The sequence below is a fragment of the Excalfactoria chinensis genome, chromosome 2 (genome assembly GCF_039878825.1).
Source record: "Excalfactoria chinensis isolate bCotChi1 chromosome 2, bCotChi1.hap2, whole genome shotgun sequence".
In the NCBI taxonomy this organism is placed as follows: Eukaryota; Metazoa; Chordata; class Aves; order Galliformes; family Phasianidae; genus Excalfactoria; species Excalfactoria chinensis.
In genome coordinates, this window is record NC_092826.1 from 26,440,415 (window position 1) to 26,584,593 (window position 144,179).

Sequence of the window (144,179 nt, forward strand, 5' to 3'; positions counted from 1 at the left end):
GCAGCTTTGTGCTTGGAAACCATGCCCCTGAAAGTAGTCAGTGAATGTATGTGTAGATACTGGCAGTATCACTGTAATCCCATGCATAGAGCAGGGAATAATGGGCTATGGCAGTGAAATGTCTTGCAGATCTGTGAACTTTACTTTCATTTCGATGCACAGGCTTTCTTTTGGTTTAAAAAAAAAAAAAAAAAAAAAATTGATTCCTTTCTTCTTAGGTTTCTGAGCTCTGGATCCTAAGTAAATGTATGAGAATTGTAATTATAATATAATGAATGTAATAAACGTTGCTGTAATATACTGCTAAGTGACAGAAAATTGCCATGCACTATAGATACATTTTTGGCTCTAATTAGAGAGAAGCAACCATCTCATTTATTCTAGTTAAATCGGAGATGTAATTTTTGAAGTTAGCATCAAAGGCCTCGTGGTTTAACCTTACCAAGCACACTACTAATAATAATTTTAAGAGTACTTACATTAAGCAATAATAGCAGCTTTTCATTTTATTACAGGATAATAATTTGGTCTTAGGGTAGATAAACCAGGCGATGGAAGGCCAAACCAGTGAACTGCAGAGTACTACAATACTGTTATTAGTCCTCTGCTTTTGAAACCATCATTGAAATGGATCTCATTTAGCAGAAAAATCATGTTCCAGAAGATTTATTTATTTATTTATTTATTTGGGGGGGGGGGGGGGGCGGGGTGGGTGGAGATGATCTGGGGTCACAGTGAAATTTTTAATATGCATTATTAAATTATTTTGATTTCCTGAAATAAACTACTGTGTCTGCAATTAGTAGACACTTGAATACATAGAATAATTCCCAAACTTACAGTATGTTCAGAAAGAGTTGAATTAAGCACTACTTACTTTAATTTTCTCCTTTTCACAAGGACTCTCATGGGAGAAAGAGGAGAATACAGACCTCTCTTCTTTTTCCCTTGGTGTTTTGAAAATGGAGGCACTGTGTCTTACTTACTGCATATTCCTTAGAAATAGAGAGAGAGAGATAAAAATGCACATAATATTGTCTGTCACTTGTTAGCTTTGTGATATAGTATGAGATTGTTTATTCTGGTAAACATGGTTTGAAATCACTTCAAGCAATGGAGATTCCATTAAGTAAATTATGTCACAATGTATTACAACTCACTTTTTTCCATAACTAAAATAAGTTTCTGTTTGTTTCATGTGATATTTTTCATTTGTAAGTATCCTTATTCTCACCTCACAATTACCCTGAAAATATTTATTCTAATGACATGTCTTTTAACTAGTGCTTTGCCCCGGACTATAACTGAAGAAGAATAAAATTTCATAACGGATTATAATTATCATCAAGGTCACAGGAAACCTTTATTCTGTGGATGATTAAGAATCTCAGATGTCCAGAGGAGGCCACGAAGATGATCAGAGGACTGGAGCACCTCTCCTGCGAAGACAAGCTGAGAGTGTGGTGTTTGTTCATTCTGCAGAAGAGAAAGCTCTGAGGCAACCTGATAGTGAACTTGCAATACTTAAACGGGGCCTACTGGAAAGATGGGGAGAGGTTTTATCAGGAGTTAAGAAACAGAACAAGAGAGAATGGTGTTAAAATAAAAGAAGGACAAATTAGATTAGATATAATGAAGAAAAAGATTATTCAGAGTAGCTAGGCACTGGCACAGGCTGTTCAGAGACACTGTGGATGCCCCTTCCCTGAAGGTACTCAAGGGCAGGTTGGATGGGGCTCTGGGCAGCCTGAGCTGTTGAGTGGCAACTCAACCAGAGCAGAGGGGCTGGAACTGGATGGTCTGTTAGGTCCCTTCCAGTCAAAAACCTTCTATGATTCTATGGTTCTGTTCACCTGAAGTGAGTCAATCAGAGCCTCCATGTGTGAGCTCCTCCATAACCTGTCTTTCCCAGGTTTTCTGAGTTTAAATCTAATAACATCAAACAGCATGTTTTGGTTTGGTTTGGTTTGGTTTGGTTTGGTTTGGTTTGGTTTGGTTTGGTTTGGTTTGGTTTCTTAGGCTGGGAGTATTGATGAAATAGAAGCCAACTCTGTAGAACTGAAGGTGTCAGTTATTCTTAAGTTATGATATGTCTGGACATATGGAGAGCTTGGTGTCGTGCTGTTTCCCTTCTCTCAGTCATATCACAAAACTATGCTTTTTAGCTTTCTCCGCTTTTCTGCTTGATTTCCTCTCTCCCCAATCTGTCTTTCTGTTTAGCTAAACTTTTTAGCAGATTAAGCCAGTAACAGACACTAGAAAACTCACAAACATTCACAGCAAGGGTTGTGTACCTGGTTGTACACTATTACTGATATCCTGGTGTACATTTTGTACTGCAGCACCAGGAGCACTTAGCCTGTAGCCATGTTCAGAACTACACTGAGTGAGCACTGAACAGGTTTCTGAAAGATTCTGTGACCACAGCTTTCTATAACTGCTGCTGGTCATGAAACAGAAACAAAATCAATGTATGTGTCAAACCAAACACTTCAGAGTGCATTCCTACAAGGTGGTTCTCTACAGACATTTGTCAGTAGTCACATTTTTTGAGACCCTTTTTCCAAAATACACTTTACCTTGTTTTAAACTCAGAAGTCATAGAATCACAGAATCATAGAATTGTTCAGGTTGGAAAGACCTTAAAGATTGAGTCCAACCACAGCTTAACCAAACCACCCAAACTCTAACAACCCTCTACTAAATCATGTCCCTGAGTGAGTCTTGTCACAATGTGCATTTCTTCTGAAATATTACATAAGGGAATCCTTTACTTTGTATGGACTGATGCCCTCTGTCCTCACATTCAGGGTTTTGAAATTTGAGCCTCAGACACAAACAAAATACAGTTTTCATACTATTTATATTACTTTTAAAAGAGAATATATACTGAATTCCACTCCATTAATTTGAAGGCAGCGAGTCTATGAAGTAAGTCTGCACTGGTGAACTGGTAAATTAGAAAATCAGAGCACAACTTTTTCGCCTCATACTCCAACTGCTTTTAGTGGATATGAGAACTGAAAAGTGAAAATAACAAGAATGGCTGAAATAATGAGATCCAGTTCTGCCATTCAAATTCTCAGGTGTTATTTGAGGGATTTTTTTAAATTTTTATATATATATATATATATATATTTGTAATTTTAAACTACAAGCCTCATTAGTTTTCCTTTTCTTTTGAGAGCACAATATAACATACAAGCACATGGAGGAAGAAAGGCAGCTATTCAGAAATGTCTTAAGTGATTTAGTAGCTGAGATTGCATTTAAATCTGTAGGACTGAGACTTAAATCTTCACATAGCTCAGAATTTTTTGAAACTCTCATGCAAAATTCTCATTTGAAGAGGAAAAGAAGGTGAAGTGTCAAGGAAGAAAAGAAGTCTGAAAGTTAAACATAACCCCTGTAAAATCTATCCAAGCTTTTCCTGTGTGCTCTTCTCATTTTGGACTTACAATCCAAAAATATTTTGAATTATTAAAGATAACAATTTAATAATATAATATAAAATAAATAAAGCAGCATAAAAATCACTGTGAAATTTAAATACTGAATAAAACAGGCTACCATATTGGCATTCTTTGTGGACAGTGTGAGAAGGACAGAGGGTTGTTTACACGCTCACATGCTGCTGAGAAAGAATCAAACGACAGTCTGCCAGAAACAAAATAAGTAACAATATTATTCTGGTAGAAATGAAAGAACTATCAGCTAACATTAAGTGAGCAGTGATATCTAAGAGTCTGAGCAGATAAATTTGTTTTATGTTTATGTACCTGCATGCACAAGCAGGTAAAATTCATACATGCCATGAGCTAACCATTTAAGTTTGATTTAGTTTGGTCTCACTCAGCTCGTCTTTTGTCTTTTCTATCTTGTATCACAACAGTATGTCTTTTACCTTCGTCTGAGAACTGCATAGCACTACATCTGACACTTGTTTTTAGTTTTTGTTTTTGGACACGGAAATAGGGACGATAGTGCCAGCTGCTGAAAAAGGTGTCAGCAGTAAGCTGGTTACATAGACCTGGGGTTAAACTCCAGAGAAGGGAACAGTGCAAATGAAAGGAATAGCAAAAGTTTCAGTCCTACATAAGTGACAAGCTATGAAGCAGAAAATCAACAGTAGGAAAAAGAAAAAAGAGAAAAACTTCCAAGTCCAAAGCCTCTGCTTAGTACAAAACTGGAATTGAACTCATATGCTTTGCTTTTTGCACTTATGTCTTAATTGCTATTAGGTATTCTGAGGCAGAGTTTTCATAGTCCCTGCTAATACATTTCCTCCTTGTGCAAAAATACTTTAGCAGTCATTACTCCAGGCTGCATAAATGATTCCAGCCTGGCTGTTAGGCTATTTGCCTCTGTGATGGATTCTAGACTCTGCGCTAGCAAATATCTAACAATTTGTCCAAATTGTGACAGTGTGTAGGAGGGGCTAAAAGCACTTCCCCAGATTACTCACTGCGGACATCATTAGTTTTTACCCTCTCCCCTATTTTGTTTTTCTTGCTAATATCTTCAGTGAGGTATTTTATCTTGCATCAGATGAAGCATTTCTGGAACAAACAAAATATTTTGATTCAATTATTCATTGCAGTACATAAGGAAGCATTTTAAAGTGCTGGCCCCAATATTACAGCTGTTTCATTTTCTGAGTGCGGTTCAAACAAGGAAAGCAGGAACTCGTATAGCTATGCCCAGCACCCTGCTAACCCCAACTCCCATCCCTGAGGACTCATGGTGCAAATAAAAATAAGCAAAGACAGAGCAGAGAGGAGCATTTGCAATATATATATATATATATATATATATATATACTGACAACAGGGAGTTTCTTTCAAATAGAAAATTTGAAAAGTAAATTAGCACATCATGGAGAAAAAAATATTTCTACAATTGCTTTGGTTGAAGTAAGATCTTAGAAATAACTAGCATTTTCCTAAATTAATAAATGTTAGAACAGTTTGGAAGGCCCCAGTTTCTAAAGGCTTTGCACATTATCTGCAGCAGCAGCAACTTTATGCATGCATGAACTTAATGAACCAGCCAACAAAAACAAAGGAGTAAGATTATTAATGAGACATTTTCTCAAGGCAGGCTAAGTGACTTGCTTATGAGAATATCAGAGAGAGTTCTCTAATGATAGGCATAGGAAGTACAGCTGCTGATTTGTTTTTATACAGAAATAGTGGTTAGTAGATTCATTGCTGAGCGATGAAAGAAACAGATTTGGTAGGATCTTATAAAACTTTAAATATATTATTCATCTCCTTTCTTTTTGTTTTTTTCATGCCCTTTTCCCTTCTCCTTTCTTTCATTTCTCCTATGATTTTTCTTGGTTTCTGTTTCATAAAATTCATTTTATTTCCTCTGTCTCTTTTGGAAATGTTGGATCTTGCTTTCTAACAGCAAGTAGACTGGTGTAACCAGAACTGATCTAGATAACATTTTGAAACTTAGCCAACATTTTGAGTCACTGGGGCAATAATTCTTTGTATGAAAGAGTCAGTTCTTCCTTCAGCTTTCCAGTGCAGTTCTTTGTTTTTACTGGGCCAATGGGGAGATTAGTCCTTCAGTTTAAGTGAAATTCCCTTCCTCAGATATAACGAGGAAAAAAAAAAAATTTAACCATTATGTCAAGATATTTCACAAAAACCTTCAGAAAGTCATCTCTTTGAAAGACCTGGGTGGCTGCAGAAGTCTTGCTTTTGAAACCTTAGAAGAGAACTCACAATGAACTTCATACAGATCACTGAGCTTCATCTCTGCCTTGGAAGAAAATAGAACAGACCTTCCTGTAAGTAGGAGTTTCCTTCCAGCCAAAGCCATTCTATGATTCCATGGATTGAAACTAAATTTACTGTGCTGTTTGCAATATTCAAGAATCCCTTGCAAATTTAAGTAAAAGGAGGATCATTGCATATGGTGGAAATATAAGTCCAGTTTCCTTCATCTCCTGATTGTGAGCAAAATATAGAAAAAAATAAAAAAATAAAATATTGCCATGAAGTTAAAATACATAACTGCTGCAAAACTACACATAAAACAATTTTGTTTTCCTTTGATAAAATTAGTTGATCTTGGAAGAAATTACAATGGCTATACTTCTGAGCTGTTATTTCAGGAACATTCTCTCCAAATTTTTGGTCTCTGAGCTGATTAAGTTTGCAGTTTCTCTACAGATGGGCTAAACAGGTGTTTACACTGTTTCAGGTGTTTACAGGAGTTTCTTTAAGGCAGTAAGTGTTCCACCAGTTTTCATCATCCTACTGTGTTTTTCACTCTACTGAGGCTTGGAAACTCAGACGAAGATCTGACTTTCTATTTTATTGTTTTATCAATCCAATTCTATATCTCTCTGTAATACGATCCCACCTGTGATTTACATTACTAGAACTAAAACTTAACAATCCATGAAATTTATTGCATGTTGTTTGATTCATTTGTATTGAGCTCTTCACAACACAAGCTAAATTGTAAATTTATCTCTTATTGTTTTCAGAGTGAATGATTGCTCAGAGTCTGCATGCAAATCTGGAGCTGCAGTGAGAATTTTAAATGCTTCATAAAAATTAATGTCAGAGGTTTTCTGTTGACTGCCCCCATCTTCTTTAATGGCCTTATTTATTTATTTATTTCACTAGATCAAGCATGATGCAAGACATTCTTTCTTAAATATTTTCTGCAACCCTACTACTGCACTTTATTTTAGACATCTTCCTCTTCTTCTTACAAATAATACTGGAAATAACTATAAAATCAAGATATTTCTTTCAATTTAATGACATTATATTTTGTACTTTATTTTTCTTCCCATTTTCCTGTTTGTTTAAAAGACTATAGAGTTCACTGGCATGTTTCTTAATGCGCTTTTTCCCCATTTGTCTCTCTTGAAAGTATTGACTCTGTTAGAGGCCAGATGAATATGAAATAACTCTCTTTCTAAGTGCTGTGGTCTTCTTGGGAATGTGCATGTTTGTTTCCATAGGGGGAGGTCAAAAAAAAGGGGCAAAGAAGAGGGAGAAGCAGAAAAGCTACGGAAGAGAAGACTTCAAGGATTATCTGTGAAAACCTGTCAGGAACAAGTGCACTGCTTGCTAAAGCTCCATGTGTTTGATACCGAGCTGTTAGAGTGTAGAGCTTCTTCTGTTGGTGTGGGTTTAACATAAGTGATTCCATAATTCTCACTCTTTTGAATTAAAATAAACAAACAAACAAACAAATAAATAAAATCTTTAAGATATTTACATCAGTGTAAACATACCTCAGGCAATTACTGCTGCATAAACACCAGAAACATGAAGATGAAAGGACCTAAACAGGTGGAATTAGCCAAGTTGGACTGAACTTTTCTTTACCACAGACTAGTCACAGCCTTGGGACAAGACATATTAACTCTTTTAATGACTAAAAAGAGGATACTGTGTAATGTCGATGTAAGTGTAAGGAGCAGCCTCTTCAGTTACCTAGTAGTAACTAGTACCTAGTAGACCCTTGTACCCTGATGACATTACTCGCATCAAACAGTGGAGGCTCCAAATATCACTAGGCTCAATTTGAAAGGAGTGATATTCGGGAGAGAATTATGCCTGATCTCTACATAAAATCTGTTGTAATTCATACACAGAAAAGAGAGAAGACACTATTCTGCCAAAAGCTCAAGCGGTATCATTTGAGTGTGCTCTCAGAACACTATAGGATCCTGTGCAGCACAAGAACATAGCATGGGCATTTTTATTCCAAAATTGTAAGATTACCATAATCCATCATTTACACAGTTGTTTTTTTTAAAGTATCATCTGAGTGAAACACACTAGACGAGGTATAGAAGTGTCAGAACAGGAATATATTATAACCATTTCTCCTAAAGACTGCCAAATATGCAGCCAAAAAAATTGTTAGATGTGTGTGAAATTCAAAAAGGCTGACTCTGTAACCAGTTGTCAGCATAATTGCTAAGGGACGAGAAAAGTGATGTGCTAGCTGCAGTTCAGATATTTTGGAATATAATGATCACAGAAGATGCTTTTCTACTGTATTAAGTCCAAATTAATAAGACAGCAAATGATTTGTCAGAATGGTGCATGAAGCCTGCTTCAAAACAAACTGAGTACATTAGTGGAAATTTTGCTATATTTATAATTTTTTAAAATGTAACATCAGATTTATTCCTGAATAAAGTCACATCTGTGTTGCCGTGTGCTTCTATGGTTCAACCCTTAAGCTGGTGCTGTCACCTCACCTGGACCATCAACCACGCTGACACCACTTTGATGGATGGCAAAAATGGTGTTTATTGTGGCACAGTTAGCACCTTATATACTTTAATCACTTCGTCTATGCCCCTTGAGAATACATTTGAAATATGCGCCCAATATACATCACAAGGTAGGGGACAGAGCAGGGGAGGTCCTGCCACGTCACATCCTGAATCCTCGCTAACGGCTGCAACACATCTGCTTAAACAAAGAATTCAAAATATGACTCTCCCTTTTTAAAATATTTTTTGCACAGGTATAGAATCATAGAATCACCAAGGTTGGAAAAGACCTAAAAGATAATCCAGTCCAACCACTCACCTATTGCCAATAGCTCCCAATAGGTATAGCACAAGGATAGGCACGAGCACTGAATCTTATTTCTAAATTAAGCAGCAGATGTCACTGAATTACCTGCTACATTCCTTTGTTTATATAGATAAGAAAGTAAGATAAACAAGAGATTGAGACATTTCATCTTCTAAAAATAAAACAGTCTTTTTGAAACTAATAATTTGCTTTTGTATTACCAGGAGACTTTGGGACTAATTTACAGATTCTCAATACTTTTATGAGGAAGTGGGAGGACTGAGTGATACTAAAGCTGTTTCTTCTCTATGAGGTGTAGTAGAATTTTAACCACCCTCACTATTTCTCTCTAATACAATCACTAGAATAAATGTGTGATATATAATCACACTTTTAGATAACTCAGCACTTGAAATAATGTATCTTCCAAGAGTACAATTCACCAAACACATTGAATATGATGCAACTTGATAATCTTTGCCCTGTTTTTTAATACAGCTTTTTGACATTTTGCTTCTTTAAGCTTCCCCTCCTTCTGAGAGGACAGAAGTGTATTGCAACTTACAGGAAACAAGATTTAAAATGTGTATTACGCCTATTTAATTTGTAACAGACAGAGGCTTAGAAAACTTACTGAGCCAGAAAGATACATTTTTACTGAAATAGCAGTTCGGGTCAATGAATGAGAATTATAAAATCAACAACATAGCATAGAATCATACAATCATTAAATTGCTCAGTTTGGAAAAGACCTTAAAGATCATTAAGAACTACCACAACCTAACCATACTACGCTAACAACCTCTGCTAAAACATGTCCCTAAGCAAAGTCATCACAATGTAAGAGTGAAATGCTTTCACTACCAAAGGCTTCAATACGTTGTACAAGCACTTCCACTAATGTTCTAACAAATAAAAAGCTGTCAGCCTAACGAACAGGCCCAAATCTGGCCCTTTTGAACAGCGTAGTTACTTAGCTTTTTTCCAGCATTGTAACAGATTTGTTACTAAACGTTATCAACTTAACTGCTTTATGATACATTTTTCTCAAGCAGAATGGGCTAAGCCATGTTTGCTACTACACAACTGTATGAGAAAAGTTTGTCTAATTTAGTTGCTTTTGGATCAGAACACTATTATGCACTTTTTTAACATCACTTTAGTTTATATGATAATACATATAGGATATTATAATCCTTACTAGGAAAAGTTTTACTCCAAAAGTTTTCCAGATGACATAATAATACCGAAGTGTTCGTTTTAGACTCCTTCCTGCCACTCCGTATCACTGTAGGCACAAGCATACAGGATGTTTCTGTCTCTCTTCAAGATGCTGTGGGACATCTGGAAATCATAGGCAAATGTCTGAAAGCTTTCTCTTTCTTCTTTTCTTCACATGTACTGTGAAGCAAATCTGTGGGCCTCTTCCATAGGGCAAAATATTTGGAGAAATCTAAGTACCTTGGTGAAAGCCATGAGTACTCTCCCCCTTACAGGGAAAATACTCCTCTCTTTTAAAATTTTAGCAAGATTATTCCAGTAGTGGAATAGCATGTCTCCTCAAAATAATACTCTACTCATAATTTCCTCTATAAAATTGCACACTTACTCCAATATATACTTTTGGTTAATTCTTCATAGTATATGATTTATAATTTCATTATAAAAATAATATTAGATAGATCATTTCAGAGCTACAATATTATTTTATTTTACAATTGAGACTCTTTCTGAATAACAAAAAATGGTCATCTAATGACATCTTGTAAAGAAACCCTAGGTATTTGTAATCCCTATGGCTGCTTATAAAAGTCTTTTCAGTACTTTGTTAAATGTCTTTGAATGCAAAGATTTGAATAAAACCATATTCTTAGAATAAAATTTCTACACTGATTTGGCACTAGATTGATCTACAGTGACTTGGCTTTGTTTTGACATTTCATTTGGGAGTAGCAGAGTCTAAAAGTCAGCAGGGTACCAATAACAAAGGCATTTCATTTAAAATTACTTATGCCTAAGAGCGCTTGTGTGTTCATGAAACAAGCAGACTGAGGGGAAAAAGTCCTCAGACACTGTTTTTCCCAGAGTTTTTACACAACATTAATTTATTAATAAAAATCAAATTGGCAACCAATGCTTGCAGTATTGTTGTATTGTTTGTTGCAAATTACCACTATTATTTTATTTGAAGTAATTACAGTAGATTTATATATTCAAGTAAACTTAAAGTAATTTACTTCTGTTACCATGGGGGAAAAAAAAAAAAAAAAAAAAAGAACCTGATAAATCTGATAAACCTGATAATTGCAACAGTGTTCTCAGATAAAACTACTTTTTCCTCACAAGCAGAAGGCAGTCAAGTTACACAGCCTCCCTTCATAATTCCGCTGTTGCACTATTTGAACATTCAAAGAGGGATGAATGCTGTAAATCTAATAAGGTGAAAATAAAATATATATATTTTTTTAAGTATACAATTTAAGATACTGCTGTTTTTCAGATAATGATAGTAACAAGAAATAGTTAAAAATGTTAAGAAAATTTGTATTTTTGTACAAGTATTTCTGAGACATGAAGCACTGCACTGAGATAAAGCAAAGGCGCTAGATAAGTAGACCTGCAGTGATAGGCATTTCAAGGCAAGAAGAAACATCTTAAAATATCTCAAAAGAGGTATAATGGTTCCAGCTGAGCTGAAGGAAACTGTATTTTGCTCTGTGTAGTGGATGTAGAGGAGTAGGTAGCTAACATCATTACAGAAACTCAGAGGACAAAAAAAAAAATAAATCCATCTGATCTGAAAACTTACATCAGGAGAATATAAAAAGGTAACAGCCTGGGGCCACTGTGAAGATGACTGTCTTCAAGAATAGAAGATCCCTTCTTGCTTCTAAGAACGGCACAAGGAAAAATAAATTGCCCTTCTTCTCACTCAGTTTAGAGAAGGACATGACAGGGATAGCGTTTGCTGAAATACAAATAAGGAGATGATGAGATTGAGTTGAGACTGAGATGAGAGAAGACAAGAGGAGATGGACAGGCAAAATAGACAGACATCATCTAGAACTGCCTGTTTTTGCTGTAGACTCTGTATTCTTACCCTTTACACTGAAGCAATACCAATGCTCCTATCTGTATTTATCATTTGCCTATAAAACAACTGACATTAGAAATAAAAATTCAAGTTATTTCTTATAGACTATGTTCACAAAGCCCTACTGCAAAACAAAAGATGAGGTATTTGCAATTAATGATGTCGCTTCTCTGCTTTCACAAAATTCCCAGCATTTACAACCAGAAGAGTATCATTATTTCAGTCATGGAAGCACAGAAGGCCAGAAGAAACTTCTATGAAAAGCATAAATTCTGTTTTCCTTTGTGAACATCCTATCAAGTTCCCAGCCTGTTCTACACAATTGCTTTATTTTGGCCAGAGTGCTTCAGTTTTTTACCTTCTCAAGAGCTGAATCTGCCCGAGATCTGATGTCATTCATTTTTAAGTCCAAACCCATACACACATTTCATAACTTGTTGGAAGTCTGGCACTGTTCTTTGTGTGTCCACTTTTTAAAAACTATTTGAAAACTGATCATGCTGCCTCCAGAAGCAAATTCATATTGGCTGAAGCATCAGATATATACTATGGTATGCATAATTTCTGGTTTCTTTTTTTTAGAAAAACAATTAGCTTATTTGGAAAAATCAGTTCCCAAAAAATACTTTTTTATTCTTCAGATTCTTCTACATTTTAAATACCATTCCCACAGCTATAACCTAATGTGGCCCAAATAGGCAGTTTTATTTTCCAGACTGAATGCCCATTCTGTTTTATGATGCAGTTTTATTATTCAAATGAATTTCTGATAAATTATGAATATAAGTCAGCATTTAGATCTGATTAATTCTGTGAGGTAATCAGATATGACTGAATGACTGCATGGTGTCTTTAAAGCTTATATATATATATATATTCCATAGTATATTCCATAGACATACACAGGTTTTTGCACTACTGTTTTTTTTTTGTTTGTTTGTTTGTTTGTTTGTTTTGTTTTGTTTTTTTTCCCATTCAGAATGGAGCATTTGGAAGCCACTTTAAATACTAATATAGGAAACTGACATACATCATCTCTCATTTATTATATTTCAGTAAGTGAGAACAGATCTATAAGACTTGTTCACATATCTAATTAGATTTGCTTTTGGCAATGTGTGTGGTGTGTGTCTAGAACATTAAATGAACAGCTGACATCAAGCTTCATTAGCAGGACACTTCTGCTATATTTGATGCATTTTCAAGTTCAAATTTCAGTTTTTTGTAGTAGATTGAGTTCCAGTAAAAGCAGATTCAGCTTAATTTTGTTCAGCAGAGTTATAGCCAATACTTCAGTTATGAATGAGGTCTACTGTGCTATTTGAGGTTAGATATTACATTAAAGTTCAAGTCCAATTACATTACAAACTTTGTAATGAATGTTTTGAGATATTAATTCTTGTTTATAATAAATCCTCAACATTCGATCCAAATATAGAGGCAGAATTCCTGATGTATTGTTTGAAGTTCCATGAGAGAAGACATTAGTATCATGGCATTGAGCTGCATGATACAGTAATAAGAGGATCTCTCAGAATAATTTGACAATACACTAATATAAGTGCATAGAACTGGAGAAAAATGTCTTTAAAACTCTGAACTACATGTGAGAATACAAAGAGACTTGATGAAAGCTGGAATAATAGGAAGAGAAAATGAGGAAACTTGAAAAGAAATGAAAAACACATAGATGTGAAATACTGTAAAATCAATTAAAAAGATGTAACCCAAAGAAAAATAAGCTTTTCAGTGATAACATTCAAAGTTTAGCTGAGATGGAAGTGTCCTGAGCTGGATACTGACAGAGTTAGAATATATTCCTTTTATCTTAGCAATTCAATTTAAAAAAAAAAAAAAAAAAAAAAAAAAAAGTATGGAAAATTTCATTTGGCATCAAAGTGATAAAAGATCTCAATAGAATAGCTCATAAACGTAATCTTGTAATTAATGTGAACTGATACCAAGGCATAGAATTACAGATATACCTATTTCTGATTTCCTATGTTCATCCTCTCTCCCATGGAAAGAAAAAGTTATAAATGAGACTCTTCATGTGGCACCTAAAAGTGTCCTCTGAAGAGACTATGTCTGCTTCAGAGATAAGGAAATGGTTTTTCCACTGCTTCTTTAGCTCAGGAACTAGTATTTTAAGACAAATACAATAATGGGGACATATAGAATAGAGATTTCTTTGATTGTTTCCATAGCTAGCTGTTATTTTATACTCAAAAAGGTAAAAAAATTATCCCACTTGTGATTAAAGTTCATTAAATCTTACTATCACTTTGGAAAGAAGTTTATCTTTACAGTGGAATATCAGCATTCCTGTTGTAATTACTGTATAATATGTATTAGTCTGGATGAAATAGGATGGAGACTAGAACAATTCAGAAAACGTATAATGAGATTTTTCTTGAAGTGCTTTACTGAGTGCACTTTCAGACAAATTTATTGTCATCTTATGCTATTTTGAGGCTCATGAGAACTGCGCTATTCAGCTCATTTACATTATTAAAGAATATGGACTGCAAATATGTCTTCCAGGGGTTATAACAGTGGCCTAGACAACAGTATAAACAGGAAGACATAAATCTAATGAGCTACAGAGAAGAAATAATTTTCTCTCTCTCATTTTTTTATTCTCTCTTTTTTTGTGGCAATACATTTTCAGTGGGCTGCTGCTGAAAAAGAGCTACAGGAAGCTTGACTGGAGATCGCCTTAAATGATAACAGAATATTTTTTGTTGAAAATATTTTTAGTGCCCAACCCTGTAAAAGCAATACTATCATTCAAAATAAAATTAAAGTTCCAATAATAATAATTATAATATATTATAAAAGCATTTAAGCATTTCCATGAGGACAAAAAGTGCTTGAAACTATTATCACTAGAGATCTCTCCTAGGAGTCCAGTGGAGGACTACAAAGATTATCAAGGGCCTGGAGTATCTCTTTTATGAGGGAAGGCTGAATAACCCAGGTCTGTTCAGCCCGGTGAAAAGGAGACTGAGAGGGGGATCTGATAAACATTTATAAATACCTAAAGGGAGGTGAGAGGCAAATGGATGAAGCCAGGCTCTTCTCAGTGGTGTGTGGCAAAAGGACAAGGAGTAGTGGCCTAAAACTTGAACGCAGGAATTTCTGTACTAACATGCAAAAGAATTTCCCTATGGTAAGAGCACTGCAACAGGGTGACCAGAGAGGTTGCGGATTCTCTTATATGGAGATATTTGAGACACATCTGGACACCTACCTCTCCAACCTATTGTACGGTACCTGATTTAGCAGTGGGGTTGTAATATGATTTCTTGAGGTCCCTTCCAACTTCTGCAGTTCTGGAATTCTTTGATCATTCATTTCTCTGAGCAAACATGAGCAAAAGCAAAAAGATTACTTGAGAATATAATTTGACATTAAAAGTTATGTACAACTTTTATGTAAATTGCATTTGGAAATCATTAGTGTATGTACTGAGAAACTCATCTACATGGTTAGCTATTCTACATCCAGTGGCTATGCTGATTCATAACCAATTTGAATACCAGAGCTTTTATTTTTTAATTTAGAGTGGGCACTATGTTTTTCTCAAAAGCATTAACTGAAAAATGGAATCCTTTATTGCAGAAAGTAAGCAAGAAACCACAATTATACTTATTTTGAATTCCAGAGTAGGCTGCTAAATGATTGATGTTAAGTAATTTAGCTACAGGACAAGATGCGTTGCTAGGGCTGGCCACAGAACCTTTTTTCATTTCCCACTAAGGAAAGCCTGTTATTTAAGGAAACAAATGGACAAGGAAGAGGGAGTTTATACTCCTCAATTAATAGTGTCTTAGAAGTCTCTTGGTTCTGTCTGTTACATGCTTTTCGTTTGCAGTTCTTTGTAAGAAAGAGAAAACATTTATAATTGCAAAGTATTCTATAAGAAAAGTTGATATTTTAGTAAATATTTCATGTTTCTTTTCTATAGACAGAAATAGTCTACATAGCATATCTGAGACATATATCTGAAACTCCTGTTTAGCCAAAACTGCTACAAAAAATTAAGAACAAAAATATTTATATGAAATATTTATATGAAATGTTGCTGCAACCACAGTATCAATAACAATCATCAGATTATTTTACCATTGATCTTTGCCCCTTGACACTTACTTGGACTCCTTTTTTTCTGCTGAGTTTCATGCAAATTTTTTTGGCATCTTCAGAAATCTTCGGAATCACCATGGAAGACAAATTCAGTTATCCAAGGTCACAGAGGAAGACAGAACTGGGCCTTAGGCTTCTTCTTTCCCAAACACTGTCCTAAGACTCATTCTTTCTTTTAATTACTTTTCTAGTCATGGAAGAGGACAGTGTTAAATGTTCACATATGTACACTCACAAAGGCTTCCCCAGGAGACCCTCAGTACCAGTGTCCAATCAAAAAAAACCCATCCCCATGAGTCATTGAGAGCTCTCTTCACATAACCAAACAACAAAACATTGCTGCCTGGAGGTTGGATACAGGCAAAATGTATCTTGAGATTACACAGGACTTCTACTGGGATACTTAGGAGAGGAGCACACATAAGAAATAGAAGGAAGGGTAAAGGAAGAACAAGGGCTAGATATGTATAAATGCAGGTTGGTTGTTGTATTTGTCTGGTCAAACTCTGTGCTTCCTAGTAATGTCTAGCAATGTCAACAGTTATCCTAAACAGTCCAGCTATGACATCTGAACCAGTAGTGCACACTGCAGTCTTAAAAATAATTTGCTATACCTGCAAGATTTTATCTCATTTAAATGTAGTGTCTCATCATCAGTCCGGTTTGCTTCATTTTTAAATATCTTTAACTTCGCCAGTTTGAAATACACAGGCCTCTCTGAAAGTGAAGTCTCCTATTTATTTCAATGGAAAATACTACAAATTCTCAGCTAAAAACACCATTTTTCAAAATAGTCATCACCACTAGCTATGCATTTCTGCCTGCAGTGAACAAGAGCATGTATGCCATGCACATAAATGTCTGTACCAGAAGAGATGACTCATTGTTTCACAGCTGCTATGATGGTGTCATTACAAGGAAGATGTTTCCCATGCAGTCCATCTTTAATCAGCCTGAACCGATGAAAATCAGAAGGTACCAACAGTCCAGACAAGATTGGCAACATGCTCCACAGTCTTCAAACTGGTATGGAGTCTGTTGTTATCATGTTGCAAGAGCAAGGTTGTCTTCTTCTCAGGCCTGACTCTGGAAATTCAAGCCTTCAGCTCAGTCAGCATCACAGTGTAGCCCTCTGAGCTGATGGTCTGTCCAGGTTCCATGAAATCCAAGAGGACCACTTCTTTTCTATTGCAAAACACAGTGCACATCACTTTAGCTTCTGAGGGCTGCATCTTGAACTTTTTCTTTCATGGGGAATTCACATGTTGCCACTCCATGAGCTGCCGTTTTTAACTGTGGCTCATAGTGGTGACACCATGCATTCTCATTAGTACTGATGCAATCCAGGAGACTGTCATCTTCTACCTTGTACTGGTTCAATAGGTCCAAACAAACTTGAATACTTTGTTATTTCTGTTGCTATGTGAGCATTCATGGGACCTATCTGGCATACACTTAGTGATTATTGCTTGTGCTTCATTTCCAATGCACTGAAAACAATATTTAACTCAAAAACCAGTTCCCTTGTCATCTGCCAGTTCACATGGATGAGCTAATCAAGGCACTCTTCATTTAGTGGTGTGACAGCTGTGCACGGCTGTCTGAAACACAGCTTGTCTTTCACATTGTTGTCACTACTGCTGAAAAGCACCACCCGTCACCTCACTGCGCACATCCACTGTTTGGTCTCCATAAATGTTCAGCAAGTGTCAATGAATGTCAGTGAGTGCCATTTTTTTCTGCATGGAGTAATTCCATGACACACGTTTGCTTCACATGCATGTCTGTCAGCCACCATTGTGTCAGACTTCCTCTCTGCTGCCATCTGTCACATGACAACAACATGAAATGGAATATTGGTGGGAAGGTTCTAGCTGTACTGCCATATCACCAACATCTACCACTGATGTCATGGGCCAACATAATAAAATCGGAGATATTTCTTTCAGAGCAGCCCTCATACATAGCTGTATTTGATTACATCCAAGCATTAAACATTTCATACATAAGCATGTACGTTTATTAGAGACTAACCAAGAAGTAGGAGTAAGTATATCTGCAGCTGGATAGGATGGAGTTTCCCAGAAAACAGAAGTTTATGTAATGTACTAATCATAGACACTGATATGATAAATCTTAGTCTCTTATTAGACTTGGACAAAAACTTTGCATCCTTAAAGTATACATTGACTGATGTCTCAGTTAAAGGAGAATTCATCACGGTTATATTATAGCAGGTGTTTAGACAAGCCGCATCATAACTTGGTTTAGAAATCAGAATTGTCCTAGTATAAAAATAGCAGACCTAAAAGTATATCATGAAGTGTTTTTCCAAATAAGTGCAGATTAGCTTCATTCTTAAAACTGCCATATTGGAATGAGTCATATTCTTAGCAATGCAAAAGCTAATGTCAAAACATCCAGCATCGCCGTACAAATGCTAAGCACTGGAGCAGAGAGTATTCAAATAGTCATATGGCACTTTCATGCAATGTTGCCATTTTTTTCTTCTCTTATGCCAGCACAGCTTCACTGAAATAAGTGCATTTGGACAACTGTAACTTTGATGAAAATTACAGAATGTTTTAATTAAAAACAATAAATAAATAAATAAATAAATAAATAAATAAATAAAGCATTACCCTACTGAAGTTACCATAATGAGATCACCAGAGATATTTGAAAGCAGAACTAGTTAGGATTGTTCATTTAAAAAATGCCCTAAAATATTAAAATAACAAACAGTGTGATAGAAAATACGCTGTGGAATTGACTGTATTTTCAAATTAAGAAGCAAGTCAGCTGTGGCAAAGTGTCATGCAATCTAAAGCACATGTTTATATTACTATAGGTAACACAAACAACAATGCAACTGTCACTTAGAATTTCATCAGCAGAAGAGAGTGAAAAATATTTGTTTCTTAAAAACAATCAAGCTCTCTGGCTACTTCAAGCATCAGCTTTTAAACACAAAAAGCAAGAGCACTAAGCTTTAGTGCTCATGAAGAAAAAGCAATGCAGACATATGAGGAGAATTCTCCAAATACCCTCAAGATTGGATCCTACAATAGTTAGCCCAAATTTAACATTAAATGAATAGAAAACATATTTAAATCCCAGAATTCATCTTGAATTCACATTAATTAACTATTTGGTGCACACTGAAGATGGAAAAAATGTTTGACGTTAAAATGTTTGTTATAATTTACAATGAACAGCTTCAAATTACATGCAGTACTGCATAGGGCTGCAGAGACACTGCAGTAGATCAAGGCAGCTTGTTGTCATAAAAACTCAGAGAAAGATTTATAGTCTTGTTCAGAAATTTCCTTTTCATGAAGTAATTTGCACAAATCATATGAGATAGTTCTTGTTTAATTTAAAATAATAGATATTTGAGATAGGAAAATTAAACACGAACAAGCTAAATTTTGCAGACACGGTGCCCACACAAGATTGCTTTCTGCAACATATCCACCACAACTCCAATACTGACTTCAAAAGTCAGTGTTATTTACTACTTCCTTGTAAAGATCACTGCTCAGAGTAATAGGCTTTGCATGCTGAAAATATTGTTTTGGATGGTTTCTTTCCATTGCAACAGGGTTGATTCTATTTTTAAACACACACACACAGACATACACACAAAGAAATATAAATAAATAAATAAAGAGAGAAAAAACAAAAAGAAAGAAACAAAAACCCTAAGTTGTATTTTGGGTTGTCTGAAGACATGTTCGGTGACTTCAAATGTGTCTGGAATAACTGGAATTGCTTTCCTCAGCTACTTCTTTTATACTTTTTGATTTGAATACTCTATAAAGGTGTTTGTCATCTTTGAGTAGAAACTACACTAAAAATAGTGCTATTAATATTGTTCAGAACGGCAATTTTGATATCCTTTTATCAGCCTAAATAATCTCTTTTTTTCATGGTTACGCTGATCAAGTAGTTGGAGACTGTTACCTTTTCCTGCTTAGTCATCTGGCCAAGTTATAAACATTCAGATCCTTGAACAACCTCTCATAAATCTTTACCTCTGCATATTATTTCCAGCTCCTGACCTTTATTAGGCATCTGAGATCAGAGAGAAGGGATTCAGAGGTTTGCTTTTATACATCATGCTTGAAATCACGTTCCATCTTTATATTCAAGATTTAGTCAACCATGCATTTCAGACAACAACAAATCTGTCTTTAACTGTCAAGCCACATTATAATTCAGGGAAAAAAGATTCACAATAAGTCTGTTGTAATCAATGATTTCACATTTGAACTGTACACTTCAAGAGATATTCAGTCTTGCTGTTGACCTTACCAAGCTATGCAAGTTTACCAACTTGCTCTTGCCTTTAAAGGGAGTTGCTAAGCCAAATACAGAAATCCAGGAAGAAAAAACAGCTTTATGTTTCCTTTTCTTCAGCTACCCAGTGAAACCAAAGCTTAATTCCTCTGCTGCTTCTTTTAAATCAGAAAGAATAGGAATGAGGTAATGTACTAGGTGATTTCTTCAGGTGTATGTCAAGTTACACCAGCAAAGTGTGTGCCCTTAATGCTACTAATGTGGATCCTTGACAGACAAAGGAAGAGCTCTCACACTGTTTCTGAAATGCATACTTCACTGAATAAGCAATATGAGGGCACCGTAAGAGAAAGAAAATGCAATTTAGGTAAGAGAGAAAATGTCAAGGGAGTAAGTGCTCCCCTTTTGGTATTGTACTTTGTGCAAAAGATTGTTCAAATGCCTTGTTGATTAACACTGGAAGAGACTGAAGACGCAACTTTTTCAATTTGGAAAAATTAGTAATGGTGATAAAAGGAGATAGATCCAACATCACCTATTACTTAGAGTAGTGCAAAACCTTGTACATTTCTCTGTGAACAACATTAACTCTTCATTAATCTTTGTGACTCAAATCAAATGGCAAGCAACCTTTGCAGAGGGAAGAGGCTGGAAGTTTGTGTTCTGTGATCAGCAAATCTGAGTTGAAACATTTGCCTAATACAGTCACCTAACAGCATTTGTGATGCCCTGGGGAAACCATCTGGCTGTCTGTTGTCAGTCCAGGAGACACTGGTCTCCCTAAGTTCTATGCATCAACCTTGGTTGGCTGTCTCAGATGCCATGCAGCATTTTAAATGTCACTAAATAACATCTAGGCAGTTGAATCACCAAAGGTAAAGAAAACAGTTCTGCAGAGGGGCTTGACACCTGAAGAACATACACTGTGTTCATTTGGGCAAACAGGATCCTTAGCAAGCCTACTGCAGACAATGGAGATGTTTGCATTGATTAAAGTGGAAGCAAATCTTATCTTTAAACCTGCTGTGAATATTTAATCAAGCAAACTGAACAACAGAAAACACTTTTGTGCCTTTTGATCCACTCTGTTACTGTGTACCTGTGAGAACTTAAAAATTCAGAAATAATAATGAGTAGTGGTAGATTGCTGTCTGTTTCTGGAATCCTAAAGTATAAATTTAGACACCCCTTTTGCAGAAAGTAAGAAGTGATGAACAAAGAGAAGGAAAAATGATTGCTGTTTTAATGACTGCAGTGGAACAAATTAGAAACTGTTGGGAAATACAGAGGTCATTTCAGTGGCTAACACTGATAAATGGGACTCAGAGTCAAAACCAATCAAAGAAAACTGGCAGTGTTTACACTGGGGCTTAGCTGACCTTTATTTTGGTGTGCTATGCTCTGCTGATTTTGTGGAGGAAGGGCATTTTAGACAATTTTTAACAGGTTCATTCATTTGTATTGTTTGCTGGGTTGATATATTGCTGGCTGTTTACATTGTTTAGTGCCACAAGTATGACTGTTAGCTGCAAGAACAGGAAGGTGACCACACATGGACAGGCATATCATTATTTATCTTGAGGCTTAGCAGAATAAAATGCTAGACTATCTATTTCAGCTTTCACTTGAGTCATCCTCATTTTCACTAGTTTCTCCCATTATACTAAAGATACAAAGCCCAGGGAGTATTTACTTTTCATAGGACAATGACATAGCTCCTGTCTCAGACCAGAATGAGTGCATATAGAGTTATGAGCAATCATAGTATCATAGTATCATAGTATCATAGTATCGTGCGAGTTGGAAGGGACCTTAGAGATCATCGAGTCCAACTCCCGGGATTCGAGCCCTCTGTGTAGCAGATCGGCACTTCTACCCCCTGCTCCACAGGGGGGATTCGAACCCGGGCCCCCTGGTGTTGCAAACGGGAGTTCTACCGCTGCGCCACCGGGGCACACAATGACATTATGGAGACAGTCTGATGGAACTGGCAGTACTCACCCCATATTGTTCATGCCTGACTATGTATAATCAGAGAAATATCTTTATATCATTATTCAAATTTGCCTCTCTAATGTCATGTTACTGGAAATTGATTTTAGAAATTTTCCTTAATCTTTCAAGCTTTCAAAATATAGAACAGTAACAGGCACGAGGAACAGCTTAGAGTAAAAAGCAGAGGAACAATTTTGGATCAGTTAACTGAGCAGTTAAAAATGCCAAATTCTAAAGCTGAAACCACTGAAATCTTTCAATTACCATATAATCCTATTTATGCTAAATACAATGAAATAAACCCACAAGTGGTAGAACAACTCATCCTGAAACTTCCAGCATGAAAAAATGCTGTCTCATACACTTAAGCTTCCATATTTTAGAAACAGATTTAGTTATTTCTCTAATATTTTTGAATCCTACTGAATATTTTAGGTCATTTACAGTAAAATTAATATTGCATACTAGATCAAATCCAAAATGCAGTAATTCCTATGGAGGTCTGTTTGTTTGCAACATAATCTTAGATCTCAACATACAGGACATTTTTTTAAGGTGAATTAATGTCCAGATTATTTATAATTTTCTTTTCCCTTTGTTTCTGCTGTGTTTACCAGTTGTTCAAATCGTTTTACAAGAAACTGATTTTTTCTATACATGTGACAGAATTAAAATGACTAAATGTAAGATTGTCAATCAGCTAAATCATACATGAGCACAGGCATTAAAGGAGAGCTTAGATCAATAGCAAAGATAAATTCTGGACAACAGTGACAAGACTAAGATCATGTTATCCTCATTCAACTCCTTTAACTGTCTAACATGAGAATATATTAGAACTCCTGTGGCTAGAAACTTAGAAGTTACATGACAGAAAGAAAATAAAGGCATTCAGAAGTAGATGCAGAGTTAGAGTTAGATGTGTAAAATTAGACACAATTAAATCTTCTTGCACTATTTCTTTCCTAGAAAGAAAATAGTTGGAGCTGAAGAAGGTCTGAAGTGAGATTCTCCCAACTAAGAGGCCTCTCCCCTCAGAGGAATCATAGTAACTTGATATTTTGGGATGAAACCTGGCCTGTGCAGGGGAGCCAAAACTATAGCTGCAGTGATCAGGAAAGATAAGCAAAAAATGGAGCAACCCAAAGAAAAGTACTCCTTGATCATTTGTAAAGTGAGAGTAAAATGATTCTGGAACTATAAGGAGATGTGAAAATATATTGAAGTTATCCTTCTGATATTCAAAACTGCAGCACTGATATTCAGACAGAGAGATGGAAGAATCATGACTGCAGTATTTTTGGGGGCTAAGTTTCTCAAAATTACCTACCAAGATAAAAACTAGAGTGGAGGCAGAGCTTTATCTTTCACTGCATGAATTGTGCAGTGGTTTGAATACCATATATACTAGATGTCCCTGTCTTAACCTCTATAAGTGAATCAAACCCAAGTCTTTTCAGCATTACAGTCCAGCTAATGGTACCCCAGAAGACAAAGTTAAGGGACTCAGAAAATGAAAAGTGATAAAAATCCTTAATCCTCTGTGTGCGGTATCATTCCTAAAATGATTTAACCCAGGGAATGAGTAGCCTTATGGTTTCTAACTCTCCCCCCACCACCACCTTTTTCTGGATTAAAATTTGTCAGGATATTTAAAAGTTCTGATGTGATCCCATTACTGAGGATCCTCTTTCAAAACTAGGAAGCACAAACACTGCAGCAGGAGTTACTGATTTGTCAGTAGCCCATGAAAGATCTATCCCAAAACACACTAATTCCAACTGAAATATTTGTAGTACGATCACAGATATTGACCAATGTAAAACTAATATGCAAAGAGTAAACTACATTTGTGTAGTGTTTATCCACTTTCATTTCATAACTGATGTCGCACTCACACATTTTTAAAGATCTGGTACAACTGTTTTGTCTAAAGAATCGTAGATTGGCTTTGTTTGGAAGGATCATCAAGGATCATCAAGTTTCAGCCCCACTGCCACAGGCAGAACTGCCAGCCACTAGATCAGATTGTCCAGGGCCCCATGCAATCTGGCCTTAAACACCTCCAGGGATGGCATATCTATAACCTCTCTGGGCAAAGGTAACAAAAATTTTTACAAGAAAACTCCCTTCTTAAAATTGCCTATGCTTCTACTATCTTTCCTATTACTTTGTTTCTGTTTTTTCCCTTCAACACATGGGTGCTTATAAAAATAATAACAAAATAAAGCCGTTTCCTTTGTTTCCTTATTGTCCAGGAAGGCATTTTAATTTAATCAACTGTTTATGCCAGCAGCCTGCAGTGTGAGAGCTGAAATCTTACAAAATCAAATTAAATGAGGGCATGTATCATCTCAGCTGCCTAAACTGCAAACAGTATCCCATCCCAACCAATTCACATCCTTCATCATAAATGGAGCAATACAACAGCAGTATTTTTTTCTAAATTGGAATAAGCTACCTACGAAAATATTCTTCTCATATAGAACAGATATCCTCTCAGATTGTCTGCATTTTCTTATCATTTTATTGGTGTGTTTCACTCTTTCTTCTGTAGAAGATAAATTGAATGAAAGGTAATATGTAAAATATCAGAAAATGCTTTGTTTCCCTACTAGAAAGAAATACTAAAGCTTTCTTAAAGGTATAATATGGATATAAAAGAGGAAGACAGTAAAAAATATTTAAAAGTCTGTCATGTGTCTCCAGTATTTTGCATAATATTTTTATCTGCTCCTTAGAGAGCTTCAGATAAGGGACAATTGTACTCAGAGCAAAGACTTTACAGGTCATCTGTTCTGAATTTCTTTTTTTTTTTTTTTTTTCATTTCTTCCCAAAAATCTATTTTTTGAATAAGCACTTGAAAATTAAACCCAGAGTATTTCCTCCTATTCTTCTCTACCTGTAACACAAGATGTTCTTTATATATGCAATATTGAGATGGTTCTACTTAATCTGCAGGTCAATCCTTTCCTCAGGTTTTAAAAGGCATATTTCTGTATTTCCATAATATATGGTACTAAACTATGACTAAGAATAAGCTAAAGATCTCTCTATTTTGTATCCCAAATTTTATTTCACATTGCTTTTTCTGCAATTTTAAAAATATGCTCATTTGCAACAGCATTTTTAGGATAAGTGAAACTTGCAAACTTGCCCAAATAACTACAACTTCACAACTTTTGCTTTTAAAGGAGTATTTTTTTTCATTTTTTCTGTGTCCCTAATGCATTTTTGTACATTCAACTGTTGAAGGAATCAATTTTCTCCAGGGATAGCAATGCTTTTCAATAAGAAATGAAACCTCTGCTTCTTTTTGCTTAGCTCTTATTTCTTGCTAGTTCATTTTGCACAGAGTTTACTGCAACAGCCAACATTTCTTTGGACATCACTGATAGAGGTGCATACAATTCCTAATACAACAGAGACTTACCTCGGAGCATTACTTCCACATGCACACAAATGAAATAAAAATTTCAAAACAAGAATATTGTACACACTTTACCTTAACAGATTTTCATCACTGGAGCTAGGAGATATGAGGCTTTCCTTCTTATCTTGAAACAGTGCAGGATGCAGGACAGTGCATAAGAGCTAATAGCTGGATGATGGCTGAGAGTACCACAGGCAAGAAGACTGTAGTTCTCAATCCACAGTGGAAAGAAGGGGAAAACAATAGTACAGAAGAGATCTAGGATAACAAATTGTGACATCAAAGATGTGTTACAAGTAAGTAGAAATCAGTCTTAGAACACTCTGTTCTTACTTCATAGCAGTGAGCAGGTAATGCAGAAAAGAGTACTGGGATGGTGAAGGCTTCTTCAGCCAAAATTTTGCCAGAGAACTCTTGAGTTCTCATGCCTTCTGTTGCCTGTGAGTACATAAATCTGGTCTCTTCCTGTGCTCTGCAGCTTTGCCACTGTGATCTTTTATCCACCCTTGTCTTGCCAGTGTGGTAACTGTAGCAGGAGGGATAAGCCCCCATGCACCACACTTGCCTGTGTCCTTATGGATGGGGAGTCTCTCTGAGGAGGCCAAGGACATCCTCAGGCTGAGAGCAGGGTGAAGGTACGTCACATAGTATTTCTGCTATGAAAAAAAAAACAGGTAGCAGCATCAACACCATATGCTGGCTGATTCTAAACAGACACTGAGCATGGAGCAGGGCTTCTTCAATTTGGAGTGGCAACTTCTCAATGTGTAGAGTCGGAGTTGGAGGTTGCTCTCCAGAATAAACTGCTTTCCTCTAAGCAGCAGCTGAATTTTTGTCATCATCTGGAGAAGTAGAGTCATTTTTGTGAGGAGCACGGGGCATTCAGACTCCTTGCCTACAGTCCTGGACAGTTGAATAACAGACATATATACCTGAGATCAGTTCTACAGCTCCAAAAGTATTTTACAGGCTCTATTCATACTGATCCCTTGCCCCCATTTATTTGCAACAAATTATAAAGCATAACTTGCAGTATATTTATTTAAAACAGCTCTTAGGAAATGTAAGAAATGGGTATTCAAGGTGCGATACTTGGATAGCATTCGTAAGGAAACAATTACTCTTTAATTTGTACTGGAGGGTCTAGTTGTGATTTATGGTAAAACTCCATTTAAAAAAAACAAAAAACAAAAAACAAAAAAACTGTACCTCTAGTACTGGTGTATATAAATGTTTATGATGTTGCCTGGGAAAAGATTAAGTGTAGGGAATAATAATTTAGAAAACAGTGAATGTACCACATCCTGCATTTCAGTTGTTGGTCTTGAGCTTGCAGAGAGTGGTCACAAGCACAGCCTGGGGGAACTTGGCCAGCCTACATTTCAAATGATGTGATTGGTCTCCTGAACAGAAGCAATATGAATTCAGGTCACCTTTGTGGCCCTTAAACAACTCATGTAGAGCGTGACTCATTATCTGGGCTGAGTAGCTATGAGGATTTGCTAGCTCCATCTGACCATCAGCCATTGCAGAGCTGGCTGAATAAGTTTCTCATTCAACCTTGACTCACCACAGCCCATAACTTGTTGTATTTATATAGTCTGTCAACAGGTTAAGTTTATTGGCAAGCATCTCTAAACTTAAGAGGATGGGGCAGGACCTAGGCTCACAGTTCCATGACAGAGCTAGCTGAGGTGGTTGAAGGGTTTACTTCCCCCCTAGACTGGCACAGCAACCTCTGAAGTCTGCTCAGAAGAGCCTGCAAATCTACAAAACTCCTCCATACCAGGTGATATTTAGTTTGAGGTATTTTAAAGCAGCAAAGGGAGTAAACTAATGAAATATCAGATACTCTTTAAGAGAAAAATTTGCTTTTATTTCAAATTACCACTGACTTACTCCACATCTGGCCAGCACAAGGCCAGATGCACCAGGAGACATTTACATCTTGTTGCTTGGATGTTTAGGGAAAGTAAGCAAAGTTATTTCCCAAGGGCAATTAAGCTTATCTAGTCTTGAAGCAGACACCTGTTGACCATGGTGCTCAAAAAACACACAGCACTGTTGAACAACAGATTGTCCTATGTACAAGACCACACTACTGTGGAACTTCATGGGTCTAGGTGCAAGAAGGCTGTGAACTTTGCTGTGTTTGCTATGCTTTGTTAGCTGCAATAATTGCTTCTGATTAATCAGAGCTAACACTCCAAGATGCTTTATAGAAAACTAATTTCCATCAATTTGGTATCACCACAAATTGCACTCCAGGGCCCACATTTAGCTGAAGTGATTTAAGAGCAGTCTAATTCAAGGAATTCTGTCAAAGCTCTGTATACTTCACGAGATTTATCTTCCAGGACTGGTCTTTACCCTGGTTCATATTACTTATCCTATTCAATCTCTCCTTTTCCAACTTTTTATTAAGTTATTTTCAAGCTATTCCACAGGAGCTTTTGAGTGAAACCAGCCAGAAAATTATTTACTTTAGTGTCCTACTTTCCTCATTTCCAGGAATATATAGGGAAGAAAAATATCTCCCTCTGCTTACAGTGCACTATGAGAAAGCCATGTTGCAAAGTGCATACATATTGCTTGCAATAACATGAAGATTAATTTGCTAGATTATACACAGACCACAAGTTAGTTATTTTGAATGCTAATGACTGCAGAGCATAAAATATTTTTTGAAAACTTGCACCATTCTAACAAACTGAATCTTGACTGAAACATAGTAGAAGCATCTCAAAACTGAGCTATTCTCAGGCTATAATTTTAAATATTAGTGTTCATTTTATTTGTTCATTTAGTGGATTTTACATCATCTGAGAAGGAGCTTATAAGAAGGAGGGGGTTCTTCTTACTACTTACACAGTCTAATAGTGATAGGACAAGAGGGAATTATTTTAAACTAAGTGAGGGGAAATTTAGATTCGATATTAGGAAGAAATTCCTTACTCAGATGGCAGTGAGGCTCAGGAACAGGCTGCCCAGAGAAACTGTTGGTCCTTAACATCAGAGGCAGATATTGGTGGTGCGGCAGTAGAAGCTGAACCTTCCCACTAATACATTACATGTCGTTGCCATGTGGCAGAAGGGAGCAGAGGGGCAGTCTGTCATGATGATAACTGACATAGAAGTGTGTATGAAACTAAGGTGTGTCACTGAATTACTCTATGTGGAAATGGCACCCATTTACATTCATCAGTGCTTCATGAACATTTACGAGGACCGAACAGTGGATGTGAGCACAGTGAGGTTGTAGATGGTCTGATTCAGCAGTGGTGTCAGCAGCAGTGGTCACCTCCGCTCAGGCAGACTTTTACAAGTGTGTCATGAAGGCTCTTTCCCATGACAAGATGGTGGTGGAGACTATGTTCAAAAATAGCTTTTTGTAGCTGAGACTTTGCTCTATCAAATAGTGTTACTGTGCTCCTTTTGTTTGTTGTATTTTCTGTGGAAACAAACAGGAGGCATTGCTTTTGGAGCAACTTACACATCCTGAGTGAATTCCTCTTCATTCACTGTGGCCCACATTAGCCAAAAGGTTGGACACCCATGCACTATATGGTCCTGGAAGAGCCTTGGGCTGTGGAGAGTTTCTCTGGCTTCAACATAGAAGTAACAGTAGCCTTTGTTTGATGCCATGAGATGTGGAGTTTCTGTCCTGACTTCTTACTCCCTCCTTCAATAAAACAGAAACTTTGTCAACATATCAAACAGATTTCTTAGGAAAATGTATTAAATAACAACTCTGCAGGTTTAAAACTTAGTCCAGGAAAGATCAGTTCAAGTGCTTTGATATTATCAAAGTTGTAGCTGAATTCTCAACTGTCCAGAAATTTAAAAATCCATGAGGACTATCTGTCAAATTTACAGTAAAATTTAATTTCTCTTGCCAAAAGTGAGCAATATAACAATACAAAACCAAAGATAAAAGTTTTTATTTCATTTCCTTTTGTTTTTAAAGGGAAGCAAAGGGTTATATGTATTACAGATTTAAAAGGAGATAGCAAAGTGAAATTCATGCAGATTTGCATACAATTATCCTGCTGCACTGAGATAACCAAAAATTTAATCAAGTGGAAATAGCTGAAGAACTGTTTTATGATGCACTAATACCTAGGAAGTTTGGGAATAGGAAAGCAGGAACAATCTCCCTAACCTGCATTCTCTTGTGTTCTGGGGTGTGTGGATGCTTTATGGTTGCTTTCTTTTACATCAGTAATCTGTCCTTGTAGAGTCCATTTTGATTATTATTATTCACTGCATGTGAAAGGATGTGCTTTCTTGTTTTTATTTTTCACATTTATAATCTTGTACTGTATGCCCTCTACATTGTTATCCACACTGAGCTGATTTACCTGCTTAGATTAACACATAGTGCTTGAGATGCCACATGTTTAATTATGTTCCTACTCAAATGCTTCTCTTTATGCAACAGCAGATGCTATGAAACATCTATTTTTCCTGTGTGGATTCTGACAGCAATAAAATTTTGCTTCTGAAATGCTGTGATTACTATTCCAAAGTGTCAGAAATCATCCTGGAGCTGGGTTGTCACTTAAATGACAAACCTATAATGGATCCTCTTCCAGAAACCAGGCATAATCCAAACTACATCTCAGAAAGCAGTGGCTGATATGGTGGCTCTTACGCTCAATTCAGCATTTCTTTTGTACTGTTCCACTTGTTCTTCTTTAAAAAATTGTGCAATCTAAATAGTTTATGCAGCAAAATAAGGTGAGGATGCCTTATTGATCTCATATTTCCCTATACACGTTATGAGACTTCCAGCTTCTGAATCACTGTGAAATTGGAAGAGCCTTGTGATGCTTTCCTACTTGTGTCTCCATTACACATCCAGGTCTCAACCTCATTTCTTCTTGGTGATTCAAGAGAGGCTTTCACCTTCATTCACCTCACATATTAAATTGCTTCAGGGAAGTACAAGTATGATCTGTGGGCTTTACTTCAGTAAAATTGGCCAAGTCAGTAAGAAAACAAAACTTAAGTGCATATCAGTACATAAATGCATTTTATGTGAGACAATAAAGCTTTGACAATCTTTGGCAATATTTCTGAAGTTACAGTTGTTAAAAAAATTATTTATCTAATCAATTTAATGTATCCATACCTGTCATTCTTAAGTAAGGCCTCAAAGTGAAAAATCTTATGAAAAAAAATGCATATTTTTAACACCAGAAAGCAGACAAGTTTCCTCCCTTTTTTATAAATAATTTTGACTCCCATTCTGATTGATAGAGCACAAACACAAATTCAGCAGTATGGCAGGGGGAAATTAAAGAACTTCCACTTAAGTCTGATTTTGGTGACAGTTTTGACAACATATTTTCTGATGCCAAAAAATAGCAGGAATCAATAAGAGTGAGGTGCCCACAGGTAAAAGGTTTCTTCTACTATTTCAGTTTTGTTTGTCAGAAGGGAAATACAGCCATTAAATAACTACTCCTGAACTGAAAGGGAAATTCCACTTTCCTTTCATATACATAGTGGGAAGGTATAGTAACAACAAAATGATGCTGACTCCAAAAGTCCAGAATGGTTGCTATAAATTGTGCATTTTTTTAATTCAACTTAGACAGCCTTCCCACAAGGTTGCAAATATTGCTACTAAGAATTTATGGAATCAATTGTTATTTCCATACTGTAAACTCCACATTGTCTGTGTGCATGCCTGTAGCCTCTTCATACATTACCAGCGATATATCTGTATCATATTTCTCCAAACAGATTAATATGGTTGAAAGTCTGCATAATAATATGCCCCTTACGTCTCTTTTAAATGTCTGCATCTTAGAAATAAACAGCCTTCGAAGAGACTGTATGCCTCTCTGTGTTTTGTGATATTCAGCACCCAGCTAGAACTGTGACATGTGTTGCTAATGAATTCAGTGGCAAAATGTACACTTCTTACATTCTCATAGTCACAAAATCCTTCTGAAGCATATTACTTTAATAGGAAAATGTTTTATTCAACCAACACACACATAGAAGCTAACCTTTGTCACAGAAAAGTATTAAACAGTACCATTTTCACAAAGTTTTCAGATCTTTCTGGTAGCAAAAAACTATCACCTGCTTCCTGTGGTTTGCAAGAAGATTATTCCTCTTCACCTCCTGGGCAGAGCAGCAGGATATGCAGAAAGTCTTTTTTGTCAATTCACTCCTGACATCTGAAATGAAAATGATAGTTTTTTACAACCCATTTAGTAAAAGAGTAATGGTAGGTGAAAAAAAAAAAAAAAAAAAAAAAAAAAAAAAAAAAAAAAAAAAAAGATGTAACGACTCTGGACACTATATGAAAAAAAAGGTAAAAAATCATGCTCAAGAAACACCAATGATAGATTTGTAATTTCATTAGATTTTGATAATATGGATCACTTAGATTATAATTTATTGGGAGGGGAAGGGGGGTGAATAAAAAGAGAGAGAAGAAAAAAAAAAAAAAAGAAGAAGAAAAAAAAAGAAAAAAAAAGCTTCTCCCAAGCCCTTTCAGAACTGTTTCCACATAAAGGCCACCCTTAATATGCTGCTACTCCCCACCTTCCTCCAGGTTTTTCTACAATGTGACTTTCCCACTGCCCTGACAGCCTAAGGAAGTTGGGCTTCACTGTAATAGATTTAGGACTACCAGTCTTATTCCTAACTTCTTCAAAAACTACAACCCCCCTTTTTGCATTCTCAGTAACCATCCTCCCTTGAAAAGACCATGTATCAAGTTCACTCAAAAAGTAATGTCTCCTGTTTGTTTCCATGGAAACCACAACCAATACAAAGAGTTCAATAACACTGTTTCGTAGAGAGCATTCTGAAATACAAAACACTATTTTTCAACATGGTCACCACCATTTTTGACAGGGCTGAACAGGAGCCTGCATTCGATTATATATCTTTGCTTCATACACACTTCTATATCAAATTCCATTTTGTCAGACTGCCCTTCTGCTGCCATCTGTCACACAGCAAAAGCACGAAATAGAATATTGGTGGGAAGGTTCAACCTCTACTATCATACCACCAACTTCTGCCTTTGTCATTGTGGGTAACAGAATAATATATGAGGTGTTACAGTCAGAGCAGTCCTCATGTATTTAGAAGTTGACACCAGAAGGGGATCAACAGTTATCTTAGCTATATTCCCAGCACTACTATTGCCCATATTCACATATAGTCAATATTTCTTAATTCCACTGAAATCTGTTTGACAGCTGAACTCCAACCCCCACATCTTTTATTTTCAGTTTAATTTCTCCTTTAATTTGTTCCTTCATGAATTACAGACCTCTCCCTTTCAATATATATTAAATGTAAAACAAAAGACTAAAGAGGGTAGTCTCTACTTTCAGGTGAGGCCACATAAAATGTTTCACACCATATCAGCTGTGACATGTGCTGTGCTGTCTAAGCTACATCCAGTCAAAGTTCATATTGTCAGTCTACCTATCCCTTATTCTTAGAGACTTGAACAGTTGTCAACTTCTAGCATGAATTGTCTCATAAATTTGGTTCAAAATTATTTCTCTCAGTTCTGATCCTGTTGATGCAGGTGGCTAATATCACTGGGATGGGAAGGGGACCTTCAACGTATGTCCATATCATATCCAATATGTAGTAAGCATGATCTACCTTAGTAAACTGGAGCCACAGAGTTTCCTGATATGTATCAACACGCCTTCAGTTTCAGTTAATTTTCAGAACCAGCTCTGGCACCATGATTATAAAAATGCAAATGAAGAACATACTGTCATTTTCAGTACCTAGAGGGGGAATACAAGAAAGAAGGGGACAGACTTTTTAGCCGGGTCTGTTGTGATAGGATAAGGAAAAATGGTCTCATATTGAAACAGGGGAGACTGTATAGAAGAAAAATGTTTTTTTAAGGTAAAGGGTAATGAAGCACTGGGACATGTTGTCCAGAGAGGTATTGGATGCCGCATCCATGGAAACTTTCAAGGTCGGGCTGTACAGGGCTCTGAGTACTTGATCCAGCTGTAGATATCCCTGTTGGTACTGCATTGGAGTTGGTACCTCCCAACTAAAATAATTTTATGATTCTAAAAGTCCCATTTCCTCTTCTTGTTGAACTTGTTGGAAAGGTAAGTAACTAATGTAATCATTACTAAGACTTGGATTACAGTCAACAACAACAACAACAACAACAAAAAACTACCTAATGTACATAGATAGTGGTTCACTAATGTTGTCTTGTGAACAATTCCAGATTGCAGTATTTAACCTATGTTACTCATGTCAGATTTTTTATCAAAAAACACCACAAAGGAAATGGGAAAATTTATGAGCCTTGTGCAGAACAGTTAGAAGATTCTCATGTTGTTTCTAAACACAATCATACAAAAGTCATCTTTCAGATAATAATGGGAATTCAGGGTTAGATTTCTGCATTTATTTAGTCTTTCATGTTCTTCTTCACAGAAGAAAATCAAAGAGATTCAATCAACAGAATATGTGAGGCATGTACTGTGTCTCAGTGAAAACTGAGGATCCTTCAGAAAATGCAGAAACTATAGCTACTCAGTCCCAAACATCCTGATGAGGGGATCAGATCAGTGCAGATCAGTGTGCATCAGCATAATCTCTTTTTTTTTTTTTTTTTTTTTTGACCATTTCAACTACTGCAGGTGTAATTAGCTGAACTGAGTCTTAGGGCAATTGCATTCTATTGCTATAACTGCAGCCTATGGCTATTGTATTGCACAAGATGACAGGCAGTGGCTGTAAACAGCTTATCTGATATCACTTCAACACCAAGGAGTCTTCTCAGGATAGTGATTTTTAGTGATGTAAACATTCTTTGTAATTGGAGGATGTTGAATTATTACACTTTTTTTTTTTTTTTTTTTTTAATAGGATCAGTTCGGGAAATGGTCAACTCAGTTACTAGCCCGCTAGATATGCCCATTTAATAGGAAATTATATCTCCTTAGTTTAAACCACTTGTTTGCTCAAGGTATTCTGGTGTTGCTGATCCTCATTTCCTTTTAAAACATATTATTTTCAAAAGAATATCTACTTCCATCATGTTAAGAGCCCCTGACTGACAACAGATAGTGAAATTTGGTAAATACAAATTGAAAAGGGAAAAAAATAATTATCAGATTCTCCATTTAGCAAAAATTATTGGCAAGACAAAAAAAAAATTGTCATATGCTAACCATCCCAAGAGTCAGGAAAATGGAGATTATTTCCTGGGTTTTCTACATTTATTCTACATGACCTTGAGAAAATAATGTCATCAAATTTTATGTTAGTAGGTTGCATGCTTCAAGGTAAACCTTAGTACAAGAAAAGACAGAGAATCAAAGACTAGTTTGTGTTGGAAGGGAACTTAAGGACCATCTAGTTCCAACCCCCAGCCATGGAGCTGACATCTTTCAGTAGATCAGGTTGCCAAAAGTCCCATCTAATCTGGCCTTAAACAGTTCCACAGATGGAGTATCCACAGCTTCTGTAGACAGCCTATTCCAGTGCCTCAGCATTCTCATAGTACTCAGGCCCTGATACAGAAATTAAGAATTCTGCCTGGAAAATGTGATGGTCATTTTCCACTGTTTTAGTTTCCCATCTATAAAACAAGACAAAAATACTTTTAACTGCAGTTACCTAAACAGTACCTCAAACACCTTTAGTGAACTAATGGAATACGACTGCATGAAAAAATAATAATAATAATAATAAATAAAAATAAAAAATTGATTCAATGTTATAGTGAAAGAACTACTATAGCAATAAGGATCAAGGCCTGAGATATTTTCTGGGTGATTAACCAAATCTTCCAGCTGCTCAAAAAACAATAAATTCTATATAATTATTGCTCCTTTTCACAGGAAATGTCTGTGGCCAATTTTCAATATAAATAGGAATATAGAAAATGATCTGACAACTTTGTGCATGTGTTGTGTTACTTTGCATCTGTAACTCTCTAGATCTGCAACATAAAGTAAGCATTAAACTACCTTAGTTCACAGGCAAATTCAAGATGACAATGCAGCTAAGGGCAAAAATCTGTTTTCTGTGTTTCCCCTTGAATTATACAGCTGTATATATTCTCCAATATAAATTTTGGAACCATTTAATGGCTATTCAGAATACTCAGAAATATCTTTGATCTTATTAGTTGCACTGCAAGTAAAGATCTAAGTCCTAGGATGTTTTACATCTTAATGTACAGACTGGCAGATAATGGATGAAAAGTTGCTCATTTTGCAGTTATTAGTAATTATGCAAGTAAGGTCCAGTTGTAGTGTAAATAATTCTGTATAAAAGAGCTAAAAATACATTCTGCTTGTTGACTGGCAGACATTTTCTTATCACTGCAGATTAGTTAATAAAGCCATTGATTACTTGAAAGTCTAGCAAAGCACTAAAAATTCCCTGGTGATAAAGCCTAAGAGATTGAAAACACAAAATTAATTAAAAATAAAATATGTTTATGCTTCACTTAGAATACGCTTTGAGGCTTTCTATTCACATTAAAAATACAAAACAAACAAATAAAAAACCTCACAACAGAAACAGCAATAACAACCAAAACCACCAGAAAGTCTGCTCAGAGGATAAATTAAGAGGTAGATTACTAGTTAATCAAAATAGAATTGGGAAAAAAGAAAATGGTAGATTTTATTTTAATGACGTTACTGAGAAATCAGTACAACCAATAGTGACAGAAGAATGAAAAAGATGAACATCTGATTAAAAGTTTCTGACCCTGCAGATACAGAGTCATAGAATCATAGAACCATTAAGGTTGGAAAGAACACTAAGAAAGATAACCAAGACCAGCCATGACCACATCCCCACCATGCTTACTAAGCATGTCTCTCAGTGCCACTTCTACACATCTTTTGAATACCTTCAGGGATAGTAACTGCATCACTTCCCTTTTCCAGTGCCTCACCACTTTCTGAGAAGATATTCTTCCTAATATCCAGACTGAATCTCCCCTGCCATACCTTCAAACCATTACATCTTGTACTATCATTATTACCTGGGAGAAGAGGCCAACCCCCAGCTCATCACAACCTTCTTTCAGGGAGTTGCAGAGAGCAATAAGGTCACCCCTGAGTTCCCTCTTCTCCAGACTGAACAATCCCAGTTCACTCAGCCATTCACTATAAGAACGGTGCTGCAGACCCCACACAGCTTCATTGCCTTTCTTTGGACACTCTATGGAGCCTCAATGTCTTTCCTGCAGTGAAGGGTCCAAAACTGAACACAGTACTCAAGGTGAAGCATCCCCAGTGACAAGAACAAAAGGAAGATCACCTTTCTGTTCCTGCTAGCTATGCTATTTCTGATAGACACAAGCCAGTATGCAGCTGGCCTTCTTGACCACCTGGGCACAATTCTGGGCTCATGTTCATCTAGCTGTCAGCTAACAACCCCAGATCCTTTTCTTCAGTGATGCTTTCCAGACACTATCCCAAGCCTGCAGTGATGCATGAAGTTTTGGTGACCAAAGTGCAGGACCCAGTACTTGTTACAGTTCAGACAATAAATAAACATGGTCTAGATTTAAGTATGACTATAGTCAGCTGGCATAAAGTTCCACAAAATTCTGAGTATTGCCCTAATTAGACCAAAATAAACACACAAATAAAAAGAAAATCAGACAGCTTACAAAATTAAAATGTATTTGGATAACTAATAAAAGGAATGAAAAAGATTGACTTGAAGAAATTGTTTCTAGCATTCAGAGATCAGAACTTGGCTATTAAATCCATCTTTCTTTTTCTCTCATATCCCACTTACCTCTCTCCTCTGTAAGAGTTCTATCCAGCCTCTACCTTCAGGAAGGTGACCTGCCTTCTCATTTGTTTGCAAGTGAATGTGATTCCAGTTCTCTAAATAACAATAGATGAAGGATTACCTAGCAGAGACAAAGATAAACAATTTGATGGCGACTGCCTCAGATTCACAGGGAAATTAAACTTTTTCAAGTAACAACAACCTCAGTACATATCTGTCTATGGGAGGGACTACTATTATTAAAATTAATACAATAAACATTTTTATTTCCCTCTTATTTCTTCTGCCATATTTTCATAAGGATTTAATTCTTTCTTTTTAAAGGAAGGAAAGTCAAGTCTTCTACTGAATAGTTCATACAAACTGAAACACACACAGAAGACGTGTATATAGCTTTAGATTCTACATGATAATCCATTTTCAGAAAATACCAGTCAATTACACATAAACAATGGTATTTGAAAGGACAAAGGTCACATCACAGTTAGCGTCTCCTTTTCCTTGCTTTCCTTTTAAGCTACTGATTTAGCTTCTCAAGTGACTGTTGGGTTTTTATCACTGCTTGTGCTATCACTGGTGATTCTGAATAGAGATGATACAAAACTATTTTTAGCTAATAAGAGATCTAGGCAAAACTAAGTTATTTCATGTCAGAGGGACTCACACAGTCTTTTTGATTTATTTGATCTCAAACGCTCAGAGTTATGCTTTGAATTTTATGTTCAGATAAATTCAAATTCAAGGTAAAATTCATTTGAAAGTACCAATACTGTCCTGCTGCTGCAGACAGGCTGCATGAAAGTAGCTTTAACTGATTCCAGTATTTGAAAACGAAAGTACAGTTCACTGTGCAATTTCACCAAGTATTACCTTCATCTTATACAAAATGTTAGGTTGTGACTCTAGGTTATGTGACTGAAGATACAATGCAAAAATTTTTTCACTTATTTAAAATCTGATGTGCCGTGTAATTTTAGATTTTATATTAAAATTCTATGTAGTTTAAAGTTTAAAATCAGATAATAGGCAACCAGATAACTAACAACCCACTCCACATAGTTTAAAAAAAATGAAAGATGTAAATATTATCCTTGTAGAATCCTGTAGACTTCCTTAATGCTCTTCATGGAAACTTTCCTTTTTCTTCTTCATCCTTCTTTTTCTTTGTTCTGCTTACATCCTCCTGTCTCGCTCCAATTAAGGAGTGAGGCAAGATTCTTTTGATAAATTATGCTCGGCGTGAGATTAAGAAGAGAAGCATTCAAATGTTGATCCGACCAGTTTATTGGGAATAATAGACGGCTGAGGGGGTGGGGAAGGGAGAGCGGCGGATACCAAAATTAGGGTGATGGGGAAGGGAAAGTGGGCGATAGGAAAGGTGGAAAAGGCAAGAATTACGGAAAGCGGGGAAAGTCACCTCCTGAACGCAGCAGCGTCCCGTTGCACGTCGTTTCATTGGTCCAGGAGGAACAAGCGCAGGGGAGAGCCGCAGCAGAGGGTCAGGCCGCAAGCAGCAGATCGGTGCAGCGCAGAGCGGGAGGTAGAAAGGGCAGCAAGGTCTCGGGAGGCAGCGAGGTCTCACGGAGCAGAGTCTCGGGAAGCGAGGTCTCACGGAGCAGAGTCTCGAGCAGCAAGCCCAGGTGAATCCAGTGTCCGCCGTAAGACGACGTTGGAGGAATCTGAAGCCAGATATCAAAGAGTTCTTCATGCATGCATCTTCTTCAGCATGCAGGCGTCCACGTAGTGAGGCATCTGATGTCAGACAACCTCCTTGTTCATGAAGAGAGGCATCTGATGTCAGAAAACCTCCAATCCATGGTTTGTCCATGCTCTTTTTATCCTACTTCTTCCCAGCCTTCGGGACATTTCTGGAAGGCTTGGGTCAGAGTCCTGTGAATACCTCGGAGATGGCCCTCTTCCTTGAGATAGGCCCACACAAAAGACCACTTAAGGGCCATTCATCTGTATCTTATCTCCCTTTCCTAGCTCCAGACTTGTCCATCTGTCATCTGTCTGTCATCTGTCACGTCACCCTTTAAACAAAGGGGGTCTGGAACCGCGGTTCAGACTTGCCTGGACTTGTCCTTCTGTGTGTCTCAGACAAAGGGAGTTCTGGAACCTTGGCCAGGCTTCCCTGAACTTGTCCATTTCAGCAGACTTTGAGACAGTAATGTAAAAAGGCATGGCCTCTTACACCTCCTCTTTTCATCAGATTTCCTGTTAATTCTGCCTCAGGTCCACACATTCTTTTTAGAGTGGATCAGTATTTTGCTTTGTGGAAATGAGAATCACTGTACACTTCAGTATTAGGAGTTCAGTGCCAAAACAGACTTAAGCTTAAGTACCGAAATATGAAAAACAGACACATCTCTAAAAATACATTACGAAGCTAGACCTCCAGTATTGACCATGTTTAATAAAAAACTATCCAAATTTCAAACATTTTCCCCATTTTCTTATGGCTTTTCTAGTTGACCAAGAGGTTGCAAAACCTTTCCATTCCCCACAGCTGGCATGTCTACTTGCTTCTCTTGGTACTGCACTAAATTCAAATTCTGGCCCTCAGCACTGAGCCCTGGGAAATTTCCTGAAGCAACACAATTACTCTGCCCAGTTTCTTCATGCAGTGCTTTTAACTGTGTGCCACATTTGCCTTTCACACAACACAGCTACTCTTTGGTTTTGGCCTCAGGTGAAGTACTAATGAATTACTTTCATTCATGCTTGAAGTGGGGCAGTCCTAACTAGACTAATGCCGTTTCATCTCTACTCCAGTGCTTCTACTCCAGTGCTGCCGCCCTTCTTCATACAATACTCTGCCTCCTCAGACCCATGGTGATTAAGTGTGGACCGCTATGACAGCTGTTTTGAAAGCTGGCGGACCTTTTATCTGCTTGGAGTTAGAACACGCTCCCCATTTTTCTACCCAAGTTCATAAGGTAGAGCAATGTCAGGGGTCCCAGATACTCTTGGAATTCACCATTGGCTCTAGGGAGATGTTTTTCAAAGGCAGACTTGGGCTGAACAAGCCTGAGTAGACAGCTGCAATAGGGCACTCATTTATTATAGGGTATGGTGAATAACAGCAGCAGTTAGGAAGTACAATTTTCAGAGCAACCTCCATTTACCAGGTCAGTGCCCCAACAAATGAATAAAAATAACAGATACAAAGTAAATGTTTTTGTTTGAATGCTCGAGCTAATGCTCAACCCAGCTTTCTTCCTTACAGTAGATACTGTCATTTATGAGGATAATCCAATTTTCCTTTGGAAGGATGCTCAGAACAAAGAATCTTCCAAAGCAGAGCTGCCTGGGAGGCTTTGAGGGTTCAGCTGAGTTTGATTCTGTGCTGTTTCTGAGAAACAGTGTTCTTTAGCTGCTGCACACCACATGTACACTCCCTACAGCACAGTACCTAGTGACTTCTAATGAAAATGTTCTAACGAAAATGTTCTGCTTACTGAAGCCCGTGAAAACTTTTTGCAATTTATAGCAGCAATTCTTCTAGGGTAAGTACCAGCAATATTGCACTTCTTCATAGGAAACACCAAGTTTACAGAAAATTTTCTGCTCCTGAACAGTCTCAAAAACGTGCATATACCTACCTGGTATTTATTAAAAATAAAAAAATAAAAAAATAAAAAATTACAATTATATACACTCCGCAGAAATTCTGCAATCAATTTTGTTTTTCAGGCTGTAAAGATGCACTGGTCATCTGCTTCATTTACCCTACTGTAAACTCTTTCTATTCAACAAATGCTGCCAAATGGAGGCCCATAAAATATGTAGAAAATTCTAGGCAAATACCGAAGCTGTGAACTTCCATTACTTTCAGGAAGATTAGAAATACCAAGCTAGGATTTTTTGGAAATGAAATTAAAGTAAATAATCCTTTGAAAGCACACATGCTTCCAGACAATGTTTTCACTTTAATTTGATGCTTTTTGAAATGGCAGTTTCTATTTTTTGTACAGAGAAAATCTCTGTGATAAGAGAGGACCATTTCTCTTATTCATGACCTATCAGTCTCCTTGTTTATGAATAAATTTCAGGAAAAAAGACCCATAAAAAAAACCAAAATCTCATGTATCGTGTAATAAATAATATCATTATATCTATCAGATACTGTATTTGGAAACCTGATCTTTCTATGTGTGTGTTTTCATTGCCATAGGTCTAATAAATAAATAAATAAATAAAAAGTCTGCTGAAGCCTCTACATTCTGCATCAAACTGAAAGATAACCATGGTTACAATGCCAAGTTCTAAGCATGAAATTGCAGGCTTCAGATGCAACAAAAATGATATATTGGCTCTCACAGGCACATCTGCACCAGTTCTCATATTTGTGTACTAAGAACAGACTGTTTACAAGATAAGGTGACTGACGCTCTTAATTACAGATGCATACCTCTAGATAAAAGAAGATTATTATTTGCATAACCTGATTGCTTACTAGAATATAATACATTGCTTGGGCTAATTAAAAAAAAAAAAAAAAAAAAAGGCTTTAATAATCTTGAAGCCAAGAGATAAAGCTTTTTTGTTGTTGTTGTTGTTTTGGTTTTATGGAAGATGTGGTGTAGTCTCCTGGTCTCTCTACACATACATAACTTTGCATATACTGCACACATATTGACACTTGTACACCCACTCTCTCAGAAAGTGCAAGACATATTCACGTTTAGGGCTTGATGTGAAAAATTCTGAGAATACTAACAAGGGAACAACTGTCATTGTAATATTATTTAATGCAAGTTTGTTACTTTATCACTTATAAATAAACCATTTTTATATATGGAAAGAATATGGATATATGGACAGAATAGGTTTAGATTCTTTTCCCTAATTCATTCCTGCAGCATTTTGCTAATGAGATACACAGTGAAATTACATCACTCATGCATTATTTAACATCATGCCCTCTGGAATTTCTACAGCTTGAGTTTAGATGACTCATAAGCTTGAAATCAGGGCAGCTTTAGGCAATTTAGGTTTCAGAACATGGAGTTACAGAATACATGTTATTCTACATCCATTACTTTTCAATTTTTTTAACTTGATCTAACTGGGGAAATGAACACGTCCTTGGAATGACAATTGCAGAAAAGTGATATGGATGTGATGAATGATTTTCCCTAGCAATAGGTGGTGTTCAGGTAGTCAGATGCAGAAATCATCACATTGGCAAAAATCACTATGATTTAATGAGATAGAAAATTTGTCCAATTAGGCAAGAAAATAACAATGTCAAGTATGTATGTAATTATGTTTGTAGAGTGTCAGAATTTCACTTATGATGTCCTATCATCCAAAATACAGATGTGTGTCAATATAATGATACTAGCAGGTAATGGAGATACACTGAGTTTGTTACCTCTAGCAGGCTTTATGCTGTTATTTTTCTTTCAGGTATGTTCTGCAAGGCAATACTGAATATTTTATCAACTATACTAACTACAAAGGGCACATCTGAAATAAATGGAAGCTGGCAGACTTTGTGTTTGGAATATAACAAAATCAATGGTAAAATGCAGTGCAGAGGTAACATTCAAGGTCTCTGACTCATAATCACATCTCAGATTATTAACTTGATGAAGATTACATGAAGAAAGCATGAGTGCATATTCAGAGCGCATATTCAGAGTGCATAGCAGGGCCACACTTCCACAGAGCAGCCTGCAAAAAGGAAGCTGATCACCATGATGGAATTTCCTTCTTGCAGTTCTGTTTTTTGGCAAATGCTTCACAAGAAACTATCTAAATGCAGGCTGCCAGGAAGAACCGCATGCAGAGGCTCTCACACAAGCAGAGCGAAGCTCTCAGCAGCCTAATTCACCCCGTTAGCTGCTGTTTATGTTCACTGGAAGCTGTAGGAGGCAGCAACAAAATTTTCACAAACAAGTTTTATAGTTAGTTTTGATCGGCTGAGATTTGAGAGCATGTCCTTCATCTGTGTCTGGATGATAGCAACTGTAGTGAGACAAAATATTATAATAGATATATATACACATTTCTAATAGTGGCAAGGACATGCCCATACCCACTCAGAAATGCCATATGTAGCACCAGACACTGAGTAAAGACCTTTGCTTTGAGGCATGCCAGTGTGATGAGGAATCTGTTTGATGAGCAGAGGAAGCCAGTTGTGTAGGTGAAGATCAGATGCTAGCCTCAAGGCACTTCAATCCAGAGACTGCTCCCTTGGCAAGGTAATCTCAATGGCTGCAGAGAAGGAAAGGTGACTTCTCATTCAACTAAAACCTAAGCCAAACAGACCCTTTCTATTTACAGACAACCCTGAAGAGAAAAGGAAGGCAGAGAAGCCATGGAGAAAGAGTAAAACATATATACCTTCTTCTTCAAACCTTCCATGACATGGGCAGCTATGTGCTGCACTCAACACTGGATCTTCATGATCACATCACAGTCACATCATGCAGTGATCAAACCTAGAAGGTCCAAAACCATGCATGCAGAAATGTTGTGGGGATGTTTTTCTTCCTTCAGAGTGAAAAACAAATGTTCTCTCATGTGTCTTTACAATTACCTACTGAAAGATAGGCATCTCATTGCTTATGGCCCTGCTTGATCAGCCAGAGGTTTCAGTGACAAGATCTATAGTGGGGCAGAGCTGAGACTTTGGCTGGAAACAAGACTTTGTGACATGGCCATTTCTTTGCAGTTCAGTGACTTCAGTCATCTTTTAATGAAGCAATGTAAAATTTCAGCCTATTTTTCCATATAAAATTAATTAAAACCATTATCTTCTTAAACTCTAATCACTTACCAATGTCAGCATTGATTTTATCCTTATCATAATAAAACCAATGGGAATCAGTCCTGTCATTTGTATAGGATAGTTAATCCTATTTACCTGTTCTAACAGTTTTTCTGGCAGACTGTTCTTTCAGAGTTTATCCATCCAGCTGTACATTTTTACAGGGTCCAGCTCTAAAAAAAATTGTCATTGCCTTTAGACATTACTGAGGTGTAAACAATATATAACCATTCATCCTACTCAAGGCCAACTAGTGTCTGCAAATTCATAATCAATATGACAAACAAAGCATCAGCAGTGGAGAGCAAAGCCACAAAGATACAAGTGAATGCTTGACAGACTCTTAAAACTCTATGAGATACTTTCTTGTGAGCCACTAAATTTGTGTGTACATAGGATAACAGAAAGCTACAGACTCCAGAGCTATAGACCCCAGAGTACTGGCAGATCAACAGAAAATAATTAGAATAAAATGTGCAAGTTAAGTGAAATAAATTGCCATGTTATTTTGAGTAGTGCTTATGGAGAGAAATACATATGCCTTCAGAATTTTAAATAGACCCCTGACAAGGTCTGTTTTTTTCTATAATAAATCAAAAGGAAAATAAAAGAGAGAGAGAGAGAGAGAGAGAGAGAGAGAGAGAGAGAGAGAGAAAGGAAGGCAGGGAAAAAGAGAGAAAGAGAGAACAGAGGCTTACATTCTTATCCTTCTAGACCTTTAGACAGATGCAGCACCAGACTGATGATCTTTCAGAGTGGTTCTGAAAATATGGAATTGCTGCCATCCTAGCCTAGCCTACTCTAACTCCAACATCAAGTATAGTCAAGATTTACACTATACCACAATCTTTCCCAAGGGCTGCAATAGCGCAATGAGATCATAAAGCAGAATATATGAGCTCTTCATGTAATTGTCACTAAGGAAGACACATTTCTGACCAAGGAAGTACAGCCTCAGGCATGTCAGATGCAAGCTACATGCAGGCAGGATTTGTTACATGCAGTGTGTAGGTTAGAACTACATCGAAGAGGCAACATACTATCATTTGTATTCTTTTGGTCCACCTAATGTAGTCAGAGGTTCTGATTTGACTACACTGGAATATCATTCTTAACTTCTCAAAGACATTTTAAAATAATAACTAGTCAAGTTCTCAGAAGTGCAGGAGAAATGCAAGGAAATCCATGCCTGTTCTATTAATCTGGAAGAAAACACTATTATTTATCAGTATGCACTGTCAGTGGGTATATACGGTCAGAGGGCTTGCACACCTCCCCTATGAGGCCAAGCTGAGCCCAGAGAGTGCTCCAGGTGGAGCATACAGCAGCCTTCCTGTACCTGAAGGGGGCCTATGGGAGAACTGGGGAGGGACATTTTAGAAGGGCATATAGTGAACGGATAAGGGAAAATGGTTTTAAACTGGAAAAGGGTAGAATTATATTAGATATTAGGAAGAAATACTTCCAGTGTGGCGAAGCACTGGAACAGTCTGCCCAGCAAGGTTGTGGATGTCCCCACCCTGGAGGCATTTGAGGCCAGGCTGGATGGGTCTTTCAGCAACCTAGACCATACAGACAATTCCTTATCCAGCAAGTGGTCCATTCGTCAAATATAATTTTCTCCAACTTGGCAACCAGGATGTCAGGCAGTGTCAAACATTGCACTAGTCCAGGTAGATTACATCAGTTGCTCTTCCTTTATTCACTGACACTGTAACTCTATCATAAAAGACCACCAAGTTTTTCAGGCATGACTTGCCCTTGGTGAAGCCATGCTGGTTACCACTAATCATGTAGTCTTTATTTTCCATGTGCCTTAGTAGAGCCTTTAGGAGGATCTTCTCCCCTATCTTGCCAGGCACAGCGGTGAGACTGACTGGCCTGCAGTTCCCTGGATGATCTTCTTTTTTTCCTTCTTGAAAATGAGGTTTGTATTTCCCCCTTTCCAATTAGTGGGAACTTCACCAGACTGACACAAACTTTCAACTATGATGGATAGTGGAGTGGCTTCATCTGCCAGTTCCCTCAGAATCTATAAATGGATCTCATCAGATCCCATGGGTTTGTGCACCTTCATGTTCTTTAGATGGTCTAAAACATCGTCTTCACTTACAGCAGGTAGATCTACCTTCTCCAAGTCATTACCATTGCTATCTGCAGGTTGTGTGGTGTGCTTAAAGCCCTTGCCTGTGAAGACTGAGGCAAAGAGGTCGCTGAGCATCTCAGCTTTCTCTGTATCCCTTGTGACCAAGTCTCCAGCTCCTCCTTCCACACCCTATAGACATTCTTCTTGAGCTTAAACAAGTCCAGGAGCTCCTTGTTGACCCACAGAGACATTCTGGCATTCTTGTTTGCCTTTCTTTTTCTCTGGATGCACTGCTTCTGGGCTTGGAGGAGATGATCTTTAAATATCGACCAACTTTCTTGGGCCTCTCTTTCCTCCAGGGATATCTCCCATGTTACCCTGCCAAGCAGTTCCCTGAAGAGTTAAAAGTCTGGTCTCTTGAAGTCCAGAACAGCAAGCTCGTTCTGCACCCTCTTTGACATCCTGAGGATTTTGAACTCCACCATTTCATGGTCAGAACAGCCAAGGCTGCCCTTGAGCTTCACATTACTTATCAGTCCCTCCCCAAAGGTGGGGACAAAGTCTAGTATAGCACCTTTTCTCTTGGGTTCCTGTACTACATGGAAGAGGAAATCATGATCAACACATTCCAGGAATCTCTTTATCTTCTCGTTCACAGCTATGTTTATCCTCCAACAGATAAAGGGGTGGTTGAAGTCCTCTATAAGGACCATGTTTTGTGAATGTGAAACTGCTCCTGTCTGTTTTTAGGGGGCCTCATCTACTTGGTCTTGATCAGGCAGCCTGTAGCAGTTCCCTACTACAATGTCTCCTTCCCTTGCCTTCCCTTTAACACTAACCCATAAACCCTCTGTCAGCTCCTAGTGTATCCCCATGTGGAACTCCATGGACTCCAGGTGGTCACTGATGAAAAGGACAACACCTCCTCCCTTTCTTTCCTAAAGAGTTTATATCCATCTATTCCTACATTCTAGTTGTGAGAGTCATCCCACATGTCTCAATGGTGCTGACTCCATGATGTGCCCCAATCTCCCCCAGAAGACCAGATTTCTCAAAATTAATTCCACTTGCTGACAAGAACCACCAGATATTACTTATCACAAGTCTACTCTTCAACCCTTTGTCCCATAGTCTATGTATATTTACAGGACTGCCCCACCTCAGGCACAGAATCTGGCACTTGCTCTTATTAAATTTCATAATGCTGATGATTGCTCGGTCCTGTAATTTTTCAGGATCTTACTGCAAGATTTCTCTGTCCTCAGGGGAGTCAACAGCTCCTCCTAATTTAGTATCATTTGCAAAATTAGTGTGCATTTGAGTCCTGCATCCAGATCATTTGTAAAAACAGTAAAGAGAACTAGCCCTAAAATCTACATCCAGTTTATTGCTGTGGCAGGGAGAGATATAGACTACAGGTTATTTGAGCAATATTATACCTTATTTTTTGAGTCAGTACCTGAACCAGATGCTCATCCTAAATGGGGAGAGAGAAAGCAGGCAGGGAGGGGAACCTAGGAACGTTGTAGAGAGATTGCAATACACAAGTTAGTGAAATTTCAGAAGAAAATGGTATTAACTCTAACAGCTAGATTTTTTAAAACTAGATTACTGGACCTCTTTTTGGAGTATTTTCCTGTCTTGATCTTTTTACTCTCTTTTCCCTTCTATTAAATCCTTGAAACACACAGGCAATTATTCTATGACCTGTTTAAATTTCATATTTTCTTACCACCAAATTCCAGGCATGGAACAAAACATTTCTGGATGAATATATAACAAAAGCATAGTGCCTCTCTCCAGAATTCATCATCTTTTATCAGTAAGAAAGAAAAATAAATCATTAGGTAGCAAAAAAAAAAAAAAAAAAAAAAAAAAAAAAAAAAAGACATTTATTATCAACATTGCAAACAGAAGTGTCATCATAGAAGCGGAAACACTTTGTTAATATTGTCACTACATACATTATACCACTGCCAGGTAACATTTGAAGAAACATTTAAAGGAACACTTCTTTTCTTATATTTATAAGGAGCTCTTTCAAATGAGAAGTAAAATAGGAAAGAGCAGAAAAATACTTGTCTAAAAATATAACTGGTCAATAATAGCTGTTGATATCCTAGGCTACTGAACAGTAAAAGCTGACCTCTAAGTATCATCTATATTAGATATGGTGAATGCTTTTAAATTTTAGAATTCACGTCACATCCAACAGCTAGTATCAAAGCATCTTCCTTCTGCTCTGCCTGTATTCTTCATTATTTAGTGTTGTGCTTGTTTAAATCAGATTATTAACTCCTACATATCCTTCCACATGCTTGCAAAGCTGTATGGACAACTTCAATATATTTATAAATAATAATAAAATATCAGGATTTTTAAGCTATTTATCACTGTAAACACTTCTTTCAGGTTATATTGTTATCTCTATTTCAGAAAGCTTAATCCTGAGCATATATGGAATCAATAAATAAAAATATCACCTGAAATCACTTTCCATTGTGAAAGTTATCAAAATGATTAAAAGCAGAAAACTTAAATATTTAGTTTTTATGGCCCCAAGATCTTTTTTTTTTTTTTTTTTAAACTAAACTATCCTACAAACAACAACAAAAAAATAGCAGATCACACCTCTTATTTGATCACACACGTGTGTTTGTAATGAAAGTAATACTGGAAAATTAATTCTTTATTCCTTTATTCAGAAGAAATTTTCTCCAACAATTATTCACTTTATTTATTTGTTTGTTTGTTTGTTTGTTTTTGCAAGTTACCCATCTGAATAGTCTAGGATATTAAATGGCATCTATACTATGATTTCTGTTTTTTTGTGTGTGTGTGTTTTTTTTTTTTTTTATGAGAATATTTTGTATATTTCTTTTTAAGGGACATTTGGTTCTGGTAAATGGTAGGCTATGGCCAAGTGCTATGTATAGATTTTGGTAGAAAGGAGCTCAGCCAGTTTATTGCCTCCTCATGGCCAGCTCCATGCTCTGGGCCTTCACAGTCTCTACTGTTAAGCTAGTGCATACTGAAAACAGGCTTGCATCCTTCAATGAATCAGGACAATTTGGGGTAAAAGGCCATAACGAGGAAAATATTTTTCCTGCCCTCTCCACCTTGCCCTGTGTAAACTCACCCAATGTTGTTTTTCCTCCAGGAAAGCCCAAAAGAGTTTCAAGTCCTCTTCTATGTTTCCATTAATTAGAGAAATACTGGAAAAAGATGCCTTTTATTTGTTCAGTCAAGCACCACACAAGGTTTTCTAAGAGGATGTCTTGTTCTTGCACTCTTAGAAAATGAAGATTCTACAACAGTTTATTATCTTCTGGTTAATCAGAGGGAAACCAGGAAATCCAACTGACCAGATTTACACTGAATGTACAAAATGGGTTGAGGGTTAGAGGAAGGGAAAAAGAAAAATATTTTTTTTCCCAGAGTTTGTTTCCAATTGAGTCTGATCTCTTTTCCTTGTTCTTTTCCTTTTTCTTTTTCTTTTTCTTTTTCTTTTTCTTTTTCTTTTTCTTTTTCTTTTTCTTTTTCTTTTTCTTTTTCTTTTTCTTTTTCTTTTTCTTTTTTTTTTTCTCTTTTCACTTCTCCTTTTTATTTTCCCTTTTCAGTACGCCTTAGTGGGTTTTATATATAACACATGCATATGCTGACTACAAACAAATCAAGAGACTGGTAGTTTTTATGGGGAAAGATTTGCTAACCAATCAATACAAGCTTTTTGATTCATGATTCTATTTTCTTCAGTAACAGAATTTTAATATTTGTATTAGGAATATGTGTCTGATGGTACAATATATTGTACATAAAAGTTGATTAAGGGATAGTTTTCTTCAAAAACAGAACCAAGAATTTTAATGGTAAACTAGAAAAAGAGACAAAAATGTTTTTCTGCTTTTGATTTACGCTCTTTTGTTAATCATTAAGAACAGTAGTTAAACAGTAGACTGATTAAAATGTGTCATGGACTAACATAATATTCAAGAGGAAAGTATTAATTTGATATGTAATTAAGCCCAAATTATTGTATCAAAATAAAAAATCTGATCTTCTAGTAATTTATTTTAATGCAACGTTATCTACTGGGAATGGGTGTTGGATACTCTGCCCTTGGAGACATTCAAGGTCAAGCTGGACAGGGCTCTGAGCAATCTGATTGAGCTGTCCCTGTTCATTGCAAGGGAGTTGGACTACATGAACTTTTAAGGCCCTTCCCAACTCAATCAATTCTTTGCCCTATCAATATGTGTAAAGTTTTTTTTAAGTGCCTCAAAAGAATATACTGTCCATGATTATCTGAGAGGACAATTTGATATAAATATTTTGAACAGAGGAATGTGTGGACATTTACACTTCCCCGTGTTTAGTTAAGTTTAAATTTATACTAAAAGCTCTTGAAATATCTTTTGTACTTAAACAAGCTGAGAATTTTGTCTCTGATTGTCTACATTGTCTCAATTTATGCATTGCAAACATGAAATACTGCATGCAGACTTGTGTGAAGTGCATATGAAAGTGAAACAAATGGCAAACCAACAGGGACATCACCAGAACTGTTCTGCTGTTCTTCAAAATTCAACCATGAATTATCAGCTGATCCTTTCTTTACCTGAGAAGATCACACACACACAGCATGGACCTTTTTGCAGGTACAAGCATGAAGCTTCCTGAGTAGCATCCCATGTTGCTGTGTCCTGGTGGGGCATCAAGTGTTATGACATACCCTGTGAGCACTCAGCTTGCATTCATAACAGAGCCTTGAAACTGCTAGCAGGAAGTGATTTATTTTCAAGATTCTCTGCATGCAGACAACAGCATCCCAGTCTGTATTGCTTTTTTTTTTTTTTCTTTTTAAATGTAAGCTACATATCTGATGTTCCAACATCACTCTCATCTATGGCAGCCCGTTCTGAAATGCATGAAGGAGAAAGAAGAGTATCACAGCGAACATTTTCATGAGGCTAAAGGAAAAGAATGACACAATGCAGGAGAGCTTGCAGTGAACAGGTTAGCAATTGTCTTTATCCCTCTGCAGAAAAATCAGTTTTGAAGCTAAAGAACATGAGACTAAGACAGAACTTCAGGAAGCAAAGAAATAAGTTATTCAGAAAGGCAAACGACCAATCCAAAATTATCTGGAGGTGAGCTTAGCAGTAAGTTGGAAGAACTGATAAACTGAAATGCCTATGCATTCATCATTCCACTACTGAAAACCAAACTCAACCAAGAATTCTGAGCTTGGTTTTTATTTCTTTCTCTCTGTTATAAATATACCTGGCCAGAGCTGCAACTCACATAAATCAGCTTGACTTCAACGAAGAAATACCAAATTACAGCAAGAAAGGATCTGGCCCCATGGAAATATTGTATGTACTTTTGTGGCATTCCGCTGGTTCTGAAATCAATACTTCATTTATCTTCTGTCTGTGGTACAATAGCACTCTTGCTGTAATTGTGTTGCTTTGAGCCTGCTGGACGTAGCAGTATTATGCAACTGAGACATGCTTTCATTTGCCAGAGAGCATTCAGCTTTCAAAGTAGTTCTCCAGAAGCTTTTATTTGTTCCACATTCCACTTAATATTCTTCCAGTTCCCTCTCACAAGCAAATTGGTCCTATTAAAGATAGCAGAGGTCTGAGACCTGAGCCCTCTCTATTCCCTAGCTGACACATCTTCATTTTCACACACATATTGTTTAATTTCAAACAGCTGTTTATTCATTCCCATGTCCAACCTTGTGTCACTGTTTGAATAGGCAAAGTCAAATGCTGTCACTTACCCCTCTCATTTATTCTATGCTAATCAGAAAGGGAATATAGACAAGATTCAGTCTGACAATAAAAATCAAAGACAATTACATAGAGAAATAATTAGTAATAATAAAGTCAGGAGCACACTTACTCTTTGGGTTACACTGTGTCATGGTTTTGTGGTGTTGCTGTCAATATTCCACGTCATAACATCATGTGCAGTATGGATCATTGGAAGGTTCATGCTCCAGTTCCGTGGAATGGCAGCATCCCGAGTACTCAGCTCTTGGAGGAGAACTACATATCCCAGAGGATGTCGCGGCCAGAGGTAAGTCACAGGAGGAGGACATATATAATCTCGCTCCCAGGCTGGAGTTCTCTCTGTCTCTCAGACTCTCGGAGAGTGGGAAGCGTTCCAGCCGTGTCACCTAGAGTTCACAGTAGGCCTCTCATTTTTCGGGGACTCTCTCTCTCTGTTTTGTTCAATTTATTAGCCTCAATCATATTGTATTATATTGTGTTATCATGTATTCCGATATCGTACTTAGTAAAATAAGATTTTTCCTCCTTAGATTGCTGCCACTGTTCTTTTTCCCATTCCCCTTTTCCCTTCATTTCCGGGTCAGGGGCCCTATGGGGCGGCTGACCCTGTCACGGGCACAGGTAAATCTAGGTAACCCATGACACACTGATACCACTGATGATGATTTTGAGCACAGAAACTGATGAGAAGTGTGGAAACAAACGGTGTTAAGTAAATATTAGTACAGTTAAAAGCATAGGAACACATACTAACAAAGAGACTGACGGTGTATATTGATAATATATCATGAATCTCAGGAAATGTGTTTTCACTACCTCCTTTTGAAAGACACTTTAACACTGATTTATGGTTAATTTCTCAGCTCCTAATTAGGAGATGTGAAACAAATGCATCTTCTCCATCCGTCATTTGTAAGGGAATTTAAGGTTTCTACCTTTTTTGCAACAACTGAACCTACATTTTGGTGCCACATAATTATTCCATTTCAGTGTTAGACTTTTTGCCATTCAGCAGTTTGTATATTTGTGTTCCTGTTCTAAATACTTAAACTTTTCTTAATTCTGTAATTGTGAGGGAAAAGAGACATAAATAAGTCACAAAGTGTGGCTAGGGGATTGGTACCAGGATGCCAAAAGGGCAATTATTTAGGCAGATTGACAAAGAATAAGAAGTCATTCCCATCTGTAGTCCTAATGATGTACTAAATCTTGTACAGATATATGAAACATATTTCATAAATATAGTTTTTCTAAATAGTAAAAATACAAAAACCATACTATTCTATTGGGGATACAATTTAATTAGTCAGAAAGGGATCTGGATGCCCAATTAACAGCTACAACTACAGTGACAATCTATTTTGTGCAAATGTCTGTCACTGTGGTGACACAGAATTACGGATTAATCCTTATGTATCTGATGTTCTTTCTATAAGCTACAACACTGTTTATGAAAATTAGAAGTGTTTCCTGCTCCATGAAATACCTAGAGGGAGTTTTTTTAGCATCTTGCAGTATTACTGACACTAAAATATCCCCACGCTCTGAAGCACCACCTACATGACCTACCAGTACATGTTTGTTTACAAAGCAGCCCTGTGCACTCAACTAATATACTTTGTCTTCAAAAAGGAAACTGTCATTTCTGCTAGAATTGGGATTCAGGAAAGAAATTTTGCTGGTCATCCACTTTGTCTCATTCCACTCTGAGCAGCTTCCTTTCCTTGTCCTTGGGAGACTCACATCCTGTCCGGAGAAAGATGCAAAGTGATTGTGTTCTCTCCATCCTACACTTGACAGGTCAAGATGATGAACAGACTAATTTCCCCTTTCCTTAGTGCATTTTAAAATGAAAATAAGGATTGAGCATGTTCAGTAGTCCCCATGAAATTTAATGTGTATACATGTCTGAAAGGCCTCTGAACTGAAAGGTCTGTTATTTGCACAACTCTATTCATGAATTCTAAGTTGAAAATCTTCCTTTCTGTTTTTTTTCTTCTAATGGTTGTAGTAAGTCTGGGTGTGTCTGTTTGTATGTCTATGTCAAATTAATTCTGCCTGATATATTAAAGTATCTGGTGATTTTTTTGCTGCTATACACTGAGGATTTCATAAGCAGCAACGCTACTACTCTAGAGAAGGAGACTGCCATGAACCAAATATTCTCATTTGTATTACACAGACAAGTGATGCTTGGGGATTTTCAACAGTCTGGGTTGTTTAAAACATATAACAAATACATTTTGAAACCAGAATTGACAGATTTGTTGTCTATGTGAGCTCCAAGTAAAAGCTAGTACTCATACAGGAAGGTTACATGAACACAGTTTGCTCTACTGAAATGCCCTAAAGGCAAATGAATAAGGCTTGCTGCTCAGTAAAACATTTCTCCCTATGTGTATTCAAAAGCTTTGCAGTTTCTTCATCTCAGATGTGCAAAGCATTTCACAACAGGGTAGCCAGTCACTAATTTAGATTTCATGAAATTTGTTTTAGGACAGCTCCAGGCATTCTTTGAGGGACTTGACTGCCCAGTAGATGCGCAACAGTGACCCATGTGTCATTGCTCACAAATACTACAAAGTTTTTATTAAAAAAAATCACCCAAATTCTCTTAATATCAAAGTACTTATCTGTTAGATAAGTTAGCTACTTCAAATAAAATATTTGAGAGCCCATTTATAAAGCTTACTGACATTTAAAACTATGTTCTGTATACCATCACATAGACAGTTAAGGGTTTTTTCCCAGAGTTTATCTGTCAGATAAATCTTGTTAGTAGATTAAGAAAAAACATCTTACTATTCATGGTAAATTCATCATAGTCTAGCAAAAAAAAACATGCAGTTCAAAAATGAAATATGAAATACTTCCAGGGTTTGCATTCCATGGTCAAACTAACACATACATGGCAAATATCTGACAATATGTGTGTAAAACTGAGAAAATGCAATGAACTTAGTATAAGTTTCCCAACAGCCAGGAGAAAAGCAAGCTGCATGTTCATATTTCCTTATCTTTTGCCAGTTTATACGTGAGTTTCAGTACAATGAGTTAAAGGGAAATGAGAGACTTATTACCTAAGAAGGGTAAAACTCAAATGATATTTGGGCTGTCTGAAGCTTTTAGGTTGCCTGCGCTTTGAGTGATTTTCATCTCTCCAGTGAATACGAATTTTCTCACCCCTCCTTCAGGTCAGCACTGACTACACAGAGGAGCTTTGTTGTATACAGTAGAAAATCTTCACAATTCAGTATCAGAATTTCAGGGGAAAACCTGGAAAAAGTTGCTAGGCTGGGAAGATCCTTCCAATTACTTGCACATAAAGAAAACCTCAAGTGAAGCCAAGGCTCACTTAGAAATCAGTATGAGTAGAGTTAAAATGGAAATGGAAAACAGAGCCATTTTAAATTGCCAGTAAGTAGAGCCAAAAGACTTGTCCTGCTGTTCTCAAAACACCTCCTGTCCCTGGTTAGTTTAGAGATGTTGAAGTAACAATGTGCTTTCTCTGCACTTTGCCACAGTCCAGGTGGCCTTCTGTGGACTGTCACTTGTCAAGCACTGGGCATGTGAAAATTTGGAGTCTTAGAGGAACAGGATGGGCTCTTGACCTTGAGATATGGAAGGTAAACAGAGTATTACAAGAGATCCTGCTAAAGGCTTTATGCTAGCAGGGGTATTTGGGAATTTAGCTGGAAGAGGCTGACTCCTCATCATTAATTGTGATTCTGTGCAGTCTTACATTTCTACTTGTGCATTTTTGTTCAGAACTGAGACAAAGCTGCACAGTATACAATTGAGAAACAAGTGTGGATGTGGCATTTGTGAATCACTTTACTTTCCACAGCATTTCTGTGGAGAGAATTCCTGTGGAAATGTGACCAAGGTGCTAGATACAGGTAAGATATTCTGGTGAACAGTCCCAGTGGATAGTGTACTTTTTATGCCATTGCTACAACCTGGCACCTGAAGACAGTCTAATGCACTGCTTATTGTGAACCTCGAGAGACTGAGACCTTGTGAGAGGTTAGCATAACACTGACGAAAATGTCACATTTCAGGGTATCAATACCTGCTCCTAGGGCAGAAGGAAGAGTCTGAACAAAACTGTTAAATTGTAGTGGACACTGTGGTGAGGTATATTGATAGAAATAACATATGGACTAAGAGGCAACTAAATTTGTATACAGTCTCAGTGGGGCAGTACCAGTGAGTGATAAAGGCAACAAATTTGAAGAAAACCTTCCTTAAACAGGTAGAAAAGAATGAAAGGGGTATGGTAACCTATTCTGCACAAGTTATTGCCAGATATCTCCTCGATGAATTAAGTTAATAAAGTTTTAGGCTAATTAAACCATATCCCCAGTGCTTTGTCATTTTTTCTGCACGTCCAGCCCAATGAATAATTTAAACTGACTGCAAAATAGAGCTGTTTAACTAGCCTTTTAATCCTTTCTTAAATTAGTAGCACTGATAGCTTTTTCATTTCTCTTTATTTCCCTTCCAGCATTATTTAAAGCACATTCATGGTTTCCAGGTAGGATTGCAGGTGGTGGCCAAATGAGACTGCTATTTCAGCTAATGCAGTATTAGCATTTCCTCCTAGCAGTTCATCTTTTGACACATGTAGTCAACAGGATGGTCATTGGAGACCAAATCTGAATGAGTGCTGCTCCACTATATAAATCAAATTATTTTTATGCATGTTGATTTTCTATCCTGTGTAGAATTCCCACCACTCATTTTATATGCTTCTCTTTTTAATGGGACAACTAGATACACTAAATGAACATAGAAGTCATCCATCTTACTGAAAACGCAGTTGAAAGATGGAGATATTAAAGCAGATTTAATGTCCAGGAGGAAGGGCTGTACATAGAAATCTTCTTTTTATCTTCAGGTTGTATGATGTACATTACTCAAGTGAAAAAAAATCTTGTCTGCAGTGATCTGAGGCATAAAGTTTAGTGTCTATGAAGTTGTTTTTAAACTGTGGCCCATAGAGCTCTACCTGAACTGAGCAATTTTTAATGGGTCCGTGAATGGTAAGCAAAGAAACAAAAAGTTCATCTTGTCAGAAAGCTTTGATTCAGTCCAAAAATCTTAGGGATCTGCAAATCCATAAAATAAAAGAGACTTGCTATAGGACAGTGTAGTGGTTTAGTGTGTCACCTGTCTGCTGGGAAGATCAAGAAAAGTGAAGCTGATGTCTGCTATAAGTGTATGTATTGTTCCTCTGAGAAAAAGACTGAACGCACTCTTCCATCTCATTTTCAGGAAATATATATATATATATCTATATCTATATATATATATTACTGTTGGCTCAGAACAATCATTGTGGTTGCTATCAGTTTAATTAATTAATTAATTAATTAAGATGAATCTGAGACAGGGGAAACAATATTGGTTTCATTCTTACTGATGAGATGATGTAGTGTAGAATAGAATCTAGCATAGAATCGTGAATTAGGACATATTTTTTCAAAGCAGTTTAAATTTATAATATATAATATAATAATTATATATATTACACATATATATTATTATTATTATATAGGATGTTTAAATGTTCAAATTGTGGCTCACTTTGCTTTTAACTGCCCTGGAGACACTCAGAACTTGTGCAGATCAACCCTTGGGTACTGAATCATCAAGTATTTAGAAACCAAGTTATGCAGTAAAAGTTTGATTCTAAAGCATAAGGTTAATTGAAAGCACCAATCGAAAAATCTGTAAACAAAACTGGAACTGCTGTTGCTTCTCTTCCTGATGTGTGTTTTCTAATTTTTACGAACTAAATGGGCCTAGAAAGATAAAGATGCAAAGTGGCCATATGACTGAATTGCATTAGAATCACAGAATCACAGAATCAGAGAACTGAATAATGCTCAAGTGATGAATACAGAGACTTCAGCCCACTTATTTATCAGCATAGACATTATTATATAGACTTGGCATTGGATTTATTTGATATCTAAATATTTTTAAGGGTCTTCTTTTTAAGAGTGACTCATTCTCTTATTCTTACTATAGATTTTTTTATTTAAATGTTTGGGTTTTTTTTATTAATTTACATAAAGATTCTTATTTTCTGGGAGAAAGAAAGAAATCAAATTCTGTTACTCCTGGATGGAAAGGAAATGTTCTCAATAGGAACTGCAGACTCCTACTTGTAAGTTCACTGCTAGAGAGAGCCAAACACATCACACAGCCTTATCAGTCTCTTCAAGACCTGGCTGATGACAGAGTCAGGTTCTTTAAGTCAGTGCTGTTAGATGCCCTTCTGGTCATGGGGCACTACACTGTTAGAAAAGATGAAATCTTAGCTGGTAAACCAGACTCTGTATTTAAACAGTAGGCAAAAGAATAAAATAGCAAAAAAAGAACAAGAGAAGGAAAAGGAAGCATAGGAGGATCTTCAAAAAAAATCCTCTTGGTTTTGTTGCCAATCATAATTCTAACTGTAATCTTATAATTGCAATAATAATTTTCCCACTTTCATTTTGAACATGAGTTGTAATGTTACCTCAGGCTCTGTATGACATTAGGAGGAATAGTTTGTTTTTGATTTGTTTGTACTTCAGATCTCTTGGATTGTAATTTTCTATATAATTTGTTATGTCCGTGACTATTTCCAAAATTACTATGCAAAATAAATAAATAAACAGAGATCCTGCAAACAAGTCTTCCTTTTACTAAACAGAATTGAGTACTTTCATGGAAATACCCTTTATGCACAAAGAATGACCCTGTCTGCTGTGAAAACATTACTACATGACCATAGAGATACCCCACAAAGCAGTGCTGAATCCCAGCTGACATGATCCCAGCTTCATTTCTATGGATAATGAGTCTCCCTGGACTTCTCACACTGTTCTTATCTCAGTGTTCTTGCCTAGACACCCCGATTCTCCCAGTTGCCTGTCCCAGGGTACTCACTCAGGTAATTCCAAGTCTATTTGTTCTAGTCCCTAATCTCAACCTATCACATTTTCACCCTCCTCTTTCCTTGATCCTGCTTCACATAAACATTCTTTAACCATCTTCCCGCCAGCCCAATGAGCCTTCCTTGGACTCTACATTTCAAAATCCAAGTCCCTGTCCTCATCCCTTGCTCCAGAAGATCAACGGCTGGATCATTATTTGCAATTCAAAAAGAAAGCTTCTGACAAAAACCTATTTTTCCCATAGTATCATTCTCAGAAATTCTTGAAACATTATGATGTGAAGATTCAGCTGGAGGCAGGGACAGACACAGAAAAATTCATCACAAACATCTAGAGTCTGCACGAGCTAAAAGCAACTGAAAAAAAGGAGTGTAGCAAAGAGAATATCTGCCAACCTCAGTAGAAAAAAATGCTACTTTCTTTACCTAAAATAACACCAAGAATAAGGAAAATGGTAAAAAATATGTAACAAATTCTAAAACACCTGGCATACAAATATGGAGGGTAGGAGAGCTTGAAAAAGGGCAATTGCTGCCCATTAGCATGGCAATCCATTTTTACACTGCTAGGTGTACAGAAGAGAAAAAACATAAACCCATCCCTGCAGCTGTCTGGTGTGTACCTATGAGCCTACATGTTGGAACAGCATGTTCGGGCAGATTAACAGCTCTTGTGAGGATATCAAACATTCCCCCAAGTATTCAGCTTCAGATGTACCTCTCTCCAGATCAGGACAGGATACTACATGCAGCAGTCTCCTCTTGCCAAGTCCCTGCTTCCAGAGGAAAGGAGGCTGGAGGGAGTTTAGGACATACTCAGACATTTTCTCCAGGGTAGGCCAGAAGAGCAATGCCAAGGGCTGGACCTTCCTTTGGGTGTGGTGGCTCATGCCTGATGCTTCTGCTTAGGGGAGCTGCTTTCAGCAGCATCTGTAGTGCTTAGCTCTGGACACAGCTACAATTCCTGATGAAATAAAGGAATGCCCAGAGATCCTGACCCCTGTGCATGGAGGTGCTCAGTGCCCTGATCTGCCACCTTGCATGGGCAATGCCACTCCATGCCTTGTGATAAGTCCAAGGGCTTGAGATGTAAAACAGTGGTAAAAAAAAATCCTGAAAAATAGAACAGAGAAATGCAGGTGGCAATTCAACAAAGATAACTCAGAAAGTGAAAACAGTGATAACTCATCACCAACCCTTCCTCACATTACTTATGGCCTGGCCAGTGAACTGACACCAGGCCCTTTACATGGGGTAGTGATGTTTAGCATAGCTGTTCACTAATTCCATCTCTCTATTATATGTTTTATTTGAAAATATCTTCTTTATTCTTAGAAACTGCACAGAATTTCTCTGTGTATGATAAAATTGTCCCAAAAATACAATCCAAGGAGGAAGGGTTATAGAACAAGTATGAAAGCAGTCATGTAAGCAAGAAACCAAAAGTATAAATTCAGAAAGTTTTCCTTTTAAAATATTTGACTGGCACAGAAAAACTTAAAATATTCATATAAATAATGATCAGAAGAATCAATTTTATGGTTATTGAAATATTCTTCACCTCTTTTTCCTACAACCATCTATTAACTTGGTCAAATAGAAACCCTGAAAAAACTGCATTGTGTTATTTGAACTGACAGAAAGAGAGAGAACGTATTGATGAAGAAGCCTATAAAAAATACAGAGCTAATTAATTCAGCCACAGAATGATGTTTCCAGGTTAAATTAAATCAACGATCAATTCATACCACAAAAATCAGTCACAAGATTCAACACAACATATATTATATAGGGCCTGATTGTGAATTCTCTGCACACCCTCTTTTTTAAAGAAGTGAATAGGCTTTCTGACGCATAAAAAAATTGACATCAGTTCTTCAACAAATTCCACCAGAAAAAAAGAGTAGCTAAAATTACTCTGGCCATCCAGACAGCTGATCCAATGACTCATATTTCAAATTCAAAAACACTAATGTTATATTTATGGAATCAAAAACTGCTAGTTTCCAAAAACCATTGCTGTTTAACATCTGCATTTGTTTAATTCCTTGCCAAATTAAGTTCATGTAGTTAGATATACCCAGAAAATCCTGATGTATTGTTTAACATTTGTCTAGGAACACTGTAGGTACACAATTGTAATCGGGTTATCTAGATTTATCCGTGATAGAGGCTGCTGCCCCTAGAAGGGGGGAAATGAACAAAAACAACGGCAGCAATCTAAGGAAAGAACTTATTTTACTAAATACGAGACACAATATGATACAATATAACTACAACTACTATATCAAACAAGGCAGAGAAAAAGAAAGAGAGAAAAAGAGTCCCGGAGAACCGGGGGCCTACTGCAGTCTCTAGGCAACAGGCTGGAACGTTGCTGATAGAGCGAGACGGCAGGGATGGAGCGCTCCAAAGCGATAGACAGGGCGAAAAGAGGGACGTTCCAGCCTGGGAGCGAGATTATATGTGTGTCCTCCTCCTCTGGTGATTCGTCTCTGGCCGCGTTGTCCCCTGGGATATGTAGTTTCCTCCAAGAGCTGAGTACTCGGGATGCTGCCATTCCACAGATCTGGAGCATGAACCTTCCACACTTCCGCATACCCTCTGTTACACTTCCACATACCCTCTGTTACACTTCCACATACCCTCTATTACACTTCCACATACCCTCTGTTACACTTCCACATACCCTCTGTTACACTTTCTTATACCACCAAAACAGTTCATACCGCACATGATGTCATGATGTAGAATATTGACAGCACAAAACCATGACAACAATTCATTACACAAAGGCATGAACACACCCTTCAACTGACAAGTCTCTTTCTCCTAGATCAAGAATCTAAGGACTTAAAGTACACTGAACCTTTCTTCATCTTGATATGCACTGAGTTCCATCTAAATTACTGCCAAGATATTCTGTGAGCCAAATCAACTGCCAGCTAACCAAAAATATTTTTTTTTTCACCAATGGAGCAATCACTCCACCTTCTCTTCCAATCTGTGGCAAAACATCATAGATATCAGCTCTGGCAAAAACCTCCTAAATGCAAGACTTTGCCAGTCATTTATCACTACTCCCTTACTAGACCTGACTGTAGGACAGCATAAAACCTCACAGTTCATACTACAGAAAGGAAAGATCAGGACTGTAATGAAATTTACAGAGTTCTTGTGTTGACTGTTTCTCCTCAAACTCTACTTACCTGTGGTGCAAGTATTCTTGTTACTTATTGTGTCAGACTCATTCCCTGAATGTTTACAATTCCAGTATCAGTCCAATAGTGTACATGCAATGGTAAAATGAAGTCCTAAGAATGAAACTAAGACCTCTCTGAAATAGTTTCTCAGTGTTATACAAAGGGCATTCTTTCAATCTGTAAAGACAAGATATTTCACAGCAGCTAAGGGTTTGATTCTTTGTTTTTCTTTTTTTGTATAGATCCAAGTCTCTCCCATCATTTAAATAATTAGTAATCCTATTGTATTTATGTAATATACGTGCCACAAATTGTCTGCATTTGTAACATCTCTAGATTTCCCCTTTTTTTCATATACTTTAGCACAAAACTTGCTTTCAGAATTCATTGCCTTTGTAAATTAACTGCAAGTCTCTTATTCAAAGAAACTGCTCCCCGAACTGCAAACTTGCATTTCAGTTCTTTTATTAACATACTGCTTTCTGACTGGTGTTATATAACAGACATCCTAATTCATAGCGTAATATCAATGACAGATCACAATGCAAGCGGAAAAGTGAAAAGGAAACCTAAGTTTCTGCTTCATAGGAGACGGAGCATAAAAATAAAGCAGCCTCTCGGAGATTCTTCTGTGAGAATGTTTATGGGCTTTTTATAGTTTCTGAAATCAGACTCTTTATGATAGGGAAGAAATATCTTAAGTGCAGGGCATTTTTCAGCAGACAGCACAGGTGTATGTTCGTATATCACTGTCACTTCATGATTTATCAATGCAGATATGCAAATGAGGCACAAGATAAAGCTTTTCCAAATGCAAGCATTGACAACAGCTATGATAATAATAGTGACATTGCTTTAGACAAATTCCTTTCCTATCACTGCTAAATAACTGCAAAGGAGTACAACAACAACAAAGCAGCATCTAGAAAGTCAGAATAACTTAGTGCAGGGATTAAAGGTTGTAGCAGAACATAACACATTATTTGTGGTATGGGATTAAATCATAGAATATCCTGAATTGAAAGGGAACCATAAAATTTAAATTCTATGTTTGAGACTGTGGTCTGAATGTTGTTCAAAGTCCAGCATTTGGGGTTGTGCCCACTTCCCTGGGCAGCCTGTTCCATGCCCAACACCCTCCAGTGCAGAACCTGTCCCTAACCCCCACCTGCCCCTCCCCTGACACAACTCAGTGCTGTTCTCTTCCTCTCAAGCCTGGACAAACAAAATACTTGATTTAATTTTAAAAATATTTTTAATTTTGGTTTTTAGTAACCTAAATCAGAATACATTTTAATAGCTATGTGGATGTTTGTTTAAAATATATCTGAAGTCCAGACACTGAACTAGGTGTAAGCCCTTCCTTAACAAGCTACATTTGGAATCATTCTGAGAATATTCTACTCATTTATTTTTATCTATAGAAAAATTTATGCTAAAGTCAGTGATAGATTACAGCGGAGTGTCTTAATGTAGATGAAAATTTGTAGAACTTGGTTGATAATCATTTTGAGTTTTTGCTGTCAAACACAGAAGGATAAGAATACCTGAAAATTTCTCATTGTTGCCTTAGCTATGGGATCCAGTGCAGATCCAATCTAGATGCAACTGCATGGGAACCCTTCTCAGATGAACCTGAAAATGGATTTGTTAATGGAGATGGGACTAAATCCATTATTAGCCCCGCTGAAAGAATTACAATATATGTGGTTTTCTATCAAATCTCTAATGATTTTTCTGTTGTAAAGTTGAAAATGGTCTATCCTAATTTCCACTGGAGCAAAATCAGTTTCAGTAGTAGATGTGTCCTACACAAATTTCTGACAAACACTGTCATCACTCAGTCATATTTTCAGCATACCATCTTAATATTTTTCACTAATTCTCAGTATTTTCTATTATCCTTGTACTAAGATTGCTTCAGTCTGTCAGACTTTCCTTTCATCATTTCCGTTTTCCTGATCCTGAGCTTTGATAAAGAAAGAATCAAAAAGATGCAAGGAGAAAGAAAGAAAGAAAAAAAAGCAAAGAAAGCAAAAGAAATGTAAAAAAGATGAAGATTGATAAATGGCAGGATGAGATTTGAGATCTGAAACTGCAGATATTATCAAGCTTAATTTTCTGCATTGCAGAAGAGTTAAATCTGACAGGATATTTAGCACTGACAGAAGAGTAGTATTCAGTTCCAGGAGTGGGAAAAGACAGCAGGGAATATGCTATATGGCCAAAAGTGAGTCAGATCCTCTGGGAAGCATAGATTTCCAAAGATAAGTTTGACCAAATCTGCATGGGTAAAAGAGTTACTGCAAGGGATGTTCCTGGAAATGACTCAGAAGATGCACCATTCCCAAGGGAGGCCCACAGGAACAGGGAGCAGAAATTTCTGGTGGTAATATTTAATTGTCAAAGGAGTGTCTGCAAAGAGAACAATTAGTTTTATCAAATAGCTTCTCCTGACAACAATGGAGAGAACAGAAGAAAAAGAAGTATCTGCCATGCTTGGCAAAAGAAATGGCAAGAGAGGAGATATGAGGGATGAGCCCTAAAAATTCTGGGGGGAAAAAAATCAAAATGTGAGTATCTGATCTCACAACCTTTTGGCAGATCATCTATTATTTTTAATGAGATCTATCTGCTGCTTACTTCTTGACACTGACCAATGTTATTTATTGAAAATGTCAACTGAATATTAATCCAATTATCACTGAAAGAGTGAGCATACGTTTTTTGACACATATTTTAATTATAACTATATTAAAGGTTGCCCACAGGCATTCTGCATAGTTGAGTAGCCACCATTTATAGACGACTTTTCCAATTTTCTGTGGAACTTTTATTTCCCATTTAGGACTGAGGCCTGAAATACTGCCATTAGCTTAACCATTTAATCTATTTAATAAATTTCTGTTTGGCTTTGGGCCAGACTATTTGGCAAACTACTCCAACAACCTACTTAATGTGTCTTGCCCTTGTTATTAGTACTTCTGACACATCTGTAGGGATCAACAACTTCAGTTTAAAAATGAAGCCAATATGAATTTTCACCAGAAGTACTAGTTCTTGGTAGAATGTATTTACCTAGCTTATTTACAATAGGACTTACTTTTCTGACAATGTGGGGAAACAAATTTGAATAAATTTCCTGCACAGTTTTTCTGGCTTAGCATCATGGTTATGCGCTTTTAATATATTTGTTTGAAACCAAACCACAAGAAATAACAGTGTTTTATGAAAGCTGCATTTCTTTACACTTTTAAAACAAAAGAAACGTGATATTAATGTTTCACTGGTCCAGTAAATTGAATTTCCCAAAGTTTTTATTTTTTCATGGAAGTATACAGGCATCAGAGAAGTAGATGTGACCTCAGGTGATGATGTATCCAATAGCTCCTCACTTTTTATTGCCAAGAGTGACTGTTGCTGTTTTTGCTTCTTAGACAATGCTTAAGTCAACTACAATGTCAAACTGCCAGACTCTCTCCCTGTCCCTTGAGTTCACCACATCCTCTCCATTTCTCCTACTCCAAGTATTACTCCAGCCTCATTTAGCCCAACCAGGCATAGTTGAATCTTCCAAAGTTAGGGCTGGCACAAATTCACTCAGCTTTGCAGCTATACATATATGTCATTTGAGGAAGCAGAATTCTACATACTCTCTTCTCCCAAAATCATACATTGCACACTCATCTATCTAGCTTTTCTTATAAAAAGAGGAAATGGCAGAAGACACCACAGCCTTTCCAAATAAATTTATTTCAGAATATACATCTGTTTAGTATTTACTATGTTAGTATTGAAGTACTTAAACAACTCAAGTTTACTTAAATTAAATAAATTAATATTTACCATTTCTTAGTGTATCATCTATATCTTGTTTGCATCAAATCAAGACAACCACATGTCCAAAACTCTAGCATATGGAAACAATTTTTTTTCACTTTAATTTGTTCTCCAGCTGCATTTTGAAAATAGCTATTTATTCTTCCTTCTTGTCATGTTCATCATTATGAACAGTCACATTTTTCTATTGTCTCTTCACACACAGGTTCCTGCAACTGAGATTGTTGTTTTATCTTTTGCATGAATGGCCAGTGCATCATGACAAAAAGCATCAAAATCAGACACAGGACTATACTTTAGGGTCACATGCAGATTGTCCATAAATAATGTTCTAATCTGTGATTACTTTTCAGGATGTGTTTAATTTCCATGGGGTTATAACATACAACAAATTTCCTGAATTTCTGCCCACATGATAAAAGTTTAAATACTGTGGTCAGCATGATAATTTGTAGCATTGTGACAGATCATTATAATGAAAATTTGTGTTTTGTATAAATCATCATCATTTATTTGATGAACACAATGGAAAACATTCCACAATCCCAGTTCTACAATATCTGCCATCCTTTAAATACTGTCACAGGTCCAAGATGATTTCAGGAAAATAACAGCTTTTGCTTAAGATTATATTTATGACATCCTAGGCTAGCAAATCTGTCTTGTTGACACTTCTATCACCCTTAAAGTTCACTGTTTCTGAGCAACAACTCAAGCTTCAGATATTGGTTTTACAAAGGAAGTGTCTTTCCTCAGATCTTAAAGATAGCATTTTTGACAGTGATCTCTTGGACAGCATCCAGCAGAGGGCCACAAAGATGGTGAAGGGCCTGGAGCATCTCCCCTACGAAGAAAGGCTAAGTGAACTGGGTCTGTTTAGTCTTGAGAAAAGAAGACTGAGAGGGGACCTGATCCAGATCTATAAATATCTGAGGTGCGGGGGGCAAAGTGGTGAGGCCAGACTCTTTTCAGCAGTGTGTGGAGACAGAACAAGGGGAAATGGCCAGAAACTGGAGCATAGGAAGTTCCGCTTGAATGTGTGCAAGAACTTCTTTACAGTGAGGGTCACGGAGCACTGGAACAGGCTGCCCAGGGGGGTTGTGGAGTCCCCTTCTCTGGAGACATTCAAGACCCACCTGAACGCCTACCTGTGTGACCTGGTATGGGGAACCTGCTTTGGCAGGGGGGTTGGACTCGATGATCTCTGGAGGTCCCTTCCAACCCCTACGATTCTGTGATTCTGTGATTCTATGAGAGGCCCTAATCTAATGGGGTAAGTAGTAGCATATATTAGTCCTAGGCTGTGAGAAATGTCTATGAGATACATGGCTTACTTCAATATTAACTTTCTCCTTGAATGCTACCAAGTGTGTAAGGAAGATGACAAAGGGGACAGAGCAGGAATGGTAGTGTTGTGCTTGTCTTGTCAGTATGTATGCTGAGAATTAAGGAGAACAAGGTTTCCATTAGTCAACAACCTATATTTATTATCTTTGTGAATGTGGATAAACATTTTGTAAAAAAGAAAGGAAGTGAACAATTTTAAGTCTAAAAAAGAAAGCATGGTTATAGACCTATTAAGTCTGAAGCTCAAAGAAATATCTTAGTACATATCTTATTTCTTATATATCTTCTTTCTTATATTTCTTATTTCATATATATCATTTCCCAAAGCTGCAGTCACCAACTCGTACCTCTTTGTACTGAATTAAGTATTTCCCTGTAGGTTCAGAAAGTGTTTTTGCCAATACTTTAGAAAAAGATCAGAGTGATCTGGTAGAGTTTGTTGTATCTCCACAAGACAAGGGAGATTTTCCAATCATAGCCTCAATCTGTTCACTTTTTCTTTTTTTTTTAGTATCCTCAGGCTTTTCAGAAGTGGCAAAAAAAAAGTTAAAAAGTGTGAGATCAATTACTTTTATTTAAAGTGTACTTTAAAACCTCATAAGGCATGAGGCAGAAAATCTGGAAAAGTGTTTTAAAAATAAACAAGAATTTCCAATGTAGTACCAGTGAAAATATTGTAGGTATAAGAAACTGAATAAAAGCCAGTGTACACACTAGAGTAAACACAGTGTGCATTTTAAATTTTATGTAATGAAATGTTCAAGAGGCAGAAAAAGATGAAAGAAAAGTAAAAAAAAATAATAATAATAATAATTAAAAGAATACAAAGCAGAACTACTTGATTTGATTGCTCTACAGAGAAAGATAACTGAGAAAACAAGTGCTCTGTTTTAATAAATATGAAACACTACAAAAAGATTTTGCACAGTATCTGATCAAGGTTTCAGTGTCATTATCATGTTTGATAGAAAGAGTAAAAGCTAAGATAGAATTTGCTTCCTACTAACAAAATAACAGAGCAAGTAGATCAGTTGTTAAAAAATAAAATAAAATAAAATAAAATAAAATAAAATAAAATAAAATAAATAAAATAAAATAAAATAAAATAAAATAAAATAAAATAAAATAAAATAAAATAAAATAAAATAAAATAAAATAAAATAAAATAAAATATAAATGTGCAATCCAATCAATTTATGTTCAACATCTATAAGTACTGGTGGCACATATTGGTATTTAGAACATCACAGAGGTTGTGTCTCTGGTGTGATTATTTTCACCTTACATATAAAGCCTTCCTTGTCAGTAAAATGTTCTCGTTTTTCATGTCACTATAAAGAGTCTATCTCTAAAATCAATTAGTAAAACTGGTATGGGAAAGGTTTTCAAAAGGGGGATCCTACACCTAATACTGAAAATTTGGAACACACAAAAATTTTACATAAAATAGACATAAATTGAAAGGTTTCCTTTAGGACACAGAGAAGAGATTAATATCCTATTGAGATAAGACACATTTAAATTTAGTCAGCTAGCTGGAGCCATCATACTCTGCAACTATTAAACTGCTAAATAGTAAAGGCTGGCCAGGTTAGAGGCACTGGTATTTAGGGCATTCCAGCTTTGCTTTCAACCTGTGTTCCCATATTTTAGCCTTTTCCATTAGCTCAGCAGACTTCATGCCTAAGTGAGCTGCAGAGCTTTCAAACTGACACACAAGAGGAAGAATTACAGCACGAGAATAGGCAGAATGCAAAATAGCGCTGTATTATTGTAGTGTGTCTGCTGTTAGAATACATTAATAACATGATGTTTCTCGATACATTATAGGATACAACAGTAATGAAAAATAGAAAGAATCCACATTGCTGTCTGTAGAAAAATAAAGTATATTTTGAAGCAAAGGTTTTATGGTATAACAAACCTTTGGATTTCAGGCATTTTTGCAACCTTGATCATCCTGAACAAAATGCACATTCTTCCATTGATGGGTACCAGATCAGACTTCTTTCTCTTCCAGAGTAAAATATTGTTCCTACAGAAAATTAATGATCAAACTCCCATTAATTTCACTGAGATCAAGACTTTGTGTCTACTATTAACTTCACTTTTTAAAAGCTTTTTTGTTTGGTGCACATGTGAAAGACATGTTCAACACTGCAAAGATCTTTGAAGATAAAGAACAGGCATAGTGAATTCATCATCAAGAAAATAGTTTGTCTTTACCTTGGAAGAGTTGCAAAGGAAACTGAGAAAGTGTGGTGTGTCTAGCACTGAAAGCTATCCCAGTGTTAATTTAAAGAAATAAGTAGAATGGAAAGGAAAACAGAAATTTGTTGACTTAAAAATCTTTCGAAAGACAAGGAAGAGCAGTGTGAAATATGTACAAATTCTGTTTACCATATATCAACACTAAATAGCTAAAAATCTTACAATAAAGGACTTGAGCAACGAAGCATGTCAAGAAGGAAATGGCAAGTTATTTCACTTACAGTAGCTGCTCAACAGTATACAAGACCACTTGGTGGTAGCAACACCATCCATGCTTGTCAAGCACGTTCCTTGGATTTTTGGTGTATATGGATCTTACACAAATTTATACCAATCAAATCACTCCCTTGCTAAATTTTCTTAGATTTTCTTTGGTGTGACATCTGGTAAAAATGTGCGACCAACTGAATGGCAGAGAGGGACATGGGCAAAGCTGGGGGGAAGTAGGATGAGGAAAGAGAGGCAAAAAGAGCAGAACCCATTTAAGTTTCCCGGGGTACAAGAAGAGGAGAATAGGATGATCAGCTGACACAAATTATTTGGCCCATAGAAATCTTTAGCTTTTGTCACATTTATTTATATTAGGATCATAGGCAAAATCTTCTCCCTGAAAAATACCTGCTGTGACAAGGACAAACCATCACAGTCAGTATAAACTCTTCTATCTCAGATATGTATTCCGTTACTCAAATGGCAGTAGAGAACATGTATACATCTCTGAAGATGTAAATATTCTAAACCCTTAAATCTTCTTGCAAAACTCCAGTAATGCAAGACCACAAATGATAGCTTTGTATCCTTAGCAAGAGGGGGAAACAGATATTGGCAGAGATTTTGAGGCAGCATGGTCACATTCCCTGCTTCAGCTTCTTTGTAAGGATCTGGATGAGATACTATACAGAAAGTGGTTTAGTCAGGGCAGTGTGGAATTTACTGCTAGCCACAAAGCAGGCAGTGGACTAGGTAAAGCTACTACAAGCTAGACATCTTCCATGGCTCATCTGCTGTCAGTGCTGAAGTTAGAGTGCCAGGAAGAAAGGGTGCAACTTAAGTTAGACATACATTACCTAGGAAATATCATAGAATCATAGAATCATAGAATCATGCCATTGTTCCAAATATGTCATTGTGAACTCAAAGTGTTGATGAAAATTGTAGCCCTTACTGCATTTTCCAGATTTACAGTCACAGACAAAATGCTTCTGTGTTCCCAGCAAACTGTAACATCTATCAATAAAGAACTCAAAATTAATACACCTATTCCCATGAGCATGCAGTGATAATGTTAAGGTATCTGTAGATTTGTGAAAACATTAAGGAATCTCCACATCTTCATTGTCTTAGAGACTGGGTACTAGATCTAAAAGGTTGATCTGTTCTGCCTTATGTTTACTCTGCCTACATGATATTTTCATGACACAAACCAAAGTGGAATACTTTTCTACATAGCCAGCATCTCAATGCAGTTTACTTGAAACTTTTGACAAGAGTGAGGACTGAAACTCAAAGTATGCTTATTGAATTATAATTTATGAGTAACATATTACCCAGGTGTTTTGGACAAGATAGTGAAAGGGTAAATCAGGAAATATGACACACTGCTTTCCATTAACCCCCTGGCACTGGCAATTTGAAGCTCCCCTTACTAAAGGCTAATCCATTTTGCTGTAGTGCTTAGCATTTTAAAATCTCAGCTCCTTGTGTCAAAATGTTTATATGCTTTAATGTATTAGAAAGGCAGGTAGAAATTTTGATCCCATTGCTATTTTATACTTTGCCATACCCAGTCCCAACAATGAACAATTTCAGCACATTTTAAGAGAAACACTTTTGTCTGATCTCCAGAATTCTGTAAAAAATACTAAGTAATCACAGTAAAACTGAAGTTTAATTCACCTAGGTTCTAGCTACCAATAATGACATCACTTGTGAAATGGGTTTTCATTGTTGTTTGGAAAGACTTGGTCATAGCAGAAGAAGCCTACTTATTCCTTGCTGCAAATGCAATTTTGCAACATTCCACTATGACATGTTGCAATACATATTATTTTCTTTAATGAAATCTATGTGCCTCATTTAAAAAAAAAAAAAAAAAAGAAAAAAAAAAAAAGAAAAAAAATCATCTGTTAGGAAAATGTCTATTAGCTGAGTCAGTCCAGAATGTCTTATATTTTATTTTCACTACAGCTTCTTCTGAAAGGAAATAAGGAAGATTATAGTCTGTATATCATTTGTATTGTTATGACCCTTTACACCCCAACAAGCAGAATAAGGGAACCCTACTGTCTTTATTAGGAAAACAAAGATTATGATTCAGAGATACCCTCCCTAATTTAGACTACGTTACCCTTTGTGCCAGACCACCATTTCTCTTTCCCACACAAGCAGAAATTGTATGAGCTCATAAAGCTGATGTAAGTTTTCTGCAAAGTGATCTTGTCAGCAAACTGTACTTTGATGATTTTCATTTGCTTTCTTTGGAATGGATATTTTAATGTTTCTTATTTAAGCTTTTGAAAATCTCATGTCACTGAAAATTCCCCAGTTAATAAGGATGACGATCATCTGCTTAGGATGGAACTGTTCTTATGGTGAGCTTCTACTGCAGCCTGCAGAAATGACTGTAATTATTAGAAAATGGAGGTGACATTTGAGTCACTGGTCTGGCAAGCAGATGCTGCCTTCAAGTGACTGCACTCATTCTTGAAGCTGCAAAAGAATTTGCTAGTACTTGTCTGTTTTCTCTTGAAGAAGTCGTGTCTAATGTTGCAGAATTCTCATCTGTCAGGTAACATCTGTATGACATACAAGTAGTGTCAAAGGCAACAGGAGATTCTTTGGTTATGTCTACAATGTCTATAACATTCAAGCTCATTTTCACTGAGGGGAATAAGGTATTGATACCTACACCATTGAGTACACTGCATGCATACCTACATAGCAGTCAATTTTATAGTGCTGTCAGTATCCTTAAGTCTAATCCATGCACTCACTGTCTGACAAAGTACAAGTAATCAGTGTTTTCCAAGAAACCTGAAAAAGGCTCCATACTTACAGGTTGTCAGCTTTCCTAATTATTTAAAACAAATCTTTAGAATTTTTGCATAAGTGCACATTGCGTGCAGCGACTCCTTTATTTTATTTGTTGTCCTCAGAGAATAGTGACAGTATTGAAAAGAAGTAAAAATACTGGATAGCATCTTGCTATCAAAATGCACTCAAAGGATTATGGTTTTATCTGGCCATTCTGAATAAATTTACACAAAAGTATACAGAGAATGGAAAATAAAACATTGCTACATGTCGCAGACTTTATGAAAACCTTCCTCCAAAGGGTTCCAACATGGTGAAAGCAGCTAAGCTTTACACTTTCCGATTTCCAAAGCAACAAAACTGGATGTCAGAGGACATAGCTGGGAATCCACATTTCAGGAAACCCATAACAAGATCTGTAAAACCTACTTTGTAAGCAAGAGCAAATCTAATGCTCTTTGACACCAAACTGCAAACACAAGATGGTACAATGTATTTATAGTGTACTTCTGTATTGAATTTCCAAGCCAAGTAAACTTAATGAGAACAGAAGGGACAACTGGAAAGTGGAAAGGATCAAAGGACAAAAGAAGTAACAGCACAGTAAAAAAGTCTGAATACCTCTGAAACCTACAGAACAGATTAAAACTAGAACAGAATGCACAGTTCCTGTATATTCTGAAAATTATACCTGACATGCTATAATGCCACAAAATAAAATGCAATAGTTGTGTGCATGCAATTTGTTGTGTGTTTTTAGAGATAGGCTACTGGTTAGGCTGCGGTTGGACTTGATGATCTTCAAGGTCTTTTCCAACCTGGGTAATTCTATGATTCTATGATTCTATGATTCAATATGGTAGAAACGTATTTAAAATATGTTACATCTAGGAATGCACGTTTGGGTTCTTTTTATAGGGTTTCATCTTAAATAATGAATTAAGGGAAGGATTATTGTAAAACTCCAAGGGAAATGACCCTTGAGGTCCCTTCCAACCCAGGTCATTCTGTGATTCTGTGAAATAAAGATAGATCAAATCTAAATAATCAAACCACAATCATAATTTACCATATGTAAACAAAGGACTAAAACTGCATATTTTTAAGACACACTGTAGTACAATGTTAGAAGTTTCTCCTTGACACGTTTAAATTCTAGGAAACTGAGGAACGGACAAGCACAATATTAAGAACAGAATTCAAAGCAGATGAAAAAATTACAATTTGAAACAATTTTCACAAGACTTTGGATGCGGGATAATTTTAATTTGATCAATGATTTTATTTGAATTTACAGTTTTGAGTAAAGTCAAAGTAGAACCTTTGCTTTTGCAACTATATAAATATGTGCATATTGGATATGTGTGGTCTTTCACTAAAAATATTAAATTTCTACACTTTCAATATAAACTCGTGTAGGTGTACCCATATGACAAATATTATTTTAAAAATTTTTGAATGAATTTGTTTTCATTTGTATAAAAGTTTGGCCCTTAAAAATATCGTTGTGCTTATGAAGGAGTGAAAGGTTCCCTAAGCTCTATCTTTAAAAACATTCATTTTCATATTGTGTCATTTTAGAAGTTCTTCATTTTGGTTCATTAGAAAGTGCATGTCACATGGGCAGAGAAACATTTGGAGAACTGCCAACAAAGCAGATGAATTAACATACAATTCTGAGTGAATTATAAATTGACTTCAGTTCCAGTTTGTTCTCTTTATTGCTCTAATCTATAATGTGTTGCTATTGTGATGTTACACTGTGCTGTGATTCAGTAAACAGCAAGTATAAAGTAAGTTTTTTTAAAAAAAAAGGTCACCTGTTTTTTCTTCTGTATTTTCAGTTTTGAATCATTCAAGAGTGTGTACATGTATGCTTCTCTATGCAAAAGACAAACATAAATTAAACTTCTGAAATTTGCTGAAACTGAAAAGTTCAGTTGTAGCTAGTCTAAATCCTTAATGATCCATTCTTTTTTCCCACAAGCACTTTAAAAACTCAGTTGGCCAGAAATAAAACATTTGCAAGCTTCAGCTAGTCCTTCCTCTATTTTCAGTGTTTTTTACCTACATTAAGCATGTGGTTTATTCTTTACTGCATATGACATCCCATTAATATAAATCCCTTAGAACAGGGTCTCTAGTATCAGCACTTAGCAAGAAGTCTCATATAAATAATTCATTTGCCTCTTCTTTGACATCTACTATTAATTTACCATTAATCCCCTTTCTCCCAAATTAACAAACAAAACACTCTAGTTCACATTCTGCTTAAAGACTGTTGGGGGAAGATATGCAGTGTAGTAGGCATATGACATTCATCATAAGAAAAAGTTATTAAACCTCAATGTCTGTCGGAAAACAATATTTTTTTAAACATTCTATTGAGTTTAATGGGAAAAAAAAAAAAAAAAGCTGAGCTAATAAAGTCCTTTGGAAGAAGTATGTTATTAGATTGAGTATTTCAATTAGGAAACCAAGATTTTCCTACAAACCATTTTTATCAGATGACATTTACTCAGAAAGGGATATTTGCTCTTGCTTTCATGGGAAAATAAATAAATAAATAAATAAATAAATAAAATAAAAATAATAATAAAAAAGAGGAACATAACTGAAATGGTTAGACTTCCTGTAACAGTGCAATGTGACTGAATAAGAATCTTCCAGAACTTCAATTTATTTGAGAGCCTCATACTTCTTGAAACCCTCCTTAACTATAGACTTCCTTGAAAATTGTCTTGCTTTGAATCAGTTGTACAGCTTTACAGTTTAGATATAAAATACTCACTTTGAGAAAACTAGAGACTGCACGACCAGACCTGTGCATTCTGAACGCAGACTTTCCTTTGATTAATTACTTGTTGATTTATGTGACTGAGACAGGATGTGACTTATTCAATTCTGGAAACAAATGTGTATTCAAAAGAGTCATCACAATATGTGCTTGAGACACTAAAGTATATGACACACCAAGGCAATGACACAAGCCTGACTGTTATGGCACATATCTTTGCAGGAGATCAGAAACATGGTCCCGATACTTCTGGGTCTGATACCACTGCAGCTTTTGAAGCAAGGGAGAATAGATGATAGAATAAATGGGAACCCAAGGAGCTTGGAAGGTGCAAACAGGTTTGGGAAGCAGAGGTACATGTCAGCATGGTTTTTTGAAATTTAGATGTACAGAGACAGAAGAAAATCCAATGGTCTCACTCAGCTTGCAGGGAAATAAGAAACAGCACGGTTCCAAAGACTTATAGCCTATATAATTAAGATAAAAATAGGCAGGAAGAGCAGTCAAGGAGTAATAAACTCAAGATCATCAATACAGTGAATAGCTGAGTTCATTGCAGACTCTAGGTTTTGCAAACAAGTATTCAATGCACAGTTTACCAAACAGACCATCTCTGATGAGAACATATCAGTAGGCACCAACAGCTGCTTGCACTAAGCATTTTTTTTTTTTTTCAACATTATGATGAGTTATGCTTTTGCCAATTTGATCACAGAATTCCAAATAGATTCCTCTAAAAAAAGTAATATCCAGCTTTGGCAACAGTCCATTTAGCTCATGCCTGCTATGTGCTACATCAAATCTGCTTCAGTACATTTTAATTTTAGACTTTGTTGCACTTTTTTTTTTCTTTGAGGATATCAATTTTTCTCCCTTTCAGTTCCAGTAATTTTCAGTTACACCAACTTTTTCGAAACAATGTAAAAGAGATTATTCCTCCACTGATGCGTTTTTTAGCAGCTTCAAAGGCCAAAGCCAAAGAAAATTCATAGGAGGACTTACAAGTAATGTACAAGCTGTGCTCTTTAAAAATTATCAAAGTCTCATAAAAGAGGTATATGTACTTAATTAACACTGGTTTTTGACTTCATTACAGCTCCACATGTTGGAGTTATTCAACATGGAAAGGGCATAAAGCAGTTTAAACAAACACTTTCTATTCTGCCGAAAATATGCTATGAAATTGTCCCCATTAATCTTTCCATAAATTCTTCACTAAATACATCAGCAACCTAAATTAGGTCCACTCTGAAATGCTGCTCCACATAGATCTATCCAATCTAACTCTTAAGAGATTTACAGTAGCATAGTTCTTCAACCTGGCCATCACACAATACTAATGTGCCTGCAAGGTGATATTATTGTACCAGAGAGAGTGTTTAATGTACATTTTCTTGAAATTGTTTTGTATGTATGTGCTCCATGAGATTCCCGGATCAGGCAATGACATAAATAAGTTTGCTTTTAGCATCACATTATCTTCTGAAAGTGTGCATGTACGTAAGGAAGATTACTTTTTCTCTTTTCACAGCTTTATACGACTTATAGCCATATGTAGTCTGTCTGAATAATCAAACACTTCCATTAGTACATAGATCTGTTGTTCAGCATTTAATGATTTCCTGCATTCTTTGCAGGCTGGAAATAAGTCAGTGGAGTCTTTGCATTGAGCATGATGGAGGTCTCAGTTCTGACTGGTGGTTCAGGTCCTTTAATCATACAAATAATGAACAATAACAATAGGCAGTAAGCCTTTATGGTTACACTGAATTTCAACATCAGATTTTGATTAGAAAAAAATGTAATGCAACTTTCTTGAGATTTCTGACATGAAATGACATTCTATCCATCAAACACTGTTAAGCTTGTGTTTTTGTATCAACTGTTTATTCCAAAATTTAAAATGTATTTATTTTAAAGCAAAAATAAATCACATTTTTACAGGCAAAGGACGGGAGATCTGCATTAAAGCAAAATGTTGTAGCAGAGAGAGTAACTCAAAGTGAAAGCAAATTCAAATTTTTAAATTCAAAACACATTAAGGACCAAGGGAAGTTGACAAATATAAAATGTGCATTTGATTTAACTGACAATGTTCTTTAATCTAAAGAAATCGTATAGCATTTTAAGGCAGTAAAATAAATTCCACAGCACGCAATTCCCATGACAGCTTCACTAAGAAATAACCATCTGACATCTCAGAGTAACAACTACTCCCATGCTTAGACATTAAATAAGACTATGCCTCTGCTGCATTCCGCCATGCAGGGTGTACGTCCTCAGGCCAGCCATAAATATGAGAGCGTTAGTGCCAAAAGCAACCAAGCAACCTGAAACATCACATGATGTTCACTTGTACTGTGCTTAGACTGCTGCAGGAATGCAAGATCACATACAGCTACCCTCATCTGCCTCATCCCACCCAGAATACAGATGTTACTTCTTGAAATACATATTTTTCACACTTAATTGCACAAGCAAAAGTTCCTTTCCAGTTGTTTGTTTATGATGAAAATGTACAGTATTTTCCAAAACTGGCATTTTTGTTCCTCATTTTAAACAGAATAAGGGCACAGGATGTTCTAGACTTCATCACTGTCATTTCATATCAACTGTTTGACACAAAGCATCATTTCTATTTTGCTTCATTTTTGTCTTAAATGAAACAATGTTCCATGTCAAAATGAAATGAAGATTGTCATTTCATTTCCAAATGCCAATTCAAAACCAAACTATTTGTTTTTATATTTCATCAACTGATGTTTTCATTGGATTTGACAAATTCCTGCAAAACTTTTAGTTTCAGCAAGATATTCTTCAGTAGAAAAATCTTCGACACAAAGGGCCAACCAAATATCTACAGTAACATCAATGTATCACTACTGTTCTGATGAACCACCATGGTAATTTATTATAATATTAATAATTTATAATTATAAATGGCTCTGTTGTTGATTAGTTCTCTTCTTAGCTTCATAGTCCACCAGATTTTCTCCTCTGTGGTTTTTCTCCTTGTGGTTCTACAGGTTAATATTCGGTATGAATATTGAGAACTTCAGTCTACAAATGTTTGCAAATATCATTACATCTCAAAAAACATTTCATTATAGAACATAATGATAACTAATAGATGTGAAAGAGGAATCTTAACTGCTTCATTTTCTAACTACAAAATACATAGGAAAATGAGGAATGTAGCTGATCCATTGACATTCAGAAAACCATTAAGGGATATAATTGGTACTTACTAAACAAATTAGTATAAAGTAATCAAGTGTCAGTGAACATATATAATCTAGTGTAGCCACTTAAAGTGTCCAAATTCTTTGTTATTCTCAGTAAATATGCACAAGTAATTGCCAGCAAATGATGATATTTAGTGTACAGTTTCCTTGGAAGGGTTTATTACTTGTTGACTTCTGTCTGCACAAACTCTGTCAGGAGCCAAAAAACAAATGATCACATTGAGTTTCAGATTCACTAAGCTCTTAACCTACATTTTGCTTTCCTCTTTTTCTCTTACCAACCACATATAAACTCTTCAAGCAGGTGCTTATTTATGCTTTGAACATGGGCTTGTTAGCACAGCCAGCTGCGAAGTTTAAAGCAGAAGCAAAGTTTCCTTCATCTTGGAAATTGTCCACTTCTCTTGAAACCCATGAATGCAGACTCAGTGGGAGTCTTGAGCAGCTGCACACAACAGAGCTTGAGAAGTCCCTTTTGCTGAGAAAAGAATGAATTTTACCTCACATGGAATCAATTTCTGTGGAGTTTCAGGCTTTCAAACCAGTGAACATCATGAGCTATTTTTGTGTCAGGAATATTGTGCCTGATCATTCTCAGGTCTTTCTGTTAGGTAAAGGAAGGCTAAAAGCTTCAAAAACAGTTTACATAAGAAACACCTACTCCCTTATCTGCTCATTCAGAATTACTTGGAGGTTTAGTGATCTGAAAGGAAGTCCAAGTGTGGAAATGAAATGCATATTTGAAACTTATAGTACATCGATATTTTCTCAGGTTCCTTCTAAAATTCGTGGCCCTAGAACAATTTCTGAAGTGTCTCACTGATCTTGTATATAAAAGACATACATTGATTTTGTTTCTTCCTCAGATACTCAAGGCTCAGAAACTGTACCAGAGAATATTTTGCTAGAAAACAGACTAGGCTACCTCTGTTTTTGAAGCTGTGTAAAAGAAAATCAGATTCTGGAAAATAAGCAGCAATAAGAAGTTATTTCATCCTGCTCAGAGAGGACAGCTGCAGACTACTTCTGTAGAAGGCTTTCTAGTCTATAGGTAATGCCAGCTGAATCTGAAATATTGACACAGCCCTGAAAACACACACCAAAACTCAAAATCCTCTTTCTCCTAGAAAGTAGCACACCAGCCTCCACACCCCACTGATGCTTCCCTGCTTGTGCTTACTCTATTGAGTTTCATTTGAGCCCCTACACCTCCCACAGCACAATGGGATGGCTACAAGCAGCAGGGAAGGAACGTGGCCCCCAAAGAAAAGATGGTTAATGATCTCATGAAACCTGCAGGGGACTCCAGAAAGACTTCCAACTTTGAGGTGTTTCAAGCTGTTGGCACTTTTCAACTTCTTAAGGGAAAAATGTATTAATATTTTAGAAAGCATGGGTTTAAACTTTGCACCCCTTTCTCTCCTTCAAGTGTTTTAACAGCAAATGTTTAATTTTTCCCTTAATTAATTCCATCCAAAAAGCACAGGAAGTCCACATTATTCCAATCTGTAGTGATATTAAGCATCACAAGACTCATCTGTTTGAGGAAACTCTCAGTTCTGCAAAGAATTCTGTGAAGAGCTACAAAACCTGGCATCACTGATTAGACCTTCTGAGCCATTTCCATTCAGGCAAGTCTTACTACAGAGGAGTCTGGCTTAATATTTTAATCAAGTACTGAAGCTTTCCCTGAAAAGGTTACACACCTTTCCTTATGTGCTGCCTTATTCTTCACACAGAGACAACCCTTCAGCACTCCAAAAGTTTGACAAAAGCAGCAATACCAGTTATTCTCAAGTTATTCATACCTTAAAATATATATATATATATTTAAGTTTATGTTTATGACTCTATAAGGAAACACAGAACATGTAAGAAATAGATCATATTTAGTCTGAAATGGTTTGTCTACCACAGGCATTCTGGACAATTAAATGCCCATTCATTGGGATCACTGCCAAAAGAACAGATTAAATTAAATGAATTGCAATGACTCCTAATAACAGTTAACTGGCCCTCCTAATCCATTTAAATAGCACATCTGGTCCAGTTTGCAAGCCTATTGGTGTTTCACTTGCATAGAATTTGCTAACACAAACGGCCTGCAGTTAAATCATTTTTTTGTTGTTTTATTGCTGAATGTCTGCCACTGAGTAGATCTAAGTTTGACTGGTGACATCTTTCAAAACTTGCTTGCTCCCACCTTTGTCATCTATTGTGAGAAACTTTGGGGAGAAAACAAGGAGGAATAAAAAAGCAGCAGCTGTGAAAAATGAACAGCCAGTCATTTTTTAAGGAATACGAGCAACGTCAAAAATGAAGGTGTAGTCTCTAAAGAGTAAGAGAATCCTCCATCACACCCTGTGAGTGAAATGTCATCAGTCAGAGAAGAAAATATACTAAGGGTAGGAGATTTTTTCTACTTCACGTCTTAAATCAAAATATGTAAGAAAAGATCAAAGAAGGGCAACAAGGCTGGAGAAGGGCTTGGAGAATATGCCCTGCAAGGAGCAATTGAAGGAAATGGGGCTGTTTAGTCTGGGGAAGAGGAGGCTGAGGGGAGACCTTATTGCTCTCTCCTGGTACCTGAAAGGTGATTGCATGATTTTATCTCCCATGTGTGAATGCTTCAGCAAAATTATGTTTCATACCCAGAATTTAGAGAATGACCCTAGAATTTATGTTATTCTGCACATCCGAACAATACTTACATATGTCCTTGAAAACTCCTAGGTGTTCCAGGGATGTACCAAAAAGCTCCTAGGTAAGCTGGCAATGTAAATTATTTAGAGTGCTTTTTATGAAGATTACTAAGGTGGAACAGGCTTATAGCAAGGCTCTCCTGGGAATGATTAACTGGATCAGAAGGGGGCTGATGTTCTCAGAAGAACAAAGTCCCTGCTGCTGATTGGAACCCACCCACTACAGCTGTCTCCAGCTCTGCTAGTAACCTACATCTCTTCCTTGAAAACAAATATCAGCAGAATCTGATTGCTTTGTACAAGATTATATCATTATTTCGAATGCCCATGAGTAACTCCACAGCGGAATGAGCAGAGAGAATGTAAAAAAAAAAAAAACAACTGATTCATAATAGAGTTACCAGTCTTTCTTAAACAGTTTTTTTCTGCCAGAAGGAATTGTGGTGAAAAGTTATAAATCATTAAAGCTATTTACCACATATTTTTGAAACATCACATTCTGGCTGCAGACAAGGTATTAGTGATTATCTGAATCTTATTTCCTGAACATGAATTCCTTAATCAAGTACCCTAATCAAATTAATAGTTAATTATTCATGTTAATTCAATAGGTGAAGAATAGATCCAAAATCTAGGTCTGGAAGGCAATGCTCAAATACCAAAAGAATTTTAGATTTTTAAAGAGGGTTCTCTATAAATAGGAAGGTTTCTGGCATCCTCCCATTAAAATCACTGTTATCCAAGAATTGACAGGTAGTTATAAAAATCTATCATTTAACAGTGAAATATAAGCTAACAAATTGGTATTACCATAGCAAAAATAATGCATGTTTGATTAATTGTGATTTCTTGTAGTGCCTAGGATTTGTAGGCTACTTTGCTATGGTTTAAGAACAAGGAAATTATATAGTGATCGATGTAGAGGTAAACTGCATTTATGAGTACCTCTGTCCTCTGACATTAGTATGTGCACACTTGTTAATTCCTCTAGCTGATAGTCACTTTGGATTAGAAAACTTATTGCTAAGCTGCTAAAAAAAATCTATTTCTTCAAAGAAATTACCAACCTTTTTTACAACACAGTGTGGATTTTTTATCCCGGAAGGCTTATGATTGCAATATTAGGAACTAAATCCAAACACCGGCGAGGTCTAATATAAATGAACCAAACAAAGAACAGCTTTGTCAGCTAAAGCTAGGAAAGAACACACTTCTGAAACTTCTTTTTTTCTGAAAGAACATATTCTCCTGATGTTCAGTGTCATAAACTTTAAAACCTATGCAGACTTCTCTTAGGGTCATTGGGACAGAAGAGAGCTTTCCAGGCTACAGAATTTGGTGTCCCATTTAGCCATCCCTACAATGAAATGTGAAGGGCAGTACTCTACGCATGTCTCTCCCACCAGCACTGAAGTTCAGATAGCAGAGGGCAGAGGCAAGCAGGAGTCCACAGTACAGTCCTGCCAGGTGCCCTGCTGTTCATTGAGGCACCAAGATGTGCCCCCCTATGCACCAACCTTGTCCCACACTCCAGGCTTCACCTTATGACAGCTACCTGTGTAGGAGGAGGATTAAGAACAAAGATAATTTTACCATGGTTTCTGAAATGGGCTTTAGGGAGCATATATGATCCTGTCCCAGCAGCTTTGCACGCACAGCTATGCCTAGTACACATGGGACAATGTCTATGCTGGCTCACAAGAACCTTCATCTTTTGCTTACAAAGAGAAGTACTGGAAGGTGCTGGACCAGGCTACCTAGAGAAGTTGTGGATGCCCCATCACTGGAGGTGTTCAAGGCCAGGTTGGATGGAGCCCTGGGCAGCCTGGTCTAGTATTAGATATGGAGGTTGGTGGCCCTGCCTGTGGAAGAGAGGTTGGAGATTCACAGTCCTTGAGGTCTCTTCCAACCCGGGCCATTCTGTGATTCTGCAAAGTTCCAAAATGTACTTAAGAACATTGGACACTAAGTCATTCACGTCATACAAATTCTAATTACTCAAGAATTTAATAACATCAAGGCAAGTCACCCTCCTACTTGCCCTAATAAAACCAGCTTCAGTCCCCAGGAGAAACGTTTCTGTTTGATCTGAAAAGAAAAAAAAAAAAAAAAAAAAAAAAGAAAAACAGTTTCTTCTTTTAATGTAATGACTAAAATATTCTGTGTGTGTCTACATTTAAAAAATACGTTGCTTACCCCAGGAGAAAAAATATTTGCCTTGCTTTGAGGGACTTAAACTGCTAAATGATGCTTAGATGGGGGAAGCAACTTGATTAGAATTTGTAATACTCAGATTATAGATTAGAATATAAAGCTACTGTATTTATAGAACAATGCAGGAAGATGAGAAATTTTTATTAATAATAAGCATAAGAAATGATATGAAAAATAAAATTTGCATCTGCTTCTTTGGCAGATGATTTTCTCAAGAGTTGCAGTAGCAAGCAACTGTTTCTGGTTGTTGTGAACTGTGTATTTTTAAAATAAATAGTTTAAATCTTACATGCGATGAAAGAAGAGTAATACTACACAGAGCCCTTTGATCCAACAGATGAAGGAATAACATGACCAAATAGGGACTAAAGCTGGACAAATTCAAGGAAGAAATAGGGTGCTATTTAACAGAGGTTATTTACCTCTGTTAAATAATTTACAGATGGTTGTGGTACATTCCTTCTCACTTGGCATCACTGAATACAAATTGAGAATTTTTCTCATAGTCACACCAGAGAGAATAGGTTGCTCTGTGGAGGCACAGTCTGGGTTACTGCAGTGATTTTTTCCTGCTAGGGATCTGTGAGCACAAAAAGGACTAAACAATAGTTTACCCATGATTTATTTTATAAATAACTCACAGTGAACAACTGTGAAAAGTTATCCACCAATTCAAGAGTCCAGCAATCTCGCAATGAGAAAACCTCATTTCTCTTACACGTGCTAATGAACACAAAAATAAGATACACCTTTTCTCCTATCAGCTAGTGACATTTACTCTGGTCAGTACTGGATGATTAAGTTAAGCGCTCTACATTTGTGAATTGTCTCCATGATTTATGGTTGTTGCCACTGAGCTCTACATGTTCTTAGTGCCTTACAAGAAAAATTACGATGTTGACTGAATGCAACAAATTACAGATATACAGCAAATGAAAAGACCTCTATAGATTTGGGCAATTATTTATTTATTTATTTTCAGTACAATCAGTTCTCCATAAAATGGAGATTCAGGAAGACCAAAACTATATTTTAAATGATACAAATATAACCTAAATTTGGGGATGTAAAAAATGGGAGAGAGATAGAAAGCATAAAAACACTTTTGTCCTATGGAGCCGGGCAATCCTGATGGTTTCCAGGAAAAACCCAACACAAAAAGGACAAACTGCACCACAAGTTCACAGTTCATTAGACACAAACTCAGCATTCTCAGTCCATGGAAGATACGACATTACTTCCTCACTTTTGCCACAACAAAAAGTTATTAAAGAGAAAAAATGTCTAACTTTACAGCTACAGGGAAACTGCTGGTCTATGTAGAACCCATTGAGTAAAGCAAAAGTAATGCTCTGGCAAATCTTGCATGTCATCCCTCTCCTAGTCCAACAGCTTTTGCTGTGTCTTGGCAAGAGGCAAGCTTTACACATGTTGGTTATGAGGCTACTGATGTAATAAAACATAATATGGTGATTCAGAGCCAATTAATGGAGAATAAATGTGATATAAAATGCCAACATATTCACAACATCTTTTCTTTGAGATTTTCTTTCCGTAAATTTTTTGTAATGTGAACCTCACAATAAAGCTCCGTTAGTGTACAGATTTTGCAGTTCATTAAATAAGATACTTAAACACTCACTTTTATAATTCACAATGTATTCTCCTTGTGCAAACTCCATCCTATATTATTTAGATAATTTTTAGTCCACTACATATTGCTCTATGTAAATTGTTTGTTAGCAAGTTCATTCTGGGAAACAGTAGTGCTAAAATTTATAGTAAAGGCACATTCAGACAACTGCTGTTCAAAATCACTGCATTAAAAAACAAAACACAAAAAAAAAAAAAAAAAAAAAAAAAAAAACCACACAGATAAAATCACAAACAATTACCATACAATTACAACATGAAAATGTACCAGGTATAGATACTATCACAAAGAGAAGTACAGCTGATGGCAAATCTAGAAGCAATTACACAGTGCCTTGGATGAATTTATTTAAATTTGATAAATGTGTATGTTGCAGCAGCACAGGAATTGAGCGGGATTATTATAGCAAGTGATACAGAGCAATTTCACTTGCATGAGTAGTTTTGCAAACTTCTAATATTTAAATTTTTATTAAAGGATGGATTGCAGTCACTGACATTCAGGTTATTCACTCTTCCATCTTACAATCATGAATTTTTTTTAGAGCAACCAGAAATTTGAAAAAATGCTTCACATATTTGAGGAACTAAAATCCTTTCGATAAACTTCTTGATTTTCTAATCTTGACCACAGTTTGCAACAGAGAGGAAAAAGGACATGTGTAGAAAGACAGGACATTATAAAAATTGCAAGTGTAAAGTGTACATTAGAAAATGTGGTATGAAGAAAGCAGGTAGGAGAGAAGTGTCACACACACACACAATCCCCATGAGCTGTTTATCCTCACCTCAAATGCTTGTGCTTTCTATATCCTAGCCTCCAAAATGTAGTACTACTAGTTCTAGGCAGCCCATTGGAACAGGATTACCAAGGAGGTGGTGGAGTCACAGTCCCTGATTGAGAGCTACGTAGATATGGTATTGAGATAGATGTTTTAGTGGGCATGGTGGAGGTGGGTTGGTGGTTGGACTAGATTATCCTAGAGGCCTTTTCTAATCTTAATGATTCTGTGATTTTATGAAATTGTTAGGTCCTTGAGTCTGTACACTTACATCAATGAATCAAAATTCTACAAATCAAAAGATAGCAATCATTGTTCAGAAAGGTATTATTTTGTATCTTTTTTTTTTTTTTTTTTTTTTTTTTTTTTTTGTGAGGCTTGGAGTGGAAATAATTCTGAAACTGATTTGAATGACAAGAGGATAATCATGAAGTTTATTCCTCAGCAGGCTTCTAACAATAAACCTAACTTTAGTCAAAACGGTACCCTTAGAAATTCAATCAGAATAGCTAGCATCTCATCTTGAAATACATTATTAACAATAAGATCATATTGGTAAGTATTTTAATCATAATGGTGATCATAATGGTAAGTATTTTAAATTGCTTGAAGCAGAATCACATACATAGATTAAAGGTAAGCCAACATAATCATACACCTGCACTGCCAAAAGAGGCATGCTGAATCACATTTTACTTTTACTTGACAAGAGCTTTGGCATGGATATAAGAGCAACGATTGTAGTTGGTACCAAAAGCAAATCAGACACATGGATAATTTTAGTCTGTGGACTTATAATTATGCTTGACATACTCTTTTATAATTCCCACCCTGGAACCTCTTAAGTTGTAGAGTTGCTGAATATTAGATTGTGTAAAATCAAAAGTCAACTTGCCAACAGCTTCTCTAATTTTCCTCTATTGTATTTCAACCATGTTGCTGCCAGACCTTGCTTTTGGTGGAATCAGTGACTGTACACTTTTGCTAAAGAGGAACAGAAGGTATGAAAACTCATTTATCAATGTTGTTTATTAACAATAAACTTAAAAATACATTCAATTTCATGTCATCACTGCAACTTATGCTGTAGGAATCTGTTTTGCATGTGATCTATTATGAAATAAATACGTGCATCTTCCTTTCTGAAACATCAACAGATTTCAGATCTAGTCTAAATTTCCCCCTTAAATTTGCTAATTTTAATAAAATGCACTACTTCTAGTTTTATAATAAAAGAGCTCTGGAGGGTCACATTCCTTTATAATTCACCTGCAATTATTTTATAACTGATAATTCATTTTTTATGTAAGCTCATTCTGTTTAATTCCTGTTAATGTTTGTGAAAATTTCTGCAGAATTTGATTCTAGATAGTGAGATTAAACTTTAAACACACTACATCTATTTTCCTGTTCAGAACCCAAACAAGAAGTATGAAAAGTAATGCAGGAGAATTTGCACTGTTGTGGTCTTCTTTGACTACTAAGTTCTAAGAACAAAATTTTGAGGCCTGTAATTGAGCCAGATTCTAACTGATGAGGCCAAATATTCCCTGGGAACACAGGTTGATCTCCAGTTATATTGTTATTCATAATAGAAGTTATTAGTTGTTTCATCATGCAACTGTGAACCATATTGAATCTATTCTCATGTCAGTCCTTCCATTACCGCTTACCTATGTCTACAAGATTGGTTTTCAGATCACTGAATTTATTCTCCCATTGCTAAATAAAATGACCTTAACTTTGTAGAATTAGTAAATATCTGATTTCTTCATTACGTAATTGTAGTCCTTCCACTCTCTGTATGGATTTAAAAATAAATAACATAATGAAATAAAGCAGGGAACTCAACTGTTGGTATTATTATCTACATATAATACTCTACTTGGTATGCATACTACAGCAATAGAATAAGCAGCAAAGAAACCAAAACAAAATTGCTTGACCTATTATAATATTTGATGAAGAAATTCTAAGCCTAGAAATATCATGTCTCCAGGGACCTTGTAGTTGATATTATTAAAAAACATTTTAAAAGGAATCTCCCATAGTCTATCATAATAAGCTTTGGGTAATACTTTAAGAGTCCATTAACTTATGCTCAGCTAATCTTGAATTACAATAGAAATCCTTTGAAAGTATGCATGATAGTCACACAAATACCACACAAATTCATTTTTATCCTTTTGTGCATGTTTTCCCCTAGACACACTACAGTTTTTAATCCCTTTGTGTAACAGTCCAGAACTTGACATTTTAACAGTAGTAGAAGTCTGATCAGTTCTGAAGGAAATCAGGCTCTATGTGCTCTTGAAGTATCTAAAGCAAAACTGCTGAAACAAATGTAATTATTTTCTTTGATGTATTTATCTATAGTTTGGAACTACAGTAAAAAAAAAAAATAATGGTTTTTTTTGTTGTTTTTTTTTTTTGTCATATCTATTAATACTTATAATTTCCAACTAATACTGCTTCTTTATTTTGTACTGAGCTATTAATCAAAGTTAAAAGTTTTTCAATAGAATTTTTTTTTTTTTTTTTTTTTTTTCCCAGAGAATCACTGTCTCAAATGTGCTCTGGAAAGCAGCAGTCTTTTAAGTTTGTGTGGGTGAAGCAAAGAGTCATGAAATAAATTCAGCCATATATGTCTGAGCTACTGAACTGGGAGGGGAAGAAAAATGTTTGAATGGAAAACAGTCAGAAAATTAGACTTTGGACTAAAACTTAGATGGTTGTAGTTCTGATTTTCTGGTTTTCCAATAGCTTTCCAAAATCACTGCAATTCTTTTAAATTTCTTCACTAGAGATGTTATTTTTTTCAACACAGTAAGGCACTTTCTTAAGTCAAAATATTTGCATTGGCACCTTGCTAATAATGATGTCCAGTCTTCTCAAAGAAAAGACAAATCAGAGCAGCCAGATGGTTTCCCTATCAGAAAATAAATGCTGCTAAAAAATTTCCTTTGTAAGTACTCTTAAATACATTTGAATGCCAGCAAATGTGGAAGTCACAGTTATGACAAAATAGAATCATAGTTCATGAGTGGTTGTACTCCAAACTCTTTTTATTTAGTGCTGATATTTTAAGTTTTTGAAGGTAGAAATTCCTATTAAGGGAACTACAAAGCAGAAGAAAAAAAAAAAAAAAATTCTTCTGGTACCCCATATTCTATAGTATTGTAATTTTCCACGTTTTGTTCTTTTACAGCTGGAATTTTCAGGGTTTTGCCCAGTTAGTGGGCACAGATAGTAGGCTTGAGGGGACAACAGATTTTTAAGAGATCCTTACCAGCTGCTGATGTGACTTCCCAAACATGCTCTGCAGAGTCTCGGGGACAGAGTAACTGGAAGGGTCAAAAATAGTAGCCCAAGAAGCCAAGAGTTTTAGCCACACACAGGTGTTGACCCACGGATACCCATTCCTCAGTAAACACATCCAGTCATAGTCCTACTGACATTACTTCTTATGAAATTACTTGTTTCATTCTTCTTTGCACTGACTGAGATTTCCATCATCTTTTATGTTTGGGAGAATAGGCTGCTGCATACACATAGAGAGACAGAGATCATCACACCCTCTCATTGGCCTCTAATTTACAGCCAGCACTGAACATTTTGAGCTACCCTCTGTGTACCCGACAGGCCAAATCCCTTACTTATCCATGTGGTAAAAGGTCACAAAGACATCTATTGCTAATTTGAAAATAAATAGCTTCCTGTAATGTTATAGAATTACTGTAGCAATCAGGCACATAAAGATAAAAGCTCATATAGATAAAGGCATGTTAATTAGTTCATAAAGCCTTATTAATCAGGCTTGTAATGGTAGCAGTTTGAAACCGTAAAAGAAATGTGTAAGATATTTGTCTGCAGGCTTAAAATAGAGAAAAAGAATGAAAAGCCACCCACACAGCATGATGTGATAGTAACATTCTGGTGCTGGGAAGAGGAAGATAGAGTCTAAGAACAGCATCTTCTTTATGAAAGATTTAATACATTTGCTCTGGTCTAGCTGAGGAATCATACTGAAGAGTGCTTCAGACGTACCCAGACACATTAATCTACTGCTAAAGGAGATTGACTTGCTTAATTCATTGCTCCTAGAAGTCAGTGGGACTCTGAGAGTGGGATCAGAATATAAGAAATCCATTCAATGCCAAACAAACTAAAGACAATGGCTACTGACTTCAAAAAAACAAACAACAAAGAAAAAAAAAAAACCCAAGGTGCCAGTGTGTTTCCTACTCACTAAGTACTGGAATTTCTTCAGCAAAATTTTTACTCAGACTGAGACAAAACAAATTTTAAGGACTCTATCAATTAAAATTTGTCTTAATTTTTCATGGAAATGCTCTAAATCCATCTTCTATTAGCATCTTCAACCAAAGGCTGCCACTCTAATCCACTGAAATGTCAATAAAAAGCTGAAGAACAGAGACATTTAGGAAATCATTAACCTTCTCATTTACTTCTGTTACCCTTCCATATCCCTACAGCTTCCTAACAAATACTTCCTTCTTCTGAGAAAAACTTTTTAGGTACAACGCAGATAACCCACTTGATTGTAAATTAACTGAGGCAAGTGCAGCAACTTTTGATTCTGAAACTACCCTTCTAAACCAATAAACCTGCATCTATTTTATACACACTTTCAAAAGATAGAGAAGTGTCTAACTCAGATAAACCAATATTCATTCTTAACACCATCCAGCATGGTCATGTTAGGATGAAGAAGGCTCATATTCCCTTTAAAACCCTTCCAAAGGAACATACTTGGAGACACCAGAAAAGTTTATTTTTATCTAGCAAGATATCTATACTGTTTATTTTCCCTCTCACCTAACATTAAACTCCAGAATTCATCCCCCACATTGAATTGACAGGGTCTCTTAGGCTGTCCGTGCATTAGCTCCCGTACCTTTTTAATAAATACAAGATGGTGATGACTATACTATGTTCATTTGTTTCTCTGTAATACTACATTGATTATATAGCAAAACAACAGTGACATCCAGAGGCACAAAAGCCTAATCAGAAGCATTCATTGTCCATGACCACGTGTTCAAAATCTGAGATGCTCAGGATTTTGATAGCTTTGATTATTTGTAACTCTGTGAATTTTAGAAGCATGTATTGGGGTACAAGGAACACTTCTTTTAAACCTGTCACTGCATGACCTTACACTGATTAACATTCACTGGAATATGGTGGAAGCAATGTCAAAACTGTTATGTCCTGTCGCTGACTGATGTAAAAGAAAAGGCTCTCTGGGCAACATTTTTGTCCCGGATACAATTTTGCAATCTTTTTGCTGATGAGAAAAGAGGCATGATCCAAAGAACTTCAAGTGCTTCCAACTAAGGCATGAGAGTTTTTAAATATTGGATACTGTGACACCCCTTCTTAAAGAATCAGCATTGTTGAAGTGCAGTAGGTTTGTAAAACCACAACTCCCAGATCAGCAGGAGATGGACATCAGACAGACTTCAGTGCAATTTTTTACTTGAAAGTGAGTTTGAAGAGGTGAGACCAACTTGCTTCTGACATGAACAAGAACATAAATGGGCATTTAATGTTTTTCGAAGAGGTTGGACTTAGCTATCTAAACTCCACTTAAATTCAAGCCTATGCTGTAGGCATACCTCTGTGGATCTGAATCTTAATATAAATTCAGTTCAAGGAAAAGATGCTGGTGCTCAGCCATGGTAGTTCACATGAACTACAGACATAGCCCAGCCCATTGGAAGGAGTGATCAGCTTCAGTGCACATTTGCACACACAGCAAATGTCATTTCCACACAGTCTGTGTTTGCAATGAATCTGAATGCTCACTTACTGCTGACAGCTTTGCCTGAAAAAGAATTCAAGGACTGACAGATTAGAAAACATTACTATTATTTCTAATTATTTTATCAGTTGCCAATTAGGTAGCAGAATATATAAATTTATACAAAGTTCTGAAATATATACACCATAGTCTTAGAAAAGCTCAAGTCTCAAAGCAATGCATTTATTGAACAGATTCTCTGCTGCCATGAATCATAACAGCTCCATTTATTTCAATGGAGCTCTGTCAGTTTGCATCAGTGTAGGACTGGGTCCTATCAATCTCCTTTTTAGCGCTCTTGTCATTCCTGAAGGAATCTAAGTGTTGTATCAGTTTTCAGCTCTTTAGCTCCTCACATATCCCGAACCTCTGCTTGCAACACAAAGATAATTGCATACATTTACTATTTCTGTCTGCAGTATCTGAGGAAAAATGCAGGTCAATTTAACACTACACACTTACTTCTTTGTGAAGGAAGAATGTTTTAAAAGACACATTTTAAGCTCTCTTTTTATACACTGAAAGGCGCATCTATTGTGTCACAGTGCCATTTTAGCTTTCAGTAGAAATTTTCTCCTGCAGTAGCTTCTGGTAGTAAATAATGACTGTGAGTAACCAGTTTTGGGGGGCTGTCTTCCTTTCCTGTTGATACAATGATACAATGCTCACATAACATTTTGTCCAAGATTTCATTCAAGAGGATAAAGTTTTTCTGGAAGTAAATGTTTTTTAGTTCTGTCTATATTAGACTAGCAGTTGACAAGTAGGCAAACTGTTTACGAAAATGAATGCTGCATTCTGTATGCAGATGACAGATTCCTGTGGATGGCAATTTATTAGTTATTCCTGCTATTGAAGAATATGCATATATTCTCCCAGATTCATTCATTCTGTATAAAAGACACAGTATATTTACAATTTCTTCACTTGTGGTCACACATCTGACATAGTTCCAGTCAGACAATGTGAAAAACAAATTACTCGTTATCACATGTAAAATGCTTTTATATAAATAAGTATATAACATTTTGATGACTGAATGATCAGTTTGCTCAAATTAACCTTTTTTCTATCACTTACAACAGTATGTCTGATTCTGAATTCAGAAATTCTGGATTTCCAGAACTAGCATAAAGTTACTTTTGAAAACTTAAAAATAAATGGACTTTCTTGCTGGAAGAGAAAAATCCATTAATACATAATTAATTACCAGTGATGAAGAGAGTTTTATGAACACATATTTTCTAGCTCTGGAAATAGATCTTTAGCTAACAGAAACACAAAGTGTTCCTTGTCTGCTGTATCTCTATCTGTAATGCTATTGCTGGGCATATTTCAGAATTGATAGTGGTTTATCACAATCAAAAAGGAGCTCAAAGTCCTTGGGTAAATCTTCAAATTAGCAACTGTCCTTTTAAAACTGTAAATCAAACCTGTTTTTCTTCATCTTTTTAGTCTATTAATAGGCATACTTATCATGACAACGGGATTTGTCTTCAGGGTTATGAGATATCATCTGCTCATTCTCTTTCCTCCTCACTTAAGCCATAATTGCACATCATATCACAACTGGTTGTCCTGGAAATAGCTGTCACAAACTGTAAGATTCATTGCTACTGAAAGAGCAAAAGCATCTGTAAAAGAGTAAAAGTTAAAGTTCATCCAAATATACTTTAAATAAATTAATAGTAATAGAATAGATCATAAGCAGAGTTCACTTAAGTTGTTTTGTTTCCCCAAAGAGTCTTTGCAGTGTCTGGGAGGATAAGAAGAGTGCTAGAAGTGATTGCAACTTCAAATATACTGTGTGGGTGGATAAGTACAGGGGAGTGCACTGAGTGATGGAAACAGGATGGGCTTGGGTCTGTACTCAGAAGAAAAACAGATTTATTTTCTAGCAGAAGGCAATTTCCATAAATAAACAGGATGGCTCATCATTACCTGCTTTAAGCATGATTAGGCTAAATATGCTTCCAGCAATCAAAAAAGAAAGAAAAAAAAAGAAAAAATTGAGTTAAGTTTTCCTCTGAAAACAGCTCTGTTGCACTAAGCATGAAGACAGGAAGATGGCCAGGTCCTAGACTCTCTCATGCAGGATGATGGGGAGATAAATTTAGCAGCAATTTTCATGGGTGCTTTAAGCCCCATGGATATTCTCACAGCAGGATATGCCAGAAAGCTCTATGCTATAGATAATGTACGCGTTCAAACATCCTCCTGGGTGCCTTTAATTGCAAACAACATAAGGAGAGTGCAGTCCATAGCCTACCAATTCTGTGGGCATGTATGTGTCTCATGCTAGAGACAATAGCAGTGACAGACAGTCCCTCTTTATTATGTACTGCATGAGCAGAACAATGGGCCAAAACTAGAACTCGGTGTTTGCAACAGGCAAGGGATAAGTCTATTCAGATTTTTGAAGTTGAGCATATCAGAGGAGAAATATACTACATCTTTCTGTTCTTGAGGAGTCAAGTGATTCTACCCAGTGAAGTTATGACTATAGTCAAATATTTGCAGCAGAAAGATAACTGAAGCCTCTAAATATTCCCTAGATGATGCATTTCTAGTCAACACACTGCGTATGGAAGTATTTGGTTTTCCATTAGAATGTACTCTGCTTCAGATAAAAAATGTGTAAATAAAAATCAGTACTAGCAAAGAATAGTTTCAGTTATACTTGTGTACAAACACAAACAAGCTTCTGATGTTCTCTCCAGGCTTAAAACCTGATTTTATTCATTATCATAGAATCACAGAATCACAGAATGTCCTGGGTTGAAAAGGACCTCAATGATCATGTAGTTTCAACCCCCCTGCTATGTGCAGGGTTGCCAACCACCAGACCAGGCTGCCCAGAGCCACATCCAGCCTGGCCTTGAATGCCTCCAGGAATGGGGCATCCACAACCTCCTTGGGCAACCTGTTCCAGTGCATCACCACCGTCTGTGTGAAAAACTTCCTCCTAATATCTAACCTAAACCTCCCCTGTTTCAGTTAAAAATGATTCTCCCTTGTCCTATTACTATCCACCCTAATAAACAATCACCCCTCCTCCTGTTTATACACTCCCTTCAAGTACTGGAATGCCACAACGAGGTCTCCCCAGAGCCTTCTCTTCTCCAAACTAAACAAGCTCCATTCCCTCAACCTTTCCTCATAGGAGAGGTGCTCCAGACCTCTGATCATCTTAGTGGCCCTCTGGACTCATTCCAAGAGCTCTGTACCTTTCTTGTGATGGGTAGCCTCAAGATGGGGCTTCACAAGAGCTGAGTAGAGGGAGACAATCACCTCCCTCTCCCTGCTGGCCATCCTTTTTTTAATGCAGCCCGGAACACAGTTGGCCTTCCAGGCTGCAAGTACACAGTGCTGGCTCATGTCCAGCTATAGTTAGTAAGAGGTTTCCTTTTTATTGTATGAATAGTTATTATCCCTGTGTCTATGCTGATAATTTCTGGTAGTGTCCTCTACTCAAGGAATCACAGGGGTTGGAAAAGACTTCAAAACATCATCAAGTCCAACCCCCTGCTAAAGCAGGTTCCTTACAACAGGTCGCACAGGTAGGTGTCTAGATGAGTCTCAAACATCTTCAAAAAAGGAGACTCCACAACCTCTCTGGACAACCAGTTCCACTGCTCTGTCACCCTTATTGTAAAGAAGTTCTTCTGCATGTTACTGTGGAACTTGCTATGTTAAAGCATCAGGCCATTACTCCTTGTCCTATCAATACACACCATCAAGAAGAGCCTGGCCTCATCCATTTGCCTCCCACCTCCCTATAAATAATTATAAACATTAATCAGACTCTCTGTCCATTTACTTTTCCCCAGGCTGAAAAGACCCAAGTTACTCAGCCCTTCCTCACACAGGAGATGCTCTAGGCCCTTAATCATCTTCGTGGCCCCCCACTGGACTCCTAGGAGATCCTTGTCTCTTTTGAACTGAATAGTCCAGAACTGGACACAGTAGCCTAAATGTGGCCCCACCAGGCATAGTAGAGGGGGAGGATCACCTCCCTTGACTGGCTGACATTACTCTTTCTAATGCACCCAAGTTATTATTGGCCTTTTTGGTCACAAGGGCAAACTGCATGCTCACAGCCAACAGGTTGTTCACTAGAACTCACAGGCCTTTCTTCATGAAGCTCCTCCACAGCAGATCAACCCTAACCTGTACTGATGCATACAGTAATTCCTCTCCAGGTGCAAGACTCTACACTTGTTAGATCTCATCAGGTTCCTCTCTACCCAACTCATAAAACCCAATGTCATGCACTGTAAATGTACACTAAAATAGTCTACCAGATGATGAGAAGAAAAATTATTATTATCTTGATTTACTTGTTCTGAAGTACGCATCTGTAAACCAATTACAAGATGCACCTTCTTTACAGATTCTGTGAACGGAAAAGAATCACTGATTACCATTTTTGCCTTCAGTTCTATTTGAGGAATCACATTTAATTACAACATAATTAGGTAGCACCTTTGGAAAAATATGCAGTGTAATGGTTATAATGAATGAAAAGAAATGATCATATAATAATTTTGAAGTACATCACAGCAATTCTTTTCATTAAATTTCTGTCACTTATCCTAATTTTCAGTGTCAATATCATCATCTTAATATTATAGTTTCCAAGAAACTAATTTAAATCCCAAGTCAAATCAGTGTTTACTGAAGAACTCATCGCAGACCCATTTAACTTCAAACTCTCAAAAAAACTCCTGCAGACTACTAAATAGAAGAAAATATATAATTCTCTGCTTTCTAGAACCCTTAGCAACATTGTAAACCTCTAGAATAATTCTGATTTAAAACAGTCTTGTGCAAGTTTGCAGATACACCAACATGTACATTAGTGCAGCCCTCAGTGACTTATGGTAGAATCAGGTCTACATAGAGATGAAACGTTCCAGTCTTTAAAGAAAAGCAAAACTAAAAAAAAGCCCTTGCTGGATTTATGTAGGAAGGAAACAGAAACAAACAACCAGAACAATCAACGCCATTTTTCTTCTTGACCTGACCTGATGACTAGGTAGTGAAAGTAGTAACAATGTGTGTGTAGTCCGGTATCCCCATCTTCAGAAGAGCAACCTTCTCTAAGTCAGCTGTCACACCTAGCTCTAAAACATCCTGTATATCAGCAGCAGCACATTTATTCTAATGACAGGTGAACAGCCTTTCCACTTGAGATGCTTTAGGAAGGCCGCCCACATCAGTCACACATCACATATTCTGAGATCTTCTATAGACATTCGTATAGTGATGTCTAGAACAATGTGGTTTGTCTTCAAAATCTAAATATGGACATGATTCATCACTTTCTTACTCATATTTTACCCAGATTTATTTTACAAATGTTTAATAGGAATCAGGGCTACCCATAGACTTTTCACTTCTAGTTGGATCCTTCAGGATTCTGGGTCAGGCTGAGGAAGTCAAAGACAATGTACTCAGTTATCAGAACAGACTTCAGTACAACCTTATTTTGCCTGCTGCTGTAATGGTCCTGTTATCCGACTACCTGCCAACACTTATCTTTCAAAGGTGATGAGTCAATCCTAAAAAATTCATGGTTTGGCTTAATAACCACTGAGTCTTAAAATAACATACTGAACCTCAGTTTATTTGTCCAGTGGATTTCAAACCTATGAAATTGTCATCCTTACGTTCCACATTGTTGGAATAAATATATACATACAAAGTTTTGATAACTGTTTTTCTGCTTTCCATTTCTTTTTTGGTGAAAGCTTGATTTCTTCCATGCCACAAAATACCTTGAGATCCATTTCTGGGTAAAAATGTCAGATGCTATAACAGTCATTAATGTTATCAACGTTACCACTGAATGGCAAGGAAAAAAAAGTAGGCTGACTAAGTGCTCACCTTTCTTTCTGACATGTTTTTCATACAGAAAGCTTTTCTGCTGGTGCAGAGACAGGGACAACACAACTCCTCTCCTTCACCATACAGGAGAGCCTTTGGGGCAGCAGGAAGGGTGTCCTGACACTGCCCTGAGGCTGTGACCATCCTAGCTCCCAGTATGGTGACTGACATAGCTGAGGGAGGTCTGGGCCAGTGACAGCATGACATGGTTTTTTAGAATTATAAAATCATTAAAATGGGAAAGGCCACTAAGATCACCAAGTCCAATCATTAACCCACCACCACCACCATGCCCCCAAACTATGTGCCACATTTTCCCTTTTCCTAGACACTTCCAGGGTTGGTGTCTTCACCACCTCTCTGGGTAGCCCATTCCAATACCTCACCAATCCTGAGAAAAAAAAAAAAAAAAAAAAAAAAATTCCAGATATTCAACCTGAACCTCTCCTGGCACAGCTTGAGGCCATTACCTCTCATGCTATCGCTGTTAGATGGGAGAAGATGTCAACACTCCCCTCCCAAACCTTCCTTCTGCAAGTTGCAGGAAGAGGAAGGGCCTCCCCTGAGCTTCCTCTTCTCCAGGCTAAACAATCCCAGTTTCCTCAAACACTTCTCATAAGAACTGTGCTCCAGATCCTTCACAGTTTCATTGCCCTTCTCTAAACACTCTCCAGGACCACAATGTCTTTCTTGCAGTGAGAGGTCCAAAACTACACACCGTACTTGACATACAGTCTCAGCAATGTCAAGTACAAGAGAGACCAGATAACAGTCGCTACATTTTTTGCCAAGTTTCCAGTGCACTTCCAGTGGGTGAAGACATTTTTTATGTCTAAAGGGTATTCAGAGCAACACTATTTCAGCAGTGCTGTTGCACATGGAAACAAGTTCAAGGTCAGGTATTCTAACTAAATGTGAAGCTGCTTTTCAAGCTGCAGTCTAAAGGAAAACTAAATGAAGAAATGAGACGATCGTCAAATTCTTCTCTTTCTGTGTTATTTCATTCACAATACAAGCCAGTGCTGGAAAGTCAACCACTGCCAGGGCTGTGTCCAGGCCATCCATAGCCAGAGCTGCCAGCTCAGGCCTCTCAAAAAGACTGGGCCTGTACACATCCTGCAGTCCTGAACAAATGCCTAATTATTGCCTAAGCTTCAAGGAGAGCATAGAAGAGAGAAATGCTGTTATTGGCTTCTGAATAACTTTAAGCACATTAAAATTGTAAAGATTCTTAGATGTAAAAACAGTTAAAAAGAAAATCAGGCATTTGTAACACTAAAATTTTTATTACATTCGAGGATACTCAGCAGTAGGTTTACTGTAAATACTTTGGTCTCAAGTCAATGAAACTAAGTTGTTTTGCAATTACTGGTGTCTTTAGTACTGTTTTGCTTAAAACACTTTACTTTTAAAGTCCTGTTTGAGAAATGCTATCCAAAATATTGAAATTAGGTATGATATTTAACTCAGAGCATAACAGAGCCAATAAGGAATATGGAATAGTATTTTTCAAGACTTAAAACAGATATATGATGCTAACAGAATATATTGTTGCTGAGATTTTTCACTTAAAATATTTTTTCTTTCTTGTTCCAAATGAATGGAAAATTTTGTATGAGATCACAGAAATCCTTGAAGTAGTGTTTCTTGAGGGTAACTCCAAGATAAAATGCTGGGATGTGTATAGTATGGAATATAATTATAGTAGAGGAAAGGAATGAACACAGTCATGAAAAAGAAATATAAGCTGCTTTGGAGAATTAAGTAACTTTAGCCCTTGCAAGTTCAGTACATTTTTCATCAGCGTTAATAGAAATTATAACTGCTTGTGGTATGAGTAAATTTGAACAAGTTAATTTTATCCTTCTCAATCCAGGAAGATTTTGGGAAAGGAATGATGAAGATTGCTAAGATATCTATCTTAGAATAATGATGGCTACACTGCCCTTGTACTAAAACTATTAATTGCCTTTTCTTTATTACCTTTCTGCCAAGTCAAGTATTTGTGATGGCTACTCCTTGTTCTAGCATAATAGTAAGAATTTCAGCATAATGTAATGCAATATTGTAGTATATTGTTGTTCAGTATTTGTGTACCAAAACAAGCTCTTTTTCTTTCCTCTTATATGGAAACAGATTACATATTTCAGAGAAACCTTTCTGCTTTGTGGTAAATGTGATGCTTAATAAATGTTGTCAATTTAGTTTTCATTCAAGTTTGTACATGCTCCTACAGAGAACAGTACAATTCTGATATTTACCTAAAACCAAATTCAGCTTAAAACAAGCTCAGTGAACAAGGACTGAGACTTGAGTCTAGACCAGAACATACTACGCTTTCAAATGTATCTGCAAAAGATTTCCATCTGAAACAAAATAAGCTTTGAATGAACAAAACAATTTTAAAGAACCCCCACTGATCTCACAAGATTGGTCTGAAGCAGTATCTTGCATTTCATATTTTTATGTCACCCTTAGGTCTATATTAAATAAGCCTCTGATCTTCATCTGATGTCCCCCAGCAATAGGAGAAATTTCATCAAACAGTTATCATTTTGATTTTTGTCTTTGGTGTTGAGCCCATGCTGAAAGAGTATATGTTTTCAAAGAAAAGACAGAAAAAAAGAATCAATAAAGCATGGGAAAAGGGAAAATAGGAAAGGATTTGGGTATTACTTCATGATGACATTTAGAAGAAGCATAATTTCTTTTGAAAATATTTTATTTTGGCCAGAGTGGCTATCTAAGCAGTGATTTCCCCAGTTGTAGCAACCTTCTGCTTTTCAAAAACTATTGATCTTCTACTCTTTTAAGGAAAAGTTGACTGGCTTACATATAGAGCACACAAATTGCACATTCACCAAACATTAATGCTTTCAGTAACAGCTTTACAGTATCTTGGTCTATGTTCTTATCTCTTTGTTGGTTATCACATATTTATCTAATTAGAATAGAATTGCTGGATTGGAAAGTTGGAAGAGACCTACACAGAATATCACATCCAACTTCTGACCATGTCAGTGCTGACCACAAGCTCAAGCATATTAATAAGGGCACTATTGAAATGTCTCTTGAACAGTGACAGGCATGGGTAATCAATCATCTCACTAGGAAGAAACCTGTTCTGACAGCTATTACAGTTTTCTTTCCTAATGCCTGGTCTGAGCTTCCTCTGACACAGCTTAGTGCTGTTCCCATTTTGCCATCAGTTCCAGGAGTAGCATCCACCACCTCCATCTGCTTCCCCTCCTCAGGGACCTGCAGAGAGCAGTGAACTTAACTCTCAGCCTCCTCTTCTCCAGACTGGATAGCCCAAGTGTCCTCAGCCACTCCTCACAGGTCATGCCTTCCAGCTCTTTTACTGTCTTTGTAATCCTCCTCTGGACAATTTTAAATACTTTAACCTCATTCTAATACTGTCAAACCCAGAACTGCACACAATACTCAAGATAAGGCCACAGCAGTAGTAGAAACAGTGGGAGAATCCCTTCCTTTGGCTGGTCTGCTATTCTTAAATCAGCCCAAAATGCAGTTTGCCTTCTTGGCTCATGTTTAGCCTACTATCAACAGTCAGATTTATCACAGTTGGGAAGACAACAGTGATTCAGTGTTCGTAATTGTGTTAATGACACCTAGCTCTTAAATAACATTTTACTTTCTTGTGATCATTTCTGCCAACAACATGATATTGGCAAAATTTCCACAAGTCTTAAAAGTTTCAAACTACATTAGTACAGACTTCTATTTTCACTTTAACAATTTAACATAAAGTAAACGTTCAAGAAAATGCAAGACACCATATCTGGGAGCCCAGGGGTAAATATGAAGTTCTGGGCCAGATTTATGCCCAGTAGAAGTAAAGCAGAGTGAGTGTTTTGTCTTTGTGGTTGTGTTCTTCAAAAGCTTTGTTTTCTGAAATGTTGGTTCTTTCTGAGTCATATTAATCCCTGCTGTAAGTTCTGTTTGGATTCAAACAAAAATCTTTCCTTACATAATAATAATTAAAAAAAAAAAAAAAAAAAAAAAAAAACAACACTTTCAAAACACTTCTGGATGCTTTAAATATATTATCAGTGGAGATCAGTGCAGACAAATGCATGTTTTCAGGGCAAGAATTTAACATTTTTACTGGTTTAGGTTCAGATAAGTAGCATGTACAACAGGAAATAAAATGACCAAGTAGCTCCTAACAGCATATGCTCTAAAGAACTGCTTACAATGTAGAATAACATTTGAATGAGGTAAAGGTTAATTGGAAAACATACCTTTTCTTCCTAACCTTCCAAATGTAATTAAACATCAGAAACCAGCAAAGATTCAGTATGCTTTGTTAAAGCAACACTAGTCTGACTAAAATGAATAGTTCTTGAGCTCCACTCTGCTTTCAGTGATCTGAAGTAACAATTTTGATGCCAGCTCTCATCCTACCAAGTAGGGAACTGAGGATCAAGTGCATACTCAGTAAGTCTGCAGATGACTCCAAGCTGTGGGGTTTGGTCAAAACAGCTAAGAGACTGAGTGCCATCCAGAGAGGCTTAGACAGGCTTGAACAGTGGGCCCAGGAGAACCACATGAGGTTCAACAAATCCATGTGCAAGATCTTGTGCCTGGGTTGAGGTAATTCCCACTACCGATACAAGCTGAGGGATGAAAGGGCTGAGCACAGCCCAGCCAAAAACAACTTGGGGTATTGGTGGATGGGAAGGTGTAGATGAGCCAACAATGTGCCCTTGCAGCCCAGAGATCCAACCATATCCTGGGCTGCATCAAAAGAAGTGTGGCCAGTAGAGCAAGGAATATGTTCCCACTCCTCTGCTTTGTGCTGGTGAGGCCTCGTCTGGAGTACAGCATCCAGATGTGGTATCCTCAGTACAGGACAGACATAGGTCTGTTAGAGCTCATCCAGAGAAGGACCATAGAAGTGATCTGAGGGATGGAACATCTCTCCTATGAGGACAGACTGAGAGAGCTGAGGCTGTTCAACCTGGAGAAGAGAAAGCTGCGAGGTGACCTGAGAGTGACCTGTCAGTATCTAAAGGGGACCTACAGGAAAAGGAGACAGACTCTTAAGCAGGGTCTGTGGTGATAGAACAAGAGGAAATGGTATCAAGCTTAAAGAGGGGAGATTTAGATTGGATATAAGGAGAAAGTCTTTTACAGTGAGGGTGGTGAGGCACTGAAACAGGCTGCCCGGAGAGGTGGTGGAAGCCCTGTCCCTGGAGACATTCAAAGCCAGGATGGACCAGGCTCTGAGCAACCTGGTCTAGCTGTGGATGTCCCTGTTCATGGCAGGGGAGTTGGACTAGATGATCTTTAAGTTCTTCCAACTGTAAGAATGCTATGAATCTATGGAACAGTTACACTTGTACTGGTCCACAGCCAAGTCATGGACTTGGATAATTTCCAGCATACAATTGATATTTGGATAAATTCATCATAAATTGTCCACAATAGGAAAGACAGATGAATTAATCCTGCTTTTTTTTTTTTTTTTTTTTTTTTTTTTTTTTCCAAATTGTAAATTATATTAATTTTGCTAAAAAATAAATTACACAGGTATATCACCACCCTTTAAAAAATTCAGGAATGACCTTTGCCACATTGAAAAGAAATTATTATGCTTAGCAGCTCACCAGTTTCACTAAACTTCTGACCGCAGAGAAGTTAAAAAAGTAAAAACATTGGCAATGTAGGAAATCTTAGAAGAATGTCAGATCCTTTTTCTTCTGTCATCCCATTCCTATTAATAATTTTATCCATACACTCAATGAGACTGAGATTCACCTCAGAAAGGCTCCTCACAGGTGTCAGATGTTCCTTGCTCCTTTTCTTTAGGCTCATTTGAATTCTCCGAGTAGCACCGTTTCTGTAGTAAAACCCCCTTGTGACATTCTGACTCTCCAACTGACAGGTAACACACACAGGCAAAGTAGAATGTCAAAGAACATGACATGATAAAACCAAACATAGCTTAATACAGTTGTGTAAATGTCAAATTGCTGGGCCTTTGACAGACTAGCCATATACTGTTTTTATCTCAAAGCAATGCATCCTCCTAGAGTAAGCCAGTTTCTCTGGCCCTTGAAAAAGATAAATACCATGTGCTGTGCATTTCAGACTAGGCTTAAAGTTAATTGTTTTCTGTTGATCAGAGTAACATGTTTATTGCAGTCTTTCAGACCTGAAAGCGTGTATCTTGTATTGGACTGCATTTCTAATGCATGATGAGAAAGATCCCAGACCAGTATGATACTCTTATTAAAGCTTGTTGAGCAGTAAAGATCTGACTTTTAAGTATTTTCCTAGTTGAAATTTACAAGATAAAGTTTTTTTAAGAATGTAGTTTAAGTTCTCATATTTGCAGAAAATACTGAAAGTAATTTAATTATTTCCCATATTATTCTTCAAAACTTGACTGCAGGAGTAACTACCAGACTATTTCAGATTTTCCTGTCATTCAAGCAAGGGGAAGGCAACTGTAGGTGACTTCAGTAGGGAGCACAAAGCACTGAATAAATAGAGCAGCAAGCAATTTCTGCACAACTCACAGAATAAAAATGACTCACTCAAACATTTTATTTGTTTCCAAAGACAAGAATGTTGGAAAAGTTCAGGACTCTTTTATAGCTGCAACTTTGAATGCTACTACATAAATGTTTTCCCACCTAGAGATGCCAGAGTGCAGCAGAAAGGGCAAAAGTCTGCAGCACATTTTCTACTCCTGCTGCTCCTCTGTGGGAACATTTGTGTTGACAATAAAGCCACAGTGTAGTGCAAAATAAAACAGGGCCACAGCCCTATTTAGTATCCTCCCAGCCCTGAGGTGTACCTGATATAGGGGCAGAACAGCTTTCTCATTCCACAGTGTCTGAAACAATGACTGTGGTATAGCCCATCAAATATGTGCTTCCTAGCATGAAACTATGTGGCATATCTAGAAGTGTGCCGTGAAGACGTGAGCAATTTGGGAAGGCAAAGGCTGCTAAGAGACATGCATGATGGGAACCAAAGCCAGCACAGCGTAACTTATACTACTGCTCTTGGCCACAACGTCTCCCTTCCTCTAAGCCATACAAAAAGTGCATGTCAGCACTGGCCAAAGCATACTGGAAGCAGTGTGTGTCCAGGGAAACAGTTTAAATGGTCAACAAATTGGTGTTTGAAATAACTCCCACTTCTCTTTTCTTTAGCAGTTCAGAACAGGCTGAAAATACAAAAGCTCCCTAGCCTTTGCAGATTAAGCAAGCCCAAAAGCTTCTACCCATGTACAGCAACCACAGAAGGGTAAATAGTCTGCTGCTATTCACATGTTGACAAGACTTAATTACTTCTTTTTCTTAAAGTACTCCATCACTAATTTCACTGTCACCAGCGCACTCTTCTATGACATAAGCTTTACATACTCATCTTCTGCCTGCTTTCCTTTTAAGATCCAAGGAAGCAGTAGCGTGTCCAAAGCTTTTTATTGTTTTTTCAGATATACCCACTAGCAAATATCTCAGTCTACATTCTGGCTTTGGCTTTTGTCTGTAGATTACTGTGACTAGGGAAAAGTATCCAGTCCAGCTTAAATTAAGCCTTCACTCAAGAACTCTCATAGACTTGTAATTAATACTGCATTCTGAGCAGATCCCAGTAAAAGACCAAAAACTCTGAAGCAAAATTAAAGATGGACAAACAAACAAACAAACAAACAAATCTGTGACATGCAGTAGAATCTTTCCTCCAAAATCAGATTTATCATATTTTTTTATCATTTCAAAATAAATACAGAAATTCTCTGCCAAGCCAAACTGAACTTACTTATACCACTTGGCACAATCTTAGCTTTTCATTACGAGACAGCTCGCAGTTCCACTCCTTTTACTATGATGTCTCCAGGTAAACTGAATTCTCCAAAATCCTCTGTCGCCTAAGCTGACCATTAAGTCATCCTCCATACACAACTGTATCACTGACCTTCACTGTCTTCTTGCAGCATCACATCTGATATGAAGCCTGAGCCATTACTCCTCAAGAGGTGGTTGAGTAGGGGACCGTGTGAGAGTTTAATAGACCCACTAAAGGACCACTTAGATACTGAGACAAACAAAAAGAAAATTATTTCTTTTTAGCTTTTGAAATATGAAAACAATTTTATCTGGACTTTTCTAACTGGAACACATATCCTAAGAGCAAATCACTTTTGCATTGTTTTTATTTGATGGGATTTCTCTGTTTGTACTATTAAGATAATTCTTTTTTCCCTGGAAAATTCATCTGAAGCAAAAATGCTCAACTTGGGGCTGCTAAAATTGTGTGAAAAAGTGGGCACCCCCACACTGAGCAGTCTGCAGTGTTGAATATCTCTCCAGTCCTGAATATCTGGTTCATTTTCCTTCCTCTCATCATGCTACAGTCAGGCTGATTACTGTTGTTTTCACCTTAGAAATATTTAGAAGATTCCATTTTTTTCTTTAAAAGGCTGGGTCAGTTACTCAGAGCACAGCAGTTTCCAGAGTTATTCCTTAATTACATTCATTCCAAAAATAATGGTTTAATTTGATAAATACCTTTAATTTGAATCTTTCATGTTTCAACACTGCACCAAGGGTAAAATGAAGAACTCCCACTGACAACCACGGAAGAAATGCATCTAAAGACACCCTCTATAAGGAGGAGATTTTTTTTTTTCCTTGTTCATTACTATTCCTTAATTTCTGCTTTGGGATCTGCAGTTTCCCAGGTGAAAGAAAAACAAACTAACAAAGAACTGCAATGCATCAGCATGGTATGAAGTCACAGAGTGTGCTGGCTGTATAATGGGAAATTTTCAAGATGAAGAAGTAAAATAATGAGGACAAGAAGAGCACCTTACAGATTCACTGCAGAAATTGCAGGCAACATCTTATTCAAATGAAGACCAAGTTCAGCATGAGGAAACTGCTGCCTAAGAGAGGTAGCAAAGATTAAATCAGATCAGCTAATACTAGCTGAAACTGCAGTATTTTGAATTCAGTTGTGTTATTCTTTACTTATCCCTGTAAAGGGTTGTGTTCACATTTGTTCTTTCATGCAATCTGAGTTACATAAATTGCTATGTAAGCACAAGATAATGTTTTTGAACAGACTCATTGGTGCACTTATCTATAGCAGTAGAGTAGCCTGACGATCAGATTATTATTTTTTTTTCCATTAAGCAGAGAATGTCAGCTCCTTTGGGCATACAAGGTGTCATCAACTTTATGCTAGCTTCGCTGACTCACATAAACATCTACACTTGTAAGCATTAATTTTCTTAAAGAACAGTGTGTACTAGAAGGGGACCAGAAGTAAGCAAAATCAACTGGAAAACATGGTCTAAATTGGTATTGCCTCTGCTGAGAGGATTGATTTAGCCATCTGGAAATGGAATATATATTAAGCCATTAATGTTTATAAATCTGGAGACATAGTATAACTCTTTTTGCACCAGCTATCATTACCAAGCTCATTTTGTTTGTATGTGTTCTTCTATTGTTATCTGAGTGTTGGGAGTAACCCAAAATTATTAAGTAGCTTTGTGTTCAAGGGCAAACGAATCTGCGAGCTTGCACCTTTTGAAGATTCAAGAAAATCCCTTGCTTCGTTTGCTAGTTAAATATCATGCATACTGACTAAAAACAACTTGCAGCTTCATTTTCAAAGGGCACAGTCTCTCATCTTTTTTGAAAGGGTGATTTGAATACAGACAGGAATATGAATTCAAACTACTGTTTCCAGGTCTCAGCTGCGAGAGTGCTATTCTATCAAATCCTTAACAGAAAGGTGATCAGCTCCCTCATTCAGCAAATGCCTCCCAAACATGCAGCAGACAACTCCCCTTTCACTGCAGCATAATATCAGAGGCAAGAGTATGGGTCATGCTGCCAGCACCCTTCTTCCCAAGAGATGCAGGCAGTGAATAAAAACAGGAAGAGACAGGAAAACTGCACCAGTGAGAGAATCAGGATAAAATGGATTTAATTTTGTAGGAAGAGTTTTAATTTTTTTATTTTTATTTTTTTGTTATAGCTAAATATTTTATAAAAAGACTAAATATTCTGTTTGTGTTTGGAAATGGACATGGACAAAATCTGATACACATATTTAACTCTCTGTGGAGAGAAAAAGGCTAAATTCCATATAATATGATAGGTGGCATGGTTTAGAACAGATGTGTAGATTTATTAGTGTTGTTAAATGAAGCTTTCACTACTGAGAGTGAATGTCAATAAAACTTGAACTTAGAGATTTTGAATTTTAAATGCTGTCTTCTGCTGTACATGCTCCATGTTTTACAATTGAGCTCCCTTCTGTGAATACCAGGAGTGAATAGAAACATTTCCTCAGTATGAACAGTCTCTCAACTGAATTCCAGCTTTCCTGGTATTGTTTCATTAGATCTTGATTTGATAACTCAGCCTATAATATTTTTTATATATTCACAGCTATATTATCGTAGTAGATCAAAGATATTCAGATTCTCACCACCAAGATCATTTAATAAACTCACATCATTAAATACTTGTACTTCGCACTCCTACTGATAAGCTGACTCAAAAGGCTCTAGGGAGACCTCATTGTGACATTCCAGTACTTGAAAGGATCATATAAACAGGAGGGGGAATGGCTGTTTACAAGGGTGGATAGTGACAGGACAAGGGGGAATGGTTTTAAACTGAAACAGGGGAGATTTAGGTTAGATATTAGGGGAAACCTTTTCACACAGAGGGTGGTGACGCACTGGAACAGGTTGCCCAAGGAGGTTGTGGATGCCCCATCCCTGGAGGCATTCAAGGCCTGGCTGGATGTGGCTCTGGGCAGCCTGGTCTGGTGGTTGGCGACCCTGCACAAGGCAGGGTGTTGAAACTATGTGATCACTGTGGTCCTTTTCAACCCAGGCCATTCTGTGGTTCTATGAAGAGTTCTTTGGGCTATATAAGCTCATAAATTATGAGAAATACATTGAAAAGTTTAAAACTTGAAGGAATATGTAAAAGATAATACACTGACAAAAAGTTTCATTTCATGTACACATTAAGGAGATAAAAATGAACTTGTAGAGACTGTAGAAACACCTACATAATTTTATTATTTAAGCTAGGTAGCTTTAATCATTTTTGAGTGTGTTTGTATGTCTCTACAATGTGGAAGATAGAGCAGCAACATTATAATCTCAGCAATGACTTTAAGAAAACATCAAGAAAGCCTTGGAAACATTCCATTAAGAATTTGGCAAAGCAGTATGCTGAGATTCAGTCAATACAAAGATTCCCATTTCCCTACAAACATCTGGAAAAAGTGGTTAACATTATGTCCACTCTGTCACTGATCACATATTTACTGCTGAAGCTCTCAGTAAAGCAGGAACCAAATGAAATCTAACAAGCTACTGAGTCCTACAGAAAACAGAACTTGAATTACCTCCAAGTCTCCGTTTTACATCTAAGCAAGGATAAGTGCTGTCTTGAGACCCAGTACTACCACATTACTATCTTATGACCTGAGTGGTCAATTTAAAAGTTGTAAGAGAGCCACTGAGTATAATTCCTGTGGCCTCATTAAATGTTTCCTTTTTATCAGAAGATGCACTCAAGTACTTGAGTGCCACAAAGTCCTCTTTATAATATACCCAGCTAATCCATCTTGGCACATACAGTCCCATGCAGAGCATCCAAACAGCCTGTTCAATGTTGAAGATAAGGAAAGAAAGGCTGATGTCCCACAGTTAATCAGAACTTGAAAGGAGGCTGCAATGAGGTAAGGATTGACCTCTTCTCCCAGGTAACTAGTGATAGGATGAAATGTGACGGCCTTAAGCTACACTGGGGTTCAGGTTGGATATCAGGAAATATTTCATCTTTGAAATAGTGGTGAAGTATGGGAACAGGCTGCCCAGGGAAGTGATGGAGTCACCTTCTCTAGAGGGGTTCAAGAACCTTGTAGTTGTGGCACTGAGCAACATGGTTTAGCAGGTGTGGTGCTTGTGGATCGCTGGTTGGACCATATGGATAGAGTATATTCTGTGCAGGCAGTAAAACAGAAGAATCAGATGATGCAGAGGCTTCTGAATGACTCCAGTGGCCCATTGCAAGGGCTGTAACTTTCATAAATCTTTGTATTTTCTTCAACACTGCAATGCAGATGTTCCTGCTCAGGCAGGCACCAACTCAAGATTCTGAGAAACCCATTTTTCTGAGCTCACAGAGTTGCTCTGCTCTGCTCATTCTGATCAGGGAGCAATAATATTCTCTTTTCCAAATGGCAAATCCACCTTTAACCAGTTGCCAGACACCATTTTTCCCTGTGTAAGCATTCCTATTACCTCATGCTAAGGTCTTGTATCTTGCCTGAATACTATGTACTGCCAATTTTTTTAGAAATCATATTATTAATGTACCCTTTTTCAAACAAACTTCTGGGGTCGACTTATCAAAGAAAGACCTAAAATAAGAAAGCTTGCAGCCACCACATACAACCTCTACAAAATAGCTGTTATATTTAAGGTACACTTATGTTTATTGCTGTAATAGTATAAATTATGCTGATGTGATTTAAAGGGCTATTAGCAAAACAGCGCTCTGTACCTTAAAAATGATACACATTCAAATCCTTCACTTGGATGTCACTGATAATGCTGAATGCAGTGGGATGTTTTCTTCCATTATCTAGTTTCTTATCTATTGTCTAATTATGAATTTTGGGTTACATGCATTCCTGTTATTGACTCCATAGTTTAACAGCTTAAAATGTTTACTTTGTTTTACCAGCAGTCGATATGTCAATACAATTTGTTGATGCAGGAATCTTACACATTTGAAAATTACATTTGGCAATTTGTGTCAAACAGATTCGTGTGCTTGGTACAACTCTTAAATGCAAATTCGTGCTATAAAAAAGGCAGTTCAGAGTTTTTGTTACGAATCAAAAATTATCCGTTTGTTTTATAATAAAATGAATATTTATAGATTGGTTTCTTATATTCTTCTCTAGATGTTAGGAAATGACCTTGGTGGTCAATTTCATATTGTATGTTTAATGAGTTAAAGCATTTTAGACCAAAGGAACTTCCAGTAGCTCTCTAATGAGCCATATTGTGCAGATATAACAGTGTATGCCTTCCACAAATGGGCCATTAATTGGGAAAAGGGTCAATATACAAAAATAAAAGCTATATAGTGGAACTAAAGGGGAGTAGTTTAAGATGAGGGAACAGCTAGTTGAATACAGATGTGGTGCTTTCTCAGTGAAATCAGCACAGACTTTTTGCAATAGTTTAAAACAAAACATTACAGCTTTCTTTCCAGGAGAAAACAGGGCTCCCAGCAGACAAGGAATATTGTTACTGCTTCTTTATCAAGTACAGATAGTTTTCTCCCACTTCTTTTGTTTGTTTGTTTGAGTCAGATATGTACATGAATACATTTACTGCCCTACAAGTGTAACATCTGCTCCTTGGAGGCCAGGTGCAACCTTGGGAGAGCTGTGAGGGAGATGTTTCTGAGTGTCTTGAGAGCTGCAGCTTCCATGGGACTTCATTTGTAGGTATTGGGACCGTTAGAGAGGGCCAAAATATCCATTTCTCTATCCCAGTAAGAGCCAGCTATGAAGTCTCACCAGGAAGCACTACTGACATGGCCAAAACCCAGAATGGCCAACTATCGTCACTGAGGAACTACTTAGAAGAGCTGGGAGAAAGGTATCCAGCCATCTTGTGGCATTAGATTTGAAAATGTGAAGACAGAGTTTTCTGTCTAGAAGATACCATGTGAAGCCCTGTTTGCAGGTTTAAGTGCAGGAATAGTGAGTTCCTTTGCTGTGGGATAGCTTGATGGGGCAAGCTAATGGAAAGAACTAAGCAGTTCTTTCCATTGTCAGGATGTGGCATTAGTGATGTACACTATTCTGCCAGCAAAGTCTGAAACTACCTAAATATCTACTGTAAGTCATTAACCATAGGTTTAGGAGCTCAGTTAGTAGCCTTTTTACTTTTAATCTAAAAGTAGGATTATTTATAGTGTTCACGGGCAGCCAGCTAATGTCACTCTCATGGGAATTTCACAATCAAATTCCCATTAAATTCAGCAGAAGTCAAGCTGAAGTGTCCTGGAGCCAGCTTATGGGAACTCATGAAAGACAGCCTGTGTACTCAACCTGCTATGAAGGACTTCATAAAATTTAAATGAAATACCCGATTTTCATTTTACATATCAGAAGCATATCAGGAGTTATATATCAGGAGTTATTACTGAAATAATATCCTAATTTACTTAATAGGAATGTAAGGATTTGTAATTTTGGCTGCCATTTATAAATTTTTGAGGCAGAGAGATACTGACATAAGATTCACTTTTATGTGCCTTGTTGATTCCCAGAGTGTTGCTTGTAGGCAGACTGGTGAGGTAAAGAAAAATCATCACTCACAACAGCCAAGCAGGTATGCTTATTTTTAATCCTGCCAGCCTCAACACAGTTTCTTTATTTTTTTCTATAATAATCTTGTACATCTTAATTTGCTCTGTAGTCTCATAGGGTAGATTTCATAAGGACAAACATGAGCCATTAATTTTCAGCTTCAGAGTACTAAAATTACTGATGAAGCCTTTTCTATGGGAACAAAGGCATCCTTAGTGTCAGAATACAATGCTCTGTGACTGATGAGCATTTGGTTTATATGCTGTACCCTCTAGCAACCTTCATATTCTCAAACTAATAGGAAACTGACCTTTACAGGAATATAAGACATATGAAAATGCCTGGTATAACTGACCTTCTTATCAGCACTTTGTTATCACCTTTTGCAAGGTATGTTATAGATGTGATACTTATCTGTAAAATTATGTCATTTCATAGAGGTAAACACACAATACACTACATGAGAGACTCTGCAGCTGGCTAACTGTAGGGATCTGAGTCTAATTCATAGACTGAAAAACAGCCTTTCTAATATTATACTTTTGTATGCAGCACAAGTTTTATAGTAAGAAGGTCCACTTTCCTCCAAGTGCTTATTGCAGAAAGTTAAAAGCAACAACAAAACCCCAAGGAAATTGTGACAGTTATGATTAGCTCCTTAGTTCTGACAGTCAAATAAGCCTCTAGCTTCAACAAGATCTGTTCATTTACACTTGAAGAGCTCTAAGTCATATCAGTTAATCATGGCTAATTTACATCAAGTTACAACCTAACAAATAAAAGTTTCATCATAATAGTATTTCAAAGTTTTAAAAAAACAGTCATGTTGCTAACATTTTCACTTCATTTTTCTGGTCAAATGTATTCTGAATCTTCAGATTATTCTATCTGCTGACCTAGCAGGGAACCGAATCCGATCATCTTACACAAGTACTGTGTAGATGGTACTGACTCAGTCACCCTCAGAGATAAAAACAACATAGAAGTTACACACGAAGATGTGAAAAGAAAATGTGCTCTGAGCAGCTGTTCCATTCTGTAACAATAAAGTTGTTAAACTGCTTTATTAAAATCTGGGTTTTCTGTTTTCAGATTCTTTTTGTTTTCTATTTCATCATGAACTATAAAATAAACATTTATTAATTCGGATAATGCCAGTCAAAGGTAAGAAGAACAGATGTTTTAAGAAAGCAATAATTTCCAAGGAATTAGTGGAGAACAAAGTAGGAAATAAAGATGAAAAAAATTGAAAGTGGAGAGAGAAAGTATTGACTGTGGTTATTAGGTAGAGGAGAGTGAGATTGGTCACAACAGCATGATGACAGAAACTAGTGACTTATGTGTTAGTAGGAAGAGAACTTCTGTGATATTACCAGTATCAGGAAATGAAAACGTGTGAAATTTAAATGAAGAATGTCCGTGGGATATCTGGCTTTCCCTGCATTAGAAGATCCATCTTATAGTACAGCCAATGTGTTGTCAAGTATTCTATCCATGGAAGCAGTTGAGGGTAACAGCTAGCAAGAATTTCTGCTGGGAAATGAATCTTCAGGTTAGAACAGGATCTTCATTTGATGGATGCTCTTTCTGTTAGAGGCAGCAGAGCCCAAAGATACCAGCATCAAAGGGATCAGAACTGCCTGCGAGAGCCTAGCTCATGTAACCAATTTTGGTGACCTAGGAATACCATTGCTATATCAGCCAGGTGAGTAAAAGAGAAGTTTAAGCTAGAAGTCACCTGATGATGAAAGACAGTTGTGTATCATTACCAATTATTTTTTCAGCCTTCCTTGAGGATTTAACAATAATGTTCTTCCAAGAATTTTGAGTATGTTGAACACTGTCCCCAGGACATATTCACATTATTTTCCCATGGAACAAACATGCAGTTGGGTTGCAAGTAGGTCCCCTGGACCTATTTCTTTCTCCCTTCTTTAGAACTAGAAAGTGTCTTACAGGGACAGAGATCATTTGAATCTCTTTATATGTTTTAAAAGTTAAAATAAATTTCAAATAAGCACTTTATGATGGGAAAATGAATCTGAGGCAGAGCTAGAGGAATGTGTATTTGCAGGACTCTAGTTACAGATATATCATGTTTTAACTAGAAGCTCAGGAATACTAGTTCTTGCTGCAGGACAAAGTTTCATTGATCTAGCAGTTATGTAGCTCTCCAGAATACTCTTGGAGGTGTTTACCCAGATATATCACTTTGAGTATCCTTTATGTGTCTTTTTCCAAACTAGTAAATCAATGTAATGCAGAGGATCTGCTGAGTTCTCTTTGTCCCTATTTCATCAGTTGCAATTCAAGCAGTCAAAATGAAATGAATACTTAACATGGAAAATATTAAATATATTCATTCAAAGTTTCAGAAAAAAAAAAAAAAAAAAAAAAAAAAAAAAAAAAAAAAAAAAAAAGTCTGATAGCTTTTTACTAGTTATTTGTATAAACTAATAAATTGCATAAAACCATTATTTAAGGGTTTTGTTATTTGGATTTTATATGTAAAGCTGTATGTTGCTATTTCTAAAAGAAAATGCGAAGAGAAACAGCCAATTTGAGCTAAACAAGGGAAAGCAAGTTTACATTTTGGATTTCTTTTCTTTAAACTAAAGTAAACTTCTTCCAGGAGCCTGAAATCAGCACTGCTCACACTCACTAACTGGAGCAAAAGTCCTGCAACCTGCAAATTTCTGAGCAACACAGATAGGCAACTCTGAAATAGTTATGGAACATGTTATTCATACCAGTAGGAATGTAAAGGGAGATAGGAGATGTCTGTGCATTCCAGTTTTGGAAACTACAGTCAATATGAAAATGTATTTGCATACCTTTAGAATTTAGAAATGTAGCAATCCATTAAAATGAACGCAAATTATATAGGTTCATCATCTTCATTGGCATTCTGTACGGTGTTTGGTTTTCATAGTTTATTTTGTTACTTTCAAAGCTACTATTAATCATATTTTCTCATTTTCATTCTCTGCTATGATTTGACAAGGATTTTCTTTCACCTTGAAATATTTCGTGTTTGCAAGAGCTTCCTCACCACACTCCTGCTGAGTGAAGGCAGCTTGATTTCCACACTGCACTATTTCCCTGAAGATAGTTTCAAAAACATGGGCCTGATCTCTCTCTTGCTGGTGAAAGATCATAAACAAGTATATCTTTCAAATTATTTTCCTACTGAAAGATTTTATGATTCCATTGAAAAGGAAACTGAACTAACTCAGTAAGCAATGGACCATAAGGCAGTAAACTGATATACTGTTAATTTTTACTGCCAAAGTTTCTTTCTAGTACTCCGATTCAAAATGCTACTCATATTTTATTATGCTGATTTTTATGATTGCACTGACGAATCCTCCTGATATTCTACTTAATAGCTTTTGTTAAAATGTGTTGGCTGTAGCAAGCAACAAGGCAGGAACTGCAGCAGTTTCTCCATCCAAAAGAACAAAGAAAAAGCAGACCTATTTACACATGGACCTGTAAGTTGTTGGCCAGGGCTAACAGAGCACTTGGCTAGCTGCACCAGGAATACTGCTCAGGAAAGGCCTTGGAAGAAGTGCATGAAATGCCTGATGAAGCAAGGGATATCAAAGTAGTGTTAAAATTGCCTGCTGCTGGAGCTCAGGAGCTGGCTAAGCAAATACATGATCTCTGCTAATCTGTTGCATCTGTTAGCATTCTTACATGTTGTGATAGTGAACAAAGAGCACAGGAGATGCTGAGAGATCTGTGGGAACAGCCCTTCTCTGGAAGCAGTAAATTCTCATTAGTTTGCACAGGTAGTTGCTCTGGTACAAGTTGTAAGGATAATTCCTCTCTGCTTATTCAGGTGCTTCGGCACTGTGTTTAATAGCACCCTCTAAGTGCTTTGTTTGTTTTTCCTCCCAACCTTTCTTTCTCCTGTTCACTGATTACTCAGCAGATTGAGACCCCAGTCTTGACTATGCCATGATCCATCTGGCCAATATAAAATCCTGTTTGAAGGTTGTCAAGGTACCGATTTTGCAGGTGCACAATCTGGTTTGTTAAATAGACAGAATACAAAAACACAATCTGCTCCACCAGATTGGGTTTTAGGTCCTTCAGGTTCGTTATTCTTCTACAAAGAGTTGCTTATTCTAATGCTTCAGTGGAAGGGAGAGGATAGACATAGGATAGCTTGCTAAAGTATGAAGGTTTGCATAATATAAAATTTTATTTTTAATCTGATGGCATCAGCTTCTGCCCAAAAGCATGAAGTTACATTACCCACAATTGTCCCATCAGAAATGAAATTTAAATTTCTTTTCTGAGATGATAACTTCCATTCAAACCCTGATATAATATACCGTAATCCCTGCAGAAACAAATTCCACAGTCTATCAGCAGACTGCCTGGAGAAATGTTCTTTTTTCCTTCAAAATTACTTATTAGTGTTCTACTTCTAATGGCTAATGTGCATATGAGGTTAACACATATATTCTGGAAATCTAACTCTCCTTTGAGGCTGCTGATGTAAATTAGAGAAAAATCAGTTTACCCCCAGGGTTAGCTTAGATCAATTGAGTCCCTTGTACAGCTCTCTGATACGGTCCCTGATTTGCAGACTTTCTTGCAGACTGGATAGTCTGCTGCTATTGGCTGCTTTGCACTGAGATTCATTAACTATGCCTCTGATTTCCTGTCTTGTTGGTGTGACCTGACAAGTTCCCAGTTTGCAACATGGTTTTTGTGCTGAAAGAATGAGGAAATTGAGCTTCCTTTCCTATGCCATTGCCCAGCATTTTGAGAGACTGCTCAAGATGCATTGCCCAGATAAAATGCTAACTGGTATGTGGAGATTTGGATTTTTGTGCTATTGTAGCACAACTGCTCTGCTATTGCACAGTAGGAATTTTACTAACTGAAAGGTAAGGATTCTTCCTGTGACTTAAATGTGGCTCACATCTAACAAAGCTGAAGTTGTGTCCAACAGGAGAGAAAAGCTAAAGGCATCTGCTTTCTGGCCACTACCAATGAAGCCAAGCTCTCACCTTTACCATTTATAGCCTTCACTGGAAGGTGAAAAGGAGTTAGCAGAGTCTTCTCACTGCTGTGGTAAGTTTGTAAAAGAAGAATAAAAAATTTTTCTCAAAATGATTCAGATAGGGTTGATCAGCCCTCAGAATGCAGACTATGTAGGTGGCCTGTCTGAGCTACTTTTGGACCCACTTTCTGCATCCTATGAGTGGCTCAGGCTCTTGCCTTACAAATTCTGCTCAGTGTTGCCACAAGCCTTCACATCTTCACTTATTTCTTTTAACATCACAGCTTTTTGGAAATGGAGACAGAATCTATTGCACAACCTGGTGACAGGAAAATTGATTCAGATTAAAAATTCAAAGCTGCAGGGATATTTTGGAGTATAGTGTACAAAAAAAAAAAAAAAAAAAAAAAAAAAAATCCAACAAAAACAACACTCTTTGTCATGTCCAGATTTGTTCCTGCTGTTTTAGGTGAGGTTTTAATTTGATGAGGCATATGTAGCAAGTAGAGAGTGGGGTCACACACTGTTGCTGGAAATGTCAGCTTTAAATCATGCATACTAAGACCTTTAAGTACTTCTGAAAGAGCTGTTCAATAATTCCTTTATCAGAACAAATCAACTAATAATAGCCACCTCCCTCATTCAGAGAGATGTAATGAGACATAACTTCACAGACTGCATCAAAGCAGATTTCAGAGGATTATTCTGTGCTATTCTTTAGATGCAATGCTGATGTCCCTCTGGACAGATTATTTATCACAATATATTACAGCTGATTCATGGGTACTGAATACAAATAGCTCTGCTGATGTTAAGGATGTTGCAAATCTAATAATGATAGCTATGAATTCTCATTTACCATCACTGCCCTGCAAGCATGTAATTCATTTCAGGAAGGTGAGAAAGCTATTAAAAAGTAGCATAATGTGACTCATTCTGTCAGCCAGTATAAATAACACAGGAGAATCAGAGAGTTTGTTGGCATCTCATGATTTTGGATATATCTGAATGGTAGTTCTCTTCCCCTGCAGGCTAGGTGGGTATCTTGCTTTCTGTTCCTTAGTTACTTATACAAGAACATACCTGCCTTTTGTTAGTGATAGGAATTTTTCATTCTTTTAGACAGCATTTTGCTATTTCTTAATAGAGCAAAACTCTACTTAAAATAAAAATAATGTTAAAGAAAAAAACAGACATATCTGCTCAAGATTTAGTCACAAGAACAGTAAAGAGGAAAGAATCATGCAGATAATACTCAGAATGAATGACTTACCCAACTTGAGGCATAGGTGCAATTTTCTACGTACATCTGCTCTGAAACTGTGTTCTGTCCAGACCACAACTGAAAGGCAGAATAACTGCCTTCATTGAAGTGTATAAGTGCATTTGCAGTGCATAAGTGGATTAAGGCAAAGTCTCTGTAGACCTTCAAGTGTTGCTTACAAAACCAGTAGATCATGCCCAGTCATCCCAAACAATCTGAGCTGCCCTCCCACCCCACGTCATATGCTTTGGTCAACACTTCTCACCAGGAAGCATCCCTCAAAGTATTTTCTTCTCCTGTGCTTGTGGGCAAAGTAGAATGACCAGCCTCACTTTGAATATACTAAGATTAAATCACAGCATCTATAAGAGAAGACATTTATAGCTTGCATAAAGGCAAAAATAAACAATGGAATATGTAAGCCCAGAATAAGAATTACTTGTGTGAGTCTATCTGGAACAATAATCTTCATCTGAACTCTGAACAATAGTATTGCCCGAAGGAGTAACAAGAAGGAAGCATCCCTGTAGGCACTTCTTTTACCTTAAGCCTGAACAAAGCATGTTTGCTAAAATCTGAATGTGGAACTACTCCTAACTTGCTCAAAATCTTACAGACTGTCCACAGAAATATAAAAAAGCAGAACACATAGTCTCCCATAATGTCTAACACTCCTTAGCTGGAAATTAGCCCCAGACTGTTCTCCCCCATCCAGAGTTCCAGCAAAGATAGATTTCTCTTCTTATTTTAAATAGGTTTTGTCAGTTCATAGAGAATGTAAATAATAGTCAGGAGGAGAAGAAATGATGGAAGATGATAACAGTCCCTAATAAAATGTATGAAATTAAATTTAAATTAGTTATATAAGTATATTCATCTTAGGTAAGAATTAATTATTTCCAGTGGTAAAAAAAATAAAAAAAAAAAAGTAATAAAAAAAAAATCTTCCACATTTCTGACACAATAGTTATTAAATCTTTTCAGAAATTGTCAGTAGACTTTTAAAGCCATAATATAAGGTGTCTTTACCTTAGGAAGTATATTCAGAATGAAATAGAACCTGTAAATGGATTTTTCTTATCATCTGTGAAGAAGTGTAAACTTAATCTAGTTGCTGGTTCTTTATCTCAATTCCTTTTTAATTGACATTCTGCTTAAACTAATGAAAAACCACCCTCTCTAAATTCACTGCCATTAGTGCCTTATTCTGGCCTTGTCGAGAATGATGGACGGAGAGGTGAAGCTTAAACTCGGATAGCTGGAAATCTTTCTGTTAAGCCAAAGTCAGTAAAATCTTCAGACTTCTCAGACTGAACATATGGCTATTATTCTTCATATCTAGCTTCAAGGGGATTTGAAATGGAAGATAACATGATTCAATAAGTCTTTGGTACACTCTTAAAACTCCACTTAAAAAGCCTCACTGTGTTATTATATATTGTGATTTATTCCAGAAAAAGCCTTTAAAGAAAGTTTGGGGAAAATAAATAAATAAATAAATAAGAAAGAAAATAAATAAGAAAGCTCTTATAGCTCTAATATAGCCATTATCTAAACAACTCTATCAATCATTTAACTAAATAAGTTCAACACTGTTAATAAATTAAATACTAGCTAACCAAAAGATTATCATTTTTATCTTCTTGAAATCCTTTGAGTATTTAGATGCATTTGTGTTTTCTATATGAATATTTTGCTTATCAAACAGTTCTGGGTTTTTATTTGTCTGATTTTTAGTGGTTTTTTGTTTGTTTGTTTATTACTTTTTTTTTTTTTTATCTACAGCTATCTGTTCTTCTTGGAAAGTAGGACTGTAATTTATTCTTGTCAGAAACAGATGGCTGAGAAAATGAAAGCAACAACAGCAGTGAAAGACAAGGCCACCTGGGTCCATAAAGCTGATGATAAAAGACTGTGAAGCTAATGCCAGTGGTATCTTAAGCCAACACAAACATGCTTTCAAAACAGGAAGGTCTTGAAATTAGTCAAGAATAAATGGTGGAAAAAATGAGAAAAAGAAAATGTCTGTAAAGCTGTAGGGAATTTCAGCATCACAAATATCCCAACTTTGAACTAAATTAAAAGAAAGGAAAAAAAATGGACAGCCAAGCAAAAAGCCATGAGGTTCATCCGGGATCATGTTTGTAAGTGATGGTCCTAACTGATAAGGTCAATTTGACCTGATATTTTCATGGAACAATGCAAGGAAATTGAAACTAAAATTCATTATATACTGCTTGGCTTCCCTCACCTGATAATGCAGGATGGTTTCTCCATTCCTTTAAGTATTCCATGAGCTGTCATAGATTGTTCTATGAAAATAGTTTGTTAGCCACATAAAGTTATATTTCCTCCTCCTCAGAAATAGCTGTGCAGCACCACTAAATTCCCAACAGCGCTCTGTAAACTTTCTCCCTTTTAAAAACTTCAACATCATCAACCAGATGCTTCTTTATTTTCTTTCCGGTTTGTTGTGATTTAATGCCATGTATAGTTTTACAGCTACCTTCTGCCATATTAGGTTGAATTCAGCAAAAGAAATTCACTAACCGTGCAGCAAAGTGTAAAATGACTCTGCTGTAACCATGGTCATGCAGCTGATATACCACTGAAAATAAGTGCTACTTTCTATCAAGTTCCACTCTAAAAGCAGAACAGTACGAGTTTCAGTGGTTCCTCTAGGGAACATTAATTGTATCAGATACTTTAATGCATTTTACACATGCGCTTGATTACTTCTATGGACGATCCCTGAAGTCAGATATCATGATGTATGAGACTGAATTAGTGTGCTATCTCATTGGCCTGTCTGAGGCAGAACACATACACACATGTATAAATACCAAAAATTGTTACATTAAATTGAGCCACTGAATAGGCCAAAATAACTAAAAATAATGGATTAAGTGAAGATGTTTAGCTCAAAAAACCCATTGGAATTTGGTGATTTCTCTTTTCACTCATCTAAAAAAGAAAACACACAAATTCACAAGGGAATTGGCTGATCACAAATTGTTACTGATGTTATTTCTGATTACAGATATAACATGTGGCGTGATCCTGAGAGGCATATATTCATGGCAGCCCACAGAGACTCGAGTCCCTTAGCCGCACTTAGCAAAATGCACAGAGATGCCCACATTTCACATGCAAATTCTGTTTCTGTGAGACTTAAAGTTACAGTACTTTTGAAAGACGTGCAGTAAATATTTGTTATGGCGAAACAAAAGCCCTGTTTGAAGAGAACTGCTAGTCAGGGGTTGCAGTAGCAGTTATCTGCAACTGCAGCCACTTTGAGCTTTTGGTTTTTATTTAAAAGGCTTAATTGGAAGTTTTTATTACTCCCAATTAAGCTTTTTAATTAAAAAGAAAGTTGAAAGAGGCTAGAGGCAACTATTGCTGAAACTCATATCTATACAGACTCTGAGGGGGAAAAAATGGAGTTTTGTAAAACTGCAACTGTCAACCAGCTGCAGTTCTCAGTAACGCTTACTGCTGATCCCATTTACCTTGCCACTGGCACACTTCAAATGCAGATACACATATCTAATTGGAAAAACAGGCTTTCTGCTTTAAATAATAATACAAGCATATGAATCCTGCTTCATTCTTGCAAGGGAGACACTGAGTAAGAAATTCTACCTACTCCCCCAGTTCCACTTTGTTTATTCCATAAGCAATTTGAGCCCAGTAGATGTTCTCCAGGACCAGGGTACATTCACCATACCACAAACATAACAGCTTTCCAGTAGATATGGGGCTTTCTGCATGCTTCTCTCTCCAGTCCTATACACGAACAGACAGAGAGTGCGTGGGGAGCCATATCTACAGAAAGGTAGGTAACATGTTTGGAAACAGGGGCTCTCCTGACCCTTCCTTACAGAAGCCAATCAGTATTTTTGGCTTGAAATTTATTCTATCTTCAACCTCAACTATTTCAACTTCAACCTCAGTTATTCAGTGTAGTCTTTAATGCTTTACTTAGATTGAGGAAAAAGAGCGGATTTAAGAAAGAGCAAGAACTATTATTGAAATCTGCAACATTCAGATAGTAAAGCAGAGACTAAGAAACTATTGTGTATTCTGGCAGCTGGGGTGTTTTTTTTAAGATAATAAAGATCTTAGACCAAATCCCAACAACTTCAGTCTCCCATTTCAGCACTGTTGACAGCTCAACCTGTGGCCCGAAATTTGAGAAACTTTTGAATCTGAGGTCTTGTCTTAGCCTGCAGAGATACAGTGGTGGTAAGTAATCATTCTCAGCTTACAATTCTACACTCTTTCTTCTGGGTTTGGGTCATGGAGCAATGCATTCTCAGAAAGAAAAAAAGCTAATATTCCAATAAACAAGGATGATCGGAACAGCCCTTGGAATTTATTCTATTGTTCCTAGAGAATGTTTGGTGAAAATAAAAGAATTTATTTGTATTTTAATATATACATTATCAACATGTGGCCTATATAGACTCTGAGATCTTAGAGAACCAGTTTTGAAAATAGATTTAGGTATCTTTCCCAGATATACATCTTCACGGAGCTGGTTTTTACCCCACCTTTGCCTTAAGTAAAATCTTCATTGTGAATTGCCCTTGGACAATAGATATACTCTGCATAGGTCTTAGAGAATAAAGTTGTAGAAAGGGATAAAGACTACTATTGTATGCATTTTTTTAAGCAGTTAAAGAGTGAAAAGTAAAGGTACTTTCCAACCTGCAAGCTGAAACATTTTTCTCAGAGCAAGAGGAACTTTTAATTCCATGGGAAATGAAGGATCCATGAAAGGCTGATTTTCCCTTGTAATAATACCCATTTTGAGCTGAAACTGGAAAGTGAAGTGAGGGAGCGATTGGACCTCTACCATTTTTTCTTAGAATGACATAAAACAAAGATTTTGGGATGTTTGCTGCCCAAACATTGCTTGATATTTTTAATAGAAGTTATAAATCATTCTGGGTAAATTTGGAAATACATAATAAAATCATCCGAGTATATTAATCTTTAAACTTTTATGTCTTTTGTGTTCTGTATCATTCCATCTCTTCAAAATTTAATATTTGCCTGTTTGTACATCAAGGTCATTAGCAAGTAGCTTACTAATTTAAAAGGAATATTCTTCAGAGACATTACATCTGAGGACCTTGGATTAAATTATAATGCTTCAGTATTAAAAATCTTAGTACTGATCTTAACTGCGCCAGGGAAATGTGATTAACCCCATACAACACAGATACCAAAAGTTTGTACTGAACATATATTGTTGGTTTGTTTGTTTGTCTTTCCCTCTGTCTGTTTCATAAGCTAGAATGCTTCAGAATGGCCAACACAAGTGGTTCCTTCTAGGCAATGAACTGCAATGCCAGGAAGAGCACAACTGAAACCTCCCCAGCTGTGACTTCCAAATGATGGTGAATGAATGTTGCAAGGTCACCATAAGAGAAGGCAGCCACAACTAAGCATTTTCATCCTGTGCTCTCTTGCTCACAAAAATAAGATCTAAGGATGAGAAAATGGGGGAATTTGGGTTAATTCTTCCAAACATCAGCACAGTTTATCTATAGGTGAGATCCATGGAGGAGAACAGTTCTGCTACTGGTCTGCTCTGGGGAGAGAGTTCTATGCTGTTTGATCTTGGAGCTATGCAGCTGTAACACTGATAATTCAGGAAAGATTAGATAATGCAACTTAGGTTAAATCCACCAATAGAAGCTACATAAAGGTGCCAGGCTTATGTAGATTCTAATCTTCTTTTAAAAGAGACCAAAACGGAGAACGTTTCTCCTTTGTTAGTGGTTTGTTAGTGGTTCATTAAGAACAAAATTTTCTTATGAAAACAACGCTGGCAATATTGCAGATACATTTACCTTGATTCATTGGTGAACACTGGGATATTTTTTCATGTTTATGGACTTGATTTTATGCATTTGTTTATGAATGTGTGTCTTAAATATAGGCTGGTAAAATTTTTATGTGAGTTATTAAATACACTGTAGCAGGAATTACAATGAGTTTATTTGTTTCCATATAGAAATGAGACTGTGTTGTATGTTCTTCAAAATGCTGCCATCACTTACTGAGAATCTGCTGTGGCCATAGTGATAACACAGGCATAAATGTTTCAAAGCCAATTTCTTTTGCTTTAAATGGGTTGTGTCATCTGGTATATACTGGTAAATGTCTTTAGCAAGTGAGAAGCGGAGGCAAATAAATCAGGTATAAATCTAAATTGGCTTTCTTTTAAGGAGAATTGCATTATTTTCTCTGAGAAACTTGGTAGAATTTCTCCTTGAAGAAGTCAGCCCTCCTGCAGGGTGTGATATGGACTGCAGAGGCAATGCCAGCATGTCTCCAGCCCCACCCAGCAGTGGCTGAAGGAATGAGCATGGATCTGACCTACATACATAACTTTGGAAAACATTCACGATGTGTCCTCAATATGGTGGGGACTGAGAGGGACAAAGAAAAAGAAAACTTATTGAAATGAGCCTCCGTTTTTTCCTTTTTCTAAGGGGTTGGCTATAAATGTCTGCCTTGCCTAATCTTTCAATCAGTCAATCTCAGTCAGGAAAGTCAGGGCACTTAAGAGCTGCTGCCGTTCCAAGTAATTACCTGAACAAAAGACCGTCTGGGATTGGACTAACTACTGGCTCATCAGTATTCAGCTGTGTTTCCAGATCATGTGTGGAGAGACCTGGTAAGTACAAGGGAAGAGATGCAAAAGGAGACAAATGAAAAGGTAAAATGCACGATATAAACATACACAATAAGAGAAAAAAATAGAGATTTATGATAGGTAGGTTTTTGATCAAAACACAGATTTCTGAAAGAATAAAAGAGATGTAAATAATAATGATGATGATGATGATAATAATAATGAAGACTGCTCTGCTTCAGCATTGAGTTTCTGCTAAAAATAAAAAATAAGGAGACAGTGGACTTTTGAATTACCAGTGACCAAACATTCAACTGGGATCTTTGAAGCCCTGAGTCAGCAGCTGTTTCAAATGATGGTGGAAACTTAATATTTGGTCTCTTGCATGGCACTAACAATCAACAAATAATTCAATGTGTTGCAGAATTTCTTTTACTTTTCCCTGAACCACCTGGAAAAGTCTTAGTTTCACTCTGATATGAGGTAGAAATACTGTAAGATAAACTCAAAAAGTGTGGTGGGATAAAAAGACTGTTTCTATCCAGCTCTATTTGGAGCTGAAGTTTAAGTCAAATTTGTGTTCAGTCAGTGGAGCTAAATGCTCCACTGAGGAAAACTCCACTGGCAGTGACATTGCTTAAAACATTTTGGTTAAGTCTGTAACCACAGCAGGGCCTGATTTTTACCAGTATGCTCAAGCAGAAACATTTTCACCAATATGGGTACAAAGAATCCTACAAAGCAATGAATTTCTTTAGGGAGACATATTATACAGGGATTCAAAAACTCTACCATTAGATCGTAGAACCTAACAAATTCTGTACACCATAGACTTTGTACCTCTTATGCTAAGCTTTATTATTATCCCTTTCTTGCATTTTTCATTGGCTTCAATTATTTTTTATTGCTTGCTTTCAGACCTACACTCCCAGCAGACCAGTTCCTAAACTCCTTAGTGATTTTAATACAACAAAAGCCATCAGCACAAACAACAGTAATTGGAAGAATTGCTTGCAGTCCCAGCCTATGGGCTAAGTATTGATTGAAGATGGAGTAAGAGCTCATGCTCATTCACTAGCTAGAAGTTTATCTTCCCAGGAGAAGGAAGCTGTTTTCTGCATGGACATTATGCAGAAGCTCATGGACTGAAAGAAAACAAAAATAGCTCTATCTGATATTATCCATATATTGCATTTCCTGAAATATTAAATATTTCCTGTGAATGAAAACAAAGATCTAGACAATAAAGAAAGAAACAAATGGTGACTACTGAACTGAAGAGAAAAAGAACTCCTTCAGTAAAATAAGGATCCTACATCACAGGCTGGGGAAATTTTATTTAAAAAGGAAATTTGTATTCCACCCACAATAGCAATTCCCTTTGATGATGACAGACATAAGCAAGCTTGAATGCATGAAGCCCTTCTGCCCTGGAATGCCACGGGACATTTGCAAAGGCTGGATCACAAGATAAAACCACAAAAATGTGAAGAATTACCATTTTCTCCAAACTACCCATAGAATGCAACTGAACCTCATGCCAGGAGGTTCAAGAGGAACCAAGAGGAAGTAGGCCAAGAGAGCAAGAACTCTTCATACTTCGATTTGCCTTCAGACTGGTTTTCTGTTCTGGGAAGTACAACCTTCATATGATGCCAGACTCCAGCTTTCCTGATCTTTCCTCCACCTTTATCATCTCTCATGGTACAACCTAAGCAGACTTTAAGTCTGAATGTCCAAAAGTCAGTCGAATTCTTCTGAAGAGAGGAAGCTGAGTAGAACCAATGTGCAGAACAGGAGATTATCTGTCCATAATCAGTAACATGAAACTTGCCTTCGGCAGTTTTACCACTTGTGTATTGCTGGTGGTTATGACAACAGATATTTTTGCACATATTTATAGCATTACTCAATATACAAAGAGGTGAATGAATATTCTTTAAGATACATAAAGGTGGGTTCCTCATAAGAAAGCAATATTTCCTTAGGACTGTGGCTATAAATAATCACCATAAGATAAAGAGGAGCAATGACAGTGACCTGCAGCCCCTCTTACAGCACTTAGTACAAAGTAAAACAGAAAGGATGCTGGCAGCTAAGTGAAAACTGACAGCAGCCCTTGGTCAAAAAGCAGACAGATGAGGTTGAGGGACAGCATGGACAAAATCTACTATTTATAGCTGCAAAACAGGAACTGTACTCGAAATCACTTGTGTCCTCAGGAAAACACCACTCCAAACACCTTTCCCTTTCTTTGGTGACTGTGTTTTATTGCAGCTACAGAAATGAGTAATTTACTTGGAAAATCAAAAATCTTACTATATCTCTAAATAAAGACTGAGAGCCACATATTTTAATATGCAACATTGTCTCAATCTGTGGGTCTTGGGATTGTACTAGATTATATTACTTTAGCACCCAAAACAAGAGATCACCAGTCTCAGATGCCAGCAATAAGTGCTACCCAAAACACAAGCACCGTCAATGCTTCCCATCAGACTTTGGAAATACAGGGTGGGGGGAGGCTGCACACTTCTCTCCCGTTATAGACTGTGCATGTCCATAAAATGATTATATACTTGCTGAAAGCCGAAAAGATTTCTGCTGGCTGTTGAGTTACTTTGATACTGTTGTTAAAACCTCCTTAATTGAGGAGGCCTCAAATGGACCAGAACTGACTATAACTCTCAGCTGGTATGCATGTGCATTGGCATGGAGGGCATTTAGTTATCTCTTCATAATATTCTGACAGCTTCTAATGCAGTTTAGGTTTCTTCTTTTCACATTGACATGCACATTACTTTTCCTGTCTTCATTTTAATTCCTTCCAAAAATTAATGCCATGAAGTGTTTAGGAAGATCCACTGGTATCTTGAGCTTGGGTTTGCATTTCAGAAACGACCCTGATTTGCAAGAAGCAGTAATACAGGACATGAAGCAGGAAAATCATTCTTCTCATAATAGCAGGTGAATATCACAAGAGGCAGAACAAATATAGGAGAGACTACTGCAACGGCAATCAGAGCAAAACAGACAGGGATGTGTATTCTGAATCACGGAGAGAATAAACAATGCAAACATATACTGTGTTCAGTACTGTGAACAAATTACAGGATTCAGGATTTGGAGGACTGTAGAATAGGCTGAGACTGTAAAGTAAGGCAAACATTCACAACCAGAAAGCACTGGGATAAAAAAATATACCATCTCCATCTTGATTTGTCCTGTAGAAATGAAGAGTTAATTGTTTCCTTAGAGTCAGACAATGCAACCATTGGAAATGTAGATATGACCTCCTGCCCCTACTCCACCCCAGGGAATTATCGATCTGTACCAGTTGAGGCATATTCCGTGGTAAAACTGTGTCAGTTGGGAAATCTTTAGCTTTGAAGGGCTGCGTTATTTTCACCCTTGCTGGCACAGAGGGTTCCAAATAATTTCAATAATTGCTGCAGTGAGCAGATGGTAGAAATATTCCATTAAAAGTGTTCCAAATATAGCTTAATTCTGTAAGGGGAAGGAGAGAAGGAGAGAAAAAGTTCAAAAGAAATCTGGCACCACCGTCATCATCAAATACAACATTATTAATAATTAGTGGTAGCAATAGCAATAATAACAACAACAATATATCCTGAATGGAAACTAAATTGGAACAAAAGGTTGCCAGAACTGCTTTTTTGGGCTGTTGTGCTCTGAAGGTAAGAGTAAGGTAAGTAACCTCCACGTAAGAGTAGTCTGGTTTGCAGCACTGTTTTTCAGAATACCACTACAGCTGGACATCAACAGTCTGGTGCCACATTTTATTATTTCTGGCTTTGGTAAGGGCACTTAATCAAAGGGATCTCATGGGTTTCCCAACTCTGTTTTATTTTTGTACATCACTATTGTCCCTGCTGGACGCTTGGGTGCCTCTCGAAGAAGAGAATTACTTCTCTCTTGCAATGCAGTAACCTTCTCATTCAACGCCTTGCCCCAGGGCAAGGACCCATGAAACTCAGGGTTGCTCATCTTTACACTCCTCTTTTTCCAATGGTGAAATGATGTGCCCTGAAATGTTTGGGAATCCTAGACAGATCACAAAGCAGAAATGGGTCATGGAGTCAGTGCTATAAAGTAATAAATCACCAAAGCTGTAATTCTCAGGTGGAACTTTGCTTTTCTAAAATCAGAGAACTGAAATTGAATGAACCTTGCTGAAAGCCTTTCTCCAGTGTTGCCATGGGTGCTCATCAATTATATTCGTCAGATTAACAAACGATGGTGAAAGAGCAGAAGAACTCAGGTCTGAGAAGGACACCAGAAATAGGTGATAGAAATATGCTCCATGTTGAGAACTAGTTTGGTTAAATTATTTATAAACTACTAATGATTAATATGAATATTTTTCTGCTACTCTAAAAAGTAAATACATCTTTTAAAAAAGAGAGAAAGTGAGAGAAAGAAAATAAGAGCACAAATCAGATCCAAAGGAAATTGACAGTAGATAAAATAGATGACATTTTACAAAAGTAAAAGTCAACAAACAAAGCTTTGTACAAAGAACTGAAGATGGAGACAAAAGGTTTCAAAAAGCTTGAAAGAGAGCACACACAAGCACGTATTTTGGAGGTCACCTCAGCTCCTGGTTTTACTACCCTATCATATACCAAAAAATTCTATTTAAATAACAGTACAATTTTCAGGGCAACATGTTTTGGATGCTTTAAAGGCAATAATAGGAATAAATGTACATACATTTAGAGGAAAATAATAACCAGTAAATCAGAACTGATGCCAACTTTGTCAGAAGCCATTTGAATCTTCTACTTATATCCACAAAATGTTAAGTCCCACTCACAGCTTTTCACTCAGACATGCAAATTACAGCATCCACAGAAGCAAACCTGCCTTCTCTGCATCAGTTTCTCTTCAGAAATAATAGTTTCACACTTGTAGCTTTTTCATTTCTGTACACAACTGGTATTGCACACAGCATCATTTTAGAAACTTTGCACTAGAAAAGTCATGCATATCCATTACTGCAGTGCATACTCAATGCCATCTCTTGCCACAAGAAGGCTTCAAAGAGCCACTGCCTGATCACAGATACACACACACACAAACAGCAGAAAACAAACAAACCACAACAAAAACAAAAAAGGGGGGGGGAGGGGAACGCTAAAAAATCCAAGATTTTTCTGCATTTTTTAACACTGAAGAAGGCTCGAAGAAGATCAAACACTTCAACTACTGCAACGTGCTTCACTGGAAGTATTTCTAATCGAATCAAACATGAGCAGAATAAAATTACCTGAAGTGTAATGAAGTCTGTGATCATGACTGCCAGATTCCAGTGAGTGGTCTGACACAGATTCTCTGTGTTCTCTTTTGTAAATCTCAGCGCTAAGTGAAGGAGTAGCTCAGTTAGAAAAAAAAAAAAAAAAAAAAAAAAAAAAAAAAAAAATGTGGAAGATGGTAATAATTTAAAGTACTGACATTTCACAAAGAAAGAATATATTCTTACAGCACCAAACATGTAAGTGTAAGACCGCAGAAGAAGGGAACACCTGAATATGAAATAGTGGGGCAACAGGACTGGAAGACATGACCACCACTGTGGTTTGTAGTGGCAAAGCTGGGATGGTTTGGTAGTAGTGCCCACCAGAACCAGCTGGAAAGGTGTAACACATTAAGAAGCCCTCTGGTGCACCTACAGAATCAGAAGGTATAAGCTGGCTTGCTGGTAGTTTATAGCCTTCCCTCTAAAGCAGTGACTTCTGTATGTAGCACAAACAAAGGAAGAAAAGATGACAAGCAGAAAAAAAGGAGGAAACAGGACTGTAAATCTGTAAATGTCCCTCACAGAGTGAGCCCAGACAGCCAACTGCAAAAACACAGCGACTTCCATAATGACTCCAGCATTTGTTTGTACAAGTACTCGGATTTATTACTGGCACCAGAGTCAGGCATCCCAGTCACAGGCACTAAAGGGAGGCATTCTGATACGCATTTGTGGAGCTAATTTTAACAGTGCACTGCCTGGGCTGAGCTCTTCTTGCCATGCATTGCCACCTGCAGGAGATCTGTTCAGCAAGGCTCAGCAGCTGCCCTCCTCGCTGCTCTCTGCAATCAGAAAGCACTTAAAAACCAAGACGTCAAAAGCACATACGTTTCTCTGCCTATATATGTGTGCTGTACTGCTGAGGGAAGCCTGGACAGCAACCAGTGCTGTTACCTTCCACTCTAAAAATATTTCCACCCAGGGCAAATGGTCTTGGTCAGTACAGCTTCTGTCTGTGAAACTGCTGCAGTTGATGAAGTCTCAGGCAAAGTTAGGTAAAGAAACCCTTTTGTCAGTTAAAATTGTCATATTCACTTGATTTGAAATAGAGGTCGAGACATATTTGAAGGCAATAATGCATAAGTTTTCAAAAAGCGTAATTCTCCAGGATGACTTCATTAACCCCACCAATCAGCTTCATTGTCACCTGGAAGTAGCAGAAACCTTTTCCATGCTTTCTAAAGAAAGCGGAATGAAGAACTAGTGAATACAGAACTGTAATTGCTGCCATATCGTGTAGAATCCTGGCCCTATGGATTACCAAAGCAAAGACTGCAGTGATCCATATCCTGATACATCCACAGTTTGGGCACAATGACTATGTAAGATTTTTGATTGTTCATTTGTTTGTTTTCCCCTAAATGAAGCTTTATGAATGTCAAGGGCAACATCAAACATTGCACAAAGCAGTGACAACAGTTTCACACACCACTTTCTGCATACGTGCTGAATGAAAGCAGCAGCTGTCCCCTTACAAGGAGGGGGAACTCCCTGCACATATTCTCCAGAGAACTGCCGTTTTCTGCTAAGTATGGTTAACTCCTGGAAACAGAATGAGGTTTGACACAATCTGTTCAAACGAGGAAGTTGAGCTTCAGGTAGGAGACCTGAGACACACTCAACTGAGCTGAACAAGTCATGAATTCTGTACTGCACAGAACAGCCTCTCTTGTAGAGACTGGAGGAGGCACAGGAGCCTGGAGCAGAGCTGCTTGGTGTGCTGTGCTTGAACATCCACTGCTACCAACTGCAACTGGCAAAAAACAATCAAGCAAAAGAAGACCAGGCAGCCATAAGCTGCACTGGAGCCACTTATGCAATGCTTATGCAGATAAGGCAAATGTAAATCTGGGATGCACGGCTGTAAGTGCTGTTCATCAAACACAGGTGGTAATTTAGAAAATTAAGTTCAGGAGAAATCAACAAGACTGATAAACACAGTATATGAGGAGAGAGTATCAAGCAATGGGATTGATTAGCCTAGGTTCAAACAGAGAGGAAGCATAATAAGGGTACATGAAATATTGTCATAAACATGGCAGCGATTAATTGTGTTCTGTGCACCCACTTTATAGAAGAAATTGGCAACATCAGTAAAAAAGAAGACTTAGGTGAGGTGTAGGGAAAATCTGACAGTTGATAGGGAGCATTATGTCCTGAAAGTTATAAAATCCTTCAGAGGTTCTAAGAACAAATGAAGCACAGTTTGGACTCTAGCCATTTGAACAATATATGGCCAGCTCTAGAGATTCAACAATATAATAAATTTCTCTTGCTGTTTATTGTCATATTTTATTTATTTGCCATATTTACTATTTGTTATCATATTATTATATTCATTTAGTCATTGGTAAACTGAAAAGCCATGACCCTATTGCAGAGTGCTTTAAGTCCCTTCCACATTTCATAAAGGTAAAGCTCATTCCACAACTTCCAGTTTATAGGAAGTTTTTATACTTGTTCACAAGATGAAACCTTGGGCCTCTGAAGGAACCAATCTAGGAACCACAATTCACCATGATGAATTCTGAATTGTGTCCAGTAACTCATGGATGTCTTCTTTGTTAATCATAATAAATTCCACCTGACTACAGAAAATGTGCCACACGTTAAAATCATTAAATCCAGCAGATTGTGCTATTTGGAGGGCTCAGACATCAGACTTCAGACTACTGGAAAGGGATTTATCTTAAAAGGAACTACTATATTCCATAAGAACTGTCATAATAAGGGACAGAGAAATAACACCAAAGATGGTTATTCGAGAAAACGATTAGCAAAAGATGAATAACTGAAATAAGTATGAATTCTGAGTCAAAAATACAGTCTGATTCAAACTAGCACTTTTTTGAAAGCAGGAATCCATTTTTACTGACTTTAATAATGACAAGTCACACATGTAGTCTAAACAAGTTATATAAACTACTACCTGCAATTACAAAGCTAACAGATAGGTATTTCAAGGCACCAGTTTATCTGACCATCAATAGTTACATTTTAAGTAATTTATTACTATACCAAGATAAGACATCCTGGAAAGGCCTATGTTCTTCCTCAAGTTACAGAAGTACCAAAACGATAGGGGTTCCAGCTCATCCCTGCTCCTATACAGACTGTTGGTTGAAACAATTTTTGTGTCTTTGCTTCTTAGACATTAACAATAGTGTGGAGCATTTAGACAGACTGGTGGGTAATCACTGTCCCTTCAGGAGCATCGCAGCCTATTCACTGCTGTCCCACAGGACTTGGCATTCAGAAAATGGAAGATGCATTTCTGATTTACAAACTGATTATCTAGTGCCTGAAGTAGTAGTGCATACTTAAGCATCTTAGTGCCACTTGAGGTATTCTTGAGTATCTGACAAATACCCACAGATCTGGTACATATTTCACAAGACCTCTGTGAGACCCATTCCCTCCTGGAGGCTACTAGAAAGATCCCCAGGGAGAGCTCAGATGGCCCTAGATGTTCATTCATAAGGAAAAGAATAAAGCCCAAGGGCACTAAATTTGATCTTCAGCCTTCTCATCTTATCCACCAGTCTAAAAATTTGCAAACCGTAAGAGGAGATGGTGACATAAATAATGCTGTATTTCCTTGTTAAATCTGATAGAGTGGGAACAGATTCTCTTGCTTTGGGTAAAAATACACGTTCTGAATGACAAAATACAATACAACATGGACCTCCTTCTGTGAAGCCTCTTGAGAATAATAATGTGATTGCTTTTCACTTATTATTATAAATAGGTTATTACAAAGCCCTGAATTCTCTAACCTCTAGCACTATCACTCCACAAGGAAAATAATAACCCAGTGGTAAATTATGTTATTTTTACAAATAGTGTGAGAAATTGCAGATAACCAGAAAGGTTAATCCCTGCTTCAGCTGCTGTGCTATAAATCTATGTGTATAAATCTGAAGGTAAACGTGGGGCAAAACAACGGAATAGAACCCTTGCCTTATATATACAATACACAATCAAGTGAAAGTTTGCCTCTTACTTTGCTATAGCACTGTAATTTCTCATGAAAAGGACTGGAAATTAACAGTAGTTGGAAAATGACATCTAAAAAGAATGGAGTTTTTCCAGCCTTCTGGCATGTTCAACTTGGGTGCAAAAGCCTTGGGAAAGAAAGGAAAAAGCCATCAAAGGGTTACTAAAATATTCAATCTCCTATACACCTAAACAGCCCTCTTGTCTGTGGAACTGCAGCACTAGGAAAGGAAGCAACAGAAAACAAGTATAGTATTTTTTGTTCCTCCCTGCTGCTAGTGTTATTCTCGTGACACCAGACACTGCATAATATGACATTTCAAATGTATGGCACTGTGACAATGATGTACGAGGAAACATTTACAGAGTCTGGCATAAGAAGTGAAGCTAATACTGAAAAGCAAATGATTCCCTTAGATTGGCTGCTGTTTCCCAGTTTGCAGGGTAAATATTCAGTGCAACAGTCAAACTCAGGAACAAAAATTGATAGCTTTCAAACAATGATTGTAGATATTTACAGCCTCCCTTCTAACTACCTGTTTTCTGCCAGCACCAATCTCATCTTGCTGCAAGCATGTCTGGCTGTATGCTCATACATGGCTAAAAATATTCATGTGATAGGAATTCATTAGATTCATTATGTAAATAAATGATATTCTTTAAAATTTCAAAGGGAAGAAATTGAAAAACCACACTGCAGAAAACAGCCCATGGAGTTCATTTAGAAAAGATTCCCAAAAAATGAGAATTAATAGTGTAGTGCTCCTAGTGTAAAGTGCGTGGTCTTCTTCTGGACGTCTTCTAAAACAATTCGTGAAAGGAAAATTAACAAACATACAGGTTTTTTTCTGATAGACTCTTTTCTCTCTTTGGTCTCCCCTCTTCCTCAGACACCATCTTCTGTTCATTTAGGGGACATCCTCACACTCGGTTTGCCTTAAGCTCAATCATCTTAAGAGCATTTTTCTGAAGGTCAACAGAAGACAAAAGGCATTTATCAGCATGAAGGGAAGAGGAATAATCTGTGCAGGTGCCAAGAAGGAATCAGGAATAAACCTATCAGGCCTTGGGTGGCAGAAACAGGGCAGAGAAAAGAGAAGCATCACTCTCATCAACTCATCATTTGATTATTTTATATTGACAGAACGGTTTACAGAAAAATTATGAAACCACCAGTGGTACAGTCAATTACATCATTGCTAATATGAGTACGAGGAATGATTTGGTCTATATTTTCAAGTGAATAGCTAAAATAGATAGCTCTATTGCCAAGGTTAGGTTCCAAATGTGTCATTCCCAAATCTGTTTTCTAAAAGGATGAGACAAAACCAGTGGCGCACGGTGGAAGAACTGCCGCTTGCAGCACCGGAGGCCCGGGTTTGAATCCCCCCTGTGGTGCAAGTGGTAGAAGTGCCGCGCTGCTACACAGAGGGCTTGAATCCTGGGTGTTGGACTCAATGATCTCTAAGGTCCCTTCCAACTTGCACGATACTATGATACTATGAAAACCACGACTCCCAGTACAGCTAGATTAACTTTTGGCAGGTGATAAAATACCTCTAATTTCCATGGAGTGCACGTGACTCAGTACCACTATGACCCATTGCTACTACTACGCAGTTAGAAAGTGTTCATAAAGGCTATGCTAGCAAACAAGATATTCCTAGGACAAGATTCAAGTGTCAATATATCTCCAGTCTTTTGAGTCTAAAGATCCAGTTGTTCAATGTTGTTATGTGGTTTTGAGAAGCTTTTGTTCATGTATAGCTCCAGGCAGACTTCCCCAAGAGAAGTTCCAAAAGGAAGGACTGCATACTCTATTCCTATTTTGGTCAATCCCAAACTAAGAAAATATTTAAGTTTCTGATCTATTATTAATTCATATTACCCTCCACTCTATTAAGTATTTCCTTAGTTTGAATATATATATATATATATATATATAAGTAAAGCACTGCAATAAAGTTTTCTAGACATTCAGATCTACCATCAAATATCAAATTAAGTCTTGAAATTTAATAACAAATAAAATAATCTTTCCTCCAAGTTTTTATGTCCTTTTGTAAGCTCTTTAATGTCTTAATTTATATTTTCAGTAACTGTTAAAGAGCTCACTACCTGATCTGTTCATTCCATATTGACAATAACATTGTTTATTTCTAAATTAGAAATCAGAAGGAAATTAAATCTCAACCACACATTTCTACTTCTAAAAGTGGAACCATATTGTAAAACCTTGTTTTTGGGTAGAGCTGAAGAAAGGAATTGGTTTAGATTCCAGAAAGGAACACAGCCACTTCACCTGGTCCCTTGTTGAAATGACTTTTGTTTTCCTTCTGTAAACTGATCAATAAATATCAATATGCATTAGAAAAAATAGATACATTTGTCTATAAGCATTTTCTCACTAAGTTGACAGCCCTTTCTTTAGAATCCTCTATGAGCTATATTGAACTATATTGAGCTGTGTTTTGTCAAGAGCTGTGCCCTCCTGGTCAATTCCAGCTCAGCATCTTGGGACTGACAGTCTTTTGAGATAATCAAGAGAAGCAGATGAATAATTGTATTTATATATGGTTTTGCTTTGATTTGGTTTGGTTTTTTTGCAGCTTGACAGAGAATATTTGTTACTGAAAAATACAAGTGTAATGAGAGTGAAAATCAAAATTTGCTTTCCTTTGCTGTTTTATGCTGTCTTTTTGGATCTCATAACTCATCAGACTAAAAAGTGTATCCCAGATAGACAAGAATAACAAGAAATACAGTTAATTATGTGCTTATCTGGACAATTTGGACCAAACAGTTAATGACACAATTACATTTTTTACACTGTTATACAGGAAAATGCTTTATAAATGCTGCCACCTGATGTGTGACAGTCCACACAGCAGTCCTGTCTATAGCCAAGTACTACAGTGTTCAGTCTGCCAGTTGTGTTGCCCAATTGCTGAGTCATCAACAGCCTGGGTGTGACTGAACGATTTCACAGTCTTCTGGGAGTACAAAGAATGAGATGGAAAAAAAGGATTTTCTCAAGATACAGAGAGGATAAGTTTGAAGAGAGCACAAATATGGACAAAGATCCTCCCATGACAAGAAAGGGAGCAGTTCTGCAAGCAGACATTGCTCAAAAACTTCTTCAAGAGAAATTTCTGCAGCATGCACCTTGAAAATTAGGTGAAGAAGAGAAAGGGTAACTTTCAGCACTGACTAAGTGGAAACCCCCATATCTGCAACAACAAAAACAACAAAAAGAATACTAAGGGGAGAAAAGAACAACCACTAAAATAAAGCAGAAGAGAAAATACATCATATGCAACATGTACCTGAAGGACATCTACAGGGAAGCTGGGGAAAGACTTTTTATAAGGGCATATAGAGACAGGACAAGGAGAACTTGAAAAAAGATTTGTGTAATATGCAGAAAAAATGTCAAGAAGTATTGGGAAAAAAAGCTATGCTCAGTCTCGCAGGACGACAATTCACCATTTACCTTTTGTAGCCATCAAAATCAGTTACATTCATTACCCATTATGATAAGGCCTTTTATTTTTCCTCTTCTGGTGAATAAAGCGCTGGATTACCCATATCACTCAGCCATCTCACTAAGTGCTGCTGCTGACCAAAACAATCATTAAAAGTCTATCTGTGAGGAATTCCAGATATTTAAATATATGGAAGCTGTCACTGCTAATAATAGAGATTTATATCCCATTTTTATAGGGACGTGTACAAATTCAGCATTGAAAGTCAATACCAAATGCAAAATATATGCTTAAATAATGCTCACGGTTTAAGAGTCCTGTCTTAACAGACAGACATTTAGCAATTTCCATGGGCAGAGCCCATGAAAATGTGAAAAGAAATTACCATACCAGGGCTTTATCTATCTCTTCTAGATTTTGATGGCCTCATGTTCCACATGAATTGGATTTTGATTGGATTGATAGCAGAATGCTGTTCAAAACATTAAGCCAATTACTTACAATCATTTTTTCTCTAGGTTCACTTTTTTCTGATCATTTTTTTTTCATTTGGTCTATTTATCCAACAGAAACAAAATGTAACCAGTACATCAAGCTTTTCACCAGGCTGCTGAATGTAACTAGTTTGATGCTACCTGTGTATTGAAGTGTCCCAATTACAAAATCTACTTAAAATAAATAGTAATGACTCAAGCAAACTGTAGTCCTGCCATAATTAAACTATATACTCTAACAGTGTCTCATGGAAGGTGTCCCTGCCTACAGCAGGGGGGTTGGAACTAGATGATCTCAAAGGTCCCTTCCAACTCAAACCACCTTATGATTTTATGTTATACTGAGATTTTCTTATTACACAATTTGGCATGCAACTTGAGAATAAGTCACTTTACGTGGCCCAGCTACTTTAGAACTGTACTGAAGAATCGTCCAAGCTAATCTATAAGAAGTGTTTCCTATAGTTTATCTGCTGTTTATATATGGAGTTATATCTTTTCAGAATCAGGGACAGTGAGGTTAGTTCAGTCATTAAGTTACACTGCCAACAAATTTAATCCATCTAGAAGTTTCATAGCTACTGAATGTGTAATTGATTATTTCTTCTCTTTTTGATCAAAAGTTATTTATTAATTATGTGTTTAAGCTTTGATTAACATAGCCTAGATACACATCAACAAATTCAAAGTTTTTCAATTGTCTGTCAGTTTTGTTTCTCTAGCAGGTTTTAAGCAGAGCAGAAGAAAAGCCACTGATATACACACCAGACTTAAGAACTGAAATACCTGCACAAGCAATGACTGCGGCAGGTTTTCAAGAGTGTGATAGTAGCCAGCCAACTGAATTTCAAGATCTGATGAAATGAGAGCTAACAAAGTTACCCTGATTTCAGTACCTAGATAATATCACACCAGTTTAGTTCTTAATTGTTCCTACTTATTTTCCTCCTTAAGGCAGATGTTTGACAAATGTTTCAGTATCTGAAGGAGAGCGACAGGAAAGAAGGGTACAGACTATTTAGCAGGGTCTGTGGTAACAGAACAAAGGAAAATTGTTTCAAGCTCAAAGAGGGTAGATTTAGGTTGGATATGAGGAAAAAATATTTTACAGTGAGGGTGGTGAGGAAGTGGTACAAGTTGGCCAGAGATGTGGTTGATGCCCCACCTCTGGAGACTTTTAAGGTGATGTTGGATCAGGCCCTGGGCAACCTGATCTAGCTGTGGTGTTCCTGTTCATTGCAGGGGAGCTGGCCTAGATGGCCTTCAGACGTCCCTTCCAGCTGCAAGGATTCTATGATTCTATGAAATTCCATACACATATTCAGAGTGTATAAGTATTAGAAATCCAGGTCACATCCAGAAATATCGAAACATGATTATCCATGTGAAACAGCCTTAATAATAGATTAGGAAAAGGTAGTTTCTGTTTAGTCCGAAAACTAATATAAGCTAATATTTTTTTCCTAATATGCTAAAAAATACAAGACGTTCCAGAATAAAATTAAATGTTGATTATTTGCTTTGCCCAGCACATGAAATAGAGCTCTGCTGCCACTCACATCACAGTGCAGCAGCTGAATTCAGGGTTTGGTTACTACACTAGAAATGGGTAGTTCACATTTTCTTAATATTTAAATGTTTGAGTAACATCAATAAATAAATCAAATGATCCACCCATTAGCTTGGCAACTGGTACAAGATCAGACCATAAAGGCGGGTTGTATCCCCACACATTGAAACTTGATTCTTGAAACTAGATTTAGTCCTAAGAATGCAAAAAATTAAGCTGTTTTTTTTTTCACTTTGTCCTTCAGACAGCTTAAGGTCAGGCAGCAGAAATGTAGATTTCAGTCAATTACCAGGCTTCTTTACTGAAGTTCAGCAATTGTCCATTTAGCACAATTCAAGCATAACTCAATTTCCACTCAGATTTTGTCACTCTTTATTTCAGTGATGTCAAGTAAAGGACTCCATCATATGAGGCAGCAGAATCTTTCTCAACACAATCCACACACTTTGTCTGAAGACAAAAAGAACATAAACTGTCAAGCCATGAATACATCTCAGCTTTCAATTCACATAACAGAGACTGTAACAATAGCTGAACATATCGAAATAACTGCAATGTTAAGGAATTGACCTTTATTTAATATCTTTTCATCTTGTATTATGCTACTGAATATCTTGTGCAATTTCAGATGAAGATTCACATAATTGTTCTACAGATATGAAAGAAAATCTACACAACTGCCTTTGGTTATTGTTAGCGAGCTGCTTGCACACAGCATGCCGTCACTGCCAAAGTGAGCTGTGGCTGGTCTTACAGAGAAAAGATGCTCTGCAAGAATCTCTGTCTGTGTCTGCAAGACACTTCTAAGTGAGTAGCAATTTTAATTCTGAGCATACTGACAGACTTACAGAAGATAAAATGACTTGTACAAAAGCCAAGACTAAAGCAATTATTCCTGTCAAAATCTGTTAAATATAATTAGAAGTTCAGATGAAATAAAAATACAGTGTGACATAGGGATGATAATACTCACTTTCCTGTTCTCCAGCATGTTTTTCCTGCCCTCTGGGATCTACCTCTCCTTCCTTAATGCTGTTGTTCTTCCTAGGATTTACCGAATATCCACTCAGTCTAGTAAAAAGTGTTTGAAAATGTTCCATTTGGTAGCTGAAGGCAGCTCCAACCTGGCCTATACACACTCAGTTACTTTAGGAGAAACCAGGCTGACACGTGACCATGTGTCACCTCAGTTCTGCTGTCTCACTCTGTCACAGCCAGTTCATGTACCAAACTCGGGAACAATGAAGAACTCCTGAGTAAATCAGCCCAGACATGATCTGTAGGAGTATTTCAAACCATTAATATGTCCAGCTCCTAAGACAACCTTAACGTTGACTTTAATCAAGCTTTTAAGGAAAAATGCACATCTTTGCAATAATGAACTTGAATCTACAAAATAATGATCAACAAAAAGTCCTGTTTTCCTTTTTCCTTTTAATTCCTTGGCAATGGGAATAAAAATGTTTGTAAGAGACTCAGTCTCAAGATTAAGTCAACACTTCAGTAATATTCTTCACAATAGATACGGTGACAGAATCAGCATGCATTGCATGCGTTATAATTATGCCAGACTTCTTGAGTGAAAAGTTATAATGGCTCCTTCTGATTCATAAGCACATTAACCAGAAATAAAATACTAATGTGTGTGTGTGTGTGTGTGTGTGTGTTTGTGTGTGCGTGTATTCTTTGTGAACTGCTGCTATTTACTCTGAAGTGAAATAAGAAAGCACTTGTTACATATGTAGATTAGTTTAGAAGTCATACCAAGGAAAGGAACACAGTGCAGTCCCTAGGTAACTCTCCATAAAACATGCCCTGCAAGCTCAATCAAGTCAAGGTCTAGTTTTAGCTACGCACGGATTGCACCAGATAGATCCAAACAATTATTTGGCTGAACTCAGGCTTTGTAGGATATTTGAGATTATCTTTTCCTTAAATGGTCAAAGAAATACTAAATATTGTTCCCACATAAGATCTTCTTATGTGTAAAGCTTTACACTAGGTAGTTCAAATCGTCTCACTAGGATCATGTCTCTTGCTATTCCCTAAACAGCAAATTCTCAAACACGTTACTTGGATGCTGAAAGATGTACCTCGCCAAACTTTAGCTGTCTAGGAGATAAGCATCAGGTTCAAAGTAATCATCAATACTTCTATGCAGTTAATATGAAAGATAGACACCTCCAGAATGCGATTCATCTCATCTATTCCAGGATAAGATAAAGCATCCGCAGGCACCTGTCTCTCTGCTTTTGAGTCAATCTATTTCACCAGTTCAGAACTGACAGCTAACTTTCCAACACTTCCAGTTAAATGAGATGAATCCCACCTAAGGTGGCACCTAATTACCAAGAAAACTCATAGCATGCTCAGATGCTTCTGGAGCTTGCTTGGCTTTCCCTTCTGTAGAAATCAGAGCAATAGGATGCAATGGGGAAGCAGAGCTGTGCACTCCAGGGTCACAGTCTGATTAAGAGTCAGGATGCAGCCTAAGACAGCACCTTGATAAGATTAGTAATGGCAGCTTACAGCTGTACAAACTCGCACTGCTGGAGATGTGCACACTCATCAAGGTGTGGTACTGCAGGGAATCCCAGGGGCTCCTTCGAACAAGCTTGTCTAGAACCTAGATAGCTTCCTTGACCCAGCCCCATGTATCAGCCTCTCATCACAGCTAACTAGCTACTTTAATTCAGCACATGATCCTTGTTATGTGCAAGCTACATGGTTCATAGCCAGCTTGGCTATATCCTCATTTTTGACATACCCAGAATGCCTGGGAACTCACACAGACTTTACTAGTTTTCAATTTGCAAGCTGCCTCTGCAAAACAAATAATATAAGGCTCAGAGGAGACAAGGGAGAAGACTTGTACGAAGACAAGCCTTGAGCTACAATAGACAGAGTACCAAGCCACAGCAAACAAAAATATGTAGGTAGCCAGCAACACATACAGCTCCTACTCAGCTGCACAATGCCAGCCTGCTCACAAGCTAGGTGAAACGTATGAAAGTGAGATGGGAAGCAACTGTTCCTTTCTACTCCTGCCAAGCTGTGAATACTGAAGTGGCTGAAGAATAGGCCCAGAGTTACCGAAATTTATTTGTCCCATGGTGCACTTACTGATTTCTCCCAAAAAGCATTGTAAATAATAACATCAGCTAATGGTTCATCCAAAAGTCAGTGGTGAGCAAAGCCTGACCCGTCACACATGAGAGTTTGACTGCTCAGAGCTGGAGGACTGTATTTTAACTCTGTAAAAACACCATCTGCCTGCAGCCACCTCAGCACCTTTATTTTATCCTTTGCTCCTGAGATTAAAGCAGCAGGTAAGCTGCTGAAAATAATGTTTCTTCTTTGCTGCATTTTGTTTGCTTTCCTTTCCTTGAATCTGTGGCCTCAACTCAACCATGCACAGGAGAGCACTGGCCTTGGCCTCCCTGCAGGATCAAGGCCTGAGAGAACTGCAAATTCACACCAAGCCTTTCAGGTGCTTTTTCACATTACATAACTTGAAATATTGGTCTTAAAATAAGACATGAACACTAGGCTCACGCCTCTGCCACGGCAGCACTTTGAAATGACAGCAGCTGCACCCAGAACAAGCTGCAAATAGCTGAAAGCCTCAGCGGGACGTCGCGCAAAGAAGAATTTCCAGGCTGTATGCCTTTCCCACAAATCTTCACCTTTTTCTTCTGTACATTGTTTGAGAGTGATACACAGTCTTTCTGTACGTCTACTATCTCCAAGTGACATTATTACCATAAAATCATTAGCAGCAAAGGCATAGTCATTCACGAGACTTATGACTCATGTTTTGTACTGAAAGTCAATGGTACAATGACTTTTTGGGGGGTAATAATGGGCAGATATTATCATGATGTGTTACTGAGCTTTGATATACACACTCTGGCAGTATCTGGGGGCAAGGAGCTGCTTAATACAGCTAGAGCATATAAGGCCAAATGCTCTACTTCCTAAGGGTTGAGCATGGTCTGCAAAAATGAGCTCTCCATTCCCCTTTGCCTGGCAACTCCCCAGGCAAAAGGCACTGTCATCAGAAACAAGCCCTCAGCACTACCTTTCCAAAAATCTCCAAAGCAGTGATAAGAACCGACAGGAGCACAGAGCTTCTGTTGGTCTCCAGCTGGTAAAGAAACAACTGTAAATCGGTAAAATGCTTATCCAACTTTCTGATCTTTGTACAGTGCC